The 135,899-nt window shown below is 40.0% G+C and overlaps 10 protein-coding genes across 18 annotated transcripts; 5 read left to right on the top strand and 5 right to left on the bottom strand.

The window, feature by feature from the left end:
- The first annotated feature begins 11,931 nt into the window (after positions 1-11,931).
- Positions 11,932-23,207, top strand: GPRC6A (G protein-coupled receptor class C group 6 member A). Its single transcript, XM_010202874.2, has 6 exons — positions 11,932-12,125; positions 13,718-14,021; positions 15,988-16,815; positions 19,467-19,679; positions 20,642-20,765; positions 22,087-23,207. Exons 1-6 carry the CDS (start codon positions 11,932-11,934, stop codon positions 23,205-23,207), a joined length of 2,784 nt encoding a protein of 927 aa, XP_010201176.1.
- A 4,654-nt stretch (positions 23,208-27,861) lies between these two features.
- Positions 27,862-36,387, top strand: FAM162B (family with sequence similarity 162 member B). Of its 2 annotated transcripts, none has more exons than XM_061990571.1 (4): positions 27,862-28,166; positions 28,605-28,716; positions 32,563-32,671; positions 32,850-32,938. In XM_061990571.1, the coding sequence occupies exons 1-4, from the start codon at positions 27,956-27,958 to the stop codon at positions 32,892-32,894; spliced, it is 477 nt and encodes a 158-aa protein (XP_061846555.1). In that variant the 5' UTR covers positions 27,862-27,955; the 3' UTR covers positions 32,895-32,938. The 2 variants fall into 2 exon arrangements, with proteins under 2 accessions (XP_061846555.1, XP_061846554.1); XM_061990570.1 differs by having other exon boundaries at positions 27,897-28,166; positions 32,870-36,387.
- KPNA5 (karyopherin subunit alpha 5) lies at positions 33,421-54,744 on the bottom strand. Of its 4 annotated transcripts, none has more exons than XM_061990564.1 (15): positions 54,547-54,744; positions 53,951-54,270; positions 52,167-52,300; positions 49,741-49,842; positions 49,559-49,658; positions 48,703-48,797; positions 47,774-47,905; positions 46,790-46,878; positions 45,536-45,635; positions 43,783-43,946; positions 42,578-42,656; positions 41,770-41,895; positions 40,553-40,680; positions 38,306-38,484; positions 33,421-37,075 (listed from the first exon to the last, which is right to left on the bottom strand). In XM_061990564.1, the coding sequence occupies exons 2-15, from the start codon at positions 54,198-54,200 to the stop codon at positions 36,888-36,890; spliced, it is 1,866 nt and encodes a 621-aa protein (XP_061846548.1). In that variant the 5' UTR covers positions 54,201-54,270; positions 54,547-54,744; the 3' UTR covers positions 33,421-36,887. The 4 variants fall into 4 exon arrangements, with proteins under 4 accessions (XP_061846548.1, XP_061846549.1, XP_061846550.1 ...); XM_061990565.1 differs by having other exon boundaries at positions 54,002-54,270; XM_061990566.1 differs by lacking the exon at positions 53,951-54,270 and having other exon boundaries at positions 54,547-54,742.
- Positions 54,624-65,468, top strand: ZUP1 (zinc finger containing ubiquitin peptidase 1). 2 transcript variants are annotated; one of them, XM_061990568.1, is made up of 9 exons: positions 54,624-55,088; positions 56,880-56,996; positions 58,247-58,356; positions 59,112-59,280; positions 61,503-61,691; positions 62,001-62,169; positions 62,814-62,965; positions 63,284-63,504; positions 64,713-65,468. In XM_061990568.1, the coding sequence occupies exons 1-9, from the start codon at positions 54,815-54,817 to the stop codon at positions 64,758-64,760; spliced, it is 1,449 nt and encodes a 482-aa protein (XP_061846552.1). In that variant the 5' UTR covers positions 54,624-54,814; the 3' UTR covers positions 64,761-65,468. The 2 variants fall into 2 exon arrangements, with proteins under 2 accessions (XP_061846552.1, XP_061846553.1); XM_061990569.1 differs by lacking the exon at positions 54,624-55,088 and adding an exon at positions 55,510-55,658.
- A 4,709-nt stretch (positions 65,469-70,177) lies between these two features.
- On the top strand, positions 70,178-74,558 carry LOC104559681 (amine sulfotransferase-like). The gene is made up of 6 exons (XM_010204772.2): positions 70,178-70,326; positions 70,933-71,138; positions 71,810-71,936; positions 72,519-72,613; positions 73,329-73,509; positions 74,294-74,558. The coding sequence occupies exons 1-6, from the start codon at positions 70,188-70,190 to the stop codon at positions 74,413-74,415; spliced, it is 870 nt and encodes a 289-aa protein (XP_010203074.1). The 5' UTR covers positions 70,178-70,187; the 3' UTR covers positions 74,416-74,558.
- Positions 74,559-76,736: 2,178 nt separating this feature from the next.
- RWDD1 (RWD domain containing 1) lies at positions 76,737-88,454 on the bottom strand. 3 transcript variants are annotated; one of them, XM_061990589.1, is made up of 8 exons: positions 88,290-88,398; positions 86,067-86,132; positions 84,766-84,896; positions 83,604-83,747; positions 81,776-81,908; positions 80,843-80,905; positions 79,054-79,209; positions 76,737-78,791 (listed from the first exon to the last, which is right to left on the bottom strand). In XM_061990589.1, the coding sequence occupies exons 1-7, from the start codon at positions 88,360-88,362 to the stop codon at positions 79,094-79,096; spliced, it is 726 nt and encodes a 241-aa protein (XP_061846573.1). In that variant the 5' UTR covers positions 88,363-88,398; the 3' UTR covers positions 76,737-78,791; positions 79,054-79,093. The 3 variants fall into 3 exon arrangements, with proteins under 3 accessions (XP_061846573.1, XP_061846574.1, XP_061846575.1); XM_061990590.1 differs by having other exon boundaries at positions 76,737-79,209; positions 88,290-88,454; XM_061990591.1 differs by lacking the exon at positions 88,290-88,398 and adding an exon at positions 87,915-88,196 and having other exon boundaries at positions 76,737-79,209.
- A 2,984-nt stretch (positions 88,455-91,438) lies between these two features.
- Positions 91,439-93,183, bottom strand: CALHM4 (calcium homeostasis modulator family member 4). Its single transcript, XM_010206492.2, has 2 exons — positions 92,626-93,183; positions 91,439-91,843 (listed from the first exon to the last, which is right to left on the bottom strand). Exons 1-2 carry the CDS (start codon positions 93,181-93,183, stop codon positions 91,439-91,441), a joined length of 963 nt encoding a protein of 320 aa, XP_010204794.1.
- Positions 93,184-99,090: 5,907 nt separating this feature from the next.
- On the top strand, positions 99,091-120,902 carry TRAPPC3L (trafficking protein particle complex subunit 3L). Its single transcript, XM_061990318.1, has 6 exons — positions 99,091-99,302; positions 101,803-101,900; positions 104,644-104,743; positions 118,380-118,565; positions 120,159-120,314; positions 120,724-120,902. The coding sequence occupies exons 1-5, from the start codon at positions 99,261-99,263 to the stop codon at positions 120,276-120,278; spliced, it is 546 nt and encodes a 181-aa protein (XP_061846302.1). The 5' UTR covers positions 99,091-99,260; the 3' UTR covers positions 120,279-120,314; positions 120,724-120,902.
- On the bottom strand, positions 110,266-117,773 carry CALHM5 (calcium homeostasis modulator family member 5). Of its 2 annotated transcripts, XM_061989828.1 has the most exons (3): positions 117,509-117,773; positions 117,115-117,223; positions 110,266-114,008 (listed from the first exon to the last, which is right to left on the bottom strand). In XM_061989828.1, exons 1-3 carry the CDS (start codon positions 117,652-117,654, stop codon positions 113,619-113,621), a joined length of 645 nt encoding a protein of 214 aa, XP_061845812.1. In that variant the 5' UTR covers positions 117,655-117,773; the 3' UTR covers positions 110,266-113,618. The 2 variants fall into 2 exon arrangements, with proteins under 2 accessions (XP_061845812.1, XP_010204797.1); XM_010206495.2 differs by having other exon boundaries at positions 117,115-117,773.
- A 6,263-nt stretch (positions 120,903-127,165) lies between the features above and the next one.
- On the bottom strand, positions 127,166-130,160 carry CALHM6 (calcium homeostasis modulator family member 6). The gene is made up of 2 exons (XM_010197065.2): positions 129,639-130,160; positions 127,166-127,592 (listed from the first exon to the last, which is right to left on the bottom strand). Exons 1-2 carry the CDS (start codon positions 130,158-130,160, stop codon positions 127,176-127,178), a joined length of 939 nt encoding a protein of 312 aa, XP_010195367.2. The 3' UTR covers positions 127,166-127,175.
- Positions 130,161-135,899: the final 5,739 nt, after the last annotated feature.

Genomic DNA, 135,899 nt, shown 5'->3' with positions numbered 1-135,899 from the left:
TAAAAGCGTAATTACTCTTGCTCTATTTTCATCACCTTTTCAGTATTTGAGGACTGTTATCATGTCTCCTCTCTGATCCTCTGTCATTTTATCAATGAAAACAATCCAGTATGATTAAATTGACTGCACCACTTTCTCGTATCTCCTTCTAACTTCCAGTGTTGCTCCTGCCTCTCGACTCTTTTCAACTTTTTTTTTTTTCTCTTTGCTTGAGCTTATTTTTTCCCTTTTGTATCATCATGGAAGAATTCTTTTCCATTCCAGAGACTACACCTACTCAGCAGTCACTATATCATGCTTTGCTGTTAGGGAGTTCTCTGAGTAGTTTTAAATATAATATTTCTCATACCTGCATGGTATATCTGCGGTATTTTACTGGCACTGTAGAACTCCAAACATAGACTGCCAAACCCAGGCAAAAAGCCCAGGGAGTTTGTGTTGTCTTGAGACAACTGAGAAGCTCTCTTACAAAATAACTATCATGCTTTTTTTTTGCCTCAAGGAGTTAATTCCTAGTTTTCTATTGTTTGGCGTAGTCTCAGAAGCATTCATTCTGGTGGAAAGATCATGTTTCCTACAAATATACTGCTTCCATTATCACTTTTCATACTTATCCTTGTACTCTCTTCCAAGGCTAGTATTGTGGCTAGAAAAGGGCTCAGGGTCTTTTTTAGCAAACATCTCTGAGCTTCAAATCCAAAATTTTCAAAATTAATTCCATACTAGAAACAAATCTTCAGGATTTCACCAAAGTTTTAAGCCATTGTCCATCTATAGCTTCAGTATGTTTAGAAGAACAGACTCCTGGACTAACCTTCCTGTAGCAGGGACTGCTTTTCTCCCTGTATTGCCCACGAATCAGCACAACAACATTTAACAAGTAATGCAGCAGACGAGGAGAATATCCCCATACTTTATTTGATCACAGATAGATGCTCTAAAGGTGTCTTAGGAGTCAGAGAAGGAGTTATTTTAGACCATGGTATTTCATATTTTAGCTCAAAAAATGATATTTAATCGAGTAATAAGAGCCTTCTCCAAAAGCTTAAACTGGTTCTCATCTGTGTTTTGGACACTTGCTGTTGCAGCTGAGAAGAGGCAGGTTTCAAGTTTCGCAGGAAGCTGGGAACACAGCTCCCATCCTCCATTTGTCAGGAGGTTGGTTTCTGCTGAGCAGTGCCTTAGACATGGGGGTAGGAAACACTGTTTCAACATTTCTTAACACTAGAATCAAACAGGACCCTGTGCTGCTCAAATGTTTGGAGATGGTGCCAGGGAGGCTCAGGACAGTTTGTGATGGCCCTTTTGCCCTCCGTGAGCCCTGATTCTAGTGCCAATGCTGTAACATTGAACAAATGTGATTGAATATTATCCATGTAGCCAAGATAATGATCAGACAATGTTCAAAATTATGGCACTGCAGTTATGAGCTACCCAGGGGGATAGCTGTGCAGCTCAATGGTATGCTCGTGTGTTTGTGTGTGTGTGTGCCTACACAAACTGATTACCCAAGGAATGCTGTTGCCCCTATGCCTGACTACTTCCACCTTCATTGTTTTTTTAAGTTCTCATTGTGGTTTATAAACAAATTCATAGGATATGTTTTATCACCCTGAACTTTTTGAGTTTGTTTTTGTGACACTGAAAACCTTTTCCCAACCTAGTGCTGAAAAGCTCCACAAACTTTAGTCTGCCAATAACCATATGAGCAGTGTCAGATCTGCAAAAGCAGAGGCTTGCCTGACAAGTTAATTCAGCACAGAAGCACAGAGTTCCCTTTGCAAGGAACAAATGCTGACATCCAGTAGATGGTGATGTTCAATAATGTATTTCCTGCTCCGTCTCCAGCTGGTAAAGCCAGACATGCCTGTCTGTCTCTTTACATTCGGGTATTTTATTTATTTCCTGTTCCTGCTATCTTTAAATGAAAACCCATTCTGATTTGTATAGAAGTGGACTCTTATGTTTTACTCCTCAAAGAGCAAACTTCAAAATAAATCAACTGTCATTGTGTATTTATATTACACTAACTTCTTCACAGTTCACATACCTTTCTCCGCTACAAACACAGGGAGACTCTACACTCTAGATAGTGGAGGTAAACTGTGAGTAGAGACTTCATATGTTGACCTTATGTAACTACATGAAAGTAAAATTTTCCTGTGCTTACTTGTCTCTCAAGTTGATGTTAGACAGTTACTTCAAGCTACTTATCTTGATTTTAGAACACCATTTTTCAGTATATATTCTTTTTTTCCTTTGCCAAATTGAGAGAAAATGTTTGTATTCATACAAGTACGTGCTCCTACAAGCTTGCAGATTGAACAGCCACTTCACTATTCATGTATTTGCACTGTGCTTTGGAGGGCAGCATCCAGGAAAAGAAAAGTAAGTTTTTCACTGGGCAGCTATACAAACATCTTCAGTTTCTCTGTGAATGATCCAAGAACAGAGCTGAGGTTAGACAAGATTTTCACCCTTGAAGAAATGGTTTTGAGAGTTTCTGTGGATACTCCAGGCAGGTCTATTAGCAAAACTTTTTCTTGTATACCTAGCCTATCTGCAAATAACTGCTAAATAGGTGATTTTTCTTGAGATTGATTAGCCACAGTCTACAGGAAGCCTCAGAGACAGACGATGCCTTCACTTGGAAGTTGCTTGGGTCCTCAGTTAACTTGGAGACAAAGATCACTGCTTGTCCTTTTGCATATTCCTGTTTGCAGCATACGCTCTGTACTGAGATGCAGGAGGGAGGCTTTGAATCTCACTTTTCTGGATGGTGAGACATTCATGCACTTGTTAGTCTCTGAGTTATAATAATTTCAGAAAACATTTTCTAAGGTTAGGAACCAAGTGTTTGCAGTCATCTGTCCCTGATTGTCACTGACAAAATGGCATTTGCCAGAAATGAATATATTATAGCCAATTATTTTTAGATTGTGTGACAGAAGAAAAAATGGTGATGTTTTTATGCATGATACACTGGGACAATATTTATAAAAACATTTTTTATATATATTATTCTTAATGACAGGCAACATTAGAGCAATCCGATGCCCAATCCAGAGGAAATAGTATTCCTCCCACTGACTTCAGTGGGCTCTTAATTAGGTCCTCATTTACTAAATAAACAATAGATAAAAGTTCAATTTGTTGCATGTACATAATCACAGAAGTATTGTGCTCTTAAGTAAAATCACAGGTTCTGAACAGTAACAGATTCTGGAATTTGCTCAGGAGGAAAATGAACTCTGATATCTGTGTCAGAGAAATGACGTTGCATACTGTCAAAGGTCTCTTATCTTCAACCACAAATCAGTCATGATGTTTTCAGAGCTTCTGAGCATAAACACTGGCCAAAGATGAGAACCTCGGGATAGCTGGGATACTGGGCAGAAACACAGCCATGCCCTGGGGAGGGCACAGTGTGAAGCCTCACATGCTGCAGATCTCTGGGTTTGCTTCCCAAACCACTGGTGTTAAGTAAGCAAGCTTGCATATTTCCTATTGTGTTTAACACACCAAGACAAAGGACGCTAAGTATCTCCTCAGCCCCAGCCAGCCTCAGCTAGTGCTTTCCTTCACCCAGAACACCTTCAGCACCACCTGTTCAACCTGTTATATGTTTTGAAAACATCAGAAAGGTCTTTACTGTGTCTCTTATCAACAGATTAAGTGAACAGAACATTTGTACAGGATTTAGCAGTACATCCCACTGCAATCTGAACTAATGTCTGCTTGAGCTAATGGTGTACTGAAGTGATGGGTGGATAATTATGATGGTACTCAGTAAAGAGTGCTGTACTAGAAGAGACAGGTCTTATTCCTTGCTTTTGGCATGTCTGATTTGCCCTTGGAAAAGTCACTTGCTCTGTCTGTAAAATAAAGTTAAATGATCAAAGTTAGCCTGTAAATCTTTTGGGAGAAGAACTGTTTCTTATTATGCGTAGTGCCCAGTACACTATAGATGCTTATAGTCTCAAACTACACAAGTATTACAAGTAATAGTATATGTTGATATTTATGAGAAGATATATTATCATTATCTTGCACAGGACAAATAAATTCTTAATTTTATAGGCTCTTTTTTTTCCTGACTTTTCTATGTAACCCTTTTATTATTCTTTCTAGGGACTCCACAAAAGATAATCTCATACTACTTTTATTCCAACTGTAAGGGGAATCCCACAAGAACTTTGTTGATCCCATAATACTTTCCATTTTGCAGTGAAAAATTATAAGACATATTAAAAAAAGATCAATCTTTGGTCTTTATCTAGCTACGTTTTTAATGTTTCATATATATGCATATAAGCTTGCAGAAAACAGACATGGATTTATCTGCTTATTTATCTAAATTCCAATCAAATGTTACTGCTATGCTTCATTAAAAACAAGGCATTTGGACATACACTGTTTAAAAATAGGAAAAAACATAAATAGAATGTACTGAATAAGGGCTAGACATAATGAGATAAGCAAAGCTCACAGGAGAATGAAATCCATAATGAGAAACTCTGGACGTTGTGTTTCTTCAAAATATTTTATATTGCATCAATGGGATTAAACAATTCTGACCCTAAAGTTAACATATGAAACTTTTGCTGAAAGCCTACATATGCATTTAAGAATGTTGGGGGTTTTATCCCCTGATACTTTATATAGGTCACAATAGGTACAATAATGGCTACTGTAGCAGTAGCCACTTCCTCAAATCTTTTATAAACATATTCCTGGAAAGGCAGTATGAAGAAGTAGTTTTAAAGTTTCTCTGCCTAAGTTAATGCTCAAACGAGGATATTATCTGTAATCTGAGCATAGAGGAAGCTGTGTACTTATGTACAAAGGGGTTAGGAGAGCGATTATCAGTGACAATGCATCTTTTAAATCCTCTGAAACATTTTCTAATACATGAATCAGAGACGTTTTCCTTTTATCGTCTTTGGTTTCTCACAGAATAAAGTTCATTTTAAAAATAATATTTGTTTGAATCTATCTCCTCTACCTAAAGTTTGAATGTCCCTTCAGTTTCTATGTTCTGATTACTATGTGGTTATTATACCAGAAAATGCAGGATGGCTCCAAGCCTAGAGAGACGTATCTATGGGCAACCTCTGGGTACCAGAGTTTGGATTTTTGGTGTAAAACTGCTCTAAAGAATTTCATTCTTCTTACTGTAGATCACTGCTCAGAGGATAACATGCCCAGAATAATTGCTCCCTTTTCTTACTCTCTTATGAAGGAGTTTTTCTGTTGTTGATAAGTGGTAGGGTAGGTGATACAACAATCATTTTCTGGCTCAGTGATAGCTAGTGTCATGTTGAGCAACTAGGAAAAAATTTGATCAAGTTCACACATTCATCCATTCTACCTCCCTTCAGAGAACGCACTGTTTAAAAGAGTTCTGTTATTAGCAAATCCATTTAGTTCTTAAAGTAATTCTTGTCAATACTAATAGGGAAGGGGATACGTTTTGCCTGTCATTTAACAGGGGATTAGTCATTTATGCATCGAAATAAAACATATATACTAATTACTACTAAAAGAATTCCCTTGTGATTATAGTGGATTGTGGGGTTTTTTGCTATTGGTTTGGGTTTAGGTTTTTGTGCAAGAGAAACAAAAATGGTGCCATCATAGTCTTGGAATATTTCAATACATCAACATAGTCTCTCATTGGCATTCAAGCTTGACATCTCATTGTCTTCTGCTCTTTGTATGTAAATCTGTACACTAGTAATCATTAAACATCAGTTCATGATGAAAATGCATGATGTGTGCAAGTACAGGAGATGGGAGGGGTAAGGAATTGTTTGACGTGCATATACTGAATGATGTGTCAGGAATACTATAATGGACAGTCATACTCTTGACAAAACAATTCTGTAATTCTTTTCCTTGTTCTAGCTGCTTGCTTTTGCTTGCTACTTAGACATGTATACAAAGCTAGTGTTTCGTGCAGATGAGCCATTTCCATCTCCTTTCTTTCATTTATATCTTACATTGCCTTATATTAAAAATGCTGTATTCAAAGATCTTGGTAGTTAACAGATTGCATTGTGTTTTGAACTTGAAGGTATGTTGGTGCATCCCTAAATGTGAAAGCCTCGCAGCTAATCAGGAGATCTGTTTTCATTCTGTCCTGGAAGGAATAGATCAGTCTAGTGTAGCCAAACCACCTCTGCAGAATTAAGCTGTGAATTCCCCTGGTGTAATTCAGAAAATAATTTAGTTTTCCATTTCCTAACTTCTCACTAATGAGACTAGATATGGTACATGTGCAGTGACTTTTCTTACTGACTCACTTCTTTGAGTCATGTAATTATGAATCACCTGTCATTAAGCTATAGATATATTCGCAGACTGTAATGAGAAGTAGAGGAAATGCTACCTACCATCATCATCATAATCATCATCATCATCATCATCATCATCATGTTTCTATTGTGCCTGGTTGATGGTTTACGAATGCTTAAATGTGGAAATGAGAACATTTTATGATGTTTCTGTATACAAGGGGGGCTTACAGGAAAGATGGAGATAGACTTTTTAACAAGGCCTGTAGTGACAGGACAAAGAGCAATGGTTTTAAATTGAAAGAGGTAGATTTAGATTGTATATAAGGAAGAAAATTGTGAGACAAAAAGGTGGTGAGATGCTCAAACAGGTTGCCAGAGACAGTGTGCGTGCCCCATCTACGGAAGTGTTCAAGGTCAGGTTGGATGGGGCTTTGAGTAACCTGATGTAGTCAAAGATGCCCCTACCTATGACAGGGGTTGAACCCTTCTAGCCTAAATCATTCTATGAGTCTAAGAATCTGCTGTCCACATTAAACTTTTTAGACAAATATATGGTAAAGAATTTTGCATCCATGTGAACAATAATATTTATTCTATAGTTTTAGAGAAAGTAATATCTGCTTTTCAATGTATTTGAGGTAGATGAAGGATGTTAAAGACTTTGTATATTAAAGTTATTATTAGTTCATAGCACAAATTTAGTAATCATTGGTTATTAAATCATGAATGGAGTTTCCTTAAAATCAAGACTTTTAAAAGTTTGGTTTTCTGAAGTGCCTCACAAATATGATGTTTCTTATCACTAGATACATACATTTTCTTTCTGCCCTTGGTTGGCCCTAGTTGGTTCCTGCTGTCTTTTGGATATTTGCTTACATGCTTACATAACATTTTTTCTTCCAGTTAATGAAGGGAATGATAGTTGTTCTATCACCCTTAGTTTTAAAGGCTAGGTGATAGCAAAGAGCACCAAACTTAAGATCATGGCTTTATATAGTGTTAACTGCTTTTTTCTGTATATCTAGAAGGCATGGATAAACAGAATGCTTGAGGAAGTAACTAGAGACTAATGTTTTTATCCACTCTTCTGGTGTATCTTCAAAGACAATTTCTTGTCAGGGAGCAGAAATTATTTAAAGACATTTAAGCAGAAATGTTATCAATGGTTTTAATTTATGAAACTTTTTTTCCCCCTCAGTCTTGAACTTTGAAGACTGAAGTAAATCTGCAAAGTGACTCCTGCAGATTTGCTGTTTGGGGTACTTTTCCTTATCTGAATGGAATTTTTATGAGTGTCACCTGTTCTGCCTGTACTTTCTTTGCAGACTTATGTTTACTTTTATAACACAATCAGTTAAAGATTGTAAGGTGAGCTAAGATCTTTTAAGACCTCAAAAGAAAACCAAAATAAATAAAAAGATCCAGAATAAGGGTGACAATGACAACCTTGAATCAATTCTCAAAAGAAAAGACAAATAAGTTGAGCACTGAAGTCCTAGGCTCCAAAAAATTTTCGAGTCAAGTTTAAATGACTCAAACCTGAATTGAATTAATTAAGGCATAAAACTTCAGGAATCTTGGCCTTTGCATGCAGACCTCCTTACAGCTGAATATGGAGCTCCTAACATCTTACTTCCTGTACAAGCGTAAGTAGATTTAGGTTCTCAAAAACAGAGTTCCCCAAGATCAACTGTCTGAGCTCAGGACTGCCTCCAGTAGCCTGTACTGGGGTGACTCTCAAATCCCACTCAGCTATAGTCTGACACCTGTGGAACCAGCCCTTTCCCTTGAAACACCATTGGAAATAGCATTATCACAGAATAATGCAATAGTTGAGATTGGAAGGGACTTCTGGAGACCATCTAGTCCAGTCCTAAATTATCTTTCTCTGTGTCAAATAACTTAGTGTTCAAGGAAGGTGAGTAAATACGTACTTGCTCAGCTGTTTATTTCAAGACAGTGACGAGACAGACTCACAAAAAAATCGGAGCAAGTGAAAACCACCACTTTCCCTGGTGTGCTGCTCTAGATTCTGTCAGATAGCACTTCTGGGAGACATGGTCTCTTTTTTCTCTTCTATCTCAAGACGTTTAGACCCATGTTTTCCAAAAGTATGCTTGATAAAGTATACTGAGGAAGGGAAGCATTCTTTCCTATGCTGATACTTGCACAGAGTAATTTAAGTCTTGGACCAGAGAGAAAGTGAGTATTTCCACAATATCTTTTAGTGATGAAGGCATTCCCTTAAATGCAAGGTGATTTCTAAGGAGATGTCTGAAAACTGTTACCACTTATATTTTTTAATCCCTATAAAGCTAATTGTATTTTAATGTGTGTTCAGTATTAACTGAAAGATTTGGCATCAATTTCATACCTGCTTGTGATCTGCATTTTCACATGAGATAATCTCCAGCCTGACTTTCTTAGATTGGTATTTCCAGAACTTGCCAAATATACTAGGCAATACACACCTGGGAATTCCTGAATATACTGACCGTTTGTCAAAGGTTCCGAATGCTCAAGCTAGAAAAGCTTTCTCAAGCAAATCATCAATGACATTCCAGTGAGTAGAGGTCACCAGCAGCAGTAAGACTTGAGTCTGCTCCTTTATGTAGCAAAGGTTTCACTACAGGATTGTAAGCAGTCAGTGGCAGAAGAGCTGGACTCCTGGCCTCCGGTATCTCAGGAGAAAGCCCAAATATCTAAACTAGAGGTTTTCTTTGCCTCTGGGGTGGCTCTTTTACTACAGGTTGCGCCTGAATGTTTGCATTGTCAGTAAATGAATGACATTTTTGCTCTCTTGTTTTCCAATTAAGAGAGAAGGAGATGGAGCAAAAGGAGAGACAAAAAAGCTGATGAAGAATTCTGAAAATGGCATCTCAGTCAACTGAGTCATGCCTATTACACTGGCTTTTATGAAAAATTGTCCCAGATCCATCCTATGCAGCTGATTATCTTCTTGTCTGGGTAGGGTAGGAGCAGTTCTTCTAGATTAATTTGAAAAAGAAGATAATGTACAGACAAATCCAGTTTTGAAATGGCTGAAAATATTTGTCTTCAACATAAAAAAAATCAAATCCACTTGATTTTTCATATCAAAATCGTATTTGACTTGATGTTTAATCTAAATATATTGAAATATCAAAGAAAGAAGCTAAATAAAACACACATCTCTGCTCCGAACTCACAAAAAAGGTAGAAACTAGTTCTATTCTTCCCTTCACAACTCTGCTTTAATGTCTTATAGTTCTACTGTAGTATAAACAGCAGAAGTGCAGTTAATATGCACAACACTGACTATTGACTAAAACACTTTCTGAAAAAGAAATTACTGCAAGGCTGCCCAGGGCTGCCCAGGACTGCCCAGGACTGTCCCAACAGTCCAGGCAGGAGGCTGAAGGCACTGTCACAATCCTCCTATAGGCAGATATTCCAGAATCTCATTTTTCCACCAAAAGTACTCCAACAAAGCCACTTCCCCACCAGGGGAAATTCAACTTTCAGAGAACATCAGGAGGCACATTATGATATTGTGACCTGATAAAGAAAACAGGACTTGCCCTCCCCATCATGCAGTTCAGCTGACATCCTCTAGAGGACAAACCCAATGAACCTGAAAATTAAGTTAGCTTGTTTCTCAGAAATTAATGTGACCACTTGGCTTACATCCAAATTCCATTTCACTGTTGACATGTTTTCAATTTGTAAGTATTGTTTTGCTTTGCTTTTTTAATAACAGACCACAAATGAAAACAATGGGTATTCTCTTTAACATTCTTTAATTTTAATATTTAATAAGAAGCTATGTAGAGTCTCAGTGAATAGAAAACTTTTTAAAAAGATAATTAAAATTAAGTGTATACAATACTTACTTCCTTTTTTTTCCCCACTCCATTGTTTAAACTTCCTTGAAAGAGACACAGTAATCCAAAATAATGGGATTAAATACAACTATTCTATCAGTCTAGAAAGCTGGCAATCTAATGTTTTGATCTCAGCACAATCTACTGTCTTCATTAGTAGAGATATAGTCTATCATATTGAAAGGAAATGGTTCTGTAAACTAATTTCACAGAAAATAAAATGATTTCACATGGGCAATTGTTTCTTCCTGGCTTGGAAGGCATTAGCATACTCTTTTGTAATGGCTTCCCTGATGGAAAAAATAGTTGCTTCCAATTGCACCCTGGTTTTTAGTGGTGATTTTAAAGAGCAGTTTCCCACATGTTTTCTTTGGTGTATCTGTTTTTTTTAAGTGTTCCCAAATTCTATTCGGTCAATATATACTAAGCTTCACACAGTAACTGTCTGGTAGATTAGCCTTTCAGCCTTGGTTGTGAGGCACAGTAGCTCCCATGAGCTTCAGTAAGACTATAAGGCAGCAGCTGGCCTATCTGGGAACCTTCCAAGTGTGTTGCTTACTTTCCCAAAACAAAGACAAGCCAAGAATTGTATTGCTGGCCAAAGCAATGAGACACCATATCACTTATTGAGATGGCAGCAGACACTGGCATTTCTACTGAACAGCTCATCAGTGCGTTAAGGCTTCTGCAATCACAACATTTACAGTATTGCCAAACTTGATTAGTTGCATGAAAAGTAATACTGACATAAATAGATATCTTATCTAAGATATGTTCCTTTCTTACACCTTCCTATGATGAAGTTTATGAAAGCTGAGAGCCCAGCCTCTGCTTCTCTTTTCCCCCAGTTCCCTTCTGGTGCAGCATCTGATTCCTGCAAATTTGAGGGGAATAGCAGAACCAAGAAAAGCTGCTTCCTGATCCTCTCATAGCACAGGAGCTGCTGCTTGTGTGCTGGCATCCTCCATCAGAGAGGGGAGAGAGTGTGCTTCCCTCCTGCCAAAAAACTAGGGCTAATAGTATGTTTTCCCACTGTTTTGTGTTTATCAGATTAACCAGCAGAAGACTTAGCTGAGCTTCTAAATAAAAAACATGATTCAGTGCCCACTGAAGTCCCTAAGACCTATGTGTGCATCAGAGCCATGAATATTAGCTTATCCAAACCATTTTTATACAAAAAAATTAAAAACTTCCAAGGTTAAGGTTGAGAGAAAAGCAGTATTTTGATTTGTATTGTTTGTTATTGTTTTTAGTTTTTTGTACCAGAGTTTAATCAAGAGCACACCGTGGCAAGAGGATCCATTTTCTGTACTCTTTGGAAAAGACCCATTGAAATACGGTCAACAGAAATACCACTACAAATTACCTGATTGCTTCTTGGCGCGCAGCACTCATCTGTAAGGTATTCAAGGCAAGCCCAAATTGATACCAAAACATTTGCCCTGTGTCTCAGTTAAGGTATAATAAACTCTGAACACAGCAGAACAGGTCTTGCTTCCCACATTTCCGTTTAAATTCATCTGTCTTTCTCCCTCCCTCTTCACTCTCACACCCTTGCACCCTCACATTTTACATGACAGCATTACTTTAGTATCTTCAATAAAGTAACCTCAGCCAGTGAAGCAAATACAAGCACCCTATGAGGTGTGACTAACTGTTGAGTGCAGCCTTTTTCCTTTGCTGCTGTTTATAGATAACATAGAGTCCTTGTTAGCCTTGCAGCTCACTTAATTGAAATAAAGCTGGTAGTGAGCAAGGGAAACAGAAACATGGCATTTGTTAGCTTCTGGATCTCCTGCTTTGTGATCGGCACTGATGTTGCTTTCTCTTGCCAGAATACTGATGACTTTGTGGACGCCAGTTCTCCGGGGGACATTGTTATTGGAGGCTTGTTTGCAGTTCACAGTGAAATGTTGCATCCAGAAGAATATCCTATCAAGCCAATAATTCAGAACTGTGCTGGGTGAGTGATACTGCAAATTATATATATGGCACGTGAAGAAGAGATCACTGTCGTCAGGCATGTACTTCTTAAGAGCAACAAAATATGATCCTTTTTCATTTCTTAGTCTTTAAAAGTACCTTGAATGTCACATAAATTGCACATAAATGAATATAGGATGACAAAATACAGCACAGGTAAAGAACACTGTGACTGAGGAAGGGAATGAGCATTTGATCTCATTTTAGTTTTCACACAATTAAATAGCCTCAGAGGTCTGCAGTGAACAATCATTTTATTTTTATTTAAGTGCTATTTTGTTGCTGTATATCTGAAGTACTCTGCTGTGCAGTTGTTCATGATTTGTTATGAAGTTGCACCTACATGATTAGAACACAGTCAGGGTGTTCCATTTTACCTAAGCACATATTAAGGTATGTCTTCTGCCTCACAGGGCAGCTCAGTTGTAATCTATGACCATACTTTGCTGGCTAGATTGCAATTATTGTTAAAATTACTGTAATTATTACACATTGTATTGTAATTTTGGCATTGTGTTACAGAATAGACTATATACAAACACCATGTCATGTTTGCATTCAGCTTCAGACTGAACATCAGATTATTTATTTTGATGGCTCCAAATCCCACTGTGCTTGAAAGAGCCATTTTTTTCTGGAAAGAACGCAAAGAAAATCTGGTGAAGAACTTCCTTTTAAAGAATGATAACGCTTTCCCAAGCCCAGGAATTCCAAATATGTATTTAATTTTAACACAGGTGCAAATCTTTGGATTTTACTTGAATTTTACAAGCAACTTAATCCCACATCCAAGTCTAATAATCAGCTCAACATGCAGAGAGTCATCTGGATTTATTTCAAAATTATGACAAAAATGATAGCTTTGTCAATCTTCCCTTATTTTTATACAGGCATAAATTGTTTCAGGTCCATTTCAAATTTAATTTAGCTTGCAAGATTTGTAAACTTTAGAGAAGCTTGCCTGAGAGCTGAGTTGTTTGTATTGCAGACATTTTTTGCTGTCACAATTCCAGTTACATATTTGATATCATTTCCACTGCAGAAATGGAGAATAGCTGTACTGACTTCATCAGGTTTAGAAAGAATTTTAGGAACATCGATGTAACCACTAGAAGACATCAATCTCTGAAATTTTTTCTTCTATTCTGAAATATTTGCTCCTTTCTTTTCTTTGTTTCATGCCTTTGGTAAAAGCAAATCCATTTTTTTAAAAAGCTTATGGGACAGATCAAATGAATTGGAATAGACTCATCTTTGACAAATGCTTCCCAAAGATATCACTTGTCAGGTAGCATGAAAATGTATTTTTTAGTACCTTTCTGTTCAGAAAAACACTTCGGGTATATTTTTAATTTCGTATTTATTTTGCTTAATCTCCCATCTAGGTGAGACAAAAATATATGGTTTCTAGTCGTTTGTACATTAAAACCCAATCAAACCACACAAAACATACTATGCATCGCTTCTTTCCAGTCTTTGTCAAATTTTAAGGGATATGCTCAAAATGTACTTTGCTTCAGCCTTATTTCTAGCCATATTTTTCTAAAGTAAAACTTCTGTCTTTCCTGACAGCTTTGAAGTTCAAATTTTTCTTCAAACACTTGCAATGATACATGCTATTGAAATGATCAACAATTCAACGCTGTTACCTGGAGTTACTCTGGGCTATGAAATCTATGACACCTGTGCAGAAGTTACAAAAGCCATGGCATCTGCTCTGAGGTTTCTGGCTAAATTCAATTCTTCTGAGGATGTTGTAGAGTTTAAGTGTAACTACTCAGACTATGTTCCGAGAATTAAGGCAGTCACTGGAGCCAGCTACTCAGAGGTTTCAATGGCAGTTTCAAGGCTGTTGGCTTTGCAACTAATTCCACAGGTAGGTCTGAGCAAATGATTTTATTTTGGACGGGGGGATAAGTTTACCATACTTAGAATAAAGAGTGCAATTCTGATCATAGGGATTGAAAAAGCCTTATGTTTGCTACAGGGCCAGATTTGGTTCAACCTAAGGACACCAGGGAGGGCTTGATTCACTCACTTAAACAAAGGCAGTAAGGTCTATTTCGTATGCCCAAGGCACATACCTCCAAGGGCTATTTCAGGGTAATGCTGGGCTCCTGTCAGCCTGGCAGTGCCATCAGCCAGTCCTATATGTGTGTGGCAGTTACTCTAGTGTACTTTGGATGCCACTCAAGGACTTGGTCCAGGCAACCAAGTTACAATCACTATGTCTAGTCTAGATAGTGATGAATATGACAATACCCTACTTCAAGGTGGGAAAAAAAAAGTCCTATTCAAATTTTACTACAAATTTGGAAAGTCTCTCCTGTCTGAGAGAGCTCAGATGTTGGAGTTTGTTTATAGCTATGGACTGGGAAGTGAGGAATATTGCTCTAAAACACAGTTTTACACCTCCTGCTCTTCAAGGAGTGTTAGGTTAGTGGTTGGACTTGATCTTAAAGGTCTTATCCAACCAAAACAATTTTATGATTCTGTGGTTCTAAGCAGATGTAGAAGAGTAAGAATACAACTCTGTAGATCCGCACTGGTCCCTCCCAAAACATCCTTCTCTACTTCTGACCTCTCTAGGTCTAGTATGGTCCCACAGTTGCACTTAGGCTGGTGCTTACATTTCTACTTTCTCCATTGTAAAAGAGTTGAGGCAAGGCCAGGCCCCACAAGGAAAAAGGAGATTCACTTCCACATAATATTGTGTCTCAGGCTTGATTTATCAGTTTGGAACAAATTACTTCACTGCAATGTAACAACATAGTCAACAAACATGTGGAAAAGATATAAAATCTGAACTAAACATAACTTTTAGCTGAACCTTTTCCTGTGCAATAGTAGGAAGTAATTATGACCTCCGGCTCCACCATAGGAGCATGAAAATTAAAATGTCACATTTAAACATAATCAAAAGAGATTAAACAAATCCACATAGAGGTGTAGAGATGGAAAAGCTGACCCAGCACATTTTTCTCATCAATAGAATTTGTAATCTTCTGACATATGTAAGATCTGGTATATCTTCCAGACAGGCGACGCTCATTTCAGAAAGACTAGATCTACTTTTTAAGAACCATCAAGCAATGTAGGAAATATAAGTGTAGGAACAAAAGCTCCTACAAACAAAGAGAAAAGGATTAAAACTAGTTGCTTAAAATAACATTGTAATAATAAGATTTTAACTTTAAAAATCTTATTTTAATAAGATTTAAATAACAGTGTTCCATTTATGGTTTTTTAGCTACATTTACAAGAAAAAAGGTAATAAATCTTTTACATGAAGGAATTATAGCATTCTGTAGTATTGGTTACTGTTTGTTTTTCTGGGAGATTCTTCCAACAGACTTAATGATCCTTTTAAAATATAACAATAAAATCTTGGAGAGAAAATATATATGTGTGTGAACCATACTAACATATTCAGTGATAGAAAAATACTACAAAATGTAAGGTTACTAGCAATATAAATAACTAAAATAATAGTTAATGCTTCCAACATAATATTGTCTTGCATAGCACGTCACTGATATCTGAATAGAGTGAAACAAAAGCCTCGTGCCAGCATAACTGTAATATTCATTTTGAAAGGCTTTATTCTATGTCTTCACTGAAGTAATTATGTGGATGAGGATGAAAACAGTTGAACTGGTACTGGACATCAGTCTGCATCCTAAAAGCAGGGTGAGGAAATCTGTCCCATTTAGCTGCGCCTTGTGGATGCACACACAGAGGAGAAGTGAGTGTGGATCAGGCTGGATGAAAGAGTATCTTTGGATCTCTTAGTGTCCTTTGGAGGAGATTGTTTTCATAACTAAATTGTTCATTATTCCTAGGTCAGTCCTGCATCATCAGCTGAAATTCTCAGTGACAAAATCCGGTTTCCTTCTTTCTTCAGGACTATCCCCAGTGATTTTCATCAGACAAGAGCAATGGCCCACTTGATCTGTGAGTCTGGGTGGAATTGGATTGGAGTAATAGCCACTGATGATGACAATGGACGGTTTGCTCTGGAGAGCTTTGGGGTGCAGGCCATGGCAAATAATGTTTGTATAGCTTTTAAAGAAATGCTGCCTGCCTATCTCTCTGACACCACCTTTCACACCAAAGTTGATCATGCAGTTGAGAAGATTGTCAAGGAAACCAGAGTAAATGTTATTGTTGTCTTTATGAGACAGTTCCATGTGCTCAAACTCTTCAAGAAGGCAATTGAGAGGAACGTAAATAAAATCTGGATAGCAAGTGATAACTGGTCAGCTGCAGTCAAAATCAGTACAATTCCCAATATCACACAGTTGGGAACCGTTGTGGGATTTGGATTTAAAAGTGGAGACATCTCCAAGTTCCAAGACTTTCTGAAAAACCTTCATGAAAAGCCCACTGACAACAACAAGTTTTTACGTGAATATATTACGCTTTTGTCACTCTGTGCACACCTGGAATACCATGATTTTCAAACATGCATTGCCAACCAGTCCCAGGATGATCTAATGCAAAATGTTGAGAATAAGCATCAGATCTGGAGAGATGATTTTCTGAATGCTAACATTGAACCAGCATTTATTCGTAGTACTATACTTGCAGTCTATGCCATTGCTCATGCTATTGAGGGGCAATGCAAACGCAGAAACTGCAAGGATCCATATGCCTTCACTCCCTGGGAGGTATGATGTTAATTCTTTCAGATCTCATTCTCTCTGCATAGCTTTGATCTCAATTTTGTTGCCACATTACTGGACTTAGTGTCTTGGTCCTCTTACTAAATGTCTTTTTATTCTCATTCCTGCTTTTCTTCACCAACTACAATCGCAGACTATGTGCTAAAGCAGCAGTGTCTAACTGCTACAGTGATGAGAACTAGATGCCAATTTGGTCTTATTTTCAATTAATTCAGATGCAAGGACTCCTGGTGCTAAGCCATGGCTATGTTCTGTAAATAGAGAATGATTATTGCATTTCACATACAGATAGCTAACTGATGGTGAGTAACTGCATAACTACTATCTCCTCCTTCATGGGTGATTTAAACACATGACTCCACAGGTGCAGAAAGGATCTTTAGCTGGTGGGCTTCATTAGCTACCCTAACACTTCCCCCATCACCTTCAAACAGCACAGCGAGTAAGCACCAGCTTAGATGAACACTATGCAGACTCCTTGCTGGAATTTCTTGCTAGCTACTCACATGTTATAGAATAAAATGCATAGTCAATCTGCAGTTGACTTATCAGCTATTCAGCTACTAGTGGTTTGTCCTGTGGCTGCAAACCACTGCAATACATAGCAATAAGTGTTCTTCAGAGATGGAGATATGGCATGATAGAAGCATTCACCAAAGAGTTTTGATTTCCCCTCCACCCCACCTCCCTCTCCATTGTCTCGGTTTTGTCTGAATTCAGGTATTTTTCTCTATAATGAATCTTTACTTGAAAGTGAAAATGCAACAGACTATTCCTCTGTCCAATTTTGATTTGTACCAAAGTGACTGGTGGGAAAATTAGACACAATCTTTCAGATGGGTGAGGTTCCTTTTATCAAACTCTACTGGGTGGGAAAATAAGAGGAAATATCAGACAAGTAAACCTGACCTGACCTTTTACCCAAGAACCTGCTCAGGAATACTCACTTTTACACACTTTTACTCAGAGGATTAAACAAAAGTTCATTTAAAAGTCAAACAACCACTGAAGCCCTTTGACTTACTCTGACCTCTTATCCTAGGTCAGGGCAGGTCAAACCAAGATAGAGAATTGGGGAAAAAACAGCTAGTAACAATCAGACTCTTACATGAATTTCTAAATGCAAATGGGATAAATTCAGGACTGCTCTACAGGGGATGCAACTTTACGGAGCTGCATTTACATCATCACTGAATTAAATCCCAAACCATCCAAATTAAAAGTCCTGTTAAGAGACTAAGAACTCATGAAGAAAACTGAAAGAGATAGTTATTGCCCTCTGTGATATTCTTACAATATATTCTCTCAGTACTAAATTTAAACCCTCTAGCAAAGGATATATATATACATAAACCTCAGGATGCAACTAATCCTTGTCACACATCTCCACATACAGAGAAATGACAGTCACTGGTGTTACAGGCTTTGCAAAAATAACCATCAGTTATATCAAAATGTTGTTAATTATTAGTCCCTTCTATCAGAAGCTCAAGATGTATCAACACAGCCTATTGTTAGAGAAACTGGAAAAGTGAAGAAAAGAAAAATTAAATTACTAATCTGAGTGTATACAATAGAAAAATTCCTTTTCAGTCCCACAGAACTATACAATCTTGAACTCAAATGCTGTATTTTCTAGAAGAAAAATTTGCTTGTTCATAAATTGATAGAGATGTAGTGGGAAGATTGGGAACTCTCAAAAAAATTACATAATACACATGAAAAAATATATGTTATATACAATAGGTATGTTATATACATATATTTGCCAAGCCCTGTTAAAGTCATGTACTTGTCAGTGTGTTTGCTAATGTTACAAATATCACAAATGTATTTGTGTAAGAGTATGTTTTTCAAAGGGCAGTTAAATGAAACCTTTCACCAAAGCCTTGGGGTTTTTTTCTTGTTAATTAATCCCTAGGCCTGCAAAGGGATAAAACCTTTGCTTCAATTCAGAACTGTAATAGTTAATGAAAGTCATTTTATGCTCTTCCCATGAATTGGGATTGGGTTGCATTTGCCTTAACCTTTTCTAGTTTCATATGGAACTTTTTGATCTGTCTGTTTCTGATGAGGGAGATGGACATTTCCTCCTGTTAGAATGGGTTGCATTATTAAACTGGAGAGTTGCCTCTTCAAAGTGTGCTTGTTTTCATATTTTGTATTATCTATCAAATACGGCCTTGCTGTTTGCTGCCATTATGCCACTGATCACTTCATCTCAGCAAACTGGCATGTATTGTTCTTTTAACAGTTCTGAGTCTCACCTTGCAATACACAATATCAATCAGAGCCACAGCCCAAAACAATGTTAGATATTTCCAGACACATTGAGGGAGGTTACTCTGGAAGCAAAAGTTGCACACACCAATTCAGAAGGCAGCAAAGTAACAAGTAAGAAATTATGATTCTTTTATTAAGAGATTTTTCATGTCAACAAGATTGTCTGAATAACACAATTCTGTGTCAGACAAACTAAACAGTTATAAAGATGACTTTTAATTTTGAGATTTCTTTTACTCCTAGAAAGCAACATTTCTTTTTAACTTAATACTATCATACAGACATTAAACTATTGAATTTATCACATGGACATGATACTGATGTATGTTATCATTCTATATACTTATGTTCAGCTCCTTGAAGAACTTAAAAAAGTTACATTCACTGATGATGGTAAAGAAATCATGTTTGACTCCAATGGAGACATGAACACTAGTTACGAAGTCCTTCTTTGGAAAGAAATTGATGGCCACATGGAAATCACCACTATGGCAGAATATGACCCAGAGAAAGGTGGCTTTATATTTGAGGATGAAGAGAAAAAAAGAGAATTTCTGGATTTAAAGGTAACCTTTAATTTATTGACATAACATGAAATTTGTTTCATGTTTTCTTCTCGCTCTAGTACTTGTGGCTGGAGTATATGTCAGCTAGATATGTCTCTTGTGGTTTCATGTTCTCCTTATAGAGCAAAGAATCCTCTTTGGATATATCTGACCACTTTCATGCACCTTGAGAAGCACGTTAGTCTGTAAGCAGGCTCAGTGATTTGAAATTATTTCTCCAGAATGCTCTTAGGAAGTTTCCTAAGATGATAAGTTACATCTGTCCTAAAGATGCTACTCCACAATCTTGAAAAGGGGTTTTTTAATTAAAAAATGACCAAGTATGAAAGCCCCCTCTCTTATGTATCACTGTCCTTTATTTTCTACATGAAGATTCCTTTGTAGATTGTATTGGGCAAAAAAACCCAAAACTTTTGTTGATTACTCGTTCCTCTTAGAGCTGAGGTCAGCATGACTACAGGAGTCTGAGGTAGGTGGTACCACCTGGAGCTGTGGCACTGGTGTAGACAGGACTAGTGGTCCTCCAGTCTCAGAGCAGATGAGCAGGGTTTCAGGATCTCACTTGTGAAGCACTCCACTGAAATCTCCCATCAGAGCTTCTAGGCTTTCTTTGAAGCTGATCCTCAGCAGTCTAAATTCCAGTTTCAAAGCTGGATGAGATATTGTGATGTGGATTTTAAAAGTACACATGACTCCACTGATTGGCATTTAGGTCCAAAAAATAAAATTACCAGGTAGATAATGTCTCATCCTGTCACTTGCTGACTGTGTAGAGAAAATATAAGAAATATGGAACCTCTAATGCCTCTTTTTTCAGCATCATTTTTCAGATTCCTTTAAAATTTGTTAGATTTTCTTAAAAAGTGCAAATTGCAGAATTACTGGAGGTTTGTTTTAACATTTCTTAGTAATTGGTGATTCCTGAGCTGATTTTTTCTTTTGTTGTTCTCTTCACATTGCAGAAGGTTCAGTCAACATGCTCCCAACACTGCAAGCCAGGACAGATGAAAAAGGTTACAGAAAGTCCACACACGTGCTGCTATGAGTGTGTTTACTGCCCAGAAAATCACTACAGCAATCAGACAGGTAAGGAATTGTGATCCAAATAAAGGTTTATTTAGACATCAATACAATTGCTGGGTATTATGTGCCTTAGCAACCTGGACTACAATTTGAAATGGGATGAAAATATTTGTTTATGCACAGTTTCCCAAATATAAGTGTTTGGCCTATAAAACTTAGTTGAAATGCTTTTTAGAAGATCAAAATTTAAACAAGTTTCCAGTTGACTAGCATTATCCTTTGTTAGGATGGAAAGTTTGGCTGGTTCATCAGTGAGTCTGATTAAAATAGAGCCTTGCTTCCCTGTCTTTCCACAGAATACTCAGTCCAACAAGGCAGATATTTTTTACAATGAGGGTGGTAAGACACTGAAACAGGTTGCCCAGGCAGGCTGTGAATGCCCCATCCCTAAAAGTGTTCAAGGCCTGGCTAGATGGCAGTCTGAGCAACCTGGTCTAGTGGAAGGTGTCCCAGCTCATGGCAGGAAGATTGGACTACATGGTCTTTGAAGGTGTTTTCCTGCCCAAACCAGTCCATGAGTCTACGAAGTTCATGGTTTATGTATTTTGCTTACCAGCATTTTTTTTTGTCTTGCCAGAGAGTACTGCAAAGTTTGATATAATTATATAGTAATATTTCCTAGTATCAAACCTGATGTGCACTTTACAATTGATTTTTATAGGTTTGAGCCAAAACTTTTAAAGGGGAAAATGGAATCTGGAGGAGAGAGATGTAATGAGGTACAATGTACTGTCATTATCCTGACAGCAGAAGGAAAAGAAACTTTTTCATTCAAAAAATTGTGAAATTTCTCCATAACAGAGGATAAGCACTTTTAAGGAAAAGCAATCTTTCATATCATAATCTAAAGCAATGTTTATTCTTGATGCTGTATTTCATAAGCTATCTGTAGAAAGTTGGTCAAAATAGGTAAAGAAAAGATACATAGTTCCAATTTCTGCAAGTGAATTCATTTGCTCTCAAGCCGTTGTTCAGATTGCAGTTAAAGTTTGCCTGTCCAGAGCTCTTTCAGACTCACGTATCTCTTCTCAGTGATGTCCAAGGCAGTTTTAGGACTCTGGCTATTTTCCCTGTCCCACCCCCCACCCGGCTGCAGGCGTTCCTCCTTTGCTCCTCCTGCACCGCTGTCACCACTGCCACCGCAGCCCTGCAGCTCCTCCGCCTGGACAGAGAAAGCAGCAGTGGGAAGCAATCAGCCCTGTCTATCCATTCCTCTTAGCATCCCTTCCCACATTGTTCCTAGATCTCAAACCTCGATAATCCCCTTTCCAGTTTACTTACTTCAAGTTTCTACGTTATCTTCCTGCTTTTTTTCTGCTTTCAGATATGGATTACTGCTACCGATGTAACAACAAAACCTATTGGGCCCCCATCAATAGTACCACATGCTACAGAAAGACAATCTATTTCCTCTCGTGGACTGACTGGTTTGCTATTTTCCTCCTCATCCTCTCCGCTTTTGGTGTTGTGTTGGTTTTGTCAATTAGTGTTATATTTACTAAAAACTTGAACACGCCGGTTGTGAAGGCATCTGGAGGTCTAACTGTCTGCTATATTATTCTCTTCAGCCACCTGTTAATTTTTTTAAGCACCCTCTTCTTCATAGATGAACCCACAGAATTCAAGTGTAAAACTAGGCAAGCCCTCTTTGGCATAAGTTTTACACTCTGCATTTCGTGTATTTTAATAAAGTCACTAAAAATTTTACTTGCCTTCAGCTTTGATCCCAAGCTGCAGAATTTCCTGAAATGCATGTATAAACCTATTCCCACAGTGGTCACCTGCACCGGAATTCAAGTCGTCATTTGCACCTTCTGGCTAATATTTAAGACACCTTTTGTAAAGCAAAATTTCTCCATCCCAAGAGTAATAATTCTGGAGTGCAATGAGGGCTCCGTTGTGGCTTTTGGGATTATGTTGGGCTACATCGCTGCCCTGGCCTTTGTTTGCTTCATATTTGCCTTTAAAGGTAGGAAGTTGCCAGAGAACTACAATGAAGCCAAATTCATCACCTTTGGAATGCTGATTTACTTTATAGCGTGGATTGTGTTTATCCCTGTCTATGCAACGACATTTGGCAAATACCTGCCGGCGGTGGAAATCATCGTTGTTCTAATATCCAATTATGGAATCCTCTGCTGCACTTTTTTCCCAAAGTGCTATATCATCATTTGCAAGCAAGAAACAAACACAAAATCTGCCTTTCTCAAAATGATTTACACATATTCGTCCAAGAGCGCAGGCAGCATTTCTGTCAGTCAGATTTCTTTGAGTTCCAAGTCTTCCGGCTCCCAAGCTACTACCTCAGACTCATGTAAATCTGAGAAAAAATCTGTGAATGGAAACTGCCACTTCCAAGTGCCTGGGCAGAGACTAATAAAAGGGAAAGTTCTTCCTAAAAATTCTGCAAGGACTATGTCCAGGAAAAGACTCTCCAGCATATGACTAGGCAGTATGAGAAGATGAAAAGCCATCTTTGAGAGCCACTTTTGCCATCTCCAAAGAGAGCAGGTCACACAAAAGTGCCTTCTCCTCTGGTACTTGAGCAGTTATCCATTACCAATTCGCAAGGCTCTCCTTCATCACAGAGTCCAGACCCTGCTCCCACAGGCACCATGAGGTGCAGTCCCCTTCAGCATCTCCTTTCCTTTCCCAGACCTGTCATGTGGACCTGCAGGAGCCTATTCTGCAATCTGACTTCCCAAAGTGAAGCAGAAGTGCCTGGAAATCATTATTTCTGACAGACATGTAGGCAGGAATGTACGGTTTTACTCCACTTTGTTTGCATCTTTGATGCCCAATTGTTTAACGAGCTCTTCTTCTCACCTGGATCTGGTTTACAGATCAAACAGAATCCTTTCCCAGCCTTTGTTTGCTAGGATAAACAAGGCCAGTCCTTTAGTCTCCATTTTTAAGATAGGCTTTCCATTCTCCTGGACATCCAAATGTAGCCCTTTTCACCTGGTATCAGTGAAGCCTTTTTTTTTCTCCTCTCAAAAATTGCACACCTGGTTACAGACAAGTGCTGTAATAACTTTCAAAATTCCTTGTAATTAATAAGATGATAATGAATTTGAAACAAGTCTATGTAAAAAAATGAAATCATTTCCCTGGAGCTGTGCAGTTAGACATGCAGTCATCTACTTTTCTCCCATACTCAGAGGAAATACACTGGCTCATCTCATGCATCTTACTTCCCTTAGTTGAGTAAGTAATGTCAATATGTAACATCAAAACTCAAACTCACTAATTGATCACTCTCATTAGCATAAGTAATGTACCAACTAGGATCAGCATGAGAGCATCCAGGGAATTTTAGCTTTTCTGGTACACATTTTAAAAGATTTTGAAGAAGAAAATTGACAATGCACCATTCTGACACATACAAAGAGCACAAGAATGAACTGATACTGGATGAGTCTCTGCTCTGCAGCTCCATGAACAAGAGGCAAAAGGCACGTTCAGAGAAGGAAGAGTATTTCTGTCAGGACAACAGTACCTCATAGCTTTTTCAAACACTAAACAGTAGAGCTCTATTGTCAGTCCAGGACTCTGAACAATATTTTATCATGTTCCTAAACTGCATGGCTCAGACCACAGAAACTTTGTCATTTTTGCTTCTTTGCCATGTTACTGTGAAACAACATGAAATTCCTTGAGTTTTGCTCATGCTTCTGCTTAGGTCTGGAATAACTGGATGTTATGACAGGCCAAAATAAAATGCAGTAAATTTGGTGTTAGGCAGACATACTGTGAAACTGTTATTTATGACATATCTGGTTTCAAATCATTTGTATTTACAAATTGGAAACCATATCCATATGATTTTTTCTACTAATATTTTGTTAAAAATAGATATAAATCACATTTTGACAATGCACACGGGAAATTAAATTACTGTGACATGTAGACTATGTATGTAATCCAGACGTTTGAAGACAATTTTTAAGTCATTTGAATGGTAGGAGTGTAATTTATAGAGATATATATATATATATTTGAGTAACAGCTGACTGGAAGAATGAAAGTTTATGTACATGTATTTATATGATGAATGCTGTTGATATATCAGTTGTTGCAAATACTGTTCTGAATATGAAATGATGTACAATAAGGGTAAAATTACTGCAATTTGACTGCCAAAGCAGCACAAAGAGAAGCAAAGCTTACATTGCACAATGACTTTCAGCATTCAGCTGGTTAAAAAAGTTAATCTGGCTCCAACATTGTATCTGTATTTATTGTTTTCAAAAGTGTTGAGCATGTCATGTCTTGAAGATACGAGGAAAGCAGATGATTAAAGCCATATTGTTATTTAAAATTGAGTTGACTTGCTTAATTTCATTACCTTTCCCCATGAACTTTGGTCTGGCCTTGAACAAGTAGCAATACATGCACCTACGTATTGTTTCCACCCAGTAGTCTCAACATGCTTCTTAAGAATGTCCTTTAGGGTGATAACTAAGTATGGCAGGGCAATCCAGCCTACAGGACAATGAGGAAAGTGTATTGAGGAACAGGGCATGATGACAGCAATATGAAGGTCTCTGCAGAGACATCTTTAAGGAAAGGCATCACATATGGCAGAATTTAAAAGGAAGAGCATAAAAGCACACATATGAGTGAAAAAATAAAAACAATGAGAAGTTCTGTTGTGATTGATCTAGTGTTAAACACATTCCATGTCTCATTTCCCTAGGAACTCCTCAACTACATCCAAATGTCTTGTCCGCTTTGGCAGTGCCACTGAGTCCCCTCTGTCCTTGAGCCTTGCATGTTTTGTTTGCTTCTCCAGCTTCTTAGATCTTCTGCATGGAGCACAGTCAACAATGGAGCTGAGGGGATGTAATAGTCATACTAGCTAGACGTGGCAGAAAATAAGAAACAGGCCATGTTATGTACTTCAAATGTCAGAGAGACCTGGAAATCCTGGTTGATAATACACTAAACATGAGCCAGCAATGTGCCCTTGTGGCCAAGAAGGCCAATGGAATCAAGAAGAGAGTAGCCAGCAGGTCAAGGGAGGTTCTTCTACCCCTCTACTCTGCCCTGGTGAGGCCTCATCTGGAGTCCTGTGTCCAGTTCTGGGCTCCCCAGCTCAAGAGGGACAGAGAACTTCTGGAGAGAGTCCAGTGCAGGGACACCAAGATGATCAGGGGACCGAGGTGATCAGATGATCTTCCTCAGTTCAAGGACAGGGAGCTACTGGAGAGAGTTCAGCACAGGACCAGTAAGATGATGGAGTGGAGCATCTCCCTTATCATGAAAGACTGAGGGAGCTGGGGGTCTTTATCTTGGAGGAGACTGAGGGGTGACCTCATTAAAGTTTACAAATCCATAAAGGAGGATGGTGTGAGGAGGATGGAGCCAGGCTGTTCTCAGTGATGCCCAATGATAGGACAAGGGGCAACGGGTACAAGCTGGAACATAAGCGGTTCCAAAGAAACACGAGGAAGAATTTCTTCCCTGTGAGGGTGATGGAGTACGGGAACAGGCTGCCCAGATGGGTGTTGAGTCTTCTTCTTTTGAGAAATTCAAAACCCACCTGGACGAGTTCCTGTGTGTCCTACTCTAGGTGGTCCTTTTGCAGGGGGGTTGGACTAGATGATCTTTCAAGGTCCTTTCCAACCCTTAAGATTCTGTGATTATGTGACTAATACCAGCATTTGGGATTCTGCTCATATGATCCTCAGCAGCCCAGCCAATATGTACTGAATCTTCCCATCCTTCCCAGCTGTGTCTCCAGAGACAAGGAACACTGCTTGACACTACACTGATCTGAGCAGGAAGAAGGCAAGAACAAAGGGGCTATGGGCAGACTATAACTGCAGTATCACACTCTAGATCGTTTCTATGGATGTGTTTTCATCTGCCCAAAAACTTTCTGAAATAGGACAGAGCTGCTAAGAGGGTGGGGGGTGAAGGAGGTGGGTGTGAGAGAGGTGTGCACAAAGAGGTGTATACTTTCTCGTTATTTTTAGAAGGACATAAGAAAGCCCATGTGGAAATTTGATTCAGGGAGCAGGGTTCTTCTGTTTAAGGAGAGGCTCATTTGAAAACAGAAATATTTTTTCATAAGTAGAATGTGGGAAGATTGATTTTGATTTTTTTTAAAGTTAGTACGAGTTAAATGCATTGGAATGGCTTTGATATTTTACCAATAATAGGGACATTTTGTTACTTTAATGATTTCAGAATGGAAACTCTACATGTGTGAACAAGAAAGCATCGCCATGGGACTACTTACTGAAAAGAGAGTGCTTTTTTGATTATCTTTCCAGAACAAAATGTTGTCCAAATAGCATTAAAAATAAATAAATAAATAAATGGAAATGGAGGACACTAGAGCTCACTTTGGTGTCAAATTTCTGATTTTCTCTACTCATAAATTTGCTTTTGGGGAAAAAAACAAAAAAAACAAACAAAAAAAAAAAAAAACCCAAAACAAAACGCCGCTTACCTCTGGCTCTGCTCCTGAAAATAGGTAACCGGAGCTTTTGACCACAAATTGTTCAAGATGGCTCATTCTTGCTACCACGCTGAGCACAGGGCAGTTTTATCTATCCCTGGGGAGCAAGGCTTCCTCTGAGCAGTAGGAGGCGTTCTGCTTTTGGTTGGCGGATGTAAAATCTGCCGCTGATTGGTACCGAGTTTTGAATTCTTTTGCTTAGAAAACAAAACAAAACAAACCAAACAAAACAGGTTTACTCCGTTCAAGATGTGAAAGGGAAAAAAACTCAAAAAATAAATTAAAAAAAAAAAAACCACAGCTTTTCGGTTGAAGTAAACAGAAAGGCATGTGGTAAGAATCTGTACGTCTGAAACCTCTTTTGAAAAGACCCACAGACGATGTGCTGAGGGATGGGTTTGGCGGTGTTAGGTTAGTGGTTCGACTTGATGATCTCGAAGGTCTTTTCCAATCAAAATGACTGTGTGATTCTGAAAGTGGCAAAATGACAAGAAACCGATGCGGGCAGATCCATGTTGTGAGACCTGAGTCCACCGGGCGCTACAACATGCTGCAGAATCACCGCGGTTGTTACGTGAACCGCATTCCGACTTGGGATGTCGAAGCGCCTAAGACAGAGCACCAGCTTCGGAGGGCGTGAGGTGAGCGGGATGGCTCCGTAGCAGGACCAGCCTCTTTCGCCGGCAGCAGTCCCGCCTCGCCTCGCCTCGGGGAGCGGCTGGGGATGCTCGATGGGGCGGAGCCGCTCCCGCGCCCGCCGAGGCACAGTAAGGTCCCGGCGAGGCAGAGGATGCCGGCGCTCCCCGCCGCCCTGACCATGCTGCCGTCGCGCCTCCGCCCGGGGCGGCTCCTGTCCGCCGCGCCGCTCCGTGTGCCCGCGCCGCGGGGAGCCGCCGCCGGCGGGGAGCCCGTCCGCAGCCCGGCCACCACCCGCGGTGAGCAGCGCTGCCCGCCGCGCCGGGAGCGGGGCTGAGCGGGCGGGGGTGGGGATGGGGGGGTATGTGGTGGGGGCTCGGTTACACCTCGGGGCTGAGGGGAGGTTTGGCGGCGTGCGGGCGGGGGGCCGCGGTGGAGCGGGACGGCGGGCTGGGTCTGCGCCGTGCCACGGAAGCTCGGGGGCGGCCAGTTCTGCTGCTGGTTTGGGTACCCACAGCCACTGGCCGCAGGGTGGTTGAACCAAACCCGCAGAGACACTCATCACTCGCGGGACTGTTCGGGAGGTCGCGTGGAGGTCGCTCTGCCCAGTGGAAACCTGGAAATTTAATTCCTGAGTTACTTTTCCGTGGACCAGGGCGGGCAGGAGTTTTCCCCTTCAATACGTTACTGTCCGTGCATGGTTGGTTTGACAACGTGTTGTGTTCCTAATCTTTAAGCTGAACAGGCTCACAGGGTAGTTGCAAGTTACAAACCGTCGAAGTTTGACAAAAAAATCCTCATCTGGACCGGACGTTTCAAGACAGAAGATGAGATCCCTACAAGGATCCCGTAAGTGCTCTCTGTTCTTGTCCAAGGGGAACATGGAGCAGAAGGGAAAACAGTGGCGTGATCCTGATCTAAAGCTTTTCTGCAGAGTTTGAACCAGTCAGTTTTTCAATGCTGGAAAACTTGGAAACAAAATAGAGAGCAAAAGGGTTTCCTGTCCTGGTTAGAGGTTAAGATGAAAAAATGTTCCTTCCTGGGGTCCCCAGAGCCTGGAATAAAGGACTGGATCCATCTGAATAGATAGCCTTGGTTACATTTATGTACTGGCTTTTGTTTGTTTTGCTTATTCCTAACGTGCAATCAGAGAAGGATGTTATTGGTACAGTATTTTCTGTTTATAGCTCCCATAAACAGATCTAAGGGAGCTGACTGTCAGTGAACGATTCCATCCAACAAACTGATTTATTTTAGAATTCAAGGAAAAACAGGTTATGAGAGACACATCACCCAGCAAGGAAAACTGAGTACTTGAAATAGCCTTAGCCTCCCATTCTTGTTGACCCACTGGACTATAGATGGTCCTTGAACATACCTCACCACCCAAACCATGTGGTTATCTGACTCAATGAAAGCATCGTCCAAGGGATGCTCACTGAACACATGAAACTCCCCTAAGACCTTTTTCCTAGGATGTTAGATAGTGTGTTAAGAGATCTCTCTCCAGGACACTACTTTTTATCCTCACACTATGTCACTGTCTTGGCTGGTACGTTGAGCAGAAGCAGCATGCAGAGCTGTGGCATGCAACAGGTACATCCTCAGCCTGCTTCTGTTAATTAATTCCTGGCATTTTCACTGGGTGTTTGCTGAGCTGGACAGTGGCTTTCTAAACAATTGTGTCTCTCTTCAGCTGCATTAGTCTCACCATCTTTCCCAACAGAAAAGTTCAGACAGGTCTCAGAAGCTCTAAAACCTATTCAAGTAATTGGGAAGTGTTTATAAAGACACACATTTCCCAGTCCATACACTTAGATACACACAGATCGCTCATCTGGTAGCTGGCCTGGTTAAGTGAATGTCACTCTCTGTGCTTTCTGGCCTTAGAACTGTAAGACCATAAAAAGTAATATACTAGAAGCGAAATGTGAGACATGGAGGCTGAACTGTGTCACTGCTTTATTAACAAAACAACAGCAATAACAAAAAAGACAATTGCAAGACCCCATTAGCTGTAAACACAAGCTAGCTGCTGAAGGTGGTTTGTATTAAGGGTCAAATCTGCAGTCCTTATTCAAGCTTTGGTTTTGGTTTTGAAGGTTTTTTTTTTAAACAGTTATTACTGTCTTCAGCTGAGGTTTACCCAGAGTCTTGATTAAGGTTTGAGTAGCAAAGGCCTTAATGTGCAATTAGGGAAGAAGATCCTTAAGTCTGTTTTCCTTAAAGCAGGGAGAAAGTGAAAATCTGCTTCAGAAGAGTTTCAATTAGTGCATTGTGAAATATGATTAGGCTAGTAAGCCAGACTAATAACATTTACGGTTTTACTTTTGTTGCTACAAATGGATTAGTGCATTAATGACTTGATGTGCTTGTCTGCTGTGTGATTTGTTTTAAAGATGATGTTTACCACTGTACAAAACAAAAGCAGCTGGAACTGTGGGATCTGCAAGAAACGTGTCCTGCACAGCATGTGCTTATGTGTACATTGGCAGGGAATTGGGTAGTATGGCATAGCCACTCATAAGACTTGCCCTATTCCCTTGCATTAAGGCTTAGAGAGAAGCACTGCAGAGCTCAGCCTTGGTACCTGTTCCCATGGGCACAACTTCCACTGTAAAAACTCCAGTCCTGATCCATCCCACCACTCATCCTCTTTGAAATAAAGCTAAGGGTGTTTTGGGGGAGATCGTTACAAGAACTTTATTCACAAGATAAAAGTCATTCTTTATGAAACTATCCTTTTTACATATGTATGTATAAAACCATTACTATATATTATGTATATTTATATTCTTTATGAATATGACCAGCATTTCCAATCACATTCTAGGGACCATCAAGAAGAGTGTGTCCATCAGGTCAAGGGAGGTTCTTCTCCCCCTCTACTCTGCTCTGCCCTGCCCTGGTGAGGTCTCATCTGGAGTCCTGTGTCCAGTTCTGGGCTCCCCAGCTCAAGAGGGACAGAGAACTTCTGGACAGAGTCCAGCACAGGGCCACCAAGATGATCAGGGGACTGGAGCATCTTCATTTATGAGAAAAAGCTGTGGGAACTGGAGCTGTTCCCACAGCCTTTTCTCATAGAAACTTTTTTTTTTCCACTGAACTAGCCTGACTAGCCTAGAAAAGACTAAGGGGAGACCTCATTAATACTTATAAGTGACTGAAGGGTGAACGTCAAGAGGATGGGGTTACACCTTTTTGTGTAGTGTCCAGCAACAAGACTAGGGGTAATGGACATAAGCTGGAATGCAAAAAGTTCCACTTAAACACAAGGAAAAACTATTTTACTGTGAGAGTGAGGGAGCCCTGGCACAGGCTGCCCAGGGAGGGTGTGAATTCTCCTCTGGAGGTTTTCAAAACCCACCTGGATCCATTCCTGTGGGACCCGATCTAGGTGGATCCGCTTTAGCAGGGAGGGGTTGGACTAGATGATCTCTAGAGGTCCCTTCCAACCCCGGCCATTTCATGACTCTTATGTGTCTTTATAAAGCATTCCCATGTGATTTATGAAAGGAAAACAGCACACAGCCAACATTATAATGAACATCTTAAAAGCTGTACTCCCAAGTGTAATCTTGTACTTTGAAAAAGACTCAGAGGAAAGTTTGGCACTGATTTTAGTGACGGGAAGGTTTCCTGTGTTGCTGGTTCTCAGGGTTACACGGCCTGCTCAGTGGGGAGACACAGGAGCTCCCTGAGGGAGCTTGCTGGCCTCTATGCTTCTCTTGCAGCAACTACTGCCCAATGCAGGGTAGCTCTCACGTAGATTGGACATATTTAGGTGTGTATTCCTGTAATGGCATGAAGGCTGACAGGAGCTGCCTATTTTAAATAAACCTGCTGCTTTCTAAAGAACAGAACTCCAATTAATAGCAGTGCAAACTCTTTTAACCACCTATCCAAGCATGTGAAGTCCCTACCTTGCAGTATATAGGATGCCATGTAAACACTAATTTCTGAAGTATTGAAAAAACAGAACTTGCTTTCACTTATGTCTAGCTGACACCACTTCTCCATTTAAAATTTATAAAAGTCACTATATTTTCACTCTATTTAAATAGAGGTTAAGTTTTGATTTCTGGTGCATTTATCCCAAGTATTTAAATGCAAACATTTGTTGCATGAGCAACACTTTTTTTCACCTTAAAAAATTATCTTAAATCCATTAAATTTTATCAGAAAATGCAAAGTTCTTGGGTGACAGATAAGCAATCATAGCAAGCTGAAGATCACAGAATGGCAGGAGTTGGAAGGGATCATCTAGTCCAACTCACCTGCTAAAGCAGATAGATTAACCTTGATCAGGTCACATAGGAACAGATCTAGGTAGATGCTGAAAACCTCCAGAGAAGGAGACTCCACAGCCTCTCTGGGCAGCCTGTGCCAGGGCTCCCTCACCCTCACAGTAAAGAAGATTTTCCTTGTGTTTAAGTGGAGCTTTCTGTGTTCCAGCTTCATCCCATTACCCCTAGTGTTGTCACTGGACACTACAGAAAAAGGTGGCATCCCATGCTCCTGATGTCCATGCTTTAGATACTTGTGTTGATGAGGTCCTCCCTCAGTCTTCTCTTTTTTAGGCTAAACATCTTGTTTTAGCAGCTAATTCCATTTTTATTTTTCAATTGTGATGTTATATCTGTGATGCTTTGAAGATACTTCAGTCTTGTAATGATTTGGTAACTGTAATTGCAGGCCAGAGATGCTGGACAAGGCAAGAAACAAAGCTCGAGTTAAAGCCTGTTACATTATGATTGGACTCTCCATTGTTGCCTGCTTTGCAGTGATAGCGTCAGCTAAAAAGGTGAGTATGTCAAGTTACTTAAAAAGGATGGAACCCTGTGAGAAGCAGACAAACCTAAACCCTGAGCAGCAGCTTGCACCTACCCTCATTTTAGCTAACCTATGTTATTCTCCCCCTGCCCTGTAAGCAGCTGCTGGACAGCTGTCCCAGCCACACACTGCACCATGTCTCCCCTCAGTCACTGCTTTGTGTCCACAGGCCGCTGCACGCCACGAGTCTTTAACAAGCTTGAATTTGGCCAAGAAAGCCAAGTGGCGGGAAGAGGCTGCATTGGCAGCGCAGGCCAAGGCAAAGTAGCTTCCTAGGAATTGCCCAAGGGCTGTGGAGGAGCAGAACCGCTGCCAAGAGGGATTCCTGGATTTCAGCAACGAATGGACTGCTGGGGTGTTGGAAGATACTGGAGCCAGCACAGGTTGTTAGAGGAACGCAAAAAAGAAAGTGTGGGTCTCTCTTACTAGAGAGATACTCAATATGCTTGGGGCAGAGGAAGCAGAATGTTTTGCATGATTAAAAGCAGTAATTAATTTCAAAGGAGGTGAAATAGTGTCCTAGGAACGTCAGGTATGTTGGGTTAGGTATTTAGAAAACGTACTACATCCCAAATTTTCTGTCTGGTGAGAGTCCAGTGTTACAGCATACCAGTCAGGCAGCTGGAATTCATTTGCTTCACTGCCACATTCAGAACAGCACTTGGGTTTTCTAGCTTAAGAAGCCACGCTTACCCAAACACTAAATAAATACAGCAAACATCTGTAAAATAGGTTTTATTGGTTTCTGTAGGTATTTTGAGATTTAACATTCCGTAATATTGCATACTACTCATAATGTGTTCTGTTACAGTAATGGGCCTTTAGCCTGGGTTTAAAGATGCACTATTACTATCTGAAGTTAGTACAGGCATTTTAGCTTCCACACGTTATATGAAGAAATTGTGCCATAAGTAACTGAAATTTCTCATTTCACATGTCAGTGAACTCTTCAGGTCACCGTTAAACTTCACATATCAAGTGGCAGACACGTTACAAAAATCTTCAGCTGTACAGTTCAAAAAATCTAAACCCACTGAGAACTAACCATGGAGGAAAGACAATAGTGCACCTTTTCTATTTTTTATTGTTTTTGTAAGACAAACCCGACAAGAAATATTTTCCAGTTGCAAACTTGTTCTACAGCTAAGTTATTCCTGTGCCAACATTATTACTATTTTCTGATTGCTGCTAGCAACAGTGTTTAAAGCAAATACTAGAAAATTAAAAAGCTGTATGAACCAGTCCTCAGACAAAAGTGCAAAGATGAAAAAAATCAGATATGATTCAGTGTATCAAGTGCAGGGAACTAAAAAAATGCATAGTTGCATAGATTAGCTAGTTACTATCACATTTAAGCAGAACAAATGGTACCCTTTTAATAAAGTCAAAACCCTGTAATTGATGAGGCAATTCAGAAAACATACAAAATACCAAACGTGGAGAGATTTTCTTCTCAGTTACTTCTCTTTATCTCCACGCTGGTTTCATCTGTTTAGGCAACACCATCACATTCATACTCCTACCTGCAAACGACTGCACCAGAGCTGACCTTAAGTCATCACCTCTGGTTTTATATTGTTCACTTAAGTGCTTTTAACAAAGCGTGATGTAAAGTCTGTGATAAAACAGAAGAGGCCATCCTGTACATTTATCCTTTTCATTATTAGTTTTAATCCATTTTAGGGTATACCATCTGTTGAGTTTAAATAATGACTTTCATTAGCCAAAGTCCATCAATTTTAGTTCCCTTTTAAACCATTACATTTAAATGTATCAGAGGCATGAAATATAGCTTACCTAAATGCATAAAGTGCAGTCACTAACCATTCACACATACCAAATAATATATCCACAAAACTGAAGACATTATGTCAAAACAAATGTAATACTTTAAACATCCCCTCTTTTCTTCATTTTCAAGTCTTTTAATTAAGATTTTTGTAGTTCGGATTTGGTTTAGAGAGGCTTAAGAAATGCAGTTTTTACAGGGTTCTCCAAATAAAAAGCAGGCACAGCTGGTTACGTTATCAAAACAAGGTTGTTAGAAACAATGGAATACCCTGTTACCTGAATAATTTTCTTACACTAGAAGAACACTGAAGTTCAGCATTTACTAATAATCCTGTTTAACTTTCATGATTGTTACCCTGTACTTTGAACAAAGTGAATGGGGGAGGAAAGAAGGAAGGTCAGTATATGAAAACCTAAAACTATGAGAGTAAAAAGGACACAAATACAATCATCTAATATTCTATGAAAATTTGGCAGCTGTACTCAATAGTTTCACACTGTTCAAAACTGTTGTATGCTGTACAAATCTAGGTTTAAAGTGTCATTTGCTAAAATATCTCATTATTCAGAGTTCGTAAAGTAACAGCACTCCTATATACATTTCTATCTGCCACTAAAAAGACTTCAGAAAGTAGTTTCTTCCCTCCCAGTGACATCTTAGTCAAAACTGACCATTAATCTTAGAAAATCCACTTCAAGTCCCACATTCAATTACAATATAGTATATATTGCTGTAACATCAAAGTGAAACATCTTAGAATCTTAACTTGCATGTAAAAAAAAGTCTAAATAGAAAATGGTACTGTACATGATACCATCTTTAACCTGTATTTTTCAGTGCATTAAAACATTGATTAGTGACAAGCACAGTGCCACGGGCTAAGTAACTTTAAATTGCAGCTTTTTGTGAAGCACAAAATGCTCTCATATGTCAAGGATTTCACTTAACCCAGGAGTTTGCTGTTAATGCATTAATTACAGGTAATAAAAAGTAATCATACTTCAGAGTTATCCCAAAGTATTAGTATCTCCAAATTAGATATACTACTAATGCACCAGAAACACTACTTATATGCAAGTCAAAGCAGAGCACACGTTTTTCTGTATTCAAAATTGTTAACGTAAATATTAGAGTTCTATTTCTTTTAGTGGTCAAACAGCAAACACTGTATACTGTAGAGCCTAAATATTTAGATGACAGTAACTTCTAGTTAGTTTTGGTGTCCACACACTAAATGCTATTTACAGTTCAACAAACTTTTCCTTCAACTGGAAAGGAGCAATTTGCTAATCGTTCTCCACTGTAGCATTCCTATTGTCTTACCAAAAGAAAACCGAGTTAAAGAACAATTCAAGTGGCTGTAGCGCATTTGGTCAAAAAAATAACACCTGCTGCCTAAACTTTTAAGAAGCCACTCTACTAGAAAGGCAAACATTGCACTGTTTCTCAAACTGAAGCGATGTTATCAGATTTTGACAAGAGACAGCTGTAAACCATCTGCTTGGTGATTTGTGCAAATCACCATTTCTGTCATTCATAAATCGCAGCATTCTCATGGTAACTACAGCAACTGCTTCCACTGCAAAGCACTGGAAGGAATTTGTGGCTGACTTTTAATCCCATTTAGCAGCTTTAATTACAGAGCTAATTAACATCAAATGACCAAGCTCTCTGCTCTGACTCCAATTTGAAAACCTCAGAAATAGTCCTCTTCCCATATAATTCAGGAAAAGCTTTTTCAAATATTCAGTATTATACTAAGTGATCAGCATTACACATGTATATCTATTATGTCTTTAAATACATTTTATAAATAAATTCCTACAGCGTGTTGTAAAGTAAGTAATGCATAAAAGTTTCACAATTTAAATAAATATTTTTCACATTCCAATTCAGCTTCTTACAAGCTCATCTTTATTTCATGCCTTAGTTCCGAAGCAACGTTTCTGCTTCAATACAAGAGGTAGATTTTAATAGAGACTGGGCAAGTCAAGCCTACTGCCAAAAATGCAACTGTCAGTAACTGTATTGCTGATATGCAGTTTGAGACTACGTAAGAAATTCAGAACCACTACCTAAAATCCTACTAAATCTTAGCTTAACAGTTCTTGTTAAATCACATTTAATGCTTTACTTTAGACATGATTACTCACAGTTGTTTTCTGTACATAGGAGATAATGAAAAACACAAATACAAAACAAAGAACAGTTGTATCTAACACAATATATAAAAGTGCATGAGCTGCTTTTCTTCATCTATTTCTGCAAAACAGATGCAACTTCTCTAACTTTGGCCATAACGAAAAGACCTCCAGGGAAAAAAACAAACAAACCATAAAATGCCAAACCGTACAAGTGTTTACATTTTTTTGCTTGTCTTCACTTTGTCAGTACTTTACAACTGAAACCCCTCCATTGGAGCCTCCTGCTGCTGAAACACAAACTGCTGTTGACTTTCATCCACCTGTGGTGCGATACTGGAGTCCTCTTCTTCCACACCAAAGTAATGTTCTATGAGTTCAAAAGCCTTTTGGTAGATCTCTTGATTTTCATGCCTCTGAAGAAATTCAATTTTATCAAGTCCTAAATTGAAAATAAAACGTTTTCAAAATCTAGTTGCTTAAATGAATGATGAATTCAAAAGGGAAGCTGCTTATATACAGTATGGTGGTGCTTCCCAGATGAAAAAAAAAATGCAATCCCAAATGATTCAAAACTCCTTTTTAGCTATTTAAGATCATTCAGTTTTCACTTAAGCTGGATTAGGAATAGCTCATATGAATCCTTCTGATGACTATAGAGGCCAAAGCAATGAGGGTGATATAATTAGCTGTTTCTCCTACTTAGGCTTATACTCTAGAGCTTCAGCAGCCTGTGCTTAACTGGTAAAGCAAAAAAAGCACCTAGACACTCAGTAGTTGAAAATACGACCAGACTCAAAATTTGGAACAGACTAAAATCGACTGAAGTATTTAGTACTTATTTCTCTTACACGTTAGATTCCAAAGTAAGTTCTCCAAGTATGCACTTGATTTTAGAAACTCTGGAACAGGGAATAATGTAGGTAACTAAAAATGTTACTAGCAGTTTCTGAAACGCAAATATCTGCCAATTTTGCCTTGTCAGAGCTACAAAAGATAACCCTCCATAAATAATACTAGATTCATTAAAGCCGGTTTTAAAATTAGTATTGTTAAATCAGAAACGTGTAGTCGTGAAATTCCTCAGTCATTTTAGTTTTGATACTCTGCTTTTAAAATGTGGTTTAATTCAACAACTTTTAAAAGAGAAACAAGGCAAAATACTTTCACAAACTATACACAAACTTAATTGAATTTTATGATCTGAAGTTGATTTTGCTGTTGTTGATGCATTTACCATGCTAAAAAGTCATCTGACTTTGGGAATAAGTAAAACAAACTTGTCTTGCATCCCTGTTGGTAATGAAACTGTACCAGACAAGACTAATACATTAAAGTAGTAGAACTGTATTTAGGATTGGCTGATAAACTTAAGTAAATCATGGCTCAAATAGACTGGTAAACCCGTGCTTTAAATGTTTCTGAGGATGTTTCTCTAGAAAGACATTTCATAAACTGACCACGGACAAACACCTACAGGTTTTCTACATTTAACCACTTTTCCCACCATGTTACATTACTTAATTTATGATACTTTAATGTCCACTAGAGATTGAAGTCATTCTTACATTAAACTTACCTACAACTTTCAAAATGGTTCACAATGGGGTTTCTTTAACAGCCTGGAATAAGGAAATTCAGATGTGTACTTCTACAAGAAGTAATTTCTTACCATATGCTTCCTCTATAAGGGCACAATAAGGATTAATGCCCATTCCATTTTGCTTAGACTCTTGTTCTCCAAGACGTAGAATATTTTCGAGTCCATTTAAAGCCACCTGTACTATTTTTGAATCCATCACAGTCAGGAGGTCACAAAGAGGCTTGGTACAACCTAGTGCTACCAAATACCTTTATAACAGCAGTAAAAAAAAGAGAGGGTCAGGGGGAAAAAGAAAGATTGATAATCCAGCACATTTCTTCTCACATGCCAGTCTATCATTACTGCTACTTAATTCTTCTTAGAAAACATAAAGTGTCTGAAAAAAACTCTCTAAAACATGCAAGAACATAATGATAAGCTTAGCCTGAAATGGAATAGATATACTTTATCCTAATGAGAAAATTTAGTGTGCATATTCTTAACTGGAACGTGGAATTTGTAGTGTTTTCAACTCCTTTTCACTTGTGATCTTCAGATGGGTTTAATGGAATATAAGAGAAAAAGTTAATTTTAGTGGAAGTTGTTTCCTCAGGTATTTGAAATTCTGTAGTAGTAAAAAGATCGAGTAAACACATTAGGGACAGGTGAGAACACTAAGCACTGCTCTGTGGTAATTATAGTCCACAGTAGCAGTCCATGAGGATATTAACCTTACTTACTATAAAGAGAAGGACATAATTGTAAATATAAAAAAACCCCAAACCTGGATTCTATTCCTTTTCCCAATTTTGCACAAAATCGTGTATGACCTTTGGGAACTCAGAATCTTGTGTCCTCTTTTCTAGTGTTTAAGTAAAATGAAGAACAATAATGCATCAAAACATTGCTGTCCTCATTTTGGATGGGATAATTTTCTTCCCAGTAGCTGGTACAAGGCTCTGTTTTGTATTTGCACCGGAAACAAGTGCAAAAACAAGAAGGATGTTTTGGTCGTTGCTGAGCACAGTCTGCATAGCATCAGGGCCTTTTCTGCTTCTCACCCTGCTCTGTCAGCAAATGGGCTGGAGGGGCACAAGAAGCTGGGAGGGAGTGTGGCCCCAACTAGCCAAAGAGCTGTTCCGTACTGTAGAACATCATGCCCAGTATAGAAACTGGAGGGAGGTGTGGGGGGAGCAGGTCACTGCTTAGGCATCAGTCAGCAGGTGCTGAGCAATTGCATTGCGCAGCACTTGGGGGTTTTTTATTTTGGGTTTGTTGTGTTTTTGTTGTGGTTTTTTTTCCCCCCCCTATTCATTGGGTTTTATTTCTCTCTCTGTTACAGTCATTTTCACTATTAATACTTTATTTTAGTTATTACATTTTTCTCCTCCCCATCCCACTTTGGGGGATAGGGGTGGTGAGCAAGCGGCTGCATGGTGCTTCGTGCTTAAACTAAAACAGTTAAATATAGTTTATCTAGTGGTTTTAAGTTATCCTGGAGTTAGATAGTAGTACCCTGAGGAGATTAAAAGGGCTAAAACCTCATGACACATAATGTATTTTGTGACAAGAAGCTACTTTAACGGTATTACGTGCACATTTACTACTTCAAGGTTCTGAATTAACTTAAAAAATGATAAAATGTAAGATGTTCTGTTATGCCAGCAACCAAAATAGCAGCAAAAATACACTAAAAAACTTTACCTCTGATAACACTTAGTGGTTATAAGAAAATCAGAACTGTTTACATTTTAAATAAATAAGCATGCACTGATTGCAACAGATCACTCAAATGTGCCCTCATTTTCACTTCTCGCTTCCAAATAATACACTATCATTAATAAATCCGTTTATCAACTACTCATCCAAAGTGATCGCTATGCTGATGAGTATTCAGAGAAACCAGGCTATATTTTTATTTCAATCATTCAAGAAGTCAAATCTTTGCAGCACATAAATAGCTGCTGATAGTAAGATTTTAATTAAACTCAACTCTGAAAATGGTCAGATGTCAGCTTTAAAATAATATTAGTACTGAGTTTAAAATATATGATGAAACATCTGTGATTGCCAATGTATCAGCTCTGCAAGATACTGCTGTGAAAGCTTTAGGTGTTAATACCACTGCAACAAAGCACTGTCAATTTATTACTAAGTCTAATGCCTGTATTACACTCATTTTTCTGAACTTCTATGTGCTTAGTCCCTGTACAGTTTCAAGGAATTACAGGTGTGTTTAGAGTTTCATTGCCATGTTTATCAAGATTCAGATGCAGAAGTAAAAATGCCATATAGAAGATACTTAGGGAGAGAAATAAGTAACGTATACAAACTTACCTAATCTGTTCAGGGGTTCCTCCTGATGTTGCATTAGTTATGGCCCATGCTGCCTCTTTTCTGGTGCGAAATTCAGCTTTTTGAAGAATTTCAATCAATATTGGAAAAATATTCGCATCTATAACAGCCTAAGAGATTAAATCATAACATTTTATGCAATTGCAATATTTTATGATAATTAAAGATTTAGTATATACAAGGAACATTAATACCTTCCACTACAAGAGTCGGTGATTCCTGTTGATATCAAAGCAAACAATGTTTTGTTAAATGGCACCACATAAGCTACAAATGCTAAACTGAAATCCAGAACTATTCTGGATTTCAGTCCAGCAGTCGTTAGAATATCTTCTTTTTTGATTTCTCCATCTCTGATGGACAGAATACTGCATGGATAGGCCCATTTAAAAAATCATATGGCATAAGCACTAAATCTGTCTTTGAACCGTGGATCAAGCCTCCGAACAAAACTTCATTACATCCATTCTATGAAGCTTTGCAGTCTCCACAGAAAAGATTACATCTGTTAATTGCACACTATATTATGTTTTTTGAAAGACATCAAGAACTAACATTTTCATCTCCGATTGAAGTAAAAGGGAAAACAAAATCATACTGAAACATGTACTCTGATTGGGAAATCTCATTCTCATTGACTAGAATACTTTTTTCAAGTAACTTCAGACACCAGAAGGAACAGTTTAATAATTTCCACAAGAATACAAGTCAGTACTGATGACATCATAGAGGTTTTTTTCCCCAAGCAAAATGTTCAACATTTCCAAACTGATAGAATTGTGCACTTTTCACTGGACTAATTTGTGCAAGATGTTTTGTTTCAACTTTTAAAAAGAAGAACTGCTCATTACTTTAACAACTATATTACAATGCAGAAAAAAAATTAAATAGAACACACCAGTAGATGATGCTCCCATAGGCAAAAATAAAAAATGTTGATATCAGATCTAAAAGAAGTATTAATCAGTTCCTCTAGTACAGATCATGACAGTTAGTTTTCAAATATTATAATAAATAAATGTTTTCTTCTAGATTTTGAAAGATTATTTTATGAATTTAAGTCTGGTAAAGTTACACAGTTAGGACTAAAACAAATAATGCAGAGTCAATGTAGCATCTACTTATTTCTCTTTGGGAAAGAAAAACACATGAACTAGTAAAATGGAATCAAAAGAAAGTAACAAATATCCAGGCTTTACCTGAATCTGAGCTCTGTTTCCTGCAGTAATGTTAGAAACAGTCCAACATGCCTCTTTTCGAATAGATTCCTTGGGACTACTAAGTAAGTGCAAGAGACAGGGTAATGCAGAGCAGTTAAGAATTACCTGAAATAATTTGAGAATTGAAAATTGGGTTGTACAATACACATTTCACAACATGTTTATATTATACAAATTAGTGTAAATAACATCCTGCAAAATTCAAGTGTTCAATGCTGTACCGCGTGAGTAGGCAATCCAGCAATTTGAAAGAATCTGCCCTCAGTTCGGACCAGAAGACTGAGAACAGCAAGACTAAAAAATGCTGTTTAAGGCTAGAACATGAATATCTGAGAATAAATGAGAAATGTAAATCTAATTTGAGTAGTTATTTACTCCTTTATTTTTTTAAGAGACAGAAGTTTTCTAATCTGTCACTTACAAACTCATGGACAAACCAAGGATGACCACTGCTTAGAAGTGAAAATTTTGACTACATGTGAAAAAGTGAACAATAATAAGCAAAAATGAACCCCAACTACAAAGGAAAAAAAAAAAAGGAAGAAACAGTCAAAAGTACAATACAGGAATGAAGCAATTCATTACATACAGTGTTGTAAAAAAATGTTAATTCTTGTAGTAGTTTCATGTTTAAAATAGCAGTCTAAACTGTCAAATTAACAATATAGACTTGTACAGAGCCTCTTTCACTGACATATGCAGATACCAGTACTGGACACGTACTTCCTCACAATTTTTACAAAATTCTGTCCTGCCAATTCGTTTTCCTTAAATCAACTAATCTTACCTGTGTTTGGATATCATCCCCAGTAACAATATTTCCAACTGCTCTTAATGCAGGGGATACCACCTTGTAATCATTATGCCTGGAGACAAATATTAAATTGCTTGATATTACCAAGTGTTAATGTATTATTTTGTATTTTCGGTGAACAATGGTTTACTTCAGGTGCTAAATTTCTAGTTATCCAAAACACTGCATCACTTCTTACACTTTCCCCCTATGTAGCCAAATTTGACAACTAAGCCCACAACTTAAATGCTGATACAAGGAAAGGGCCTCTCTATGGAACACCACCAATCAGCACAATCTATCTATCTGTCTATATGTCTGTCCAGTAGATTTACTTTATCAAGTATTATTGAATTATTGAAACCTGGAATCTGCATCATTCAATAGCAGCAGAACAAAAGGGGTGTTATTAGATGTTTACCAGAACTTTGCAAGCCTCCCTTTGTAAGAAAGCTTCCCACTTTTGTAAGTCAATGATCCTAAAAAACAGTACATGAAGCCTATATTAAGCAGCCTGAGGTGTACAGGAAGGAAAACTATCTAGTCAGTCCTTTCCAACTCCTACCATTCTGTGATTCTGTAAAGCTTTTACAGAAGAGAAAGCAACCTCACCCTCTCCTGACAGCTGTACAAATGAGCTTTTCATAGGGAACTCTGCTGGCTTGTCAGTGCTGGGAACTACTATCCCTGACCTACTCTGCAGTTCCCATGTGAACACAGGGATTTAGTTCCAGTTTTTAAGAAAATAATCAAACATAAACCTAATAAACTGGAACAACTCAAAAGGGGCACAAGCCTGCTTATGGACTTTGAGAGTCCAAGAACTGTCTGTATTGCAACTACTTTTCCTAGAAAGGCAATAAAATAAAACAGTGAAATTAAAATTAAAAAAACTAAAACTGATAAACTAATCTACAATTCAAGCTAGGTCTTCAGTCTTCACCTCCCTATTCCTCCATGTAAACAAAATCCTACGTTAAATTTTAAAGAACATAAAGGAATACTTTGAAGTCATTTTTTTTCACTGTTACTATCAGGAAAAATCCAGAAGACAAGCAATAGCAATTAACGTATAAGACTTCAGACTAAATTAATGTTCATCACGTTTCACAACATAAATTCAGACTTGAGCTGAGAAAAAACAACTCAATTTGAATTAATTAACAGTATTGAAAGACATTTACTTGGTGAAGACTTACATAAGCAGCTCTACCAATCTTCGACACACTCCAGAATCAATAACAGCTTGAATTTTATCATTGGGACCATCTGAAAGGTAAGAGAGGGCCCAGCAAGCATCTGCTAATACATCCGGGTCACTGCTGAACAGTAGTCTTGATAAAACATTTAAGCAAGGAGCAACCTAGGTTAAAAAAAAAATTGCATAAAATTAGATGTTTCATATTTTTCAAGTTTCAGAGAACAGTCTGCAAAGGCATAAAGGTGCAAAACTATTTACTGCCAAAGGACATGAGCTCCTGAATGAATCAGGACCTAGGTGGAACACTTCCTGATTAAACCAGATAATCCAATTCAAACTGGCAGATGATATAAATTCTGATTCATAGACTATTTATTTAGAGACACTATATTATGTATATAATTAAACAAAACCCATCTGCTGTTATAGGTATCCAGAAAATAAGGAATTACTGATGCTTTTTTGAACCACTCAGGTAACAGAATTTCAAAGTAATTCCATTTTTTGATATTGCTGTCTTTGTAGAAGCACTGGAGGATATCTGTAATAACACACTTACAATTCATTTAACACAAAGAAACTCAGAGTAATTCTCAGAGGATTCAACATACATTGAACCAAATCAAACAAGCAATGGCTGACTTCAGTTCTCACTGTAATTGTAGTCCCTGGCTGTAATCTCCTACAAGTTCCATGTAGACAGAGACAAATGAACTAGACCATCAAACACCACTCAGAACCTGAGAGGTTTCAGCTGTACAGCTGGGAATTTCATATTCTTTGGAGAATTTAATTCCTCATCATACATCAGTTATGCAATTCAGCCTCCTTTACATGTCTAACCGGTGCTATTGCAAAGGGCAAAAAGCCAAGAAGCTATTCTTATTAGCAGCTGCCTACAGGGCATCCTTTTCCACTGAAATTCTAAATGTTTAAGCAGCAAGAAATATTTTTAGTTTTTACTACCAGAACAAAACACTACCGAAGGAGCAATTGTGAGCTGATTAACTGACAACAGAAATGTTCCTTTTTGCTGGTATCTCTCCAAGAATTATCAAGGAGCAATGATTGTAATTACTACCTCATGAGGTAAGCTTCAAGAAATGTAAATTCTCTCCAGATTATCTTTAAAGAACATTTAACCTCATTTTGTTCTACCAGAATATCCAGTGTTCAGTTATTTCCATGTCATTAACCTTACCAGAAATTAATTTCCTACTGAAAATAAGGAGCTAGCCTATCCAGTCTTCCTGTCTTTATAACTACATACTGGAGAGAGGAAGTGAAGGGGACAGCATACAGGCAAAAATCACCTCTGCCATCATAGTCATAGATTTAACTGCATCTGACAGAGCAGAAAATTCAAAATGTTCTTCCTGCAGCAGGCTCTCACAATCATAAAATAATGTAAAAAAAAAAATTCAAAGCTTCATAACTTCATAACTCACATCCTCTAAAACAGACTGGGAGAAAACAAAGCCCCAAGGGGTTTAGAGTTGAATATATTATTTATCCATCATTTCATACCAGTGAATGACTTTGCATCTAATTACAATCTAAAGTTTTTAATTAATTTAATTCTATTGCTGATAGGTCTCAAAATAGGTGACTATTTGCAGACATAACAGATGGTCAAGAGTGTGTGATTATATTAAAAAGATAAAAATGAATCTATCTCCAGATTCAAAGATTCTGTGTTGTGTTATAAACATAATTCTTCCTGATTTATCAAACTAAATATTTGATTATACCTTACTGAAGTCTGGAGGTGGGTTCTTTCCTCTACAGAGATTTGAGAGAGCCCAGACCGCATTTCTAGTTGTTGTAAGACGATTTGAATTTGTTAACAGTCTGTCAAAGAGAGATAACAATAACTTTAAAAATACAATTTTTTATTGAAAAGGCAAGTCTTTTTGTGTCTGTTGTTACCAATTGTACCTCAAATCAGGAAAAGAAATCCTATGATTGGGCACTAGTTTCAGTTTGCTTATCTTCATATCTTACATGCAGCAAATATTTTCTTAGAATCAACTGAATCTGAACAGGTTATTTTGCATGGACAGCTCATTCCCTTATCAAGTACATACATATAAAGTAAACCATTGCTGACATTAAAAATAATCCGATGTATCTTTTCTGACTGTCTTTAGAAGGGGCAAAGTGGTGCAACCTCTTTGAATTAACTTGGAGGTATTCATTCAGAGAATGTAATTAATAATACTAAAAATAGTTCATAAAGAGTTAGAATTTAAAAGATCTTCTAAAAAAAAAATAACACCTTACTGTTTTCACTGAAAAGGTGAAAGACTCAACAACTGAAAAATCAGTTTTGTTTTCAGATTCAGACCAAAACACCTAAAATTTTTAATCCTTTAAAGCCTCGAGGAAGGTAGTAACTTTCTCCTCTATCGTTTTTAGCTATTTTACAAATGTATGAAAGCATTTTATTGTTTTAAGCAATAATAAATTGAAGAAAAACTGTGTTGTGTAAATTTTTTCCCTGTGAATTTTTAATGGGATGAAGTTACCTTACATCCTATGGTAAGTGTGTAGTACAAGCTGGAGTTATATTCCCAGTGAACAGAAATCTGGCGGAACACAGCCCATTTAACAACTACTACTCCGCTAGCTCCTCTCAACAAATAGATAGATAGCAAGACGAGAGCTTGCAGCTACTGGACAAAAGGAGCCCATGGCCCAGTCTGTTGGAGTCACACAAATGCAAGTGCAAATTAAATCATATCTCCCACAGAGTTCTGCACAATACAAGAAATTTCATAACTGTTCTCTCCTTTTGCAAACACTGGAAAGCTTCCAGTCATGGACTAATTAAAATATGTGTGAAGCTCAGATAATCCAAAACATTAGGTTCACATCAGTACAATTTAAAAAATCTCCAAAACATTCTCATTTAGCAAAAAGCTTATATTATTTTCAAATAAACTGTAAGCTGAAGTTATTTATTTGGTTATACTATAGCTTTAGTATTAATTTACAATACTTACTCCAAGAGGGGTGGCAATATTCCACAGTTTAACACAAAGTCTCTGCATTCTGCATTATCACCAGCGATGTTACCAAGAGCCCACACTGCCTTGAAAAGCAAAGTATCCAGGTGAATTTATGCATGCTTGCAAATCAGCTTTTACAGAAAATCTATTTTTTTTTACAGAAAATATTCTAGAATAAAAAAGCCAGTATCATTCCAAATGTAAAGCTTCAGACGACTACTGATTTCTAGATTGCATTTTTTGTGAACTCACACAAAGTCAGTTGCCTACACTGGAAGTCATCCTTTCAAGGAGAAAAATTCTGCGAGCAGCTGCTGCCATGATGCTTAGTTGCTGCCTGTGTGCTTTTCAACAAAAAGGATGCACACACTCTTTTCAATACTTACATTTGCTCACTGTGTGTAACAGAGTCAATAAAACTGACTAAAAGTTGCAAAAAACATACTAGGAATAAAAAAGTAAAATCATGCCCTTTCGCTATATAAACTTTTGAATCTGATAAATAGAAGACAGTAAATTACAGCCTCCCTTGAACATAACCAAAAAACCCCTCAAAATCAAAATAAATCAGGAAAATGTTAATGAAGACTGTAACATAAAATGTAAGAGCAGAAAGATATAGGAAATTAAGCTGTAACATAAAGGCAAAAAACCTCACACTGTTTTCTACTATATTATTTCTATTATGGTGTCTTAGATCCTGTCCATCTGTAAATGCCACAACAGAAATAAGATGCTTTCTTCAAGTTTCTCAAAAACATGAAATAAAAATTCGGTTCAAAGAAAGCTGACATAATCAGAGGGGAAAAAAAAAAACAGGGAAAAAATATAAGGAATGTAAATTTTTATCTTCCTGGAGCCAGATCAATGGGCTAGTAGGCATACGGGGCTCAAAACCTCTCTAGTCACACATACTCCAAAAAAGACACTCATAAATTACTTTTAAGTAGTTATAAAACACTTCAAGAAAATAGTTACCTGTTCCTGTACATCTTCATGTTCTGAACTGAGCAACTTAATAAAAATTGGAACAGCTCCTGTTTCAATTACAACTTTGGTGTGTAGAAAAGTTCCAGATGCTATGTTTGTCAAAGCCCAAGCTGCTTCGAACTGTTGAGGAGCACATAGACTATTTTAAACCACTAAGCAGTAAAAGTCACATTAATGTATAGCAGTTTGACCTGAGAGTTGCAGGGGTTAATTTTCCAACTTCTCCTTTCCACTGAAATGCAACTATTACTATTATTGCACTTTCTGTACAATACAATAACTGCCATTGATAGCATTTCTATTTAATAAGAACATTCTATAGCTAAATTATTTTTACATTTTGGCTTGCAGCACTAGCTGTAAGGAAGATTTCAAAATTTTATCTAATATAAAACTCTTATATTTATATTAAGTTAATACTTCTAGTATGAATGTACACAGGGATTAAGTGCCACTCCATGGGCTACCACAAGCAGACAGAACTAGTTACTCCTATTTTATCTTCAAACATTTTCTAAAAGGCTTCACATAAGCTTTCCAGTTTCCTGTTTTCATTTTGAAGATTTCAACTGAAAAGTACTACCATACACTCAACTCAAATAAAACAGATTCCGCAAACATATCACTGCCGATGATCTTAATATAGGACTCTGGAAACCCTCTTAAACACATCTTGCTTTCAATACCCAAGTATTTGACCAGATGAATATGCCACCCTAAAGACTACTATGAAAGTCACAACAGTCAGGCCACAATTTCAAAGGCAGTAACAGACATTTTAGATAATTTAAATTTACAGCTTAAATGGTTAAAAATAAATAAATTTGCTTATTAGAAAAAGTCACATGCTTTCCAAAGCTTTTGTGGGAAGTTTCTAATCCCATCCCAAAACCCCAGTCAGTACCAGTCAAACTCACTTGCAGAGTGTAATTTTCATTCCTCTCTAGAAATTTCACGAATCTCTGTACTACTCCTGGTTTTTGTATGACTTCATCTATAGGCGGATTAGGCTCTAGGGAATAAAAAAACCCCATAATTATGTAAGTCTAAGAAAAACAAAAAATATTACCTTTTCAGTATAACACAAAATATGAATATGTTTCTCGTTTCTTACTACAATTTTTAGCATTCGATCATTTTAATCTCAAACAAAGGAGATAAACTTTTGACTTTAGGAGACTGCATGATCATCTCCACAAAGTGCTACAATTTATCAAACACTCTATTATGTATAAAAACAGTAACACATAATATTATCCATTGGTATGCTGGTATGACATTACAAAACATCACTCCCTCAATCAGTAGCTCAGGTCAGTGGCAGAGCAATTATGATTAGATACTATTTTAAATGATCAAGCATAGCTTTACCTATCATGCTTTACAAATATCATGTTAGTGTCTCAACAAAACCAAGTAACAACTATTTGCCAGTCATATAATTTTTCTCCCCTCAATTACAGAACAAGAAGCAGAAACTGAATCACTGCAACAAGTACTGTCAGAAATGTTAGTGTGCAGTTACTGCCCTGGACACTTCAATCAAAACATCCTTGCTTTTGTTAGTTTGTCTGAAAGACTTAACATTAGAATAACGAAGCCATTAGGTTGGAAGAGTTTTGGCACGATTTCTCTATAAAACAGAACTAGAAGTTTCAGCAAGCTCTATTTTAAAGTAAAGCAAAACTAAACATTAACTGACTCTCTATGACTAAAATTCGTATTGACAACACAGAAAGAACAACAACAAAAAACCAGGCAAGGTGTACATACCTTTAGATAGCAATTTCCTGAATTTCTGAGTTGCTGTGAGTTGCTGATCAGGGTCATCTGAGAAAATCATCTGCACCATATCTACTGTAATAACTTCTTCCTAAAAATGACAGAAGGGTTTCTGATGTCTAGTACTATGTACCTTAACAGACAACATTCTCGACACGCTCTAAAGTACTCACCTCTGGAATAGGTACAGTAGAACTGACATCAGGATCTTGAATGGGGCTTTCTACCATAGATTCTTCACTTCCCGGGAGAGAAACATTCCGGCGTTTAAACAGCTGAACAGAGATTAAATTTTGGGGATTTGTTAGAACTTATCATAGAGCAGGTACTGGTGACATACACTTAAGGAAATGCTTTCACCAACACTAGTCAAAGTATTTCAACTACTCACCTTCCTACTCATCCATGCAAATGGAATTCTATGTGAAAGTTTAAAGAACATAAAGGAGAAAAACACTACTATATCTGTATCTTGATAAACTGCACTGTAACACTTCAAAACAGAAGTTCTTTTTAATTAGCAAAGCTCCATAATTTTTTCCACATATAAGAAAAAGAAGATACAGATGTTTTTTCTTTTAGTTTCATAATGAACATTTTTTTTTAAGCAGGGAACACTATTTTACAAGCTACTTTCTCCCTTTTCAGTTTATAGGCTAAAATCAGCAACACAGAGGCAATGCCTATGTTTCAGCACACTGAATTCCTCTCTTCAACCGAAGGGATCAAACAATATCTCTGGACTTTCTTTGCATGCCAGTTAAACAGCACCTGTATTTCATATACAGAAAAATTAAACCAGAAACATTATTTTAATATAGTTGGATAAAAAATAGTGGTGTCAAGGTGAACTTTCAAATTATGTAACATTAAACATTCCCTGTCCAAAAATTGCTTTACAATTGGCTACATGCACTGCCTATGCTCAAAATACAAACGTGCACTTTAGTATTTAACAAGTTATGTTTAATAAGTGTCCTTCCATCTTCTGATTTACAAGCAAAACATTCACACTAGCCTGTTTTCTTGTAGAAATCAAACCTAAATTTTTATCCTTAATCCAGTATGACAGCTACAAGTGCTGTAATTAACAATTCTAAGACTATTAGGTTGCTATCTTTAAAGATAAATGGTATCATCTCAGTCCATTGACTAAGACTTCACTTGTTAATGAAACCTCCTATTAAATCCTGATGGTTTTGTCCTCTACGTGTCTATAGACACCTAGGTATCTGTAAGTGTCCTCTAGGCATCTATAGGCACCTAAAGATTTCTGCTACTGTATGTGCCCAAAACTGCAGAAGCAACTCTATTTTTATATATATACATATTTCAAAAAGGAACCTAAAACAAGCCATAGTTGAACACATTCCTGTATTGGTCACAATCCTGGGCACAACACAATTGCAGAATCCTGGATGTAAACAAGGTTTAATTCCATTTAAACTCAGAAAGGAAGAGGAAACAGCATTTCCCTTCTAGGAACATCAGACATTCTAGCATTCAACAAGGGCAAAGGAGTTCTTGGTTGAAATATATAAACTGTTATTGTTAGGATCATGGTCTATCTACCAGCTACTATTTATTCTGGAGTAAAAGCAGTCTCATCTCCCTGCATAAACTTGTTCTCCCCAGTTCAAGAAGAGCTGGAAAACACCAGTCCAACAAGTTAAGAGCAATATCATAGCAAAATTCTCATTGTTGTAACAGCCGGCATATGATAGGACACACAGCTTATTTTCATAATTTATCTAGAGAGTATTTACTACAAACTGCACAAACAAAATTTTAACCAGTAACTGCAATACTCGTTCACAAGTAAACACTCCAGAATCATTCTACCTCTTACTCTTACGTCTCTGGCCCAAGCAACTTCAATTCTTTTCCCATGCAGTAGCATCACTTCCCCAGAAGAAGGGTGAGCATTCCCACTTCCAAGAAGACTACAGAACAGTGGCTGGGACACTCTATACATTGTGGGAGACAAATTCAGCCACTTCGGACCAAGCAGAAAAATAATCTGTATTCCTTAACTTCCTGGCAAGTAACTACATTCTGAGAAAAGGAACTACCACAAACCATTAAATTATACAATGCTACCTGAACTCTCATCAATAAAAATTCAATTAAGACAACTGCAAATGTTATGAGTAATAGCTCGTACAACTGGTAGCCACTTTACTAAGTTACTGTAGAAAAGCTCTTGGGCAATTTGAAGTACAGCTTCAAAGATGAAAATAATCCTCTCCCTTCTAACAGTACAACTTTGGCCTAAACACTCTGGAAGAAAATGCAAGACTTCTGATCCTCACTGGAAATAAGAGTGTCCTTTCAGCACAGTCTTACATATTTAAATTAGACTATGGAATAAACTGAAGACATGTGTTTCTTCTCTGTGTGCCCTAGTGAATTAAGAGGACTTCAGTTCATTGCCATGGTCGCATTGAGAAGTATCTGGTGCTCCCTGAGATTGCACAGAAAACAGACATTCAACGTGGTGCTCTGGATTCTCCTCCACAGAAGCCTGCTCAAGTCCTTTCACATATCTGAATTTAGTTTCAGAAGCACCTAACAGTTAACAGGCCTCCAAGATACTCACCTGTTCTTCCCTTTTCTGTTTCCGAAGCTGGATTCCTTCCTCCTCTCTTCGTCTGCGCATTTCTTGGGGATTAAGTGCATTATTCTTGTAGCTTTTCATTCTGAAGTTATCTTTACCCGGGCTTGCCATGTTGTCTATTAAAAAAGAAAAAAATTACTCCAAAAGGCCAAACCTGGCAAGGCAAATCTGCCATCTCTTGTGCTAGAAAAGTATCTACAGCAACAGCTATATATATTCCTGAGTTGCTTTCCATACTCAATTCACCAACAAAAATCTCCTAGGTAGAAATCAAAGGAAAATCCTTGCCTACATAGGCATTTCTAAACTGCACATTAAACTACAGCTCATCTCAGGGGTCAGATATTTCATTAAAAAGCATAAGATCATGCAAAAGAAATTCTGCGTCTTATGAGCAAACTGAGAAGCAAAATGCAAAACACATTGTGTTTGCTAAACTTTTTAGTCTATCAGCAAGTAAAAGAATTTGCTTCTTCCTCTCATAAAGGAGACATGAAAGATATTAAAAATCAACGACAAATCTAAGAAGAAAACCTGTAGTAATTACCACTTCATTTACTTTCTTACTGCATTCTTATTTTTTTAAGACATCTACTCTGCAAATAGAATCTGAAGGTTATGCTGTGTTTCCTTCTAAACTATGCAGAAAAAGAAATTCAGGGTCAGAAACACCTAGACAGGCATACTCTTTTCCATTTTAGACTAACAAAATTATTGACTCACTCTAATCAACAGTGCTTTAGATGGATTAGAATCCGATTGTCATTTCAGGAATATCAACAGTGAGAAGTGATAACCTCATTCTGTCATTGAAATGATCAAATAGACAGAAAAAGTTTGTTAATAGCATGGAACTTGTTTTCAAAGCTAAAACCTTACTCTGAGAAATAACTGTCAAAACTATGATTTAAGACTCTACGTGAACACTCACTTGTCTGTAATTCTTCCACAGCAAGAAAAAATCTGAACTACAGCTCTTGAGCTCAGCACAATTCTTTATCAATTTCCATGCTGCGACTATTTTTTCAGATTTCTTTTTTTAATATTCAAGGGCTGCTGAGCAATAAACACAAGCTGAAAGGGGACAACAACCTGTAGATTTAGGCTGAGATCAACAACACACTCCACAGATTCAGCAGCCTGTTCACCCAGACATATTTGCTTCACGAGAACCTTAGTAAACTACTGCTATCTCAGCACCACAATACTAAAGCATGCCACCCTCTAAAGTAATGTTCCAGTAACTGACATGTAACTTTTGAGGTACAATTTAAGCAGATAATTTTTCCAACAACACTACTGGCTTAACTAGTCCTAAGACATCATCACTTCCTTAATCATTCATGCCTTGGTGATATAGTTGTGCCAATCAAACTGTCATGCCAAGCAATGAAGCAAATAAGAGAAGCATGCATTAAAAGTAATTCAGTTTTAGGTCACCAGCTCTATGAGGAGTCACAGAAGCTCAACTGGGAGAAAGCTCTCATCGAAACCATTTTCAAGAAGAAATGCTTATGAATCTGTAGCCCCATTCCTCCCACAAGGGTTTTGGTATAGGCATCATAAGGGTAAAAAGACTGTCAGTCTCCGATCTGCTCAGGCTTCACGACTTGTGCGTCTAGATCCAAGAGAGTCTGCACTCCTGCCCTGCAAACCTAAACTAGTTCCGACATTGAATCTCTCCACGCACCATAGCCTTCATTTCGTCAACTTGTTGTGCCTAGACTAAGACCTACCCTACTAACAATATTTTTACCCACTCCTACCTATATACAGGTCCTTAAACACGGCGCTTTGCTGCAGCACCGACCGCTCACCGACCAGCAGCGCCGGGGGAAGGCCGCACCAGAGGCACAGCACCAGCCAGAACCTGGCGTAGGGCCGAGCCGGACCGCATCTTTCCGAGCCGGACCGCATCTTTCCGAGCCGGACCGCATCTTTCCTTGCCGGCTGCTCAGCCCACAGCACACCCACCCCGGCCTCGCAGACAGACCAGCGAAGCTCTTCAACATACATCCGCTGAAGAAAGGGTGAAAAATCCCCCTCCGTCGGCCGCAGGGCAGGGAGGTGGGAGGATGGCAGCTTTCTGAGAGAAGAAGCAGCAGAGAGTGGCGCGGGAAGACCCCGGGACGGGGCTCTCCGGGCCCCGTCCCAGCACCGCCCGCCCCGCCCGGCAGTCAGAGCTACTATGCGTGGCAGCGCCCGGCTACTGCCGTCCCCGCAAGCGGCCAGCGGGCGGGAGCCCAGAGCCCGGCCTGCACCGGGGAGCCCTACGGTAAGGCGTACCACACCCCAACACGGAGGAATGCACAAACAATCCCACCGGCTCCTGCCCATGCCTGCCGGCGCTTAGAGCTCTTACCCATTGAAGCGGGGTCCCGCGGCGCCCGCCGCTCTCCCAGCGAGAAAGCCCCGCTCCGCAGCGCGGCGCCGGCAACCGGTCTCGATCCAAGATGGCGGAGGCCGCCCCGGCGCGCGCCGCACCGGCCAGCGGGCGGGCCCCTCCGTTCCCAGCAGGCAGCGGGCGGGACGTGACGTGGGACGTATGACGTGAGGCGAGGCGCGGAGCGGCCGTTGGCGCGGGGTGGTCGTGTGACAGGTGCCGGCGCCTGGGCGGCCGCTGGCGCGCGATGGTGGTGTGTGCCGCCTGCGGGTGCGCGCTGCCTGCCCTGGGCCACCAGCCGCGCTGCCCGCTCTGCGCCGCCACCGCCGCCTCAGGCTGCGGCGAGCTCCGTCGGCACATCGAGGTGGCCACTCCAGAGTCGGGGCTGTCGAGCGTTAGCCGTCCCGCCGAACTCGCCGAGGAGCTGCCCGAGTGCCCCTTCTGTGGGGAGGCGGCAGGGCTGGAGCTGGAGACGCATGTCCGGGCGCGACACGGGCACCTCCTGGTCGCCCCAGGCACAGGTGAGGGGCGGCGTGCCTGGGCCCCGTGGGGGTCGGAGTCGGCCGCGGCACCTGGGCAGGGGGCGGAGAACCGATCCCCGGTGTGTTGGGCACTGAGCGCCCGAGGTGGACGCGCCGTGCCAGGTGCGGACGGAGCGCCGGTGCGGTTTCCTCCCGGCGAGTGCAGCCGGAGAGCTCCGAGACCGCTCGTGGATGTGAACAAAGGGGAGTGGCTGAAGGGGGCAGGGAGAAGTCGTTTGTTTAGAAAGAGACAGTGAATGAAGGCGGTGGCGGTGCCTCTTGAAAAATGTGCTCTAGAGCAGGGCTAAAAACACTAACGCAGAGGAACCTACAATGTTTTGCACACCCGAAATGCACTGTCCTTATCAATGAAAGCAACTTGTAAAGCCTTTGTGTGACGAGGCGGTTTTCACCTGCTCGACGTATGCTTGGTCGCAAAAGTTTGACTTTGCCTCGTGAAACCTCATCTTTGAGAGGATCCTGTAGAGCAGTTGCAGCACGCGTTAGAGAAAGGTAGCTTTCAGTTTGAAGTAGAGACTCGGGAAAGTTCCAGCACCAAAGTATTCTGAGGTACTAAACGTTGATTGGGATATTTGAGGGGATAAAGTTGGAGTAAGGAAAACATTTATTTCAATACTTGTATTTTATTTCAAGCCTGCTCAGAATTTTATTCTAACAGTCCAGAGTTACTGGTATCCGTTTCTGAAACTTAGTATCTCTGCTAGTATGCTCTGCTTAGTTCTCTTAGAAGCCTAATATTCATGATGTAATGAGCTGTATACATTGACAAGAAGAACAAATGATGACAAAGATGCAGAATGTGGTAGTATAACCAACCGTGCTGCATAGTCTGTGATTAAAAAAAATGTATTTTTCTTAAAAAAACCCAAAGCAATGAAACAGATCTTAGCATTGAATAATGTCTTAGTTCTATGGTTATAAATAATGCAGAGCTTGAATAAATAACTTGCTTGCCTTGTATGTGGCTATTTTTAAAATAGTTGCATTAAGTATGTTTTGAGTTCTTTTATGTACGTAGTGTGTTTCAGGAAACTGTGTGCTTGCGGTGTTATGCAAAATGTTGCTGGTGGCTTTAGATTATACCATCAAGTTTCTTTCCAGCTAGTTGTGAACTTTTAGCTTGGACAAATGCTTTCCAGAAATCATTAACACAGCGTAGTAATGCCAGTGTTTTGTGAACCTGGGAAGGTGCAAGTAAAATCTAAGGGCTCAAAAGGAGGGCAGTAAAGATGGAGTCAGCCTCTTCTCTATATGCCCAGTGACAGAAAAACAGGTGGTGGGCACAAGCTGAAATACAGGAAATGTCATTTAAATGCAAGAACTTTTTTACTGTGAGAGTGGTCAAATATAGGAATAAGTGTGTCTGTGTGTGCAGTTATGCACTAACTGTCTGGAAGAGGCTCTGGGTAACTTAATCTGCTTAATTTGACACTGCTTTGAAGGACTAAATGATCTCCAGAAGTTCTTTTGAACCTCACTTTGCCTACCAACTACTGTGTTATCACAGATACTAACTAAAGTTTTGTAAGCAAGTGTTTTTTTGTTAGTTTTCATTTCTTTTCATTAATGATAATTCAAACTAAACATCTCTTAATACAAATATTATAGCAAATTGTGATCTGTAAGTTAAATGGGGCAAAACTTGATTAATTGAAGGGGAAAAAAAGTTAAATTGTCAGACATTTAGATACAAATTCTTCAGAGAATTGGTTAAGAGTGGTTCAGAATTTGCTGCCTTTCATTCATCAAGAAACTACTTTTCTTTTTCAGACACAGGAGACAATGAACATCTTTATGAATGTCCAATGTGCAGTCTTACCTGTACAAACATTCAGATTCTTGAAGAACATGTGGATTTACACTTGGAGGAACATAGCTTTTCAGAAGGTACATAAAAGGATACAGGCTTGATAATACTTGAAAGCATCTACAAGCATTTGCATGTTGCAGTGTAGAATCTCAGACAAACTTTAAACTAAATATTTCCATATTGAAAAAAGAGAACAGGACACATACATAATAAAGTTAACATAACTAATAAGAAGTCCTATCATTTCCCCACATGCTCTGCTTAATTATACATGCTTAAAGAGCTGTTTGTCTATGCATACTTGTTAAGTAAATGCACTATATATTAGACAAAGCTAAAACTTGCAGCAAAAATGTTTAAAAGACAGCTTTTTTTTTTCCTTTCCTCTAGCTGTGTAAGTGGTTTATGTGCATGGAATTTACAGTGGCATATTCCAGCATGATAAGCTGAAAATCTATAGCTTGTGAAATATTTAGTTTTTTTCACAATTGTTTTCTCTAAATGCTTGTGCTGATTCATTGTTCATAGCGATAAAGTGAAGAAATCAAAATTAATTTTATTTATTAGCATGGCTAATAAAATCCCATATATACGCTATCCAATTCTCTGATCCTGAATTTGGTTTTGTTGCTTTGTTATGGACCTGCTGGCAGTTATCCTAGAGGAGAGGGAAGCTGATCAGTGCTTGGAAATAATACATAAACTGTGGGTGTTGAGAGGATGAGGCGAGTCTTTTTTCTGTAGTGCCCGGTGACAGGACAAGGAGTAACAGACGCAAGGTGGAACACAGGAAGTTCCACTTGAACATGAGGAAAAACTTATTTGCTGTGAGCATGAGAGAGCCCTGGCACAGGCTGCCCAGAGAGTTTGTGGAGTCTCCTTCTCTGGAGGTTTTCAAAATCTGCCTGGACATGTTCCTGTGTGACCTGACCTAGGTGAACCTACTTTAGCAGAAGAGTTGGATTAGATCATCTCTAGAGGTCCTTTCCAACCCCTTCTGTCTGGAATTCTGTGTATCTGTGTGGTATTGAAGAAACTGTAACTTCTTGCTTACAATTGAGTGAAACAGAGTTAACAAAAGCTGTTTCTTAGTAGTAGAGCTACATATATTATTTGCCCAGTAATCGCTTCTTTTAACTGCATAAACTTTGTCCACGTCAGGAGTCTGAGTCTTGGTAAGACTGAATGGTCAAAATATAACATGGGATGTATCCCATAAAATTACTGCCTAGTTGTTTAAAGAGTCTTTAAAATGTAACGATCCATCTAAAGTATTGTTAACCTCCTGATCAAATTCTCTCTCATTGGAATGTTTATTCCTGGATAGATGGAAACATAGGAGATCTAGAACTAGCTCAGCGTCTCCAAACTGAAGAAGATAAACGACAGAGATCAGAAGAGGATAAGCGAGAGAAGGAAGAATTTAAAAAGCTGCAGGTACAGTAATATTTCTAAATGGTAAAATTTTGAACAGTTGGACCATTAGAAGCTAAGTAGGTTGGAATCAAAATGACCTGGCATGGCCGTACCAGGTCACACCTGTGCCATCAGACATATTGTGTTGAGGCAGTGGTGCAGGAGGGGGTTATAGGCAAACAGGTTCTCAGCAAGCCTGGTCCTGGCACAGGTGCTGGGCAGGCTACCTACCTTGAGCTATTTGGCTTTTACTGCTTTGAGTGGCACTGGCTGAGGTTGGAGCTAGGTACTCCCTGTGCCTACTGTGCTGCACTCACCTAGGGCTCTGGCACGTCTGCTGACTCGTCCTGTGTGCCACACAACTCTAGTGCCCTGTCCTGCAGCACAGCCTGGATCATAGTTCCTGGCAGAGTGCCTGAGGCCCTGAGCAGCTATCCTTTTCCTAGATACCATCACCTGCTTCCATGACCAGTCATCATCTAGGTCCTGCTTCCCTCTACCTGTGACCTGACAACTCATTTTCCACTATCACTTCCTCCTTTGTGCCAATAGCTGACTGGCCAAGAGGAAGCAGAGGGATGTGCCTGCTCTTCCAGTTGTGGCTTTCATAGTCCCACATTCCTGTTGAGGAGTGAAGCTTGGCTTTCAGCTCTATCGTAAATCTGAAGTTTTTATGTCTCACAGTTCACTGGTTTTCAAAGTTACTGGTTGTGTGTGCAGCTGCTCAAATTAAAAAAAAAAAGTTATTTAAATCATGCACATTCTTTCCCTTACAGAGACAGTATGGCTTGGATAATTCTGGAGGCTACAAGCAGCAATTCCTAAAGAATATGGAAAGGGAAGTTGATAAAGGAAAGATGCAGCCTTTTGAATATCACAAGAGAAAAGCTGACATGATGGAATGTTTGGCTTTTGGTATAGATGATGGGAAAACAAAGACCTCAGGTAAAAATACTGAAATTCCATACAACTAAAACTGTTCTCTTTAAAACTAGTGACCAAACCTGTCTTTGACAAAGCATATAACTGGATATTTAACGTTAGCTGGATCCTAATTCTAATCCTTATTTTCTAGATCAATCATTTTAGTCCTAAACTAATAAGGAAAATAAAGCTTGCTATGTTTCAAATATGCATCAAAAGATGCAAATGTCTTATTGCAAGTTGGTTATCCTTGAGTGTATGCTTGTTTACTGCTTAGTACTCACTGGTTCCTAACCTAGTGTAGCTGTCAATTTACCGTAGCCTGTTGCAAGGACCACCTTGCAGGATGGGATTCACGGACCGCGCATCAGACCAATATGATCAATGCAGAAGCTGTTTATTTTAGCATTCAATCACATTATATACGTTATTCTTTTCTAAGTACATGATGTATTCTATTATGATTTGATAGCTCGGTCTATCATGCTCTGTTCACGCACCTAATAGCAGAATATGATTTGTTAAGCTTAACTATGGTAGTATCTTGATAGTAGCAGTTTCTACATTCTTTTACCTAATTTCTTCTTTATCTAATTTTTCTTCTAAGCTTACACAGTTCCTGTTGCACAGGCACAGCTGCCTTCATATCTACATTCTAATAAGCAACTCCTCCTTGACTGTTCTTCAGGCCCACTGTTCACTGTCTGATATAGCTAAAGTCTGAGGCCTGTGTCTGAGCCTCAGGCAGCTTACGGTCTCGTATCACCAAAGTGTGGGTGGGCCACATGTCCATTTTCCTTCAGGTGCATTGCTACAGCCTGTTATCTTGTGTTTGAGGTAGTTGTAGTATCTTGTAAGCTGGTCCCAGATACGCACAGTGTTTGATTACAAAGTCCAAGAGAGGAGTGGGACAAATGGACAACTAATTGATACATCTTTTGAAATATTTTGTGATTGGTACAAAAGTACAGTGCCAATGCATTTCTATTTCACGTTCAAAAAGCTTCCTTGTCTTTATTTGACAAGGCCATAGTTCAAATGTCTTTTAGCTTATTGCTAATAGGTCTAGCTTACAAAATATCCATTTGGTTTTTGACAGGTAAAATTAAGTCTCTTCTATAAATTGTATTGAGTGGAAAGAATACATTAATTCTCGGTAACGATCTAGACTTAAACAAGGAATTAAAAAAATAATCTGTGCAACAATTATCTTCACAATAGGAGGACAATAGGGCCTTTGAAAATTTACATATACAAATTGGAGAGAAGATTCTCAAGCACATTTTTTCATGTAACAAAGGAGGATTTGGAATATCCACCAAGTTATATTTCTAAAACTACTTACAGTAGTTGCCAAATTCTGTGCTATTCCTTTTCTTAGTTTGTCCAGGAAAAATGATTTGAGGTGGATAAAAGGATTACATAGTATGCAGTTGTGGTTTAACCCCAGCCATCAACTAAGCACCATGCAGCCACTTACTCACTCTTTCCAGTCCCTCCCTAGGGATGGGGAGGAGAATTGGGAGGGGGTGGAGAAATTAAAATCTTGGGTTAAGAACAGTTTAATAAGTACAATGAAGTAATATACCATGATATACCATGCTAATTGTAATGAAAAGACATATAACAAAAAGGGAGAGAAGTAAAACCCAGGACAAGTGCTGCACAATGCAGTTGCTCACCACTCACTGACAGCTGCCCAAGCAGCTATCTGCCCCTCCCTGCCACTCCCCCCAGCTTATATACTGGGCATGATGGCCATGTGGCCCTCTGGCTAGTTGGGGTCAGGTGTCCTGGCTGCACTCCCTCCAGCTGCTTGTGCACCGTCTTGCTGAAACTAAAAAGACTTTGACTTAGGATAAGCACTATTTAGTAACAACTCAAACATCAGTGTGTTATCAACATTATTCTCATGCTAAATCCAAAACAGCCCCATATCAGCTGCTAGAAAGAAAAATAATGCCTCACCCGAAACCAGGACACGTACAGGTATTTCCATATTTTTAAGGGGATGTTGTACTGGAGGTGTCAGTGGCATAGAAATGGTTTATTGATGACATTACTTTTTCTTGTTTCATTGCAATATTTTCTATGCATATCACAGCTTATAAGGTAGCCAAGCTGTTTAATTCAAATTATTCATTGTCTTCATCTGTATCTGTTCCAAGCCAGGAAAGGAATCTTTTTCTGGCAAGTTTTGAAGCTCATTTTACAGATAAACTTTATATTTGGTCTTCTTCTAGGAATCATTGAAGCTTTGTGCAAGTACTATCAGAACGAAAACAAAGATGTGAGGCATGTATGGCTTTCAGCAGGAGTAGATCACTTCCACTCATCTTTGGGCGACAGAGGCTGGGGTTGCGGTTACAGGAATTTCCAAATGCTCCTTTCCTCACTGTTGAAAAACAGCTCTTTTAATGACTGCCTGAGAGGTATTCAAATACCACGTTTGTTTCGCATGCCTCAGATGACAACCTCTGACAGACTTTTTACCTTTTCATTTACACCTCAAGGCCTACCAGGTTAATGGTGCCTGTTAAACGCTTGTCACATGGCTGCAGCTTACTGTGGAAAGAATGAGAAGGGTGAATACTGGCAAGACACTATATGGTTGAAGTTTTAACTTTCATTTTTTTGCTGCATCTTTGTATCATCAACTTCTTATACAAGAAGCTGTGTATTTTCAGTTAATAGACTATTTCAGTAACTGTAACCACAATTCAAAAGCTTTTCTGTTCCAGATACTACACTAATTCCTAGTATACCAAAGATTCAATCCATGATTGAAGATGCCTGGAGAGAAGGCTTTGATCCTCATGGGGCATCTCACTTCAACAGCAGATTGAGTGGTTCCAAAGCATGGATAGGAGCATGTGAAATTTATTCACTGTTAACCAGTCTCAGGATAAAGTAAATAATGCTTTTTTTGTTGTTGTTATTATTTTTAAGTGCTGATTTAAGTGCTATACCTTTAAATGTCGTAATTGCCAAGGATATGGTGGCAAAACTACCTTGGTGGCTTTAAATTAAACAAACATATAAACAGATGTGATTCAGTGCAGCATAAAGATGTGTAGCTACTTATTCAGGTACCTAAGTTGAATAACTACTTGAATCGTTGAGAGTTGGTGAAGAACTATGCCATAAATGCATAAAATCAAACATTGTTAAGAACTTAATTTCTCTAGTCATTTTTTCTCCAGAAGAATCTGAGTTTCAACTATTCACTTGCATAATTCTGAAAGCCACCTGTATCACTTAGGCAAAAATCAAACATTTACATTTTTGTAAGCTTCACAAGTTCTCATTAGACTGAGCAGAGTGTTTCTTTGTTGGAGAATAAATCCTCCAGTTTTGAACACTATATATTGCACTGCTTTGTAATTGTGTCCTCTACTCCTGTATAAAAGTGGTAACAACTACTTGATACCTGGAACTTCTGTATCTACACAACATTTTTGGTGCGGGAGGAGAGGGCTGAGAGGTGGAAAAGCTGTTTCAACAAACAACCTGCTTGAAATTTTATTGTTGTTTTCATTCTAAATGTTCTATAGGTGTCAAATCATTGACTTTCACAAGCCGACTGGCCCTGTGGGTACACACCCTCGTTTATTTGAGTGGATTTTGCGTTACTATTCTACAGATAATGAAGGTGGTGCAAAAGTAGTGTGTACTTCCAAACCACCAATCTACCTGCAGCATCAAGGTCAGTATCATAATATGCCGATTTCTCTCTATTCTGTGCCTTTATATGTGCTGCAGTTCAGAGCACTGTTTTAAATTCCTGCTTCATTTAATTGAAAACATGGCTTTTAATTCCTTTTGGTTTTTTCATTTAGTAAGAGCAACATTAATGTTTGTATTTTCATTGGATGGAAGGGCTGAATGTGGCTGGGATCTCAACTTTTTGACATCTGCTCTTTACTTATAACTACCTTATTTACCTTCCTTGATACGAAAATAAGTAGTATGCTATGAGGAATGGAACTTATTTTAAAGTACTGTAACTCTATTTTGAAATTAGGTCATAGTCGTACTGTTGTTGGAATAGAAGAGAGGAGGAATAAAACCTTGTGTTTGCTACTGTTTGATCCGGGCTGTTCTTCCCAAGAAATGCAGAAACTGCTAAAACAAAACAGTGATGGTACTAGTCTCAGACAACTTCGGAAGTCTGTGGGTAGCTTAAAAGAAAAGCAATACCAGATAGTGGCTGTAGATGGTGTACTCTCATTGGATGAGAAAGTCGTAAGTATTTTGGAAAATGGTTTTTGTCTAAGAAGTTTTAAAAGAATCTGCATCTCTTCTTTAATACTCAAATGCATATGCATGTATCATTGCATGGTCAATTTTTTTTCATCTCTTCACTTTCTTCATTCTTCTCTGCAGCTTTCTGTTTATTCTCTGTTAATTGATTAATCGTAGGATATCCAGACCAAAGTTTTGCACATATGTGCATACCAGCCTGATGAAACTGACAACTTTTAAATCTTTTATGAAGCTTGCAGCTATTTGCACTTGTAAATTAGGAAGATTTTTTTTTTTAACTGTTTCTAACAATATTTTCTCCTAAATCACTTATTGTGGTCATAGAAGGTACTTACAAAGCATTCATGGTCCAAAATTACGTTCAGGTGCTTTTATTGCAACTTTGTAAAGCGATGTGTTACTAGTTGAAGAACAAAGTGCATACACACTGAGGCCAAATCGTCCACTGTCACCACAGGTTCGGGACTAGAACTAGTGCATTGTGCTTTCTGAACGTACTTAGAACATCATATATTCAAAATGCAGCTGTGAGCAACTTACTTGTTTGAACTGCTGGCGCTTTTATAAATCCTACTCACATGTTTTAATTTGGGCATTGCAACTTTTTAAGACCTTAGAAGCTTTCAACTGTCAGATATAATTTTTGTTTCTTAAGCTTTCTTTTTCCTACACTAACAAATTGATTCTAAGGTTGCATGATCCAATTCTGTGGTGGCTGGTCACCATTGATTAGCTTCGGGATAGACTTCTAGTTAAACTATGAAATAACTGGTGACTGAGTCACATGCTAAACTGTGTTTAACATCTGTATACCAAAATGAGATATTGCCTAGAATGTTTTCTGTCCGTGATCGTATTAGAAAGAGAAACAGAGCCATCCTCTCTTCCTCCTGCTGGTAAAAACTCTAAAATTCAGGATATAGTAAAAAGAAGAGTGTTGCATGGGATTTTGGGGAGGAGTAAGGTGGGTTTGGTTTGGGGTGTTTTTTCCTCTTTTCAAAATTTGATCTATATTTCAAAATAGAAGTTATTTGGAATTTGGTCATGAGAACTGCCATTTAATTAAGATGAAATATAACCCCTTATGTTCATTAAGCGTACTAAACTACTAACTTGGAAAATGCTCTCTAAACTGATCGTTTTGTTCATTAAACTATTCTCTTTCTCCTGTCCCCACCTTTTTTTAGGCTTGCCGCCTTGCTTCTCAGGTCTTAACATCTGAGAAGATTCCCTGAAGGATGCCTTTATTACCTTTTTCTGGAATTAGTTGGATGCAAAACATTAAAATTCCTGACTGTGACCCTAACTCAACGATTTCTTAGACTTAAACTATGTCTCCATAAATTGCTGGGGGCTCTGGAGAAGCACAACATTGGAGTAAACCTGTAGTTCTGTTCTTCAGTCAAAGCTCTGCCCTCCTGGTGAATCTGTAACTCTGAATCATTATAGAACTTGTCTTACTAGAAAATGTGTTATATTCTTAGTTTCTTTGCCATTACCATCCTGTAGCAAACTATGCACCACAGTTAACTGTTAATAAGCAGTGAAAAAAAATACTATGGAACTACTTTGTCAGAGTGCCTGGTCATGGATTACCTCTGTAAATATAATTATACTGCCTCTGTGGCCAATGCTCAGTTTCTTACAAAATTTGATCAACACATATCTATTATGCCTCAGCAAATTCTCCTGCAACTGTTTCCAAAGTACAGAGACAGTTTAGTGATTTCACAACAGAGTCGGTTCCGCTAGGGATTAGTTTACTACTGAAGTTCTTTTCATTTAGCTGGCTTCTCTAGATTACTCCCATGTAAACAAGTGTGCTTATGACGTGGGTCAATATTAGCACTGGCTGTGAGGTCTAAGATAGTGGTGTCCACAGTAGGGGATAGGGATGGGGCGGTGGGGGGCCTGTTCTAGGAACTGTGCCGGACAATCTGTCAGGAAGAAAATATTTGTTTTGTACAATGAATAAATAAAATTTTGAAAGTATTTTTAAAAAGTGGTTATCTCATCTTTATTTCATCCCTTTTTTAATAATTTCTCTATGTTTTATAATGATCCCCTAAGTCTCAGGGATCTTAAAGGGCATTTGAGCTGGCTGTTGACTAGGGACTCTATTGTGCAGGGTTAGTGCCATATAAGAGACCAAACTATCTGCTGAAACAGGTATCTTGGACGTTTGAGACACCCTGCTCTGAGACATGCTGCTCTGGCTGAAGGTAAGAGTCCTGCTTTGTCCAGCATGGCCAACTGTGTTGCAAGTAGCACTAGATAGCCTTGCTTAAGAAACTAAACCATACCATGGCATCCATTTACCATTGACATCTAGATGTAGGTGTAGGAGTATTATCATCAGCCTGTCTTTCTGGCAATAAGAACTAGTCGTTTTTTGAAGCAGTGAAACATGCAAACACACAACGATACTGCAATTCATAAGTAAATCATTTCTCTCAAACATGTATGAAAGTAAAAAATGTTAATTATGAAAATGCATTAATCTCAGTAAATGTGCCTGTGTGGCACATGTTCTTCATGCCATGTGATGTTTTGCAGCCACGTGATCATTTAACCTCTCACAAATACAGTCGAATTTGTTCCTCCCTGCTATTTTTTAATGGTGACTGTTAATTATAAGAACAAAAAGTGTAAGGTCGCAGTTTCACACAAATGATCAGGTTTGGAGCTTCTTTTACAAGAAGTAACCAGAAAACACAGAGCATCAATTTGTTGTGCCTTACTCTTCATGTCTATTTATAATCATTCATTTTATCGTTAGCGGCTTCATTTGCTAATTTCTTGTTTGATTTTTTTTTTTTCTGTCAAAGGCAGAGATTAAAGATCACTTTTTTTTTTTTACTTTGTCATTATAATGTAACATCTAATGTATGATACACAGACAAAAAGTCTCATCCTTTCTATTGATTGCATGAAGTCACAGAGACACTGAGATAGATGGTTACAACCACGCACAACCACTCGTAGCCCAGTAAAAACATGAAGAAATGATTGTGCAAACTGCCAGGCTCTCTGATTAGCGTAAGTTGCCGTCTCGTTTTGCTAGCAGTGGGAGGATGTTGCTTGGTATGAGCATGTGAAGGGTTTGTATGCATGCAAGGATGAATTTGGCATTCATTGCCCAGGACAAGAACAAGGTAAGAACAGATGCAATGCTTATATCAAAGGTGAAAAGCAATAATCACCCAAAGAATGCATCTGAGGAAGGCCTGACTCCTGGGTCACAGAATGGTAAGGTTGGAAGGGACCTCTGGAGATCGTCTAGTCCAACCCCGCTGCAGAAGCAGGGTCACCTAGATCAGGTCGCACAGGAACACGTCCAGTCAGGTCTTGAAGACTTTGAAGGAAGGAAACTCCACACCCTCCCTGAGCAGCCTGTGCCAGGGCTCCGTCACCCTGAAATAGTTTTTTCTTATGTTTAAATGGAACTTTTTGTGTTCCAGCTTCATCCCATTACCCCTTGTCCTGTTGCTAGATACAACACCCAACCCCCTGACATCCACCATTTATATACTTAGAAATATTAATGAGATCCCCCCTTCAGTCTCCTCTTGTCTAGACTAAACAGCCCCAGTTCCTGCAGCCTTTCCTTATAAGAAAGATGCTCCAGTTCTCTGATCATCTTGGTGGTGCTGTGCTGGACTCTCTCCAGATGTTCCCTGTTTCTCTTGAGCCGGGGAGCCCAAAACTGGACACAGGCTCCAGATGAGGCCTCAAATATTATTTTCAAATGCTTTAAAACAGACGACATCTTATTTATTGGTGACCTGTTCTGTGTACAGAGATACCACTTTATACAAAGGAATCAGGGACAAAACTCAGTTCTTTTTTACTGTCGTGAAGGCTGGCAATGTAATGCTTGTCATGATAGATGAGGGCATGGCTGATCTGCAGTGCTATCACAGTTTACCAAAATACAATGCTTTTCAGCTGCATAGATGAATTATAAGGGTTTATCACTTTTTTACCTTTCAATTTGTACTTTGATTTAGATAATCTGAAACCAAAGGTAGCTGTTAAGAGATGTATTTATGAGGTACTATTGCACCTACTTAAATAATATTATTATAAAATAGCCTTCAGGGGCCTTTATTTTCCTTCAAGAAAATAAATATTCTGTGAACTCAGAATATTTAGAGCTTAATATGTTCTGAAGAAGAGAAGGCATAGAAATAAAGGCTAAGAATCTGTGGCAGGGGTTTATTTTAAATAACATAGAACATCACCTCATTTGTTTGCTGTATTTGTTTGCAAACTAATTAATGCTCTACCACTTAGCTCCAAGAGAGGAAATGCCTCAAGAGAGGAGAGATAGGAAATAGTGTTATTTCTGAATCTTCTTTATGTGTTATCAGCCCTTTGTCTTTAACATATGTCCCCAACATAAAGTTCTGTGAGTTTGAGGGTTATTAAACACTGGGACAGGCTGCCCAGGGAGATGGTGGTGTCACCATCCCTGGAGATATTTAAAAGTCATGTAGATAAGATGCTGAGTGACGTGGTTTATTGGTGGGCGTGGTAGTGTTAGGTTAGTGGTTGGACTGGATCTTAAAGGTCTTTTACAACCAAAACAATTCTATGATTCTCCTCCATGGTGGATTTAGGAGCTTTTGAAGCTTATATACCAATAATTATTCTATTAATAATAATATTTCATTTAAATAAAGTACTTTAGAATAGAAAACACAGTTAAAAAATGCTGCAGACATGCCTGATTGCATGGAAGAAAAGCAAAGCAGAACAGGCTTAATCTTTTACTATAAGGGTTTACTCTATGCTGAGAAAAAACTCAGCCCTCCTCCTCTTTCTGGCTCTTTCACATGCTGACTAACCAGACTGATCACTTGTGCAAGTTTGGGGACTACCTTCAGGCCTGATCCAGGTTAAAAAGTAATCCAGAACTGGGGAACAAAATGTTCTTTGTGTTGTTGCTGGAGTGCAGATTTCAGGGAGAAGTGATTAACCTAAGTAGCTCATGCCGGGCTTATGGCTGAGACCAGGTTAGACCACTTTGATCAACCACACTGGTGGAGTAGTGGATTTGGACTATTCTTTGGGAGCACTGTCACACGTAGCTTGGAGATCAAAAACAATTAGGGCAGAAGTTCAGTGAAAACTGAAGAAAAAAAAAATCTAGCAAAAAGCAAAAGATTTTATTCCCTTCTGCTTCTCTGCAATCTTCCTCAATAATGCTGCTGATGAAAAAAGAAACGGAATTCAAACAGATTTGAAAGAATTTTAAAAACCTTTATGGCTTGCTTTTTTTTTTTTTTTTGGTGAGTTATATTAGTTCTCTAATCTCTGTCTGCATTGCTGATAAGCACATCCTGAAAGCAAGCCAACCAGCACAGTGACAACAGGTTCACATCTGAGTTCGAAAGTGACGGCTCATGCATCTCTAGAATTGCTCGCATTCACCAGGCTGGGAAGCAGCAGCGCACATCTCTGTGAGCACCAGAGAGCAGAGGAGAGAGGTCAGTATGCCTGAAAGTGTTAAGAGTGGTAGATCTGTGCTTTATTATTCTCCTGGTAAAATAACAATAGTTTCCCATAGACCTCTTTTGTAGAAGATTTTGGCATGTATTGCCCAAAAGAATTGGAGACAATAAGGGGCTAGAGCTGGTCCATGCTTGAGGGGAGGGTAGCTGTCCAGAGTAGAGTTTTCTCAGTGCTCGTATGGAAACCAGAGCCTCACATGGACTTTTCTGGATGTCTCAGCAAAGAACTTGGAGTCGTAACTGTGAGACAAGTAACTAAGCAGAGTAAAAGTGTGTTGTCACTGTGGATTTAGGAGATTAACTGGCAGACACCTTTGTGCCTGCATTTGGACAGTTATTTTTGAGATGTATTTTTGAGGTGTAACCTGGCTGGCACGAGCACACCTGAATGTTGGGCTTTTTTCTCCCATCATATAAAGTAGGCTTTCCAGGAAATGGGACAAGGCTTGTTTACCAGGGTAAATTTTTTCATAGTATAGTCATATATCTATAAGAAACAGGCAGCACAATAACCTTTGTTCCAAATTGATACAAAACTCCATGTTTTTGACAGAACAATATCAAGAAGGTTTCTACGTACTGTGCATTGCATGTGTCCCCTTTTTGTTTCTCACAAATTCCTTGCTCTTTCTCCTGCATCAGTGGTACTTTTCACTCATTCTCCACATCTTTGCATTCTTAGGACTTTCTCAAGTTTGTTTTCACAACTTGAATTTGAAAGAGTTTCTAAACTTTCAGATTTGGTACATGTAGGGCTCCAGTTTGTAAAGGCTTGTAGAAGGAGGCAGACATTGTTAAAAGACATTCTGAACACACTTTCAGTCACCAAATTCAGAATGAGAGCTTGGTAGTTAAGCTAGGTCTGACATCCCAAAGAAAACTATAGTTACTCAGATCCTAGAGGAATTCTGACAAATGATTTTCACCTAAGTTTCCGTCAGGGAGGTTAGTTTTTACTTACATGGAATATACACTTGTATGTGAGTAAAAGTTGTTGGAGTACAGTTTTTATTGTTTTTTTTTCTTTTCATTAGAAATGTGTTGTGTGATATTTGTTTTTTTTCTGTGAGATGACAACCAGAGAAAGAGATATACTTTATATTTTCTTATTGTAGGTTATTTTCCTACAAGGACAACAGATTGGTAATGGAACCATCAAAGGAATATGTATTTAAATACAAAGGGTTTTATTTTGGTCAAGTGACTACACCTGAGTATGTAGCTTCCCTGGAGGATTTTGAAATCAATGATAGTGACATATTTTTAGTTACTTACCCAAAATCAGGTAAGAATGGAATTTTTTCTAAAGTGGGTAAAATCTGTGTTGTATTCAGCCATCTAACTGCAGAAATAGTACTTACAGCTTTGTTTTTACACCTAAATTGTCTGAGTGTATGCAGTGTAGCATTAAGTACAAACCCAGCACAGCCACAGCCTGAGCAGACTGGCCTATGGTATAAAAGGAGAAAGGAACCAGCAGTATTACAGTAGGAGATGGCCAGAGGCTCTGGAGCGAAACAGTTCTGTTCATTCTGCCCAAGGGCATTCATCTTTCGGGATTTGCCTCCCACCATTAACAGCTGGAACATGAACACATAGTGGCACAGTCTTCAAGTCCTGCCTTTTTAGCTCATCCTTGCCAGCAGCTGTGACCCACAAGTCAGGCCTTCCCCAGGGAAATACATAGGATTTTCTTTCAGACCTGAAGTGCCTCTGAGTATATGCACTGTAGCATATAGTGCATCTGATAACACCATGCTTGTAAAGCACAAATGAGCCCAACAAAGAAAATTTTTACAAGTAAGTTCACTTTCAGATTTGGATATCACAAGCACTGTCTTTAATTTAAAAAATAAAATCAACCAAGGTTCAAATAAAGTTTCCTTTTCAGGAACTGTGTGGACGCAGAACATTTTGAGCTTAATACTTCATGAAGGCCATCGGGATGGAACAGAAAATAAGCAGATCATGGAAAGAATCCCGTGGCTGGAATATATGAGCGACGTGAATTATGAAGATCTTCCTTTGCCTCGTGTTTTTGCCACCCACTTGCCTTACTACTTAGTTCCAAGAGACCTGAGAAATAGAAGAGGCTCTGTAAGTGATGTCACTTTTACATTTCCCTTAAAACCAATCATGCTAATTTGCAACAGTGAATTGATCCAAAAACTACCTTTTTCCTCTTTCAGGTCCCTGGGTTTCAGTATAAATATCACCTTACTCATATATGTGAGTAGGGCAGAGACCTTCTAAAGCCCATTTATTCTATTTCCTTTTGCCAAATCTCTCAGCCCCAACACTGTTAGAAAGAAGGATGGTGAATCTCAGGAGAATCTGACAGGGTCAAAGATTTGCACTGGTTTTCCCCTTGAGAATATCCAACTACAGAAAAGTTCTAAGTCTGAAGACAAATCTCCCACACTGAGAATATGAGTAGGATGGTTAGAGAATGAGTAGAGAATGAATGTGAAACCTTCATTTCCCGATCCCCAGTGTAGTTATTGCAGCCTAACTGCCTTGCACAAGTGAACCCTATCACTGAAGCCTGTAACACTGATCCCCTGAAAACAGTCAGCCACAGGCACCCTACAAATGCAGTCCTAGAAATGACCTGAGAGCACTGTCTCATCCAGAATTTACCTAATGTGATTGTCACCTTCCAACTCTTCACATATTTCCAGGGGCATTTGTATGGAACAATGCGCTGATGGTCAGGGCAATTGCAGTCTTTTACTGTTTCTGAGACAAGGCTTCTTATCGTTTTGCAGATTATTTATGTTACCAGGAACCCTAAGGATGTTATGGTTTCTTACTACCACTTCTCTAAATTCATGACCGCACTAGAGGAAATACCAGATTTTAATGCTTTTATGGAGAGATTTTTAGCTGGCAAAGGTAGGATGTCTTTTTTTACTAAGGAGTCCAGATTGTATTGCATGACTGTAGATTAAATGAAGGTTAATTAAATGGAGGTTAATTATACCAATGATTATCAATTGCCAGAATGCTCAGCTATGTTGTAAAGCTGCAAAGGCTGTGTGTGCTTGGCATCACTTACTGATGGAAGCTGGTCCAGAAAGAGCAGCACAATCATGGGTTTACTGCTCCCCAGCAACATGCAAGCCACCTTTTTCATTGTAATTGGAGGCTGTTTCAGAATAACAACCATTAAGACTGAAAATCTCTCAAGGCTTCTGTGCTTGGTTAGTGGATCTGAATCTGTTCTAGGAGACACTGGACAGCAACAATAAAGAAGTAGATGTTCACTTCTGCCAGTATTAGTTTGGACTACTGGAAACAAAAGGGGATTGGCCACATTAGTTTGGAGAATAGTCACAATAACTGCAAGCACATGTAACCAGAAAGTATTATTTACACGCAGCCTTACAAAGGACGTAATGATTAACAATTTTGCAACTTTACTACGAGCTATTAATACCATTTCTCTCTTTTTTTACAATAAATTACTGTGCTAAGTACTTGCAAGTTCGTGGATGGATCATGTTGCAGGCTGGTACAGTCATGCAAAGGATTTCAATATACTCTTCCTTACCTATGAAGAAATGAAAAAGGTGAGGTCAATTAGTATCACAGTATCCCACATAATATCTTCCTATACCTAGCACATTTTCAGACAACTCAAACAAGATTTTTGGGAATATCTTCAATGGGAGTGTTGTGCTCATAAGGACAGTTCTGCTAAAGGAAAGAAGTGCCTAAGAGACAGGCTTTAAAGTACTTGAGGAGTACTCAAGTCTCAAATCTCTGACCAGAAGTGCCCTGTCTGGTGCTGTCCATGCCTTTGTACCATGCCTTCTTTCTGTGAGGTGTCTTCCCTTCTACTTGTGGGCAAATCCCAGCCATGACATCTCTGCCCACATCATGTGCCACTGCACTGGTCCCTCAGGCTTCAGTGCCCAGGGTTGCTCAGGTCAAGTCTTCTGCTAGGAACACAAGATGGACAAACACCCGTGGGCTGAGTAGCGGTTTGCACTCACAGGTGCTGTCCCAGGGGTGACTTTGGTAGGGCATCTAATGCCTGATGCAGATTGGGTTTTCAACATGAGGAGCTGAACACAGAATTCCCCATCTCCAAGGACACACTGCTGCAGTGAGCTACAGTGTCACTGCTCTCCAGCATAACACTGATGAAAGTGAGACTACACTCACATGAAAATGATGATCAGTTTGGCACCCAAATGTATGTCCCTTGTTATCCTATATTCCCTTACTGTATGCATTCTGTTCTTTTCATCATCAAGACTCTTGAAAGTGACATTATTGCAGGATCTCAGAAGTGCTGTGCTGAAGATCTGTGACTTCATCGGCAAGAAGTTGAGTGAAGAGGAAGTAGACAGTGTTGTGAAACAGGCTACGTTTGAGAACATGAAGAAAGATCCCAGAGCAAACTATGAGAACCTGCCAGATGACATAACAGCAAAAGACAAGGGCAGTTTTCTACGAAAAGGTAAAGTGAAAGCGGTTTTATGCAACCGCTATTTCATCCCATGCTTTTGAGTGTAAAATGCAGCCAGGGCTTCAGGACTCAGCTGGAATGCCGCATTTTCAGAAGGAAAGTTCAGGTGAGTGGCAAATTAAATTTGTAAGAGCAGTTGTGTTGATGTGGCATCAGTGATTCTACTAAATTTGCCTAAGGATAATAAAAAAGTAATGCTTTACTGTTTGTAACATGAGTTGTAAAAGGCCTGTTAGATCTATGAAAAGGTTTAAGGGTGGTACTGAGCCAGGGGTAAAATAATATATTTTTAGCATTTCTTACTTTTCAAGGTAAGAGTTACCCTAATTGTATGAGAGTAGACCTTGTTGGCCAACGACCTTCTGCGTCCCTACATGGCCTCCCTGGGCTTCTAAGTATTGCTAAGATGTCCTATGGCTTGGTGTAGGAGGAGACCTCCAAAGAATAAAGAGAGCAGTGGGACACTGAGAGAAAAAACAGAGGTGATGCTTTTAATAACTTCCTCTTTGATCTCAGAGAAAGACACCAGAACAAATGCATTGAATAATTTTAAAGAAGCCAGGATTGTGGGTCTATGCTATGTTTTAGTGACAGCCCCTAGGCTTGGAACCATGTCCTCAAAAGAGCACACAGAGCCTCACTCATCAAGGTCAGAGACAGGGAGATGCTGGGAAGACCAGGAATTGTTTCCCAAGACTTGCACTCACTGTATGCAGCAGGCTTCGGAGAAATACATGTTTTGCATCTCATCTTCCCTTGCTGCCTCTTTCCTCAGGCACTGTTGGAGACTGGAAAAACATGATGACAGTGGCACAAAGTGAGAGGTTTGACAAAGTTCTGGAAGAAAAAATGAAGACCCTGCCCATCAAATTTATCTGGGATATTAATGAACTGTAGGCTCATTTTGAGTTTCTTCAGCCTTTGATGCTTATCTTGGATTTTGTGGAAGGAGAAAATATGTCCATTTTCAGCTATGGCATAGAAATAATAATGATGACACCTCAGGCACAAAATGTGAGTTGTCTGAGGAAGCCATAAAATTCCACCAGTTTCCCAATTATTGTAATTTTAATAGAAATTTTGGTTAACTTTCTTGGAAAAGTGACTTCCTTCGTGTCTGTGTTTTCTCTCATTGGCTTTAATAGTACCAGAGTGGTAAAAAGACAAATGAGGATAGGTTGGTGTGGCTAAATACTATCTGAAAAATGTTTCACTTGTGCATTTTGTGAGGTAGAAAATTCAGCATCCACATTGAAAAGAACATTGATCAGCTTAGGTATGTTTATACTTTGATGTCTTCAATTCCTCTTTCCTTGGTAAACACTGGTACTCAACCTTTTGCTAGTGAAGTAACCCTTAGGTTGCACCTTCTGGTGTTGCCTATTTGACTGAAATGCTTCATTGCATCGTCTGTTATAGTTCTTGAGGTCACATCTGACAATTTGCTCTTTGAAATACTGAGAAAAAACATAAGCCATAGTCTCAGCAGTTGTGGAGTGAATGCCCCGTCTATGATACCTGATGACATGCTACTAATGTAAAAAACCTATCAGGTCTCTAAGACTACATCCTTCCTCATATATTCATTCATTCACTGTTGTGGGTAAACCTATCCATGATTCAACTCCATGCAGCAGCTTGCCCAAGAGCTTTCCCTGAGAAAATAACTTCTCTCAAGATTTTTTACTAACAACAGCTCAAAAAATAGTTGCAAATTCAACTGTTCCACTCCTAACATGCATCTGGTCTACAATATATTCACCTTTGTAGGCACCAAAGCCTTGTATGTTGCCTACAGATGGAGATCCAGCTCCTGTGTATTGCTCAACTCTGTCCTATGAAACTCCTCCCAAACTAGAGCTGTCCTTCCTCTCCTCCCTACCTACACACTCTTAAGTCTCTGATACGTGCCAAGGCACCAGCTTGCTCTTCTTATTTTCAGTCCACCTAGTTTAGCTTTCTGATGGATTTTGCCTGTTTTTTTCCTGGACACAACTGCTTCAGAGTTAGCTGCTTCTATTAGGTGAAGGTGACCCCATACCATTAGCCTACAAGAAGGATATTTCTATGTTCTTCAACTGTCACCTTTTGTTCTGAACTTTGTATTCCTGATAACAGGAAAAATAAGTTACATAACCATCTTTTCTGACTTCTGTGACCTCCGCATTCTCTGGCCTGTGAGCCTGATCTTCCTACAAGCGGGAACAGTGACCTTTTCCACCTGAACATACGTACCCTGCCCACAGAAAAGGTAAAAGTAGTTCAAGTCAGAAGGCTAATGCAGGTTTTTTGCTGAGTTTGCTCTCAGCACAAACAGAACTCCTGATAACAAGTAGGACCTTGATCTACGCTCTTTTTACAGGAAGTCACAGCATAGTAATAAAAGCCACATAAACCTCACACGACACTACTAATTCTGCCAAAGAACTGAGCATGAGAACCTCTCCCTCCTACTCCACGCCAAGCTGCAGGCCTCTGAAGGGTTAATGGAAAAAAACCAAAGCCACAACAAAACCCAGAACCCCAGGTGTGTTTCAGCCCTGTCATATCCTGCAACATGAGGAAGAGCACTCACATCTGCTTCTCTCAGGACTGGAGTATCATCATAGTCTACTGCCTGGTCTAACAAGCTTGGAATTTATTCCAACAACTGCAGAGATTAGAACATTTTTTTCCCCTCACAGGAAGCGTATTTCAGTCCCACCCTTTGGGTTTTTTTTTGGTCAAAATAGGAGGGCAAGCAAGAAAAAAAGAAGAAGAAAAAGATGTATGCTCCCTTTGGTTCTGTTTGCTTTAAAGCAGATCATGATGCAATCATAGTTTGGAAGCAAACTCCTGCCACATCTCGCTATGGTGGGCACCGTTCTCTAAATTGGAATAGAGCTCAGGCACCAACTATTAATAAAGTCCTACATGACAAAAATTATCTGGCTCTGGTTGTAGTGCAGTGTTGCAATAATCTCCCTACGTGCATTACAATGTATGCTTTGGACTTGGACAGTTAAAAGCAAGATAGAAGCAAGGTTGCCAGCACCATAGTTTTGAATTACTAGAATTCCATCAAAGTTTATTGACGACATTTTATTGAAGTAATACGAATTAGACTTCAGTGTAATCCAAAGTGCATAAGTGAATTTTAAATGTCTCACCTGTTTTCCACCAAAAGTGTTCTCTCAGTCTATTTCAGCAAACTAAAACACACAAACCTAGCCAAGCTCACTCATCCAATTTCCCTTTTATTTCACAGACATTAATTACTGACAAAGCTCAACAAATCTGAAGTTCAGATTGAGTCACTAAAACTTGTTCCAAAGACTCAGAGGAATGGACTTGATGCATTTTTTTGTCACTTCAACCCTTATTATTTCTTCTGCTTTGAAATATAACATGTAACAGCGAAAACACCTTTTCACATTTTAACTTGACATCATTTTAACATTTTTAAGCTATGCATCCCCTACATGAAAACAAATAAATATGTTGTGTGAAAACAGACAAGAAAGTCTAATTAATCATGAAATATCATTAATGAGAAACTCGTTCTCATACGTAGATGATTCTCATTAATGACCCACTTGGAAAATCCTCTCAAATTACATTTTGCACACGACTCTCGGGTTCAGTTCAGATTTAGAGAGAATTAATTCACATCTTTTATGAAAAAACACCAGTTTTAAACATCCGCAGCTGAAAACAGAAAGCAGCCTTACAAGTTAAATGCTTTTTATGCAGCTGAACAGAGACATACCAGAAGTAAATTCAGTTCAGTCCTGGTAAGCATTTTAAATTATCCTAGCAATTACACAGGAAGATGGATGTAGTTACTCCGAAGCTCTCAATCCAACCGTTATCTTTGGAAAAGTCAGATTCTATACCACACCAACTCACGATTTTTTAATATTTGGTAACTGTGCTGGAACACAGATCCTGCTTATTGCTTTGAAACATACATCATTATCATTGAAACCTAGGTATTTGTCTACAATTCTTAGTAGCCAAAATTTAAAAGATCAAATAGAGGACAGTAGGAACAAAGGCACATGGTTAATTTATAAAAGTATTTACAGCGTATATGAACATTTTTTTCTCTCTAATAGAAACTCATTCATCTTGAATACAAAAAAGAAAAGACTACTGAAACATGTTAAAGGAGATCATCCTAAGCAGACGTTCTTGAGCAGTATGAGCAGAGAATTTTATACACTGTTATTTCCAGAATTAAATCTCTCACACAGAATTTCCAAATACTGAAGTTCACAACATTTATTATTCCTTTAAGCACTGTCATACTTTAGTGCAATCCTCTTCAAAAGTTGAAGCTGGTGAAGTTAAGGCAGCCTACTAACAGTGTTTTAGATTTCAGCACACAGTGTTTAATCTTTGACGTGCCTGGTGGTTCTCTACTCAGAGAGCTGTCTTTCGAAACCTTCATCCACACCGTCAGCACTCTAGCAAAGTCTCAAACAGACTGTCTTTAAACACCATAGCTCTTGCAGTGTTTTGGGGTTTTTTGGAGGTGGGAAGGGAGGAGGAGTCTAACATCAAGCTGTTAGCTTCATAAGCAACTCTGCAGAGTGGCAAACATCAATGAGTTGATGCATGGCTTTACTGTACATTGTGCTAACCTTTTACAGGCTGCCAACAATATGCTTCTGAAACACCCCCATTACATTCAAACCTACAAAGCACTCTCTAAATCCTTGGTGCTGTCACCTGCACTCCATCGACAGCAATTCAACACAGGCTGTTGCGAAAACCAAATTAATTTTCTCAGGGTGGCTGTTTGGGGTTGTTTTTTTTTCTATAGAAGTTCATTGGTGCACAAGTTCAAAAAAAAAACCAAAAATCCCAACAAACCCCAAACCCTCTCTGAACAAATCAACCAGTCTCATTCTGTTTTCTTTTTTCTCCCCTACAGACTTGAACTAGTCATTTTGAAACTATTACCCTCAACTACGGCAAATGATTTTATTCTAGCAGTATGGAAACGGTTGCCATTAAACTTTAATAAGGCTAAGCCTTACTACATGGTAACTACTGCTGCCTATCTACAGCCAAGAGATTGAGGCACCAGAACTGACTTGCACTGTTATATAATTCCACAGAAGAAAAATGAAATGAAAATAACCGCACAGTATGTGACCCCTTTTATTTACCAAAGGCGCCCATGTGTATCCTAGATGGAAGATGGCAAGAACAGTCCGTCAGACTTCAGATGCAGGTGTGTTTAGTGCTTGCTAGAACATCTTTTCACCTTGCCCGGTGACACATCTCTTCAAGTGAAAATTACAGAAGTGGGAAGGAAAAAAATAAAAAAAGGAGAAAATAGAATAGCATTTTCAGACAGAACAATATTCCTCAAATTTTCCATTTAAAATATTAAAGTAAATTTATTTATGATGAAAGTCATCAGAAGACCATTCTTCTGGATTTAAAATGTTTTGGTTCTTTTCTTTGGAAAAAAAAAAGAAAAAAGAAAACCACATGTTACTAAAACCACAGATGCTGTGGCTTTCCCGCCTGCCCCTCACTCACATGTGTTATCATACTGATGACAGAGACAGTCCAAAAAAGTCTAATCACTATCTAAATTAACAGGGTTGTAGTCAGGGTCATCCTCTTCATCCTCCTCCAACTCTAAATCATCCATTTCTTGGAATAAAGATTCATCAACCTCCACGCTGTTTCCAGCTGCAAAGAAAAGGAAAATAATTTGTTTTCACACAAGTAGGAAAACAGTACCTGGACAACAACAAAGAAACACTTTTTTATATCCATTCCTCAGTGCAGGTGGCTGTTAACTTACTTGGCTTTTTATCTGTCAAAATGATATGGAAAAGGACACATTGTATTTTCTTTTCTTACAGCCAAAGTGAGGCTTTTCTTCCTCATAACAAAACCCACCAAGATAAATGTCACACGACCTCAGGAGAAGGAAATTGACATTTATAGTTCCTAGAAGCTGAGATTCTCTCAAGTACTGTCAAAATAGGAATTTGGTACCTCACAGTTGTAATAGCTACAACTATCATAGCCACAGAAACAGCTAAGGTTTATTAAAAAAAAACACCCTTATACACTACTTATTCACCTACAAAGATGTAGTTGCTTTCAGATTTAAATTTTAAAAGCAAGATGAAGCTTTGCATGCTGGCACATTTCCTTCTGAAAGAGATTACACTGACAGAAAGAGACTTGAAGACTGGTGCCATTTTATTTGCATGTACCGACACTGACACCTCTCGGCCACTGAGGGCGGCTCTACTCGCTCTTTCACCGGACTTGGGAGCTACTCACATCTCAAAGAGAACGTCATCTTCCCCTGTAAGCTGTGAAAATTAGTAGTAATTGTAGCACAGTACTGTAATACTAAATTGCATTTATGATGCAATTCCAACGGCACTAAGGACCTTTTCATCACCAATAGCAACAGGATTAATTTGTTAATCCCAGGTCATTTGGGTCCAGAGCCCAAATACAGAGGTGCGCTCTCCCCTTGAGACACCCATCTTTAGGCATTTTAGAGGAAGTCAAGGTAAACAATGTCCTCTAACCAAAACTACTTCTTTTTTTAAATTGTTCCTTGCAGAGAAAATTCTTCACTCCCTTCTGCATGTAAGAGTCAATGATAGTAGATAATGCAGCTACATTAAAGAATTGTCTTAATTCAAAAATTAATCTTTTAAACTACAAGACTAAAAGGCAGAAAATTACAGATATGTGACCATGAGTAGATTTATTTGGTTTTTTTGGCACAGGCTTGTAAAATTTTCATCTGGCACCATGTCAGATATTTTCAATAAGATAACAGACAAATCTGCACAAAACGATGAAGAACTGCTTTGAACAGAGGTAAAGAGCATTAATTTTGACCTGCAAGATGTTTACTATTGCTGCTGAGGTTCAGAGAGGAGACGGAACTTTAAGATTTCTGCCTGAAATCAGGGGTAAGAAGGCTGGCTTTTGGAAAAAAAAAAAGAAACATCAGAGTTTGGATGAGAGGTTTTTTGTTTTGTTTTTGTCTTGCTTCAGTTGTTTTTGGTTTTGGTTCCAGTTCAATAGTTTGCATAGAAACAACAGAAATAAGATCAAGTCAAGCTCAAAATGGAAAATAAATATGCTTCAGCATCTTGAAAATATTTTGAATTTTTGTTTTTGAAAGAAATGAAAATCACTTTTGTTCTATCTGCAAACCAGGACTTCTGATGTTACAGGTGATACCAAGGTAAGATGTGAAGTGGGAAGTGTAACACAAATTTTGCTTAGGAATTACGACCCCTTTTAAGCCACCATCTTTCAGCTGTGGAAAGAAATGGATATTTACCTTCCTCCAAGAACTGGATGTCAGATGTGTCAAGGTTGTGATCCATTTCAAATAGCTGTTTACCTAGAAATAAAATAAAAAATAATATATGAGCAAGTAGAATTCTGAAATAGTGCTCAACCTAAGGCAACAATAGTTAGCACATGTATTTTAAGCATTTCAATTTCACCAGTTCCAGCAGTCTTTTAATTTTTTTTAATCTGGTGATTTCTGTAAGTTTTCCCTTGTGATTTTTTAACTATTCATCCAAGATTCTTCTGCATCAACAGGCTTCTTCCTCCCAGATATGAAATGGATGACTGTGTCTTATAGTCACTTTAATGTCACTAAGGCTTTAATAATGGGAAAGTTTACGGTGTACTGCCCCACAGCCTTTTCTCAGTCCTTATTGCTTTAGTCCACATCTTGCATTCCACAAGGAATCCTCTGTGGGAACTGGAAAATAAATTAGCTAACCCCTCCACCTTTTTCCATTTATTCTCCCATTTTGAAAAGCAACTAGGATCTACACATAAATTACCAGCTCCTACCCACACACATAGGTGAAGGAAGCATCACACAAAGCAAAGCCAAGCCTTTCTTACTGGGAGGCAGGGCAAGAAAAGCTCAGGACTCTTTTCACCCCAACTATTTCTGGCCAGAATGACTCTCATCAGGAGCAGCTCCAAGTGGTGTGCTGACACAAAACTGAAGATGCTTAAATTCACAGTTTGGGAACCTTAATGACTTCAGCAGAAATTCTGAATCTGTTAGCTACCCAATTAGCCCCAAATCAGCACTCAGAAAGCCTTCATGGGACATGGAGGACAATAATCAAATACTGCATTAAGAGTTTATTTCCTACCATCATATTTCAGTGTAAAAACTGCTTTCAGGCTTGTCATTATAGTCTGGTAACACTGTAAAAACTTCAGGACAAGTTGTGAATCATACCGCTTAATTTATTTTTGCCTGCTTGTTCTTCCTCTTTCATTTTTTTCCTCTTTATTTCTAGGAGTTCTGCATCAAACTTCGCTTTCCAATTTAGGAAATTCTCGATGGTAACAGGAGTGCCATGAAAACGTTGCTGAAAGGAACAGAAAATAAGGCTGCAAACACAACTTGCAAAGCTATGAGTGAATATGAGCATTCTCTCAATTATTTGAATTACAACATTCCGGAAACACAGCCTCCTGTGAAGTATTCTGACAAATTAATCCTAACCCTGAGAATAGACAAAGAACACATTCTTACTCTTTTTTTATCATGTCCCATGCTGAAATAAAAGCTGAGAGGTGAGCGGATTGAAAGCAACCCTGCAGAGAGGGACTTGGGAGTGTTGGTGGATGAAAAACTGAATATGACCCAGCAACGTGCACTTGCAGCACTGAAAGTCAATTGTAACCTGGGCTGCATCAAAAGAAGCATGGCCAGTAGGCCAAAGCAGGTGACTCCCTCCTCTCCTCTGCTCTCGTGAAACCACAACTACAACGTTGCATCCAGCTCTGGGGCTCTCAACATCAGGACATGGAGAGAGGGCAGAGGAATGCTGCAAAGATCATCAGAAGGCTGGAGCACCTCTCCTATGAAGACAGGCTGAGAGAGTTATAGTTCATCAGCCTGGAGAAGAGGAGGCAGGAAGATACGCTTGAGACGGACTTTTTACAAGGGCATGCAGTGACAGGACAAGGAGTAACAGCTTCAAACCGAAAGAGGGTAGATTTAGATTAGATGTAAGGAAGAAGTCCTTCCCTGTGAGGGTGATGAGGCACTGGTACACCTTGCCTACAGAAGCAGTGGATGCCCCATCCTCAAAGCGTTCAAGGCCAGTTTGGATAAAGCTTTGAGGAACCTGGTCTAGTGGAAGGTATCTCTGCCCATGGCAGAGGGTTTGAGCTAGACAATCTCTAAGGTCCTTGCCAACCCAAACCATTCTGTGACTCCAGGACTTGCCCTTCAGAGAGCTGTACTGAGGTGGAAATCCTTATGGAAATATCCCATGTACAACTTTTGGGTCTACACTGCAAAAATTAGCAACACAACACTCATACAGGTTATCCAAAAGTAGGCAACTCTTACATGCAATCTACATGCAAATATTTTCCCTTAAAATACATTAAACTTTTCTATTGTGTTGAGACAGAAAAAAAAGGATTCTTTTCTCCAGCTAATTTTCTGGCATTTGCAGAAATATTAAACCTTCCAAATCCCATCCTGCTGTAGCTATTGCTGAGGAAGAAGGCGAAGACTCTGTAGCTGGATTTACCACAGCACATTCCATGAATGGTAAAACTATTCCACAGTGATTGGTAGAAAGGACACATGCAGGGATGACAAACTCATCTTGAAAACTGGTCCCCCTGCTTTCACCCTATCCACTCAGTCTACCAAGAAGGAGAGATTTCCTCAGACCATGCAGCCTGTGTGAAGCCACATTCTAGCATTTTTGCTCCCCATCTCTTGTCTCCTCGAGACAAAAACTGGCTACAGCAACTTGGATTTCATTATGGGAAAAATCCTTTCCTGTGCCTTAGAAAGTAAAGCTAGTAGGGATTCTGGACATGTAATATGTCTCTGAAAAGACTGCTTTAGAAAATGGAGGTCGGGTGGAGGAGTGGTGATCTCCTAAGTGCACTAAAAAATCTCCTAGTCTTTAAATTTTCATTACATTAGCTTTGGGATGGATATCCCTCTCCCACTGCAACCGAGAATTGCTCTTGCATCAAACCCACACATTTATAGAAAGACGGAAATTTTTAGTTGAAAACATTACTTTACATACTTTCTCCTCTTCTTCTGCTTCTTTTTCTTTCTGTTTCTTTTCCTCTTCTCTTCGTGTTTTTATTTGATCCACTATTTCATTTAATTTCTCCTGTACTGCTGAGACTAGAGTGAAGATCATTACCATTCCTAAATTTTCTTCCGCCTACAACACAAAGAAGACAACTTCAAACAGGAGAAGAACCTCAAACCTCCAGCAGCTGAGTGCATAAGTTTGTCTAGAAAGCAGTGGGCTGCACAAACACAGGCAACACAGCTTAGGCACTCTGCAGCAGTCTCAAAAGCTTGCTGTGGAATTCAAGCTAATTGGCCAGTTAATCCAGCTAAAGTTCCTGTCAAAAATGGGTGTGCAGCAAAACACCAATGATGAGCACCTATGTTCAGGTTATCAATACATTCTAGACATCTGGAAGGCTTTTGCATGAATAAACCAGAATCTATAACAGGAATATGACTCCAAGATTTGACTGTCACAAATCATAAGAGACAATGGTCACTCAGAACCTTTCTTCTCCTGAAATGGCTTATTCCTGAATCCCATTACAGGCCCTATTGAAGTGGGGCACTTCCCCAAGAAAAACAAAACATCAGTTGACAGAAGGGAGCTTATGTGAAGTGAACTCCAAAGAATGAATGCCTACTGAACATGTTATGGCAATTTTAAGGCAGGGAGGACTTGTCAAGGATTCCTGAAATCATTAGTGTTTCCTTCTCATTACTCCCCAGGGCACTTAAATTGATCCCAAAGGTGGGAGAGACGTTCCCCCTCTGCCCCCAACTATTTGCATCACTAAAAAAAGTGAGAATCAATGGACCATTTGTTACTCTTTCTAAAAAAGCCTGAAGTGCCCTATTTCCACAAATATGATACAGTGAAACAAATTTACCTTACAGCTACACCTGCAAAAGAGAGGAAGCCCTAAAGCACTTCCCTTTCATTATTGTAGCAATGCGCATGAAGTTAGCCCTGTATTTTACTTCATTTATATCATTCACCTCAGTAATGTCATTTACCAGACTCAAACCTCAATGCTCATCTCTACTGCATAGGATGTATTTCAAATCAGTAGCACATTCCTGAGAAAACAGCTGACTTGAGAGAGACGTTCAAGCTAAAGTGTGAAGTGATATTGAACCGAATGGACAGCTTTCATTTTCCTTACCTGTTGTTCTAGTAGTTTTGTTATGTCCATGACATCATTATCATCAAGGTTCTCCTGCGAGATAACTTCATAAAGTGGAGTTTCATCTGGATATTTTTCTCTATAGGTAAATTTCAGGGTTGTTTGGACAGCTGCAAGACCAAAAAACCACAGATATTCTTATGGTAATAATTTTTTATAGCTCTTACTGTATAATTTTCTATTACATTAGCAGCTTGAAGACTTCAAAATATAAAATAGTTTTTTCTTAATGGAACAGTCATCTTACACAGACATTAAAATTATATGAACAGGTTTAAACGTAATGCAGGAGTTGTGGGAAATTAAGATGCTGAAGTGTACCCTTACATAAACTATTACAGGCCATTAAAGTCTGAAAGGTCTTTCTAGAGACTGAAAACCTTCTGTGGTACTATGGGTACAAGAGTAGTACTTTCTTTCCCTTATATCCCACTTAAAGCTGAGAAAATGAGGAAAAGTACTAATAACAGACCTAGAAATAATCTCAGCAAATTACTGCTTTAAATTCTGTGTGCCTGGCTGGAGTATCAACCTCTGTACCCTGGGTACCATGGTTCCACAGAAATCATAAGACAAATCCCAACACAAATTAATAAGCAAAAAAGTACCCAAGGATAATACACTTAATGTGAAGATACCCAGAGCTAGGACAACATGGAAACAAGGTAACAGAGAATCAAGTTCCTTTCATATGAGCATCCTGACAGAATGTCAAGGAGAAGTCTTCTTTCAGTTCCTCAAGACTCATAGTTCTGGCAGCCCAGCAGCAGCTTCTTCCTTCTGATACATTAACCCAGAATAGCAGCTCTCAAACTCATTTTGATCAAGGCTTGCTTACAACAAACCCATGCAATCACTGAGATCCAAAAAATACAATAGCAACTCAGGACCCACTTTCTTCTAGAACTGTTCCTTAAGGGCTGCATGTTCACAGCACACAGATCAACTCTCTCATGTAGCCGGTATACATACAGTTGCTAGGAAAAAAACCCAAAATCACCTCACAACATGACAGTAAGCTCATGATGGAGCTGGTGACAAACTGTTCTTTTTTGAAGCTGCGCCACAATGCATTTGAGCTTCAGCATATCAGAAAGCAGCCACAGTGAAAGAGAAAAACATTTCTGTAAACTAAACACAAATCACTGGAACTCTTGAAATATATTTTCTGAGGAATGCTGGATCAGATCCCTAAGAGGACTTAAATGGAGGTATACCTAGTTGTTGGCCACAGAATTAGGTTTTACACAGAAACCCCTCCTGTATTTAAGACAACTTACTTTCATCATTTTCTCCTGCTTCAGATGTCACAGTGATTGTGAAAGTCGTTGGCTGTTCTGACAATACTGTTTAAAGAGAAAAAAAAAAAAGAGACAGAAGGATTCTTTAAATCAGACAACTACTACTTCACATCATTCAAACTGAACTTCCCGAGGACTTATGAAGCATGGAACAGCTTAAATGCAGTGTTAAATACCTTTTTATCCTATTAATAAATACTTTTCAATTAACAGCTATTTTCCATATGATGTGCTGTTTGGAGTGCTCTTTGAATGAAAGCATAACATCAGCAATACCAAAAAGGTTTTCTTCTGGAAAGTTCTCTCTTTTGGCCATTTTGGTTTTCCAAAAAGTGCAAATCCACCTACCACCAAATGACTTAAGGTAGCACACTGACTGTGTGCAGAAAGCTCTCAAAGCTAATTTGCTAGATGTGACGAGCATCCAGTGCACTCTTGACCCAGGACTATTTTTACAGTATGCCTGCACCAATTTCTATATTTAGGATAGCTTAATGTAACAAATGTTTCTTAAATAAAAAAAGACCAAACTCATATTGCTTTCCTTCAACAATGTATTACCCAAGCAATGTGCTAGGATGAAATTGACAGGCAGTAAGTACAAGTGTCTCTGTAGAGACAAAGAAAATGCAAGCCCTGTCATCTGAAGTTCCACAGACTAGAAACTTGACTGCACAATTGTGGGTTGCACACCATACTCTCATATAAGGACTGCTCTGTATCACTGTTATAACCTACGTTCAATCTAGTATACATGCTCTCACAGTATTAATTGAATTTGCTCAATTCATAATGTATCACTACAATCTTTTTTTCCTCCCTCTTAGGTATATGAAAAAAACCCCTCAGAGCAGGCATTAGAGCAGAGGCAATATGAAAGTATATTACAATTAAGTGACTGTGCATCCTCAGCTAGCAGAGATCAATTCATACATCTTTACCATGAAACCAGAGAACCTAAAAGATTTTCAACTTGCAAATGTACTGAGTAAATATCTGTGTGATAAAGTTACTGCCAAGTAAGATATGGTAGGACCTTGGGCACAGTTGTTACTGTGCAGGAAAGAAAGAGAAAATGCACAATTTTGTTTACTGTTAAAATTCTTTGTATAGTAAGCACCATACACCACATTGGATTAGCTACCATGGCAGATAATCACAAAATCACAGAATGGTAGGGGTTCAATGGGACTTCTACAGATCATCCAGTTCAACCCCCTTTTGCTAAAACAGGTCCATCTAAATCAGGTCACACACGAACACATCCAGGTGGGTTTTGAAAACCTCCAGAGGAGACTCCACACCCTCCATAGGCAGCCTGGGCCAGGGCTCCCTCACCCTCACAGTAAAATTGTTTTTCTTTATGTTTAAATGGAACTTTTTGTGTTCCAGCTTCATCCCATTACCCCTTGTCCTGTCACTGGATGCTACAGAAAAAAAGACTTGGCCCATCCTCTTAATATCCAACTTTAGGCACTTATAAGTGCTGAGGTTCCCTCTTAGTTTTCTCTTTTCTAGGTTATACAGCCTCAAGTCCTGCAGCCTTTCTTACTAAGGAAGATTGCTTGACACTAACGAGGAAGTGCTGAAAACCTGTAGAAAGCATGTATCCATTATATGAAAGTTTCAGCAGTATAACACACTGCAGTAGGGAATTAAAGTTTGCCTTTGCGCCACCATAGACCTGCAATGGGATAAGGCAGATGCTGGCAATTCACTTACAGAGGAAAAAGCATCTTTAAATACCCCCAAACGCATCCCGCACTTGGCGGCTGTGAGAAGCCGACACCAGAAAGAAAAACTGGCCGACCCACAAGCCAAACCCACCAGTTCTCACATGGGGCCGCATCCTTTGACAGGTTTCTCCAAAGAGCACCCTCCCACCTGCCACAACTCGGGCACGGGAACGGGAGCCCACGTCGGGCTGCTGTTCCCCGGGCGCTTTAGCCGCCGCGGCGCGAATCGCCCACCACAGCCACCCGGACCCGACCGGTCAGAAGCGCCAGTAAGTGCTCCGGGTTTCCCGACGTGGGAAACCCACTAAAAAATAAGTCACAATCAAAAACCCCGGCAAGGAGGCGCCGCAGGAGCCCGGGCAGGCGCGGCGCATGGGGCGGCGGTCGCCCGGCGGGGCCTCCCGCTCCTCCTGCACACCGGCCCGCCGTGCGGCGGCGCGAGGCGCGGGCCCCGCCGCGGCCTCACCCGTGAACGAGTCCGGGTAGATGGACTCCAAGGCCTCCAGCTCGTTGCGCTGCTCCTCGCTGTAGTCGGTCATGGTGGCCGCCACCGCCGCTGCCGCCGCCAAGGGCCATGGGCCGCGCGCACCGCCGAACCGCCCCGGCGCCGCGCCTGCGTGCTGCCTTCCGGCATCGGCTAGGCACGCCTAGCGCCGGCCCCGCGCCAGCGCTCTCCATCGGCGGTGGATGCCTTTGGGCTGAAGGGGAGGAGCGCGCTGGGCGCTGAGGCGGGCGGTGGGTGCCGCGGCGGAGGCCGGGCTGGCTGGAGCCAGGGACGGCTGCCGAGGGTAAAAGGCTCACTGGTACCGATTCTCGATTCGGTGTCGCTTTCACAAAGGGTGATCAAGTGCGGTGTCCCCTGTCCGGTTCTCGTACTCGCAGCTTGGCCTTCGGCTGTGCGGGGCAGGACAGGCTTGCTGCGTTTCACCCCCGGTACGTGACGCGGTTGGTAGATGCTGTGCGCAGCCTGCGCGCCTCCCCGCTCCGGCCTGCCGCCTGCTGGCGAGACCGGCCCTGGCAGTACGCGGAGTAGTCGGGCTCCTTAGGGCACTTTGCCTTCTGAGGGTCTGCAGACTCCCACGTAGAGGAATACCTGCCTTGATGTGAGGCAGGTATTCACTGTTTATCGTTCTTCCCTTGAGAATTTGTAGGGATCAACAAACTGAAGGAGTTTCAGAGCAGTTGCTCTAGGAATAGCACGAGTGTCCATGGGAGGGGCTGAATACCATTTCAGGCTGAAATTGAACATCTGGTGCAGCCAGTTGGTGGTACAGCTTGGAGTGTAAAAGCACCTGTAAGCTTTCTGTGAAACATTCACTCTGACTGCAAAAAGCCCATCACGTAAGGCAGCATGATTCTGCAAGTGCAGACCAGGAGTTAAAAAGTTAGTGCTGGGGGGAGCAAGCCTTAGGGATGAATTTAAGACTGTTGAGGGTTAAACAGCAGCAGACTCTGATGAGTAGCTGGTGCGAAAAGAGCAGTTTTAAGTTGCATCAGTTTGTTAGTCTTAATGGCCAGCACTTTTCCCTCAGGTGCATTTTACAAGCTAACAGTTTCCAGAAAAGCTTTCACTATGGTTATAAAGACAATAATTTTCACTTCAGGAGAGCAATCTGCAGTTATAAATGGATTTTGGGTAGGATGACTCAGGTCAGTTAGACTGTTCAGAACCAAGCCATTGATTTTACTCTAATGGTGATTTCTCCTGAAAGCTGGTCCATGACAAGTTTCGGGGAGTAAAGGGCAATACACCCAATCACCTGTATTGCTACACCTATATTGAATACTATGAATATATGCTAACAGGATGATAGTCTATTTGTATATTGGCAGGCTGACTTCACACTGACAAATAAAATTAGTACTTCCACTTAGTATTTTAAATTAAACTATTATAAGAAAAACACAGGACAAGTACTAATAGAAAACAAGGTTTATTTGAAAAATTAGCAAAAAGTTAAAAGAATTAAACAGCTCTTAATAGCAAATATCACATAATTTTTGTAGTCATACATAAAACAATAGAATAAAGGGAAAGAACCCATATAGAATGAAGACAGCAGTTTGGTTCCAAACAACACAAAATGTAATACCAGCATAGGGGTTTTTTTTACCAAAACTTTGATACACAAATTAGTTGAATGTATTCCATATTACACTTAGTATTACATCTTTTTAATTAAAAAAACCCACATTTTTTGAGTGAAATTAGAAATTGTGTTTACTAGCAGAGGTACTTTACTTCCTAAGGAGTTCATGTAAACAGTGCAGTTCTCTTAACAGTTTCAGATGAAGTAGCTATGTGGGAATGTGTACAAATTTGTTTAGTGATGTAGAATATGGGTCATTCTCCCATCATGCAGTACATATATCACATTTGCTAAAGTGCTTGCTTTTGTTTAGAAATTAACACCTTAACACCAAAGGCATTTACCAAGATCTACAATTTAACATATTTTTGTTAGTAAGATGTACTAAATTATACTTTTATACTTCAACACTGGAGTTAATTAACAGCAGATACTATCACCTGGCATATGGCTTTGTAGCACACATGCATGTACCTGGCAAAGAAATCAAAGGCGCATTAGGAAAAACAGTGGTATGTAGTTCCTTCCCTTCCCCCCATCTTAGAGCTAGAAACTTCTGTACAGGGAATTAGAGATAGTAGCATCACATTATACCACACTGCATTAACAAAAACATTGTTAAGCTTTTTTACTCTAAATTCAGTAGTTTTTAATCACAGTAATATTTATGGGCACAGTAGTATGATTAAATACCAAGTTTTTCCACAGGGAAAGAACACTGCGCAGAGATTCATTTTTCATCCTGATTCGCTATTTTCACAGTAGGCAAGCACACAAATGAGATTTTGAAGTATACCTGAAAGGAATAAGAGACTGACCTTGCTATTACTTTAAGCCAGAACACATCCGAGTTCCATTTTCCACATGTAACCTGTTGGTGCAGCTGCACCCCTACATCCTGTCCCTCTCAGTGGGAATTTTACCTCCTAACAGAACTGAAAGTTCTCATCATCTAGACTCAGCTGTTGATGAAGTTTCCCCGTATGTTTCTTCCATGCTGCTGTAGCCACAGATTTAGCTTCTGGTTGGCTCAGTATATTTTATTCACTTAATAAAAGATGGATGTGGAAGGGGAAGAATTAGGACATTTCTGCTAGGGGTCACCAAGACCAAGCTGGATATCTGCTTTTGTTCTGTACAGAATGGATCAGACTCATAGGATCCAGTCAAAGCCTAGCTGTTCATTTTTTAAGATTTTTTGATGGGAGGAAAGAAGCAGCATTTGGAAATAGCTTCCTCTCCTAGGACACACTGATCTCTTTTGCACAAGTATTAGAAAGCAGAGAGCTGCAGCTTGAAACAGCCCACCCTAATCTAGACATAGGTTATCACATCCCACAGGAGTTGGATGCCATCAGGAAAGGTGTCTGTACACATGTTAAAGGACTGCATTAACAGGATATACTTGTTCACATTTTACATATCAACATAATAAGGTGTCAGAAAGTTCCAGACCAGCTCAGGTCTGATGTGGAGTTAAGCGTGTTGCTGCTTTTTTGCAAGGTGTTGGTGGGGACTTGGACCCTCAGAGCTGTGTTCTGACCATAGGGTCTTCATCAGTCTTGAGGTATTTTCTATCTGCAGGCTCCCTGAGTGCCCAGTCATGGAGGAGGCTGTAGTCATAATGCTCCTTATCCACCCGTTTTAGAAAAGCCAATCCAGAAATGGCTTGCCACTCCCTGAGAGATGGGATGCGAATCTCCTTTACATTTTCACTCCCTGGGACAAAGCCAAAGAACTTCCTTACATGCTGCATAGCATACAGCCTGGAGTGCTGGTCTGTTGCTTCGTCAAAGAGCTGCTGCTCATTATGGACATAGCTGCTCCAGTATCTGAAGTGTAGAAAGCTGAGTGGGGAGAAACAGCTTGCCAGGCAGTAAGACAGGAAGACAGTTATGACTACCACAGCAATCAGAAGCCAGCCAGCCACCTTACAACAACAAAAAAAGAGAAAAACACCTGTTAAAGCTGCAAATACACAGTGGTAACTTCTGAGCATCAGAAAATGCATAAGATGACCTTTACTTGCTTTTCCTGAATAGTAATATTAACAAGGTGTAAGCCTGGTAAGGATCTGTTGCCATCAAACCCGTTCCTTGCCTACTGGAGGTAGCCATGTAGTAAAGCCCTTACTTTCTGTCAAGTTTAAGGAAGTTCTGTTGTATAAGTTGTTCATATAATTTGTTAATTATTAATATCCTCCACAGCTATTAGTGTGAAAAGAGAAGCCATTTAATTCCTAGCCTATATTTGCTTATATTTTAAACCCGGTTTTCTATGAAATGACAACTTACATGCTCTGTAAATAATGAGTTACACTAAGCTTTTAGAATTAAATCTGATCTAAAACTAAAGATTTTAATGATGTGGAGCTCTCGCAGTCTGAGCCCTTTAGTCACATGTTTCTTACGCATGAATGAAGAAGCTTCATACCCTCCCTGGTTCTTGAGCTTCCATTTATCTTACTTGATAGGACTTTTCAAGATACTACACGAGGAAGAACATATCCACCAGTAGGAGGTAGCAAATGGAACAAGCAGACAGTAATTTGTATAGCTAAAGTTCCCACCTACAGGCACAAAACAGGCTTAAAAACAGAGATTTGTCACTGAAGGCAGAAGATACTGATCCTGTTTTGTCCTAGTTTGCTGGCAGAATTTATTCTAGTTGTCATTAGATCCACAGGCAACAGAATCAACACGAGTTACTCACTTGTGACTGGTATCGGAGTAGAAGAATCACTTCATCTCTTGCCCGGGTCAGCTCTGGAGGAACTAACTGACTGCATGGAAATTCAGCCAGCATCCTTCTGTGTTCACTCGCAGTAACGTTGTGGTTAGGTCCATCATAATCTACAGAGACATACTCACTCATGGCACAGACATAATAGGAGCCATTAATCAGGGTGACTGCTAGCCACGTTACTGGAGCAACCAGTGCTCTCCCAGTGATGCTGCACAAGACAAAGCAGATCAGTTTGCATTGCAGCAACCGGTTTGGTGAAATCTCTTCCTGCAGAGGTGAGCTTTTGCCTGTAACCAGCCTCCAAGTCTGGTTATTGAGGGCATAACCAAGAACCAGAAGGATCAGTGCAGGAGCTCCTAGAAAAGCCAGACCGTAGATAAGGTTCTGACCAACATGGCAGGGACAGCTGAACGTAAAGAAAGAGAAAAGTTGCTGCCCACCAATTGTCAACATTGCAATTATAGCATTAGCAATAACAACCTCTTTGCCTTTTAAAAAAGTTAACCACTTTGGAAGGAAAGTCATTTTAGATCTCACTCTTTACCAGAGGATTTTGCTTTAAGTCAATAATAGCTTTTAGTTATATTTAAGTAATGTTAATGGAAGACTAGAACAGAACACCCAACAGCTTAAAGAAAACCCCCAAAAAAATCCTTGCTAGCTTTTCTCCTCCCAGTAAACTTTTGACCCTACACACTGACAGCTAATGCCTTGCTTCCTAGCTTTAAATATACTTCTAAGCATCCACTCATGTGTTTTAATTGATTCAGTAATTTTATCTCAGTGGTTCTGGAACATACAGCTTTTAGGCAATTATGAGCTCTGCCAGCCCCTTGCTAATTGTCTGCAACTATCAACACATTCTTCCTACCTTTTAGATAATGTTAAATGTTGTCAAACTGATGATTACCCTTTCAAGGTTAATTGGCAAGGCATATTTTCCTAATCAATTGTAATTAGCAGAAGCATGGCATGGAACTAGGGGGGAAAAAAAGGAGAGCTTTCTGGTATTTCTTCATAAAATAAAACAAGTAAACAAAGCCTTATTAAGTGGACTGGATTGTTAAAAAGTGAAGTATTTAAAATGCTTCAACATTAAAATAAACCGATAATGATTCCTTAAGTTGCACAAAGTTTGGAATCCCAATTCTGTTCTGATTTTGTGGCAATTTGATCCCCGAACACTGGAGTCTGAGATGCAGTTAACTGCTGGACCATGAGGATTTTAGCGTTTCACCTGTAGGTGGCAAAAAGCTATCGTGTCTCTTCCCCTGACACTGTTTTCTTTGTAAGGAGTTTTTTTGGTAATGTGTAAGCTATGTGCTTCACACAGTGACAAGCCAACTTCAGACATGCTCATGATAATAGCTGACATTTACATTGTGTGCTTGTGATACAAAGTTTTAAGATTTTTCTGTATGTATCTCATTCTGTGGACAAAGGTACATGAAAATTTTTCAGTTAAACATCTCCAGAGCTGATTCCTGAGAATTTGGATGTATGATCTGGGCTCTCAGCATCTCTCACAAATCAAGCCATAAACAGAGATTATTTTAAAACCTTTCACTCCTGATAATTTTCTCTGAGTCACACTTTGGTTATGGTTATGCTGATCTAAATATACAAGTATTTGTGTTTAAGATCTTTTTACCTATAATATAAACATTTTTTGCCAAAAACAGTAAAAAAAATAGCCAGAAAGTCTATGAGAAAAATTGTTTTCCCATTACAGATGGCTGTCTCCAGCATGTGTGGACTTGGTCACATGATATAGTAACATCTGATTGCACAGCCTCTTCTCTTCCTTTGCAGAGAGGGTTGCAATAATAACTTTCATCTCAAAAAGCAGATTTAGCACCCCTGGTATCTGCTTGGATGTCAGAGACACTCTTACAGCTGTTACACAGCTGTTAAAGTAGGCATCGGCTTGTCTTATCCCCAGTCACAATCTGTCAACGTGGTCCTTGCTGGTAATTGGCTCTGAAAACTCTGTGTCACCATTACACAAAATTCAAAGTGATAGAGGAACATGCTGGGAAACATCCAGCAGCACTTTGCCATGGCTTTTCTGGAACCTGTTGTTTGGGAAAAGCAGTAGCACAACACAATCATGCTGCTGCCCAAACACTGCCATCTTGCAGCTTTGTTCTTTTTCGGTATCACGGGATTGTCAATAACTTTTTCTTTTCTTTTTTTTGGACTAGTGGCATTATATTTTGAAGAAAGTCATCTCCTTTGTTCAGTGGAATAAACTCATCATGTTATTACAGAATTGTTTGGACTATGTGTTTTATAAGAGTCTTCCATTATACTTTAGTTCATTTTCAAACCTTTGATTGATTGCTGCTGAGCTTTCTTTGGGAACCCACATCTCATTTTGTTTACAAGGGAGGAAGAGGGGAAGGCTTTCCCAAGCATCACTTGTTTACTCAAGAAACACATTAGATGTGAAACTAAAGAGATGTACAATACTGAAATATTCATAGTCAGCCTAAGGCTGTTGAATGAGGCAATTTATACAATCAATACAACAACTTTGTACTGCTGCATATTCACTTCTTTGGCATTTACTTTCATGCTGTGTTGTAAATAATCCTGCTGGGTCATCCTGTTACTGAAAAAAAGGTAAGGGGTTGGATCCAATTCAGAGCTTGGGCGGCACATCAAGCCTTTAAGTATTTGCCTTTGCAGAAGTACCCAGAGTCCTGAGATAGACATTTATGCTCTTTACCCGATGCCTGGGAAGAGTTAAGACTGAATGTAATCCAAAACACCACTACCTGAGGTGACAGCTGACTTGCTTATGAGGCAGAGAGATGCTTACAGCTGACATCCAAGGCTAACAGGATACACAGGCAAATCTTAGCCGTAGTTTTGCTTTTCTTTACTTGAAGAACTGAGGATGATTTGTCTTTTAAAACATGGTTATTGGAAGACACATTACACCTTCCTATCCTCCCATACACAAGCAAACTGGTTTTATTCTTATGTTTGCTTTTCATTGAAATAAAGCAGCCATGGCACAAGGAAGAGTTTGGTTTTAGTTCCTTTCTCCACCTGATCTAATCAAAACTCACTCATCTCTTTCTTCCAAGATCTCAGTTATTATTAGCGATGTGGTGTGACCATGGTGTGAAGAAACTGTATTCTTCAGCTTTCCTGATGTAGTTCTACCAGTTGCACTTAACTCCCCGACAGAGAAGAGTTTGATATTTATTGGATCGGAAAAATATTAGGATTTTGTTACCTAATGGCCAGGGAAAGGGAGATAGAATGAGGGAAGTATTCCTCTGTTTTCCATCTGAGGGTTTCTTGTTGTAAAGTTTGGAGGGGGAGGCTGGACCCTGGTCTCTCCAGTCCTGTGCAAATGTTTTCATCACTGAGTTAACACTGATGTTCTGAAGCTGATGTTCTGTGCCTCCTGTAGCTGCATTTTAAGTTGTATTTTGCATGGATGTCAAGCCTGCCTGCGCATGTTGGAAAGCATGCTATGGAGTAGCTGTAGGACAGATTTCCTGTGGGAGCCTAGGGGAGCACTGCTCGTGTCCTGAGTTCTGCCTGGTTGCTGGTCAATTTTGTGGCCTTTTTGGTGTGATTAAGGGAGACATTTCTTGTCCCTTAAGGGATAAGCACCGATGAGAAAACCGTCAGTAAGCTTTATGTTAAGGTGAGAATGGAAACCTGTTAATAATTTTTTTAACATTCAGCTTTTGCTTCAGAATTCAGACGTGCTTTATACGCAAATTTATACGAGATTTTAGGTGCTTGCAGCGAGTTTGAGCAAAAAGTAGTCATCAGAATCCAAAAATACCCTCTTGAAAACATTTCCATGAAATGCCTAACCTAACCCAGGAAGTTGCAGCAGTTCCCAGGAAGGGCACCACAGTCATGGTGGCAGCAACGGCACTCATTTATCCTGAAATGTGGTTAAAGCAGAGGCCACACTGGGATGTGAGTAAAAGGATTCATTTGTGATGTGGGAAATACCTTCAAATATGTTTTTGGGGTTTTTTTTCCCATGTATTTTCAAAACCCCAACACCTTGCTTTTTGTGATTTGAAAGAATTGAGTTTTCTGTGAGTGAAATATTTAACATGAGATCTATTGGGCTGAAGATGAAGGCAAACAAAAGCCTGATCCTGTATTGTACTAATTTGGACACCCATCTGTTGTGGCAAGTGTGTTCTTGTTTTGGCTCAAATAACTTCTTTAGGTATTTTTTTAGGCATTTGACACCTAGTTTGTATTGACCTTTATATTGCACTGTGCTCTGCGATATTCTTGTTTGGGAGAATCCTTAGATACTGGACCACTAGAGAGATCATGTCCTTACCTCTAAAAATGTCATTTTCCCCATAATAGCTAGTCCACTATACAAGTGTGCTAGTGCACACTTTTATGCACGCTTTCAAACTTCAGGAGATACTGTATAGGTTTAGTTTTTGGGATTTTTTTCCAGTTCAGTAGGAATGAAGACAATTGGTGAAGTCTAATGCTCAAGCAGTTTGCCAGACCAGTCTTCTTGGGGCTGAAGGATGAACATGACAGAGAGGGATGTGGAGGGCAATGCTAACTTTCTCACTGTTGAAATTGCCTTGATTTATTTCTGGGAAGTCTATGTTAAGGTTTAAGACAGGTGCCAGCTATGTGCTAACTTCTCTTTTCACAGGGCTGCAAGTCAGATGGCAGCTAAAATGAAGAAGATGGCTTAATTCTGTTCCTGAAGATGTGACTGCAGTCCACGACTGACTTGTTTCCCTCATTGGCAGCACTGAATCCCCAGTTTATTTGAACACACCATTTCAGCCTCATTTTCTCAGTTGTGTGCAAACCTTTCAAACTCTAGTACATTCTACCTAATATATCGTATTATATACATGAATTTAAGTGTATACATGTGTACACATATGAATATTCAAACAGTTATGATGTGTTTTTACCAGTTCTGGTCCACAGTGTTCCTTCATGGTTGCAGGCCCATATGACTCATAACTTACAACACAGGCTGAAGTAATTAATCCTTATATTCAAAACTGGATAAATAAATGGTGCTCATTTATGGGTAGATTTAAGTGCTTTGTGATGGTTTCACTGCAGTTAAATTAGGCTAATGAGAAACTTTTAGAGCTGTTTTTTTTTTAAATGCAATGCAGTACAGTTTCTTAGGGAAAATGGGATGTCTCTTGGAATGAGACATGTATTTGGTGCTTGTCGCCAGTTGGAGACAATCTAAGAAACAAAACCCATCTCAGACTCAATTTAGAAATGCAAGTAACTGTCTAGAGAGTTGTAATGTCTGGCTTTTATCATTTATTTAAATTTAGATATGGGAAGTAGCTACGATCGTTTCACTTATAAAGTGCAGCTGGATTTTACAGGGCCTGAAAAGTGCCTGGAATAAACTAGAAGAGGCTTATTACATTCTAAAGTTCTCAACACCAGGTCATTCTGTGTAAGATGAAAGCTGTTAGGATGACTGTTTTCCACAGGAAAAGCTGAAAATCTTAGAGTCCTATTTTTTATTGTTGAATTGTGTCATAACTGTACCATATTTTTAAAAGTAAAGTGATCCTTCTTATTCCAAGTGAATCACATCTGCTGCTTTTTGTGTACCTGCAGTAGTAAACACCTGTAATTTTACTCTAGCACTGAATCTATTAATTAAATTAAATGTAGTAACAGACAGCATAGCATTCAATTGAGGCTGTGTATTTTTACTTCCTTTCTTGAGAGGGCTTGATGGGAATGTATGTGGAGGTAAGTCCTGTAAGGAAAGACAGCTACTTGATTAGTTTCTGAATTCACTAGTACTCAAATTTATTGCCAATCTAAACTAACAGAAAACTAAAAGGAGAACAGAAAAAGTAAGCCAAACCTTCCTGGATGTTCATAGCAGGGATGTTTACAAATAGGGGTTATAATAGGTTAAAAATTATATAAGAGCCCCTGGAAGCATTGCTGGCTGCACAAGCTGGCAACTGTGGCAGGTAGAGAATTCATTCCTCTAGAAGTCTGGATGCCCTAGATCTGTTTTGTCACAGAACCATGGTGGTAGTAGTGCCTTGTAACCCATACTGCTCCTACCTAAGCAGTTGTTAACTCACCAGGCTGAAGCAGAGCTGACAGAAGACTATTAGCTCCTTTAAGTGGAAAATGCTAATTTGTTTTATTACCTTGTGCAGCATATCCTGCAATTGCTTTTTTCATTCTTTAGAGAGAGAGCTTTTGTTAGCTGACACAAACAATAGAATGAATTTGCTGTCCCTAAAAACATAAGACCTGTGAATCTCTTGAGGCTGCTTGGTTTGACTTCTCACAGCCATTTGCTGTGATATAAATCATTCTTATTTCTGTTATGTACAGGGGCAGATCTGTTGACAGTCTGATTTCTCCCAAAGGGCTTAGTGCACGTAGAGACTAGGAGGAGCATCATCAGCATTACCGATTGCAGCAAACACATCCCATGCAAAAGGCAGAGAGCATAAAGGAGAAAACTTTAGAGAAGAGAAAGAAGAAATAGAAGGACTGAGAGAAAACTATGCTACTTGAGGAAGAAAAGATATAAGCTGACAATCAAGTACATCAGGTGTTACTCGAGCAACATGTCGCGGCCACCAGGAAGAAAGCAAGAGAACCACAAAATAGTAAGACGTTTCTGTAATGTGCTAGTAAAATTGTGCATGGAGTAAGAATAAGCTATTATTGTATTGATGTGTTTTATGCAGCCATAATTCCAAATAGCCTTGAAAGTACTGAAAGAATGGGGATGAGTCTGCCAATATGAGATCAGAGGCTCTGGCAGCATTTATGTCTACATGGGACCCCCTTGTGAGCTGCTGACAAGCTGCCAGCTATTAAGCAGGGACATAAAACAGCCTACCCATAGGACTTGGAGTCTATTTGACTCTTAGCAGTAATACTGAGATTTGCTCTAGGAACCTTCCTGTCTCTCTAGCTTCCTTGCCTATGACATGAAATTATTTTCAGACAGTCCTATCCTCAACATGAATCCTTGAGGCCAAAACTCTGTTCTTGTTTTGGAGAAAAGAAGCTGCACTGGCCACACCTCTGCTCCATGAACAGTTACAGGAAGCGATCATTTATCTGAGGATGCAGTATACCCCACTGTATGCCTCCTGCTCAGCAGTCTATGTGTTCTTTTGGGAGTGGTGTTGCATGAGCAGGGGTCCTTCTTTATCCTCCTAATGTTACAAAAGGAGTGCACCATCATAGGATCTCAACATCTGGCTTTAAGGCCAAAATCTGATTCTTGGGGAAGGGCACTGAACTCCATTTTTTTAATTTACCCCTGGTGCTGAGATTCTGAATAGGCTTAGGAAAGACGGGCACAAAGCTTCTGAGACTGGATTCTGTTCCAAAGCAGAGGTCTAAGTGCTTAGAGAGATTTATGATCAAAGACAGAAATGTGAAGTAAGTTTATGTGCCTATGTGGTTAGGTAGTCATTAAATGAAACACAGAGAGAAAGAATTCTCTGTTCTATGTTTGTATAGTTCAGTTCTACACAAGTCTTCCTTTAAGAACTTAGAGCCTTAGGGCTCTCTGTGTGGTCAGTGGTGATTTTTGATAGGAATTGAAGCAGTTGAGAAGTTCCAGAAGGCTTTCAATGTTGTGTCAATTTCTGGAAAGGGAATGGAGGTCTCCACTGAAATAAAAAAATGTAATAGAATTAAAGTGAATATATATAAGCTTACGAACAAAAAAGACACCAGTGGGTTGCAAGAATGGCTGATAAATACAATTATGTTAACATAGTATGCTTAAATTTTTCTCAGGTATTTGTCTTAATACAACACAGACTTCTTGTTGAGACTAGAACAATACAGAACCTGTATGATATCCATTTACTCCATAAAAAAATTGTTAAAGAGAATTTGGCAAAATGTGCAATATTATAGTAAACAGGAGTTATCACCCAAGTGAGTTTAGGAAATGTTTCCATACTACTTAAGATCTGGAACAGTTCTTTGAACTTTGTAAGTGCAAACACTGATTAAACTCTGAGCTTCTGATGCAATGAGAGCAGGAAGAGGTCTTTCCATCAAGCCATTTTTCCTTTCCCTGAGGGATTTGTTCTAGTGTTTTCACAGGTCTTCACTATTATTTTTCCACAGACTGTAAAGAAAAAGCACCTCTAGTCTGCCCACCAGCCTGTAGCATTTCCTTTAACTCCTATCCAAGAAATTTAGTGAGATTCAACCTAGTCTGTCCCCTCAAGGCCAGCTGATACTCATGCCAAATACAGTCAGTTGTCCAGTGTCAATGGAGGTGATCTGGCAGAGCAGGCAGGGAAGAAAACTTTCCTACTGATTGGTGCACAGCTGAAGATCCCAGACTAATACTTGTGACAGAACCTGTGCAGGGATATGCCTTTGACCTCTTCAGTTGCTCTCAGTGCTCCTTGGGCAGGTTGCTTTAATCCTCACCCATCCTCTTCATCTGACTCATAACATGGAGCCATACCAACCACATCTTCTCTATTAAGATACAGAAATAAGGTCCCAGTGAGATTGTCAAGGCATTTGGAGAACGAGTATCGATAATGATTCAAGTTAGTCTGCTAAAGAAGAGGAAATGAGACTGATTCTTTTCTACTTTGCTTGTTATTCTTTACACTGGTGCTGAATTATAGTAGCTTTTCATTATTCCAAGCTTTTTTTTTTTTTTGAGGTGGGAGGGTAAAGCAGCTGGTGATCTGAATACAGATCAACCATACCTTTGTGAAGGAAATGTAATTTCAGTGTATAAACTGTTCTTCCTATTGTAAAAGGACTAATAGCCCATTGCCTCAATTATTCTTCTGCAACTTACCATTTGTCATTAATCTGAGATGGCATTTGACATCGAGCCAACATGCATGTGTAGTGTTATAGGATTCAAGAATGTACCTGATGAAAGTGCTGTATCCCAAGAAAGTATATTTCTGACAAGCAAAATCCCTACATAGAGACTCAAGTGGTGATCAAGTCAGACTCTCTCTTGAATTGTGGATTTCAATGATGACACATCCACGGACAAAAGATTTTTGATTAACGTAGATGTTATTTTTGCTTGCTTTTAATAAGGTAGCAGCTCAAAAGTGTGAAAACGTTTGCTTCATTTTCACTTTCCACTTTTTCTGACAGAGCAGAGAACTTTTTGTACTCACGTATGGGGCTTTGGTAGCCCAACTGTGCAAGGACTATGAAAAAGATGAAGATGTCAACACCTGTTTAGATAAAATGTAAGTGTTGCTTTAAATGTTCAACTTTATTGATAATGCTATTTGTTCACCTCTATGTTTCCATTCAGCTTTATGTCTCTTATGAGTTCCAGCACTGTCTAGAATTACAGAGATCACAGGGATAAGGTTCAATATTCTGTCAACAGGAATAACACTAGTTTGTCAATGCAGATCAACAATCAGCTTTTGAATTCTCAGAAGAAAAGTGTCAGGGTTGTTTTGGCAGTTTACACTAGTTCCTTGTTGATAGTCTGTTAAGCTAATTAATAATATAAACTTATACATTTTGTCTCCTATTTCCTTGTATTCATTTTCAAATTCCATGTTTTTATTATTATATCTAGATTCATAAAATCTTGTGGTTTTTTGTCCTGATAAAGTTGATAAAGTAACAGCAGGTTTCATTAAGGCAATAGAATCCTAGAATCATAGAATGGTAGGGGTTGGAAGGGACCTTTAGAGATTTTCTAGTCCAACTCCCCTGCTCAAGCAGGTCCACCTAGATCAGGTCACACAGAAATGTGTCCAGATGGATTTTGAAGACCTCCAAGGAAGGAGACTTCACACTCTCCCTGGGCAGCCTGTGCCAGGGCTCCTTCACCCTCACAGTAAAATAGTTTTTTCTTATGTTTAAATGGAACTTTTTGTGTTCCAGCTTCATCCCATTACCCCTTGTCCTCTCACTAGATACAATAGAAAAAAGTGATGCCCCATCCTCCTGACACCCTCCATTTAGATATTTGTAAATATTAATGAGATCCCCCCTCAGTCTCCTCCAAACTAAACAGCCCCAGTTTCTGCAGCCTTTCCTCATAAGGAAGATGCTCCAGTCCCCTAATTGTCTTGGTGGCCCTGCACTAGGCTCTCCCCAGCAGTTCCCTGTCCCTCTTGAGCTGGGGAGCCCAGAACTGGGCACAGTACTCCAGATGAGGCCTCACCCGGTCTGAGTAGAGGGGGAGCAGAACCTCCCTTGACCTGCTGACCACACTCTTCTTGATGCATCCCAGGATACTGTTGGCCTTCTTGGCCACGAGGGCACATTGCTGGTTCATGGTTAGCTTATTATCAACCAGGACTCCCAGGTCTCTCTGCAGAGCTGCTCTCCAGCAGGTCAGTCCCCAGCCTGTACTGGTGCATGGGGTTGTGCCTTCCCAGGTGCAGGATTCTGCAGTTGTCCTTTTTGAACTTTATGAGGTTCCTAAGGCCATCTTCGCTTCTGTGAAGATGAAAACAGCTTAGTTTGAGGAAGTAACCTTGTAGATTACTTGAGAACAGTATTCATAGGTCTCTCCCTATGTATATATGTGCATATCTAATCCATAGTGAGGAGGGTGGTCTTCACTCTACAGTTGCCAAATAGCTGCTTGTTGATTTATTATTCCTTTGGCTTTGCAAATCTAAGGCACAAAAGTTGAAAAGTATCTAAGTATTCACACACATCACCAATAACTACCTTGCTAACTGCCAATGACATATTTACTAACATTATCGATGTTGGTACTTAGGAAATAAATATTTAATTGTTTTCAGATGCACATCATACTGCAATTTTAAATTTCATGCTGCCAAAACCACTTTTTGGTTTTGTCATCACATTAAACATCAGATCACTTTTTGGCTTCTTGTCAAAGATACGGCACCAAATCTGTAAGAAACTCCACCAAATTCAGTCTGCTTCACTGGGGATGTAGGGCTTCTGACAAACAGGCAGAGACTGACATCATCCACATAAATGGAAAGAAAAAATCTCTAAAAACTTTTCAAAGTTGAGTTCACATTCTTTCATAAGATTTGTGTTAATCTCTTTCTCTTTTTCAAAAAATTTTGCACACTGTATACTTACTGACCTTTGTTAATGTCTGAAAGCTAGGAGTGAATGTTTGTTTTATTAAAACAATTCATTTATTTCCATCCTTTCTAATTTAATTTTTCTGAAGGGGTAGTATTTTAAATACCAAACGAAGGTGATGATGTCCTGAAACTGTATATTAACAAGCAACTTTTGGATTCTTTCTGCAATTAGTAGGTGAAGGGAGAGAACATGTAAAAAAAAAAAAAGGCAGAGAGGAAATTGTGGAGGAAAAACAAAAAAAGGAAATGAAGAGATAAGAGGATAAAGTGAAAGAGATTAGGTGTGAATCCATTTCTTATGGGTTTTTGTGGCACCTAAATGCTGCAATGAGAGTGCTCAGGATTTGCTGAATGTCTATCCAGCCCAGGGGTGAATGCTGTTACCTGAAAGGGCAGTAGCTTTGTTCTCTTTGACAGAGACAACATGAGACCAACTCAGGGGATCCCAGAGGAATGGAGAAAAACCTATGCTATGTTATCCCAACCTATTTTTAGTGACAAAGCAGTCTTAATCACGTATGTTACTGTGTATTCTTTGCATATGCTTTATATATTATACTCATGTATCTAACATTCAGTATTTATTCATATGTGTAAATATAAATCTATGTATAGATAATGCATATATAAACAAGATCCATAGCATCCTTGCCAGGAATATCATGTGTAAAGGAGTGTGATTCCTTGAGCAGCTGCAGGAACAGCAGTCCCACTGTGCAGCAAAATGTAGTAGAAAGAAGAATCTAGACCAGCTCGGTCTGTTGGCCTCAAACCCATTCATTTAGGAACATGCAGCTGTTTTGCTGAGAAAGCACAAGAGACAGATTAGGGAGATGGTAGGTGGAAAGAACTTCTCTAATTTGGATGTTAACTTTCTTTGTTTTCTCCACAGGGGCTATGGCATTGGCATAAGGCTGATTGATGATTTTTTAGCTCGTTCAGCTGTGAAAAAGTGCCGCAGTTATTCTGAAACTGCGGACATGATTGCACAGGTAAATAAGATTTACATTCTCATCAGCTTCATCAGCTTCTTAGCTTTTTCATCCTCCTCTAGCAGTCTGCTGCAGAACAGTTACCTACATTTTCTGCTGTATCATGACTATTATCAAGATCCCCACATCTTCACGATCACACCCATCCTTCCACTGAGCGAAATATAGCCTTTTCCTTACCCACAACTTCATATCAACTAATAACTCACAGAGGCTGGCCTTGAGAGGAGACAGCAGTTTTTACCCTTGTAGTACAGTGCTACATCAGGCTGGGAAAAAACCAGCATTCAACAGAATACCAAAAAAAGGTGATATTTAGTGGGATAAGAATTTTGCATATGGTCTTGATAAACCCATAAATCTAATAATAAATTTAAAAAGAGAAAATAAGAATGGGTACTACTTCCTCCTCTGATGGAAGCTTCCCTTTTGTTGAGTAGTCGTTCACACTACTGTCAGACAAAAAAGATCTAGGAGGAAATTTAGTGGCAAGTTAGATTTCCTGGAGAACTTGAAGTTAAATCCATAGGCTGTCCAGCCTCTTTAGACTGCAGTGTCACTGTAAATGAGGTGGTAGTTCATAGATATTGAGTTAACTCCGACTGATACCTGCTGAGACCATGGTGAATAATCCCTTTTATCCTTTACGGCTTTCAGCTAAGTGTTGCAGGTGAAAATACGCTTGGTCTTTCCCAATGGAAAAAGTTAACCACACTTTTATAACAAAGAACTATTTGCTATGCAGTTGTGTGTTTTAAGAGGGAAGATCAAGGCATCGGTTAATTGAACTGAAATTCATTTCCATTGCCTCATTTTATGAGACAAAAATGTGCCTGGCATAGATTTCAACTCCTTGAGAATTACCAGCACTATCAGCTAAATGTGAGCATTATGTTTAACCACTGACTACAGAGCTGGGAAACACCAGCCTGTCTGTGCAGTGAACTGAGACACCAGAATGTGCTGGTTATACAGGAGCATCTTGCTTCAAAGTGTGCATGGATGTTATTAGGTGATGTGTGTTTGTGTTCACATTAACCATGTCTGAAATAGCTGCCTTACATCGGACTGAAACAGAGGGACAGAACTTATGCTATAATTGCAAAATGCTGGTCGTAGAGGAACTGATAGCCGTCACAGAGATACACAAAAGAGACTTGCTGCTGCTGGAAGGGCTATAAAGTGCACATGTGCATAACACATACATACACCATGATCTGCCAAAGCAGATGCAGGTGCTGTTACTAAAAGCCACTCATTAGCTCATAAAAAGAGTGGAAACTAAATTTCTTCCTGAAGGGTATTTTGGATGATGCGTAACAAAGATCCTCCCTTGGAGAAGCTGAGCCAGGGTAGAGGATCCGTTGGAGGTAGTGAGCTAAATAAAAACCCCAAGACAAGCAGCATTTCAACCATTGTAATAAAATGTATCTTGTTAAAAGAATGTTATCATACTGCGATCACATTTTTGTTGAATTTCCTGTTCTTCAGGTTGTATTTGTGCTTTATTTTCTTTGGATTTTCACATGTATGCTAGATGTTTGGTTTTCCGTTCCTCATGGTTGCCTTACATATGGATGCTTTAGTACAGCTGAAAGGTCATTCCTAAGTACACGGGATTCAACAACAAAATACAGTGAGAAATTAACAAAGTAAGGAATAAGACATATTTCTCTGGAGGCTGTACTTCAAAAGATACTTACTGAGAGAAATAAACTTACTTGGAAGGACTGGAAGAAACTTTAAAGCATACAGTCTCTTGAATATACTATTTTTAGCAAACAAGAAGAGTTCTGTACTAGGAGTATAACCTTGCTGAGGCAAAATGTGATATGGATGGAACCCATTTTCACATTTCTTTGACAAAACATTTTAAAAAGTGTTCGAGCACATTTGACTGAGGCACACACCAACAATACATATGTAAAATGACCCACCAAGTAACTGCAAAAATGCTGTTAAAGTTCTAATTTCAGAATTGCATAGCTGTTTACTGCTCTTCAGCAGTAGTGTTCTCAGCCAGGAGAAGGTGCCTAAAGTGCACTAACTCTTCTGAGGCAGAAATGTTTGAGGATAAGTGTGTGCAGAGTAAAACCAGTTGCAGTTAAAGTAATTAAGGCAGTTACACAGCTAAAGTCATTAGAGCCAAACTGTAGAATCTGTAAACATAGCTGTTATCCCACAGTCCTTTGGAAAGCAAAGAAGTCTGTAAGTTCAGGCTGCAGGTGTTCCCTGTGGAAATGGAAAGTGATGAAACAGAGGGAAAAATATAAAATGAGGAGTACAAAGTCAGTTTGCCACATTGAGAAATTAATACAGGAGGAAAGGTGAGCCTAAGGCAGTGTCTGAGGCCTTAAACCTTCAACCACTGGTTCAGACTCCAAAACCCAGGCTTTACTTTAAGCTTCTACTAAGCTGGAGGAGAGCCAACAAATTTTGGTGATGAGCCAAAGTCAGTCCTTCTATACTGGATTCCCATTGTGCTCGCTGACTTCTTGTGTTGGTGCTGTGACTTCACATGGTTAGTCGAAATTGCATAAAAAAAAGATAAACCAGGCCACATAAAAGTGGATTTTCTGCACATTGGCAATTTGGGATAAGAATATGGAAACTAATTGACAAATGGTACTAAGGACAAAGCCTAGTTGAAGACATAGTGTCCAAGACTGGATTCAGAATTGGATCTCCATGTATCTGAAGATTACTTTTGAAATGAGGGGTGGTAATTTTGTTCTATAATCCTACAAAATCAAATTTTTATTTCAGTTCTTCCTCACAAGATCTTGACATCATTTATCTGATTGAAGGATATGAAAAAAATAAACAGCTTCTGGTTTTAGATCTAATCCTGGAACAATGTTAACTTTTATAGCACAGTGTCACTGTGCCCCAGGAAGTGTCTGTGTCTGCTACAGATGGGAGCAGCTGGACCATACCCTCTGGTCTGAGGGTACCAGTGAGATGACACTGGCACAGAAGCATCATAGCTGTTCCCAATACAGTGCTGAGACTAAGGATACACCTCTTACTGTAAATCAGTGGCTGGAGAGATGGGCCTTATTGTGGAAGCTCAGTACCTGATGAAGGCAGCAAATGTTTGACTCTGCAGCTGCTCATAGAGAGGCCCTCAAGGGTCACCAGGGCTGGGGTAATCCAACCACATCACCTCCATCCCCAGAGCTGTAGAACAAGAGTTGTGATTCCCTGGCCTATGTGAGGTCCTGCCACACAAACTCCCTGTATATTGATATATGGGCAGTTTGAAAGTCTGAGAGAAGCTGTCACAATTTACAAAGCCGGTAAATGTTGCTTTTCAGAATTCAACAGTGAGAACAAAATGCATACAGCAGGTTGGTATGCTAAGTGGTATATAGTAAAGTGAAAAATGAAGTGCTACACTGTAAAGGAAAGTTTGTGAGTATATGGATTCAGCAACAGATGGCAAGACCTTTAAAGCATCTTGCTCTTCCCAAATTCTGAGTGGAAAAGTACTAGGAAAAGTAAACTCGGAACAATGTTATTTTGGCTGCCTTTCCACTTTTAAGCAGATTAATTCTGGTCTTTCATTAATGTTGTTATTATGTCATCTAAAATGAGGTTTTCAATTGTTTTAACTGTCCGTATTATCTCTTACATTGCAACATTAATTATGCGTACAGAATTGCAGAATCACAGGGTTTGAAGAGACCTTTAGAGATCATCTAGTCCAACCCCCCTGCTCAAGCAGGTTCACTCTGATCAGGTCACACAGGAATATGTCCAGGCAGATTTTGAAAACCCCCAGAGAAGGAGACTTCACACCCTCCCTAGGCAGCCTGTGCCAGGGCTCCCTCACCCCCACAGGAAAGAAGTTTTACCTCGTGATCAAGTGGAATTTCCTGTGTTTCAGCTTGTGCCCATTACCCCTTGTCCTGTAACTGGGCACTACAGAAAAAAGTCTGCCCCCATCCTCCTAACAGTCACCCTTTTAGGTCTTTGTTGATGTAGTCCTCTCTCAGTCTTCTCCAAGCTAAACAGCCCCAGGATCAACAGCTTTTCCTCATAAGAGAGATGCTCCAGTCCCTGATCATCCTGATAACCCTCCACTGGCCTCTCTCCAGAAGAATTTTCTAGTGAAAAGTCCTCAGTAGGCACCATATATAAAGGCACCAATTATTTAGTGGACTCCTAAACATTTCAGTAATTCTAATCTGTATTTGAGCACCATCAAAATATTAATGAATTTTATTCTTGCTGCTTGAGAGAGATAGGATGCTGGTTGGTACATTTTTACTTCTAACTGCATAGATTTCTTGTTTGACATGAAATATATAATCCCACAGCTGTGAGTAACACTTTCAAAAGAGAGATTTTGCTTTTATGGGTCTCATTTTGATGGTGAGCCTATGTAGATGTCTAAATAGATATTCTTTTTTCTTCCATTTCATACACATAGAAATGAGACAGATTTATGTGTGCAACTTTCAAAACCACTATACTTCCTTGTGTTTTGGACTCACAAAGAATGATTTAAAAGACTGTTGTTTTTCATCACTGAGAAATAGGGTGTGGTAGTTTTAAAGGAATTTCCATCCACTCATAGTCTGGTTTAAAAAAAAGTTCATATCTATTCATAGAGTTCATAGAATCATAGAATCAGAATGGCAGGGGTTGGAAGGGACCTTTAGAGTTCATCTAGTGCAACCTCGCTGCTGAAGCAGGACGACCTATTCACTGAATTACCTACCTATATACTTAAATTATTTTTTCTGATGAGATTTTTTTATAATTTTTGTTTTACAGGCTTGCAGTTTTGTCTTAACTTGGTACTCCACTGCAAACTAGCTACTGGTTTTGCATAGTTTCCATGCAAGTTCTCTTTTACACAGGAAATTTTAACAATAGAATTTGGACAGATTCATCCTACCATAATGCAAAGTACAGCTGAAACTAAATTGAAAGCATATGAGGACCTAGCACAGTAAATGAGTTTTTGTTCTTGTAACAAAGACTTGAATTTTGACAGAGCAGCAGATGTGTAGCTAAAGAACAGTTAAGGGGATTCAAATGAGAAAATTTGGTTCAGGCAGAGTAAACTGGAGGACAAAGCATAGAGAATTGAGCAGAATTTTCCTGTTTATTTGTGCACTTATATTTTGATGCACATCAGAGTTCATTTAAAAATTTTCCAAGGATAAATATTGATTCTGATGCTTGTTGTTTTTTCCTCAGTTTGTTTTGGATAGTTGTCCTGGTTTAGGCCCATTTGGAAAAAAGGACTGCGATCAGCCATTAGGTATCAAGGGCCTTCGGAACACCCTAAGGTCAGGGAGGGCCCAGTTGCAACTCATAGTCCCAGGCAAAACAAACAAGACTACTCAGTCTGGGGAAGAAAACAGAAATCAATTTAATCTATCACCAACCAAAACCATAAAAACCAAAAGCATAACAAACAGAAAACAACACAGAGTGGTACAATGATGGAGAGCACAACCAGCCCTTTAAGATCACTTTCCCTCCACCCCTCCCCTCTTCCCCAGCTCAGAGCCCTAATCCCAGTGTCTTTAACTCCTCCCCGCCTGAACAGCTCAGAAGGACAGGGAATGGGAGTTTCAGTCAGTCCTTTCCCAATGGCTCCTGCCACTTGTCTCTCCTCAAGGCAGACGGGCTCCTCTATGGTCCTTCCCGCTCCAGCGCAGAGTCCCTCACAGGCTGGGTAGCCCTGCACGGGCCACTCCAATGTGTGTTCATCCCAAAGGCTGCAGCTCCTCTCTGCCTCTCATGTGGGTCTGCTCTGTGGCCCACAGGCTCTCCAGCACGGCCTGCGCCATGGCTGCCTCCTCACACAGTCTCCTACCCATCTGGGTGTACTCACCCGGAGCTTGCAGCCTCCGTGGGTTGCAAGGGCACAGCCTGTGTTCTTGCCACAGGTTACAAGGAGTCTCCAGTTCAGTGCTCCTCCTTCCTTCCTCCCTCCTCTGACTGTGAGGTCCACATGGTCACCTCCATTTTGTATCATTCCTACATCTCCTCTTCCAGCTCAGATTTCCCTTCTTAAATCGGGATGGCAGAGACGCCAGACTGGCCTGGCCAGGCTGGAGTTGGGTCCACCTCAGAGCCGGGGGATGTTTTGAGAACTAGTTACTGGGACAACACTGCAGCTGCCTCCCCCTATTATCAAGCAAAAAGGGCTCCACACAAACCTATGACAATAGTGTTGACAATAGTCTTTACCTGCTTCCAAGATACCAAACTTTCATTCAGGGGCAATGTTGATACAAAACAGCTTTTGCAAAAGCTGCTTGAAGGAAAAAGTTAAATTTTCCAAAACCAGTTTCCAGTTGAAAACATAGGGTCAGAGTAGCTTTTATTTTTGTCTGTTTTTATAGAAGTATTCCAGCATCCACATAGCAACTGCATTAAGTCACAGTCATTTCGTAAAACAACACAGAGTAATCCAGCCCTGAGAATGAGGGTCAGTGATAGACTCCTACCAGGCACACAGTGCAGTACTAAGTGTTCAGCAGCTGCTCTTGGAGGTAGAGACATTCTCAACATAACTCCCCTGTGAACATGAAGCAGGATAAGCATGAGGAGAAGAGAATGCACTGTGGTTTTGCTGCTCTGCAATAAAGGAGAAGGCCAGGCCTGTTTCAGATTATTTTGGCTACTCAGATGCAGAGTTTTGAGTTTCCTCCCAAGGAAAAAGTGGATGCTAAAAGCCCAAAGTGAGATCCCTCTGTCCTCCCAGTTTCCCTCTGCTAACTATACTTTTGCCTCTGTATCCCAGCTCTTATAGAGAGCTCAATAGAGATCCCATCCTTACATCAGCCCACTAGTTTCCCACGTTCTTTGATCATCTCATTAACCTACTTAGTGTCTTCCCCTTTTCATCCCTACTTGCTTTGGGTTTTTTGTGGTACCAGTGACGAAGGATGTAAAAAGACAGCTTTGAGTAGGGAAGTTTGTCTCAGTCAGTAACCCTGGTTTGTTGATAAAAGCCTGTTTCAAGCAGGGCAAAAATATGTTTCTCTGCAGACTCAGGGAGACTGGCAGTAAAATTCTGTTAAAAGCCTACCCAGTCACCCCAGGGAAAGAAACTTGGCAGAAACTTTGTTCTTCTTCTATACAGTTTTTGCAAAGAGTCTGGACATTCTATGTGAGAGCAACGGTGAATTCCAAGTGGGTGAGGTAGAGCTCGAGGCTCTGGGGTGAGACAGATTTGTTGGAAACACTGATGGTGCAGTCTCTCACCTGCATTGTCTACTGGTTCCTCTTGCTCCAGATGCTTCAGTTTCTTATGATGTTAAGAAAAATGAAAATCAGCCTGCTGCAAAAATATTTCTTGTCTTAAAGTGTAGGATTTCTTTTCAGGCCCCGTGTTGTACACTGGTTGAAGGCCCAGTACAAACAATATTACAGAGCTCTACAGGCTGCACTCGGTGCCCAAAACCCACCCAAAACAGGAGCTTTGTACCCATTGTCCTGGTTTTGGCTGGGATAGAGTTAATTTTCCTCCCAGTAGGTGGTACAGGGCTCTGGTTTGGATTTACTATGAGAAGAATGTTGATAACACACTGATGTTTTGCCTGTTGCTAAGTAGTGCTTTTCCTAAAGTCAAGGGCTTCTCAGTTTCTCATGTTCTGCCAGCGAGGAGGTGCATAAGAAGCTGGAGAGAGCATGGCCAGGACAGCTGACCCCAACTAGCCAAAGGGCTATTCCACACCATAGGATGTCATGTGCACTATAGAAACTGGGGAGAGTGGTGGGGAGGAGTGGCATCGATCAGGCAGTTGATGAGCAATTGCATTGGGCAGCACTTGCCTTTCCTTTGGTTTGTTTTAATATATTTTTTGTTGTATTCATTTTCATTAGTATTATTATATTTCATTATTATTGTTGTTGTTATATTTTATTTCATTTCAGTTATTAAACCATTCTTATCTCAGCCTACAAGTTTTACAGAGCTTTTTTCTGATTCTCCTCCCCATCCCACTGGGAGGGGGAGGAGTGAGCAAGCAGCTGCATGGTGCTCCGTTGCCAGCTGGGGTGAAGTTGTCACACCTATACAAACAACTTCCCAGTGCAAGAAGATAATACCAAGTACTCTACAGAGGCAAGATACCAGTGATGATTTTTTGTTACTGTAATAAAGCACTAAGAACAACTGTTTATATTTCAATATAGGGGTTTCTTTCTTAAGAAAAGCACAAAACTGCTGAACCGTTTGGTAATTTCACGTTCTTGGAATATACTTTGGCTGCAAGATTTGTCTAAAGAATTACCTGTCACCTCACTGTCAGTGGAGATCGTGGCCCCATGTTTCGGGCAGACTAAAGGACTAGAGCTGATTACTGTGACCATCCATGGCATTCTAGATGACACAGGAGTCCAAAGACACCAGTATGCCTCGAGTGTCCACTGGTGTTCCAAAGCAAAGCTGTATCTACCAATGGCTTGGGAATGACCTAGAAGCAAAACTTTTACTTTCAGTGGGCTGTTAGAAAGCCACACACATCTTCTGCTATTACATTCACACCTTTTAAGTGGTGTTACTTTATGACCATCTCTTGATTTACGTGAGATGAGCACAATATAGTGCCTTTTACATGGGATATTGTTAAAAGGTTTTTGTAGAAGTCATTATTTATCTCTTTTTGCTGTCAGCTCTTGACCCAGAGCCCATGACATTAGTAGAGCATGAACTCTAGGTGCCATGGAGGACTGCAGCCTTTTCAATTGTGTAAGGAAATAAATTAATTCCATCCTTTTGGAGCAAGTTTGTAACTGTGAGGAAATGTGATGAAGAAGAAAGAGCCCATTGTGAAAATATACAGAGATGAAACTAGCTAGAAGTATGTTACATTAACAAGACAGGAAAAACCTCACACTTCGTCTATGGTATTTCGCTTCCATCTACAAAGTCCAGCATCGTGTCTCTTTCCCCTTTGATTTCTTTCCGGCCTTCTTCAATTAGCCTGTGAATTGTGCTATAATGTTGTTTGCTACTGCTGAAAGAGTAGAGCTGGGAAGCATCTTCCCACGCCTGGAACGCCGGCATGGGAAATTCTTCTGGTTCCTTGTTCTCAAAAAAGCACTTCAGGTTTCGCTCACTCAGCTTGCTGGCATACACCTGGAAAACCTCCTCCAGCTGCTCCTTCTCCTTCTCCGTGTACACCCTCCAGAACATCAGCTGGAGGTGGCTGACTTTCGACTGGCAGCTAGCACAGCAAGTGGCTAGCAGGGAGAGAAGAGCTGTAGTCATGATCACACACCAGCCTAAAATCTGGGAAAACAAACCAAATGGGTTTCAGGTTAAAAAAGTTCAAGTGCAAATGCTCCTTAAATGAAGAGTGTCCAACACAACACCTGTGCTTTGTACAGAGGGCCCACTGCCCCTCTCGGGACCTGCCTGCAGGCCAGTCAGCCCAGCTGGCATTCCTGTTAATGGGATGTCTCTGTGGAGACCAAAGGGAAGCAGAAGGTGTCATGATTGAGGCTTTGCGAAAGCTCCTTGATTCTTACAGTGGAATGTAAAATGCTTGGGAAAAAATGTCTTATACTAGAGTCTGGCTGCACACTCCCCCTTAGCCTGGAGAAGAGGAGACTGAGGGTGGACCTCATTAACACAAGACAAGTATTTAAAAGGTGTATGTCAAGAGGATGGGGCAATATGTTTTTCTGTTGTATCAAGTGACAGGACAAGGGGTAATGGACATGAGCTGGAACACAAAAAGTTCCACTTAAATATAAAGAAAAACTTTACTGTGAGGATGAGGCAGCCCTGGCACAGGAGGGATGTGGAATCTCCTTCTCTGGAGGTTTTCAAAACCTACCTGGATGTGTTACTGTGTGACCTGATTGAGGTGAACCTGCTTTAGCAGGATGGTTGGACTGGATGATCTCTGGAGATCACTTCCAACTCATACCATTCTGTGATTCTGTGAACAACTGAAGAGGCACGTCCAGCCCAGTGGCAGTGCCAGCTTCAGGGACAGATAATCTCAAATCAGACCTCAACTACAAGATTGTGCATGAAGAAAAATCTAAGGGAGGTCTAAATGACCAATCAAATAATATACAGCTACACAGAAAACAGAGCTGACCTGAGAGCAGGAGGAGCAGCTAGGTAATTTAGAGAGAAAATTAATAAGAGTTTTTTGCAAAACTCTCATGTGGTGTATTGGAATTACTCACCAAATTCTGTCACACAGAGGGAAAAGTGTTAGGGAGAATAAAATATCATGATCACTAAATGGTAAATGGTTTTCTGTCTCCTGAAAGTGTTAAATAAAATTACCCAACAAGATTTATGAGTAAGATTCTGAATTGTACACCCTATGAAACCAAAAAGGGAAGTAACTTTTGTCCCAGATCAGTCAACCTTTTAAACTGTGGCTATTTTTAGATGTGTTGTTTTCAGACTTCTCCTTAATTTAAAAAAACCCCAAACAGACAAGCCAGCAACAGTATTAATTAGCTAATAGGAATATAAAAGATTATTTTAATTTTTAAAAATGTTCTCCAGTTCTTTTACGAGGAGATTCACTGAGATCAACACCATTCTTGTGAACTTTTTGTGACTTTGATGAATCAGCCCTTTGTAGTAGAAAATCATTTTTAATGCCAATACTGGTTTAAAATTACCTTCTTGCCCAGACCTATGAGAATGCTGGGAGGAGAGGGCATGTGAAAGAAGAAATAGCCTGTGCATTGGCACATCTCTGTTGGCACTGGAATAGAGCCCAATTCATCTACACACTGATAGTTGCTGCATTTTCAGAGAACTTTATTTTTGCTGAAGTACGCTTTTTGAGCATCACTCCAATCATGCTTTTTTTTTTTTTTTGTAGGAACTTGAAAGTTTGACCAAATTCCATTAAGGACATATTAAAAGGAAAAGGTGTTCCAGGATTAGAGCAAGGGCTGAGGGTGGAAAAATATGCTTGAAATTGTTGTTGTAGGATGTTCTCCTCTAAGGAGAGCAGAGGTGTGAGCACAGTTTGTTCATCACCACAATTTGTTCCTGCCTAGTACTACTGGCCTAGACAATAGTTTTCCTCATCTACTCCACTCCAATGTGTAACATTTGCAAAAAAATACATATTTTTCAAACAGTGGAAAAAATTGTGGTGTGAAACAAATCTTCTAGGTTTCACAGACCCATAGGAGCTGGTGTCCTGTGCCTTATTGGGGTTTGATAGGAGAGCTGCGACTTTTCTCACGTGAAATAGTGATGTTTTAAAAAATAACTGCTGCTAAAAATCTGTGTTTAGCTGAGGGAACAGAGGAAGCTTCCTCAGGGGATTTATGTGAAACAGAGAATCTTGACAAACAATTATTCTTAGGGATGGGTGTGGAAGAATAGCTTTGCTTTCTTTTCTTTTTCCAGTTACTTTGTACTGACTGATGATTTCCGTGGATATTTGAGAAAGTGCTGGTTTTAGCACCTTTTCACTTTCTTGCAGCCTGGAGAATGATCCCACGTATTCTCATGCTATAAATCAAGTCACTCATTTTGCACTGTTTCCTATACATAGAACTTAAGCACTATTTGTTGCTTTCTTCTAAAACTCTCTCAAAAAAAATTGCTTTGTCTGCAGCACAGGATTTGACTGCGTCCCATTCCTATTTGCATGAGGACTTGGAGATAAAACTGGCTCTTGGGGAGGAAATGGTTCCAGATGGACACAATGGGCTCCACAGAGTGTTTTTCCTTCCTGCTGACAACCGTCTTTCCATCATTTTTTGTAACTTTGTTTTTTCCCCCTTTGTTTTTCTTTTTTTATCTCTGAATTTATGTTTGTTACAAGGCAGTGAGCAGAACTGTACCACATGAATCAAGTAAAATGTAACACAATCTATCTTTGCATGTTCTGCTTGTTATATTTTAGCATTTCTTCTTTCCTCCAAGCAGGACAAAAACATGCTTTCCCCATCTGGCATTGTGAATGCGAGGAACACAAACAGAAATACATTATGTAAGCAGTCACAAATCCGCCACAGACTTTGTTTTCCTACTGTTAGTGGCCTAAGGTTTCATTACAGTTATCATGATGGTATGAAACAGTAGAGAGTGGTACAAAGTTTTTTAATTAGGACAGACCTCTGCTAATTCAGCCTCCCAAACAATCCAGTAGTTCTTTGCCTTTAGAGCAGTCTTCATTCAGGAAGAAAGATTTATCTATCTGGCCTTATTGATCCTGCCATCGGTGCGCCCCCCCAGGAAATTTGGCACAGCTCAAGCTGAACTGAAAGATGAATCAGTTGTTTGTTGCAAGGCTGCATCATGCCAAAATTTCATATGCAACCAACAGTGTTATCAGGATCTTCTACAGATAAATCACCCTGGCAGTACACACTGCAGAGTGCTCTTTATTTGTTTTTCTTACCTGGGACTGTGCTTGAAGAGTTCGTTTCAGTTCGTCACTCTCTGAAAAGGGCATAGAGCTTTTGTCACAGGCCACCTTGTGCAGCTCTTCAAAGCATGTTGCAGATTTGCTGTGGCAAATTGCATGTAAGTAGGCAGGATTTTTCAGGCCACTCATGGCACATTCATAAAAAGTCCCGTTGAGCAAAGCCACAGAAAGCCACATCACTGGGGCTATCAGAGCGTTTAAAGTGATTTGTATGAGGACGTAAAAAAAATGGCAGATATTCCCTTTGGGGAATATTTTTCTGGGGTTCACCCAGCAGCCTGTAAAGAGTTTCCAGGTCCTGCTGTTCAAGAAATATCCAATAACTAGCAAAACAAAAGCTGGTGAGAAGAGAAATACCAAACCGTACCTGAAGTTTTCATTGCTGCACGGGCATCTGAAAGCAACAAGAGAAAACACACGCTCGCCTCCCATTGTCAGCAGCGCCATAAAACTGTAACCTATAGCGGTCTTGCGGTGCATAAAGAATTTCAGGACTGTTTGGAAACCATCCATGTTTGATACTCACTAAAAAGCTAAAAAAATCAAGGCGCTTCTCTCTGCAGCAGTAGCAGTCTGTGGTGGGGCGTGCAGCGAGCAGGGGAGAGCTCTCCAGAGAAGAGCAGCTGGCTGTAGCCTGCCTACGCGCTGCCTGGATAACGCCGTGATGTCACCGTCTGCGGCATCGTGCTCGCAGGGGACCCCTCTGCTAGCAGACCAGATGTTGCATGTTTATAGTAACAGTTACTGATAGCAGAAGGAAAGCAAACAAGGCTCAAATAAATTTGCAGCCTCGGCAGTCTTGTTCTTGGTTTGTGACTGTAGGAGGAGATCAAAGTGAAAACACACACTCACCGGTTGCAACAGTTCTTGAGCTGTGATTATCAAAGTCACTGGCAATGTAGTGAAGGACCTAAGATGTTAATAGTCCCAAGGGAACGTGACACAACTGAAAGCAGACACGTGACAACAGTAAAACCACTGTCTGGGGCTGTAAATGTAGGAACATCAAAGACAGGGTAAGCAGCCTTCTGCTGTACTCTCCTGGAGTATCACATAGCTCCAGATTTGCATCTCTGGCCAAACTGATAGGAGAAGAGACAAAATTAGTTTGATATCCAGCCTGTCTGGCCCTTCCCCTGTTTTCCTGGGATAAAGCTGCTCTACGGGATGCTGCATCCTAAAATTTCACCTCTAGTTTGCACACACCAGATTCAAGCAACAGTGTTGTCCTTTTGCAGGTGGCTTTCAAGATGTACCTTGGGATCACCCCCAGTGTGAGCTGCAGTAGTGCTGCAGGAAATGAGTTCTCCTTAATCCTGGACAAAAATCCCTTAGTGGATTTTGTGGAGGAGTTGCCAGCAGAACGAGCATCACTTTGCTACTCTAACCTCCTCTGTGGGGTGATTCGAGGTGCCTTGGAAATGGTAAGGAAGTGCACGTCTGTTTTCTCCATTCTTTGTCTATTTGCAAATGTGCAGGAAAGCAAAAGCCACTTGCTCAGATAAGTGAACGAAAAATTTAGTAGTGTTTAACCTCTTTCTCAGATTAAATGTCTATATGTAAATAAAAGTGGGCCAGACTGATCCTGGATCCTGAGGTAGAGAAACATGCAGGTTGGCTCGCCTCCACCCTGTCCCTGCTTGACTCTTCAGTGGCTGACTCAGGTGCAAAAAAATCCCAGGTGAAACCAGGGAGCTAGATAGCATGTACTGTGGAGACCCAGTAGGGCATGCTGGTCTCTCATTTTCCAGTGTAGGTGCAACCAGTAATAGCCATCCCTGCCTCTTCACACTGGAAATGAAGATAAATATTACTCTCGGGTTACTGCAGCGCCCAATGAAAGGGAGAACAAAGTGTGGATGAGTACAATACTAAAACCAAAGCATCAGAAGTATATCAGATGGCATTCTAAATTTTGTTCTGAAATGTAAGACTTTTGCAAAAGAATAAACAAAGGACATCACTGGAAAGTCACTGAGTTGTAGAGCTCTTGTGTCGTTTTCAGGAAGATAACTTTTGGGCTGCTTTATGTTTCTGTCAGCATCTGATTTGTCATAAAGCTTTCGAGAAAACAAAAACTGTACAAGTATGATGTATGTGTGTGAGTCTCAGAATAGTAATATCTGAATAATTAACAGAAGTGTTATAGCAAAAGCATTAGTCCATGATCAGGAAATTTTGTGATCATAAAATCATCAAGTACACAACTGATGTACTTGGAAGAAAGCAAAGCACTGGAATGAAGGGTAACATATTATACAATTCCAGTGTATATAAATGTCTTGGTTTCATCTGGGACAGAGTCAGTTTTCTCCCTAGTAGCTGGTACAGGGCTGTGTTTTGGATTTAGTATGAGAATAGTATTCATAACACACTGATGTTTTGGCTGTTGCCAAGTAGTGCTTGTTTTGAGTTAAGGATTTTTTTCAGTTTCCCAAAGCTAGGAGGGAGAATGGCCAGAAAAACTGACCCCAACTAGCCAAAGGGCTATTCCACACTATAGCACATCATGCCCAGTATAGAAACTGGGGGGAGCTGGTGGGGAGGAGTGGATTGCTGCTCAGGCATCGGTTGGTGGGTGGTGAGCAACTGCATTGTGCAGCACTTGTCTTCTCTTGGGTTTTGTTTCTCTCTCAAGTTTTTTCTGTATACCTTTTCATTGCAGTAATTATTATCATTATTATTATTATTATTGTTATTATATCTTATTGTTATTTCAGTTATCACACTATCCTAATCTCAACCCATGAGTTTTCTTTTCTGATTCTCCTCTCCATCCCACGAGAGGGGTTGGTGAGGGATGAGCGAGCAGCTGCATGGTGCTCAGTTGGGAATAAATCATAACATTCATTAATTTTGATGGGAAAGCTATTTTAAAACAATCCATAAATCTGTTTCTTATGAAACCTGAGAAAGATGATCCCCTTGTGGTAAGAGGCAGAAGAAAAGCTTGTTACATTGGAGAAGGGAAAAGTGGTCATTTCTTTGTTTAACCAATGAGATCTGATTCTTTCTAGGTTCACTTAGCAACAGAAGTTACTTTCCTCCAGGACAAGCTGAAGGGTGATGCTGTGACAGAAATAAGAATTACGTTTTTAAGGAAGGCCGAAGACAGAAAGCACAAAAGAAATAAATGAAAGAAGCATTGGGAGAAACAGTCGAAGACATGCGAGGTAAAAATTACTTCTCTGAGCCACCTGCACCAGTCATGTATTTGAAAGGTGAAGAGGGCCTGACAACAAACAGGAGGTGCAGAGCAGGGGGAGAGCAATGCTAATTGTTGTGAAGCACAGATCGATCCTTCTCATGTAGCCACGCTCTTGAGCTCAATGAAAGTTTTACCTTGCTATTCAGTGCATGCTGGATGCAAAATATTCATTTGGATGCCAATCATTTTCAGCTAAACACACCGACCTTTTCCCATGTTGGTTGTTGCTGATGTTTCAAAGCATAGTCGCCAAGAGGAGCTTTATTTCCCTGGCTGTTTGTGGTTAGGAACAATGAACTGCTGCATACAGTGTCTCACTGTCAGGTGCCTGTTTTGATGCATAATGGTTTTCCATTTGCTGTCGTCTACACCAGACATCCTGCTCCCTTTGAAACCAGAGAGGGACATGGCTTCACTGATGGCAGGAGACACCTGGGTTCCTCACAGTTCTTTCACGCCCTGTGTGCAGTTTTGCTGGCGTGCCTGCTCAGCCTCGTACGTGCATCAGGCTGCAGCGCTGACAGCTGCAGCAGTGCTTTTGTTGCTTCAAGCTATGGGCCTTTTCATGTCAGTCTTCTCTTCAAGAGCACTGGTCTCCCGACCAAACCAAACAAAGCATAGCATGTTTAATGCATAGTCACTGTGGATCTGTACTCACCTAAGGAAACGTGAATAAAAATTCAGAGACTGCCACACAACTGGTTTGCTGGTGATTGTGTCTATTCTTACCTGACCTTCACTACCACCTGTTGAACATCTTTTCTTCAGCAGTGGACTTGTTACCACAGCAGGACTGGGAAGCAGAGAAAAAGCCTTACAGAGATCTGAGTTGTAGGAAAGGTTTCATGTTGTCCAGTGTAATGCAAGAGATCTGGGTAAGGATGGGACAAAAACCCAAGTCCTAGCATGGTACTCTACCCACAAAGCCAGCTCAGCACCTTCTCACCAAAGCATTTATTTTAAACTGAAATACAAACCCTCAGTTCAGTTCAGTGAAGCCCAGAATTAACTCTGATTTTTTTCATTATGATTTGTACCCACATCTGCTATTTTTCTCTCAGTCTCTTTCCCTCTTAATCCTTCTAAGTGAGGGGCACCTCTTACCTTGGGGACAGCAGGGTTCATTCCCAACGGTTCTGAACAATCCTCATTATAATCTTCCTCCTTTTATTTGTGTTAACACTGTCATACAGCAGTGATGTAGTGCAATGGAACTTTAAGAGAACAATTTTGTACAGAAGCAAAACTGTACCCAGCCTTACTCATTACCCAGCCTTGGGCTCAGCCCAATGTACTGTTATTTACTACAAATAATGAGTTACAACATGTAAGAATGTGTTACAACCAGTAATAATTTCCCCTATCCTTTTTTTTGGTTGTTTATTAAATCGGAGATCGAAGGTCCTGTGGAATTTGCCTGATCTGCACACTACCTGTGCAGTAGCCCTCAGTGAGATTTTAGCTGGTTATGCCCAGATGGCTGAGATGGACACATGGTGTCTTTGGCTGACCACAAAAAGGTTCTTTACAAGGCAATGACCATGTTTCCTTCTTTTTCCAGCGACATTCTACTAACCAAATACTGCCCTCTTTTTATTATTGAAAGTGAATAACCTATACTGTCCAGACATAAAGTCTGCATTGGCCAAGAATCGTCAGTCACCATGTTGCAGTGACACATAGAGTGACTACTGTGTATTCAGGGCCTGTTAAAAGAGTTTCTATCTGCAGGCATAAACTAGCAAAGTCAGGGCTGGCTAGTACAACATTTTTTTAGGCAAGGACCATTAGCATCGTTTTGAGGCCTTTGCAGTCTCACCACACTGCCTTTGGTGTGGCCAAAGCTTCCTTCTCTTCCTTCAAAGCCAAACATTTACAGTGATGCTCCATGTAGGACATCAAAGCTGTTTCTTTACATTTCAGAATCTCAGGATAAACAGACCAGGGAAAACTTTACTTCTACTTGGACATAGTAAGTTTTGAAGGATAAGTTTCCACTGTGCAAATAAATATACAGCAGAAATGCCGGTTAAGGCAGCACAGTTTTGAGATCAAGCCAAGTGGTGATGTGGGACTGCCCGGCCAGGCCGGATGCTAACTCGTACTCATGTCATATCCTGCCTGTGCATCTGGTTGTGCAGCAGTCACTCCTCTTGCTTCAGCTCTGTGCTGGGCAAACACACTCAATGCACACGTGTTTTGCTGTGAGTGGTTTTTGAGTTTTCTTCCTACACTGGATCAGCTCATCCATTGTATTCCAAAGATGGAATAAGTAAATGTTAGGTAGAGAAATGGCAATAAATAATAGGAAATACATTAACTGCTGACATTAGCTGCCCTATGCACATGCATCTTTTGCTTGTGTTGCTTGGCAGCATATTCACAGGAGTGTTCCTCGGTGTTCATTTTAGTGTAAGCCCTTCTTTTGAAAGTGTCTGACAGAGGGCTCACAAGTGTGCTAAAGCTTCTCTTTGAACTTGCTTTTGTTGTAAATGTAATTGCTTATGAAAGATAGGAGTGTTACATAAAAGTGAGGAAAAATCAAATGTCAAATGTGACTGCATACAAAACCAATATATAAATATCTGCTTCTATCCATATGCACAGATTTTTTTTCTTTCCTCAAAAGTTACTCTATCTGTGAAAAACAGATTGTCATCCTTGCCAGCAAACTTGAAGATATGTATCACAGTCCCATTCGAAGCCTTTGCTCATTGATTTTAACTAGAAATGCCAGTCGTGTCCTCCCAAGGCAGCTTTGGTAAATGAGACCCTGGCTGCTGCATGAGTGGCAAAAGCCCACCTGGATGCAGCTGAAAGGATTAACACAAATTCTGAGGGTGTTTTCACCGTGGCTTCTTGTCAGGAAATGAAATAAGGCATGACTTGTTCCTGGAGGCTTTCAGTCTATCCTGATGTATTTTTTTCTATCTCCAAGGTAAAGCTTGGCCTCACCATTGTCAAGGAATGTTTTGGCACTGATTCACAGTGGGGCCAGGACATTGTTTCCTTCTCATTTATGACATTCCAGAATAGATTTATGTTGTGGTTCAGGCCCAGCTGGCAATGAAGCATCATGCAGCCACCCACTCACCCCTCCACATTCTTCTGTAGGATGGTGGAGGCCCCAGTAAGATGGGAGGGGAAGAGATAACCAAGGATGTTGTGGATTGAGACAAGGGCAGGGAGAGCTCACTGCCAATTACAGTTCCAGGCAAAACAGACTCCACTACTCAACTTAATGAGGAAAGTAAGAACAGTTTCTTCTACTGCCTACTGGAAACAGAACAGACAGAAAGCAAAACTAGAGCAGGATGATGAGAAAAATACAACCAGCACTTTAAGATCTTATTTTCCCACCTCTCCCTTCTTCCTGGGCTGAGCTCCCTGCTCCTGGTATCTCCACCTCCTCCCCCCTCAGTGGTGCAGGCAGGGCAGGGAATGGGAGATGTGGTCAGATGGTCTCTCAAATGGTCCTTGCTGCTCTTTCCTTCTCAGAGGAGGAAGAGGACTCCTCACATTCTTTACCCGCTCGAATGAGGGGTCCCTGCTATGAGATACAGTCCTTAACAAACCTCTCCAGTGTGAGTCCTTCCCGAGGGCTGCAGCTCTTCACAAACCCCTCCAACATGGGTCTCCTCTGTCACAGCAGGCACGTTCTGCTCCAATACTGTCTCCCCGCCACAGAGTCACGGCCCCTCTGGGCACAGTTACCTCCTCTGCCCTGGGCTCCTCCATGAGCTGCCAGTAGACCTCAGCTTTGTTGTTACCCTCCATGGGTTGCAGGGGACAGCTGCCATATCACCACAGGATGCAGGAGGAGTCTCTGCTCTGGCACACCTCCTCCTCCCATACCAATCTTGGTGTCTGCATGGTCACTTCTCTCTCATCCAACTCCTTCCACCACCCCTTAGAAAGAATAGCCCTCTTCTTCTGGCTCCTCCTTAAAAAGTGATAGTAGAATTGGCTCAGTCACAGAGGTGGATCTGACTCAGAGCCAGGGAAAGTTTCGTGCAACTTCTTATAGAAGCCACCATTGCAGCCCCTCCCCTGTTACTAGAAATAGTTTCACACAAACCCATGACACTTCATCTTTCTCAGGACATCAATGAACAAATGAACTCTTCAGTATATTGAGTAACAAGTGTCCAGTTTGTTACTTGTGGCACCAGGAAGCACGATTCAGTTTAAAAATGTTCCATTTTATCTTTCATATGATAATTGGATGCTTGTTACTCTATGATCATCATCAAGTTTCTTGAAAGGAAAAGAAGACTGAGCACTTTATATAGTGCTTCCCTTCCCTCTGCCTTGGAAAGCGACTGTAACAAACAGCTTCATGGACTTCCTCACTATCTGTCTGAATAGTTTTCAAGTTAGAATTTGCTGTCTAGAAAGAGAAAATATCTGGGAGGATTGAAAGGACAGCCCAAACAATCTGACTCACGTCTCTAAAAATGCTCTCTAAATAAAGCCTTTCAGAGAAAACCTGTTATCTTTGCTTCTTAGATGTTCTTTGATGAGAACATTATTATTTGCTGACATGGATTGTGAATTTATAGAAATGCTTATTAATCTAAGTTTCAACTATGCTGTCTTGTTATGCATAAACCCAATCCCTCAAGACATGTTAATTTACACTCCCACTCCACTCTCTACCAAGTTAAATCGCATGTTTGTCAATGACATCCAGGTGTAGCTTAAGTACTGATGCCACAGACAAAATCCTATATCTAATATTATTTATTTTTAAAATCCATAATCATTATAGAATCATAGAATTATTTCAGCTGGAAGAGACCTTTAAGATCACCGAGTCCAGCCTTTGCCCCATCCCTATCAACCACTAGACCATTTCCCTAAGTGCAACATCCAGTTGTCTCCTAAACAGTTCCAGGGACGATGACTGCACCACCTCCCTGGGCAGCCCGTTCCAATGCCTGACAATCCTTTCAGCAAAGAAATTCCTCCTCATATCCAGCCTGAACCTCCCTTGGTGCAACTTGAGGCCATTTCCTCTTGTTCTAGTGCTTGTTACTAGGGAGAGCAGAACAACTCCTGCCTCGCTACATCTTCCTTTCAGGTAGTTGTAGAGAGTAATAAGGTCTCCCCTGAGCCTTCTTTTCTCCAGGCTAAACAGCCCCAGATCCCTCAGCCGTTCCTCATATGAGATGTGCTCCAAATCCTTTACTGGCTTGGTAGCCTGCTTCTGGATCCTCTCCAGCACCTCAGTGTCCTTCTTATAGGGAGGGGTCCAAAACTGGACACAGTATTCAAGGTGCAGCCTCACCAAAGCTGAGTGGAGGGGAATGGTCACCTCCCTGCTCCTGCTGACAACACTGTTCCTGATACAGGCCGGGATGCCCTTGGCCTTCTTGGCCACCTGGGCACTCTGCTGGCTCCTATTCAGCTGCTATCAACCAACACTCCCAGGTCCCTCTCTACCTGGCAGCTTTCTAGGGAGTTGTTGTGGGCCACGTGCACTTGGCCTTATGGAAACTTACGGCATTGGCCTTGGCCCAGCCATTCAGCCTATCTAGATTTCTCTGTAGAGCTTCCCTACCCTCAAGCAGATCGACATTTCCACCCAGCTTGGTGTCATCTGCAAACTAACTCAGGGTGCACTCTATCCCCTCATCCAGATCATTAATAAAGATGTTAAACAGGAGTGGCCCCAGTACTGAGCCCTGGGGGACACCACTCATGACTGGCTGCCGACTGGATTTAACTCCATTGACCACAGCTCTTTAGACTTGACCGTCTAACCAGTCTTTCACCCAGGAAAGTGTATGCCCATCCAAACCAAGAACAGCCAATTTCTCTAAGAGAACATTGTGTATAATTTTGTATTTTTGAGAAAAAAAAATATAAATGGACTCTAAAGAGGAAGTTTAACATGAGTGTGTTTTCCCTGCAGCATTTGAATTCCTTTTTTTTCCATTAATGCACTTTACAGTTACAGGAAATGAGCGGTAGGGATAATTAAGAAGGTGTGGTACAAAAGGGTGATCAAAATCAGGCAGTGCTAAAGAAAATTCACCACCTTGGATGTTTTCATTTTCACTGTTATTACCTAATGCTGCTGTGCACATAGAGGTAAAGTGACTGGAATGTTTTTGTTCATCTGATCAAACTGATAAGCAGTGGAAGTCATTTGGTGGACTCCTTTAGCTCCAAAATGCTGTTTACCTCCCAGACTTTAAAAGGTACAGTCCTTGCCTTGAGAAACTAGTTGTCTGAAAGCAAATGTTTTAGTCTAGAGCTTAGCAATAAGCTCCACTGAAAGAGCTATCGTCGAGGGAGACCTAATAAACTAAGCTGAATTTTTTATCAAAACTTCCATTCCTTTTTGTCTGTTTGATACTGCTGAGTATGAAAGTTTGTTTTTGTTACTCCAGCTGCTGGAAACACCCTTTAGGTTGCCATAGTAGGTGCTGATATCTTTGTGGGTGCCAATTATTTTACACATTGTGGCTCTTAGCAAACAACACTACACAAAAACTCTGTTTTTCTGTTGCAGTGACAGATGTATTTATTTAATGTATTTATTTAAATGCACTTAAGCAAGAGTAATAAAATGTATTGTGAAACAAATCATCTGAGGGTTACCACAATCAGCTCTTACATACAGATCACGCAGATTCCAATAAGAGCAGAAAGCAAGGCTTTAAACCAGTAGGGTTCAAAGCTCGCCAGCTTCACAAAGGACGCGTTTCATAGAATCATAGAATGGTAGGGGTTGGAAGGGACCTTTAGAGATCATCTAGTCCAACCCACTCTAGAAGCAGGTCAAGCTAGATCAGGTCACAACCTAGATCAAGTTTCATTAAAACTCAGATTCTCTCTCACTTGCTCTGGCCACAAATCCTAAAATAGGAGGATTCTGCGCTCCTTCCCTACCCCTGACCCTGCTGTCTTTCTGTGTGTTAGCGTACTTGTGTATCATGCTGTAATACTCCTGTTGCGAACTGAAGGTATGCAGGGAGGAAATCTTCCGCCAGTCTTCATTGCTGGGAGTCTGAAACGGTGATGGATCAGTGGTTTCAAAAAAGCAAGTAATATTTCTTTCTGCCAGATGCCTTGCGTGCTCAGCAGCCTTGGTGTCAAATTGCTCCCGTTCCTGTTTCAAGTACATTTTCCAGAACTTTTGTTGAAAATAGGCAACTGAGGAGCAGCAGTTGTACACACATTTGAAGAACAGTGCCATGGTCACGATGGAGGCTATCAGGACCCATCCTATCAGCTTGGAAAAGAAAGGGATACATGAATGTTCCTTTTGCATGGTCACACTTAGGAGCACAGAACTTAATATTGAAGCACAAACGAGAACTGTAAGCGAAGACACCCTGGAGTGTCACTATCAGCCTGCTCACTGCAGAAAGTGAGGATCCAATGCACACAATTCAAACAGACAGCCTGACAGAGTTTCTGCACCCCTGAGCCAGTTTTGTTGGGTTGAGAGTGAACACAGTGAAGTCAAGCTCTTTCCTCCCTTTTAAACTTTAAAGGCAAGATGGGACCAGCAGTTTCTGCAGTTTTAGTCAGATTTATGGTACTGAGGGTACAGAATCACCCTGTCCACTTCTAATGCTGCAAATTAGACTGCCTGAGTGTGTTTCACCTGCTTTGGAAAGTATGTGCTCTCCCTGATGTCCAAGCCTGCAAAAAATAGCCTGTTTCCACAGCACACGGGAAAAGCTGTGTCCTGTACCGATTGTCCTGTACACAGATTTGACTGTCAAATGTGGGAATTCTTGTTTTATACATTATTTTGACATCCCTAGGTAAGTCTCAGAGGCCTCACCTAAAGCAAATGTCCTAGTAGATGCTGGTCCCTCCAGTACCCCGAGGTGCTTGACTGGAAGCTCCAGGCAGAGATCACACAGTGTTCCCTTTCATCTCAGGTTGAATTTATTTTCAAGTGAAAAACATTGGATGCTAAAGAAAAATGAGTTTGCATTGTTTTGGTTTCTTAATTTTGTTGAAAGTAGATCAGATATTAAAAATAAGTCAGTAGTAATGAAAATATTCTCACACTTTTCTCGACTTTCTTTGATCCTTTTGTTTCTTTTAGATTTCAGTGTGCTATTGGTAACTGAGAATCTTCCTTAACTTTGTGCCTTTCTTACCCTATCTGATTTCAATGGTATAGATTTTGCCCTTTTCAGCATTTTTCTTGAAGAAGCAACATGCTAAATTCCTCATAGAATCATAGAACGGTTTGGGCAGGAAGGCATTTTAAGGATCATTTGATTCCAACACCCTTGCCATGGTCAGAGAAATCTTCCAGTAGACCAGGTTGCTCAGAATGCCAACTCGCCCCTGAGCACTCCCAGGAATGAGGCATCCACAGCCTTTCTGGGCAATCTCTTCCAGTGCTTCACTACCCTCACAGGGAAGCGCTTCTTACTAACAACCAATCTTAATCTACAGCCTTTCAGCTGAAAGCCATTACCCCCCAACACTTTTTAGTTTGTTTGTTTTTAATATACATCTGTACTCAACAGGAACTTATAAAAATCCAAATAATTATAGGCTCTTATAAACTTAACTCCATTAACCAGACAAGATTTTCCTGAGAAAAACCTGGTTTGCTACTGGAGTTAAGACGATGACCAGGAAACAGAACTGGAGTGTTGCCAAAATTCAGGAGTTTTGATTCACTCCAAACAAAAAAAATCCACCCACATGCGCTATTTTTTTGATCATGCAGTTTGCTTTCGGCACAAGGACAATTTAACAAGACATATACGTATTTTAACTATTCTTCTAGCATATAAGTATGAAATTATTAATAGGTTTGAGTGCTGGGATTCATGGTCAAACAAGCTGTCCTTATTTCACTACCACTTCTCTGTTTCAAGGAGACATCAGCTTCTTTTCTATTTGTGACCCTGGCTTTCCCTCAGCTAAAAAGCACTTACAAAAGTTTGAGGTATTTATAGGGATAAAAGTGGAAAAAGAGAAGAATTTGCACCATGCCTAAGTTAAATGAGAAGGAAGCTTGCTGTGGAGAGTTCTGGTCTCTAGGCTGATTCCCTGCTCAGCTTTGAAAGAGGTTTTGTAAATGGCAGTGGCAAACAATTGCCATGCAAACATGCAAAAACAGCAAATAGCACAAACACCCACCTACTACCTTCCTGTTAGCAGCTTTTTTTCAGCTAATGAAAATAATATTGGCAATTATATAGCCTGAAAGAAAAGGTCTGTTTACAGTCCCCATCAGGTGCCACCATACATGGAGCATCCAGGGTTGAAGCCTATAGGTTTAAGAGTGGTGAGGCTTTACCTGAGATTCTGCCTGAAGGCTGAAGGTTTCATTCACTGGTAACTCCCCACCGCAGGGTATGTTGACCAGCAGCTCGTAGCACTTCGTTCCTTTGTCTTTACACACACGTTTCTTCCAAAAGCTGCTCCCACTGGCTGCACACTCATAGAAGTCAGTGCTTAGCAGGGCCACTGCGATCCAAGTGAGGGGAGCCACCAAGTTTCTGGCTGTCACCTTCACCAGGACCTCACAGTAGTGTTTGCAGTTTTCCCAGAAGTTGCAGCTGCAGCTTTCCTGAGTGCAGCTGCCAGTCAGCAGGAGCCATATCCTGGTGTTCACCATGTAGCCAAGCAGAAAGAGGATGAAGGCAGGCACTATGAGGAAGACAGAGCCATATATCGTGTTCTTTGAATTGCAGGGACACTTGAACACCACAGATGAGAAGATTTCTTCCATGCCAGCTGTCAGCAGAGACACGGTGCCATAACCCAGAGCAGTCTGGTGACGGATGCAGAAATCCAGCACCTTGCTTAACTTATTCATTTTTTGCTGCTTCTTACTTTGAGGAGACTGAGATCTCAGTCAGAAAAGAGAAAGAGAAAGAGAAGTGTTCTGAAAGTGCTACACTTAGGCTTGCAGAGCTTTCACTTTCTATTGGTGCTGGTGATACAGTGAGGCACAGAAGCAACTTTCCTTAGAGAAAACTGAAATGCATAGGCTTGCTGCACAGTATCAAGGTCAAGTGGAGACCACAGTGGAAACCCACATGAGTAATCAACATCAAAACAACAGAGATGTATCACTGTTTCTATAAAAACGGTTTGCATGTGTCCATTCGTGCATCAGAGTTGACCTGCTGGAGAGCAGCTCTGCAGAGAGAGACCTGGGAGTCCTGGTTGATAATAAACTAACCATGAGCCAGCAATGTGCCCTCGTGGCCAAGAAGGCCAATGGCATCCTGCGATGCATCAAGAAGAGTGTGGCCAGCAGGTCAAGGGAGGTTCTGCTCCCCCTCTACTCTGCCCTGGTGAGGCCTCATCTGGAGTCCTGTGTCCAGTTCTGGGCTCCCCAGCTCAAGAGGGACAGGGAACTGCTGGGGAGAGTCCAGTGCAGGGCCACCAAGATGATCAGGGAACTGGAGCATCTTCCTTATGAGGAAAGGCTGCAGAAACTGGGGCTGTTTAGTCTGGAGGAGACTGAGGGGGGGATCTCATTAATATTTACAAATATCTAAATGGTGAATGTCAGGAGGTTGGGGCATCACTTTTTTCTGTTGTATTTAGCGACAAGACAAGGGGTAATGGGATGAAGCTGGAACACAAAAAGTTCCACTTAAAACATAAGAAAAAACTATTTTACTGTGAGGGTGATGGAGCCCTGGCACAGGCTGCCCAGGGAGGGTGTGGAATCTCCTTCCTTGGAGGTCTTCAAGACCTGCCTGGACATGTTCCTGTGTGACCTGATGTAAGTGGACCTGCTTCTGCAGGGGGGTTGGACTAGATGATCTCTAAAGGTTCCTTCCAACCCCTACCATTCTATGATTCTATGATTCTGTGATCTTTTTAGTGATTTTTTTTCAGTAAGGCAACAGATTCAAAGTGTGAAGATAAGGGTTTTTATCCTGCCTTATTATTAGCAATACAATATAGGATGTTCTCTTATGGAAGAAAATCCAACTATAATCATGTCATTTTTTCAGTTTCATTTTTTAAAGCAGAGCAAATTAGCCAGTGTACACATAGCAATGACCCAGGAAGTGGTTCCCACTGAAGCTCCAATTACTAGAGTACGATTTGCCAGGAATCAGTCTTTGGACTTCATCCTTCACAGGAGGGAGTGGCAGCTTTGTAGCCCAGTAGAAAATCCACCCCTAAACCAGCAGACACTAAGTAGATGACATCAAGTGGAAAAATTATGGAAAAGGTTTGCATAACAAATAGAAATGTCTGGAAGGGATCCCTGGGCTTGGAAGACTGAGCTGCCTATGAAAACATTTGCTCCCAGAGCCCATAGGTTCCATTCACACCCTGAGGGACCTCAGCAGGGCTCCCAGTTAAGGTTTGTCTGGTCTGAATCCAGATGAAGTAAACTGGCAATCACTCAGGTTTAAGGCAGGTGAAGCTTTGTTGCTTTCTTGTAGCCACACAGCTGAAACTCTCTGAGGCATGAGGACAGTATGGTCATTTACTGTCATCACTTGCTTGGTGATCCCAAGGTATGCAGCTAGCCAGGGAGCTGGTGGTCACTATCATCTTCTCTGACACAGCCACTCCTCTGGGATTTCAGAATCAAAACCACCTGCCTCTTGCATGAACTGGAAGCTCTCTGGACTCAATGGGTGCATCAGCAATATGAATTCATCCTGAAGAGATTTCAAATGCTGTAATTTATAATGCATGGATTCTTCCTGGGTGTTATCATGGTGCAGAGGTTAACCACAAAGCCAGAGCCTCACCCCAGGGTCAGGCAAACATCGCCTCCAGCTGGGCCCGCTTCATTTAGGCTGCTTCAGGCAAGACAGGAAGATATAATGCTGCCTGTGTCACTCCATGCCCTACTCAGGGCTGCAGGAACCAAGCGTGTTGGAAACACAATGGCTTGTCAAAACTCTGTGAGAACCCAAATTACTTGTGATGAGCTTTGGGAGTCATTTAAACCTTCCAAAGGGTCCTTGCTGCTCTTTGGGCAGCTGAGTGAATGAGCTGCCAGAACAGGGAGCACTGGTGTGGGTGCCTGCTGTGCTCAGCACCAAGTTGCTGCTGCAAAGGTAAAGATACCAGTAACTGAAATGTTTGCCATTGTCTGAAAGAGAGTTTGCATTGTTGTTATTTAGCAGTATAGTATGGAGACATAAAATGAAAAAGGATTTAAACATAGCCAGAGTGAACCAGACTAAAGGCTGAGTTAGTTTGGTCACCTCTTGGTTACAGTAGAAAGCTGAGGAGAGCAGGGGAAAGCAAACTTAGGGACACACTCACACCTCATAACTCTGCATTTCAGGGATTTCCTTTGCATCAAACACCTGTTGAGGTATTCCTTCTGTGAATTTGTCTGGTTTCAGTTTTAACCCATGCAAGACTGTTTAACATCCAAAACATTGTATAGCAAGTGTACTTAAACTTCATTCAAACTTGACACCACCCCATTTGACGTCCCCAAGTTCTGGAAGAGGAAGAGATAAAATAGCGGATCCCTGCATTGACTCGTAATCTTGAACACTTTTACCATAGCTCCCTCTTTTCCAGCCTGAGGAGCCCTTAATGCATTTAGTTGTTCCATGTCTGATGTATTCCTTTATTATACACAGGGGTTTTTAATCCATGTTGCCACCTGAACTGTTCTCTAGGAATCTGGTATCATTTTTATCATGAGGGGAAATGGGACTATAACAGATTTACAGGGCATTGAAGGTGCAGTTGAGTCACAGGTTGCTACAACAGCATACCAACATGATTTTAGTTTCTATTTCCTTGTAATAGTTGCTAGAATTTTAATTGCTTTTGGTTCACCTGTGAAGCACTGAGTGGATATTTTAGCAAGGTAGGAATAACAAAAAACCCCATCACTCCTGAGGGGTAATCTCAGTCAGCTCAGAGTCTATCAGCCTATAGATGAAGGTAGGATTCGGTTTCGCTTAGAAGGCCACTGCCTCTACCCTGACTTTGACCTGGTGTTTTGCTTTCTGTTCAGGCAGAAAGTAGATCTGAGTGTATACTAAGCAAGTATACCTGCAGTTCTTTACAAAAGAGACGGGGTTTTTTTTAACTATCTAGAATAACTTTCTATTATTGGCAAAGACTGTTGTCTTGATTTTTACGTAGAGGCAGCTAAAGGTTAGCATACCTTGAAATCAGAATTCACCATGTCTGAAAAAGCCTTAGCAGACGTCAGGATGGCAGAATCGACAGAAGCAAGGTGAAACCATTTCAAAGTCACCTTTTCATGGAGAGAGGGACATGGGCTGCCTCTGAGCACGACTGATTTACAAAAGAACCTGACCACACCAGCAGCAGCTCTCTGAGGCAGATAACGACTGCACAGGGGAAAGAGTACAGCCAAGAAACACTGCTACTTCACTTTCTGAACCTAATTTTAGCTGTGTTTTCTTTATCTGTAATAAAATATGATTTCAGGAACAAGGTTCCTGGGAAAAGGGAAGGGAGCTCTGTGTGAAAAAGGCTTAGCGCTCTCCTCAAAGCAAACACGTTTCCGGTAAATGCTTGCAGAAAGAGGTGGGCAAGGGAGGAGAGACCACCCTGGTTGGAAAGCAGTAGAGTAGCTGTGGTAGGAGTGAGGAGCTGTGCCAGGAGTAGCCGTGGTAGGAGTCCAGTGAGGCCCAGCGATGCCCCGGGCGAGCCCTGATGAGGGCTGGAGGGCATTTGGGGCCATGGGAGCTGGAGTGGCAGGGAAATGTGGAGCCCTATAAGCCTGGCTCCTTTTAGTGTCCAGTTCAGCTCAGAGCACTGTTCTTTCTTGCCCTCTAAATTAACTCTTGTCTCACCACAACAGCTGTAAAGCATTAACTGGAAAGTGTTGAGAAAAATAGTTTTCTTTTAAAGCACCCAGAATTCCAATTTAACGGTTGGTTTTGCATTGCTTTGCATTAAATGTCATGCCTTCTGAGGAGGGTTAAAACAATGCCAGAATTAAGAAAACAGACATTTTAAGAACAAAATTATTATTTTTATTTGAAACATCTTTTCTTTTTGAAATACACTTTATTAAAATGAATGAGAACAAATTGACTTGTTTAATACTTTATCAAGTTTCCACTTGATGTTTTAATTTCTGTTCTTTTATTTGCAGCTGAACGGATCTCAAATATTTTCTGGGCAGAAAAAAACCCTGTTCTCACCAAGGCCCATCCTGTCCCAAATTCCTGTCATTAGTCTAATCAAGCTCAACTTCCTCTTCATGATATTAATCTAAAATCTTGCGCCTCCACGGATGCAAAGGAAAAGAGTCCGTTAGCACTGCTTTGCTTTTTAAACAACTGGACTTGCTTCTTCAAGTTAAAGAGTCGTAAGCTGCATTTTTCAGTGCCCAATTCGGAAAGACATATGGAAATGTCTTTTTATTCCAGGAAAATTCTTATAATGCCTTTTGTCTTGTTCCAGATGAAATTAATGCTTAATTAGTGGGGGTCTTGTCCTCAAGCAGATGTGTACCTACCCTCCAGGTGGACTGATCTCCCCCAGAGGCCCGTTACCACAGTTTGTGAAACTGAGGAAGTTATTCTGACTTTACTGGTGAACCAGTCTTCTTACATGTTTGTGAAATGTCACACAGCTCAGTGGCACCACATAAATCATTAACAGTACTAATACTTAGCAAAGCAGGAGCCTGAGAAGTAGCAGTGTGCCTGGGCACGTACAGCTTACAAGCATTTGTGTAATTTAAAGGCATTACACTTATTAGCAGTTTTTGGCTGAAAATGAACTTTAGTGGGTAGGAAGGAATCAGGTCTACAAAATCAAGTGTAGCTCTGAGAGAGGCTCTGATGGGTGGGCTCTGGTACAGAGTCACACAAGCCATTGCACTAATTTTCTCTTGCTATTATTTACTGCTGCTCTTTTAACATTACTTGTCCACTACAGGTCTCATTTCTGGACAGAGAGGGTCCCGTAGCTCAGCCCATGTGTCCTACAGCAACCAGCAGTGTGAGGGCTTTACTTCTCCATCTACATTAATCTACCGTCTCTAAGGAATAAACATGTCTGTGCAGTTATTTGTTAGCTGTGCATTAAGTGAAAAACATATGCTGACCTTAGAAGAAAATATATGCTATTTTCACAGGATTAGGAAGGTAGAAATTGTCAGGTTTTATGATGAAATTAAGGAGTCTTAGTGAGGTGGATTATAGAGTTAACTCGTTTGTAATCAGATAAGTCCCTCTGGGTAGCTGACTAAGTTCTAAGAAAACAAAGCTCAGTCTTTTTCATTTACTATGGAAAATGAAATGCCGTAAAATTACTTTGCAAATTTAGGCACATTAAACACAAAATATTTCTATACTTGTGTTATAAATGCCTTATATTCCATGTGTCTTTGCTATCTTCAGGTGATGCCATTGCATCTTGGAGTCGCTGAATAGCTGATATTTGATTCTGTTCCACTCTTTTTCTGTATGTGTGTGTTTGTGTGGCCTAATGCTGTCTAGTCATATGCTGCAAAAGATGATCTGTGCTTTTTTCATTCAATTAATCCTTCTTTGTCTTTTTAAACTTTAAGTAATTAATGAGTTATTCAGTTCATGGTAGTACGTCCCTTTTCTCTGTCTCT

This window comes from Colius striatus, chromosome 2 (assembly GCF_028858725.1).
Source record: "Colius striatus isolate bColStr4 chromosome 2, bColStr4.1.hap1, whole genome shotgun sequence".
In the NCBI taxonomy this organism is placed as follows: Eukaryota; Metazoa; Chordata; class Aves; order Coliiformes; family Coliidae; genus Colius; species Colius striatus.
Note: the sequence above shows the minus strand (reverse complement) of the source record. Positions and strands in the feature narration are given on the sequence as shown.

Coding starts and splice junctions, on each gene's coding strand:
- GPRC6A (XM_010202874.2), top strand. CDS start 11,932: ATGGCATTTGTTAGCTTCTGGATCTCCTGCTTTGTGATCGGCACTGAT. Junction 12,126..13,717: donor ATAATTCAGAACTGTGCTGG/GTGAGTGATACT, acceptor CTTTCCTGACAG/CTTTGAAGTTCAAATTTTTC. Junction 20,766..22,086: donor TCACTACAGCAATCAGACAG/GTAAGGAATTGT, acceptor TTCTGCTTTCAG/ATATGGATTACTGCTACCGA.
- FAM162B (XM_061990570.1), top strand. CDS start 27,956: ATGCTCGATGGGGCGGAGCCGCTCCCGCGCCCGCCGAGGCACAGTAAG. Junction 28,167..28,604: donor CAGCCCGGCCACCACCCGCG/GTGAGCAGCGCT, acceptor CTAATCTTTAAG/CTGAACAGGCTCACAGGGTA. Junction 32,672..32,869: donor TGATAGCGTCAGCTAAAAAG/GTGAGTATGTCA, acceptor TTGTGTCCACAG/GCCGCTGCACGCCACGAGTC.
- KPNA5 (XM_061990564.1), bottom strand. CDS start 54,200: ATGTATGTTGAAGAGCTTCGCTGGTCTGTCTGCGAGGCCGGGGTGGGT. Junction 46,879..47,773: donor ATGAAGATGTACAGGAACAG/GTAACTATTTTC, acceptor TTGCTTTTCAAG/GCAGTGTGGGCTCTTGGTAA. Junction 42,657..43,782: donor AGATTGGTAGAGCTGCTTAT/GTAAGTCTTCAC, acceptor ATTTGTCTCCAG/GCATAATGATTACAAGGTGG.
- ZUP1 (XM_061990568.1), top strand. CDS start 54,815: ATGGTGGTGTGTGCCGCCTGCGGGTGCGCGCTGCCTGCCCTGGGCCAC. Junction 56,997..58,246: donor GGAACATAGCTTTTCAGAAG/GTACATAAAAGG, acceptor ATTCCTGGATAG/ATGGAAACATAGGAGATCTA. Junction 62,170..62,813: donor TTAACCAGTCTCAGGATAAA/GTAAATAATGCT, acceptor AATGTTCTATAG/GTGTCAAATCATTGACTTTC.
- LOC104559681 (XM_010204772.2), top strand. CDS start 70,188: ATGGAACCATCAAAGGAATATGTATTTAAATACAAAGGGTTTTATTTT. Junction 70,327..70,932: donor AGTTACTTACCCAAAATCAG/GTAAGAATGGAA, acceptor TTTCCTTTTCAG/GAACTGTGTGGACGCAGAAC. Junction 73,510..74,293: donor GGGCAGTTTTCTACGAAAAG/GTAAAGTGAAAG, acceptor CTCTTTCCTCAG/GCACTGTTGGAGACTGGAAA.
- RWDD1 (XM_061990590.1), bottom strand. CDS start 88,362: ATGACCGACTACAGCGAGGAGCAGCGCAACGAGCTGGAGGCCTTGGAG. Junction 86,133..88,289: donor CTACCCGGACTCGTTCACGG/GTGAGGCCGCGG, acceptor CTCTTTAAACAG/TATTGTCAGAACAGCCAACG. Junction 80,906..81,775: donor AGGCAAAAATAAATTAAGCG/GTATGATTCACA, acceptor TTTTATTTCTAG/GTAAACAGCTATTTGAAATG.
- CALHM4 (XM_010206492.2), bottom strand. CDS start 93,183: ATGACTTTCCTTCCAAAGTGGTTAACTTTTTTAAAAGGCAAAGAGGTT. Junction 91,844..92,625: donor TACTCCGATACCAGTCACAA/GTGAGTAACTCG, acceptor TGTTGTTGTAAG/GTGGCTGGCTGGCTTCTGAT.
- TRAPPC3L (XM_061990318.1), top strand. CDS start 99,261: ATGTCGCGGCCACCAGGAAGAAAGCAAGAGAACCACAAAATA. Junction 104,744..118,379: donor CTGCGGACATGATTGCACAG/GTAAATAAGATT, acceptor GTCCTTTTGCAG/GTGGCTTTCAAGATGTACCT. Junction 118,566..120,158: donor TTCGAGGTGCCTTGGAAATG/GTAAGGAAGTGC, acceptor GATTCTTTCTAG/GTTCACTTAGCAACAGAAGT.
- CALHM5 (XM_010206495.2), bottom strand. CDS start 117,654: ATGGATGGTTTCCAAACAGTCCTGAAATTCTTTATGCACCGCAAGACC. Junction 114,009..117,114: donor CTCTTCAAGCACAGTCCCAG/GTAAGAAAAACA, acceptor TTGTTTTCCCAG/ATTTTAGGCTGGTGTGTGAT.
- CALHM6 (XM_010197065.2), bottom strand. CDS start 130,160: ATGAATAAGTTAAGCAAGGTGCTGGATTTCTGCATCCGTCACCAGACT. Junction 127,593..129,638: donor GCCTTCAGGCAGAATCTCAG/GTAAAGCCTCAC, acceptor TTCTTTTCCAAG/CTGATAGGATGGGTCCTGAT.